This window comes from Hyperoodon ampullatus (genome assembly GCF_949752795.1).
Source record: "Hyperoodon ampullatus genome assembly, chromosome: 15".
Lineage (NCBI taxonomy): Eukaryota > Metazoa > Chordata > Mammalia > Artiodactyla > Ziphiidae > Hyperoodon > Hyperoodon ampullatus.
This window is the reverse complement of record NC_136928.1, coordinates 2,083,188-2,227,366: the sequence shown is the minus strand read 5'-3', so window position 1 is coordinate 2,227,366 and position 144,179 is coordinate 2,083,188. Positions and strand designations below refer to the sequence as shown.

At 37.4% G+C, this 144,179-nt stretch overlaps 2 protein-coding genes across 6 annotated transcripts; one reads left to right on the top strand and one right to left on the bottom strand.

Moving 5' to 3' along the window:
• Positions 1 to 50,504: 50,504 nt before the first annotated feature.
• GCFC2 (GC-rich sequence DNA-binding factor 2) lies at positions 50,505 to 114,757 on the top strand (the record flags this gene model as incomplete). 5 transcript variants are annotated; one of them, XM_079720990.1, is made up of 17 exons in its annotated part: positions 50,505 to 50,775; positions 55,343 to 55,441; positions 63,458 to 63,679; positions 64,593 to 64,693; positions 77,905 to 78,020; positions 87,725 to 87,911; positions 90,344 to 90,467; positions 91,464 to 91,545; positions 92,013 to 92,125; positions 92,903 to 93,102; positions 94,819 to 94,969; positions 100,537 to 100,661; positions 106,901 to 106,977; positions 108,445 to 108,511; positions 110,463 to 110,609; positions 113,449 to 113,573; positions 114,401 to 114,757. In XM_079720990.1, 17 exons carry the CDS (start codon positions 50,505 to 50,507, stop codon positions 114,516 to 114,518), a joined length of 2,325 nt encoding a protein of 774 aa, XP_079577116.1. In that variant the 3' UTR covers positions 114,519 to 114,757. The 5 variants fall into 5 exon arrangements, with proteins under 5 accessions (XP_079577116.1, XP_079577117.1, XP_079577115.1 ...); XM_079720991.1 differs by having other exon boundaries at positions 55,316 to 55,441; positions 63,458 to 63,568; XM_079720989.1 differs by having other exon boundaries at positions 55,316 to 55,441.
• Positions 114,758 to 127,250: 12,493 nt separating this feature from the next.
• MRPL19 (mitochondrial ribosomal protein L19) lies at positions 127,251 to 134,480 on the bottom strand (the record flags this gene model as incomplete). The annotated part of the gene is made up of 6 exons (XM_079721481.1): positions 127,251 to 127,472; positions 127,600 to 127,781; positions 130,981 to 131,111; positions 131,326 to 131,448; positions 134,068 to 134,185; positions 134,378 to 134,480. 6 exons carry the CDS (start codon positions 134,478 to 134,480, stop codon positions 127,251 to 127,253), a joined length of 879 nt encoding a protein of 292 aa, XP_079577607.1.
• Between the last annotated feature and the right edge of the window lie 9,699 nt (positions 134,481 to 144,179).

Genomic DNA, 144,179 nt, shown 5'->3' with positions numbered 1-144,179 from the left:
GTGCATGCTCCAAACCTCTTCAGAAAGAACACAACCTTTCACTATTTACACCAAACTCTCATTAGTACAACAGCCTGTTGTCTTAATATTAAAAACCTGCTCATCAATATCGATTTAGGTGAAGGGAAATTATATTCAAAGAGGAACATTCTATCATTTATGATTCACTTTAAAATCCTACCCTCTCATTGTCTCAAAATAATCTTGGATCTGCTTTTCTTCCTCTCCTGCAAAGTAGATAATATTGTTCTAAGAACTCAAATTGCATTCCTGTCCTGTGTCTTTTGCCTCCCAGTTGAAGCAGGCCTCTGTGTCTCATGGATTTTAAGTGCCATCTAGTGGTAAATCTTCAGATGTTAAAAAGAATGCAATAAAGTTTATTAATTCATCAAGCATAATTGGGTCTCCAGATAATGGGATAATCTCTTAACCTGAAAATCACTGTATCTGCCATATGTGAATTACCAACATTCAAAATTTTTAAATACTAAAAAAAAACCTCAAATGTGAATATTGGTTTGAGCATCCCCTTTAAAAACTAATGTAACTTCTCAATCAAAAAGCATCTGAAAGATCCTTATAATTAGAGTTTTTCTGTTTACATTAGAGACCAATTGAGGTATTCTGCATATTTTTTTAATTTGAAAGACATGTTTTTAAACCATAAAAGTAGTTTAGCCCTTCTGAGTAACCTGTATTGGTATTTTCTATTTGCTTTGAGTATTCTACCCACTTCTTCCATCACAGAGAACAGAAACAACTTGTATTTCATCCTACAGAAAGACAAAAACAAGCTTTACTTTCTTTCTCTTCCTTGGAGAACGAGATGCTGGAAAGATGGAGCCTCCATTCTCTTCCTCCACTCACATAAGCCTTCAGTGTCTGCTCCTTCCTAAGTTTGTAATCTCCCAACCCACCACCTGCACTTAGGTGAATCTGGCTGAGTGCTACAGGATTTGGGCCCCTCTGTCTATTTTATGTACAATGGCAGACAAATCAGAGGGGGCAGAAGGTAAGAAATGTTTCTACACAAATGACAATAAAAACACAACCATACAAAATCTATGGGATGCAGCAAAAGCAGTTCTTAGAGGGAAGTTCACAGTGATATAGGCCTTCCCCAAAAAGCAAGAAAAATCTCAAATAAACAACCTACCTTACCACTTGAGAGAATTAGAAAAAGAAGAACAAATAAAACCCAAAGTCAGCAGAAGGAAGAAATAATAAAAAGCAGAGAAGAAATAAGTAAAATAGAGATTTAAAAAAACAATAGAGCTGGTTCTTTGAAAGGACAAACCTCTGGCCAGGCTCACCAAGAAGAAAAGAGAAAGAACCCAAATAAACAAAATAAGAAATGAAAAAGGAGACATAACAATTGATACCACAGAAATACAAAAAAAAAATAATAATAATAATAAGGGAATACTATGACAATTATATGCCAACAAATTCGACAACCTAGAAGAAATGTACAAGTTTCCTGAAACAGACAGCCCACAAAAATTGAATCAAGAAGAAACAGATAATTTGAACAGACTGATGACTAGAAGTGAGGTAGAATCTATAATTTAAAAACTCCCTACAAACAGAAGTCCAGAAACAGATGGCTTCATAGGTGAATTCTATGAAGCATAAGAAGAAGAATTTATGCTGATCTTTCTCCAATTCTTCCAAAAAATTGAAGAGCAGGGAACACCCCCAAATTCATTCTATGAAGCCACCAGCACCCTGATGTCAAAACCAGACAAAGACACGACCAAAAAATAAAATTAAAGGCCAATATCTTTGATGAATATAGATGCAAAAATTATCAACAAAATGTTAGCAAACTGAATCCAACAACACTTAAAAAAGATTATACATCACGACCAAGTGGGATTCATCCCAAGTTCACAAGGATGGTTCAATATACACTAATCAATGTGATACACCACAGAAGTAAAAGAAAAGACAAAATCATCTCAATAGATGCAGAAAAAGCATTTGACAAAATTCAACGTCGATTAATGATAAAAACTCTTACCAAAGTGGGTATAGAGGGAACATATCTCAAGATAATAAATGTTAGTTATGACAAACCCACAGCCAATATAATAATCAATGGTAAAACCTGAAGGCCTTCACACTAAAATCTGGAATAAGACAAAGATAACCACTCTTACCTCTTCTATTCAACGTAGTACTGGAAGTCCAAGCTACAGCAATCAGATGAGAAAAAGAAATAAAAGGTATCCAAACTGGAAGGGAAGAGGTAAAATTGTTATTCTATGCAGGTGATATGATACTATACATAGAAAACCCTAAAGATCCCACAAAAACTACTAGAACTGATAAACTGATTCAGCAATGTAGCATGATACAAGATTAGCATACAGAAATCTGTTGCACTTCTTTACACCAACAGTGAAATAGAAAGGGAATATTAAAAAAATAAATTTTAAAACCACCTCCCCCAAAATTAAAATACTTAGGAATAAACCTGACCAAGGAGGTGAAAGACTTATATGCTGAGAACTATAAAATATTAATAAAGGAAATTGAAGATGATTCAAAAATAATGGAAAGATATCCCATGTTCTTGGATTGGAAGAGTTAATATTGTTAAAATGGCCATACTACCCAAAGCAATCTACAGATTTAATGTGATCCCTATCAAATTATCCATGACATTTTTCACAGAACTAGAACAAATAATCCTAAAATTCCTATGTAATCATAAAAGAGCCAGAATTGCCAAAGGAATCCTGTAAAAAAGAACAAAACAGGAGACATAACCCTCCCAGACTTCAGACAATTCTACAAAGCTACAGTAAACAAAACAACATGGTATTGGCACAAAAAACAGATATATGGATCAATGGAACAGAATAGAGAGCCCAGAAATAAACCACACACCTATGGTAAATTAATCTTTGACAAAGGAGGCAAGAATATACAATGGGAAAAAGACAGTCTCTTCAGCAAGTGGGGTTGGAAAAGTTGCACAGCTACATGTAAATTAATGAAGTTAGAACAGACCCTCTCACTGTACACAAAAATAAGCTCAAAAAGGCTTAAAGACTTAAACATAAGACATGACACCATAAAACTCCTAGAAGAGAACATAGGCAAAACACTCTCTGACATAAATCGTACCAATGTTTTCTCAGGTAAATCTCCCAAGGCAATAGAAATAAAAGCAAAAATAAATAAATGGGACCTAATCAAACTTACAAGCTTTTGCAGAGCAAAGGAAACCATAAACAAAATGAAAAGACAATCTACAGAATGGGGGGAAATAATTGCAAATGATGCAACTGAATATGGCTTAATTTCCAAAATATACAAATAGCTCATACAACTCGACAACAACCACAAAACAAACAGCCCAATCAAAAAATAGGCAGAAGACCTAAATAGACATTTCTCCAAAGAAGACATACAGATGGCCAACAGGTACATGAAAAGATGCTTAACATCTCTAATTATTAAAGAAATGCAAATCAAAACTATAATGAGGTACCACCTCATACTGGTCAGAATGGTCATCACTAAAAAGGTTACAAGTAACAATGGCTGAGAGGGTGTGGAGAAAAGGGAACTCTCCTACTGTTGGTGGGAATGTAAGTTGGTGCAGCCACTGTGGAAAACAGTATGGAGGTTCCTCAGAAAACTAAAAATAAAATTACTATATGATCCAGCAATCCCACTGCTGGGCATATATCCAGGCAAACTATAATTCAAAAAGATACATACACCTCTATGTTCATAGCAGCACTATACACAATAGCCAAGACATGGAAACAACCTAAATGTGCATCAACAGATAAATGGATAAAGAAAATGTGGTACATATATACAATGGAATACTACTCAGCCACAAAAAAAGAACAAAATAATGCCATCTGCAGCAACATGGATGCAACTAGAGATTATCATACTAAGTGAAGTAAGTCAGAAAGAAAAAGACAAATACCATATGATATCATTTATATGTGGAATCTAAAATATGGCACAAATGAACCTATCTATGAAGTATAAACAGATTATGAACATAGAGAACAGACTGGTGGTTGCCAAGGGGGAGCATGTTGGGGGAGGGATAGAGTAGGAGGTTGGGGTTATCAGATGTAAGCTTTTATATTTAGAAAGGATAAACAACAAGGTCCTACTTTATAGCACAGAGAACTATTTTCAATATCCTATGATAAACCATAATAGAAAAGAATAATTTTTAAAAAACGAATATAAAAATAAATGTGTCTACAGACTTATCACCAGACCATAACAGAGTTAGAGCTGTGATTTAGATTTTCAGCTCTTGGTCTGATGTTTTTTCAAGATCAAATGGAGTTGTAGCAGAAGTGCACTTATAAAATAGACCCCAGGTACTCAGAGAAAATATGTACAAATGAGATACCTACAGAGAGATATGAAAACAGATGTCCCTTCTACAGCACAAATGGAGAGTTTGAAAGAATTTTTATTAAAAATGATTAGATATTCTTGAACAGCAACTCCTACTAAATGCTAGTTCACTACAATTTATTTCACTTTGCTTTTGATAGCATTTGTTTTTTCTGAATAAAAATGTAAACTATAGAAAATATAGACAAAGCATAGAGTAAAATATAAGTTATCTCTCATACATCTTGTAGACTTAGCCTTATTAAAATCCTTTGGATTTTTTTCCTGAATGTATCTATGATAAATATTGGGATCATATATACACATAATTTTGTCATGTGGGGTTTTGTTCACATAATAATATATTATGAGCCTTTTCCATGTAATTAAATATATTCAGAACATTAAAATATTTTATCACATGAATGCACCATGTTTAATTTAACCAATACTTATTGATAGACATTAGATTCTTCCTCTTGTATCTAAAAATTCTGAGACAAACTTTCCTGTATAATAAAAGAAATGTAAATATTTATTACAAATTTACTTCTAGAACTTGAATTGCAGGGTCAAAAGATGTGAATATATTTAAGTTTTGAGATACACAACAAATTGATTGTTAAAAATGTAACCATCAATAAACACTCTCACGAGGATCTTACAAAGGTACACCAATGACATTTTCCTGAAGGAGGGAGACTGCTTCAGAGCACCTTCCCTCTCATCAGGATGTATCCTTGAGCACACAACAGGCCTAATTAAAAGTCTCAAACATTTAATATTGCAGTGTATGTTTTACAGGACTTCTGACCTTGAAATTGTAAGCACCTCCAGAATTAGCTCTGGGTCTACATAAAGTATACATAAGGTAATCATAAGTGTATCCCTGGTCTCCCAAGGATATAACAGAAGTTTCCATCTTCTACTTTTCTGTATAAATTTGTGTAAAATTCTGACTAAACTTTGTTGTTACTTTTTTCCTTTAGTGGTACTTTACATGCATGTAGTTCTGATAATTACCCAATATTAAAATTATGTTCTGTGCCTCTCTTCCATATTGATTACAGAGAGTTCTTTTGCTCATGATATTGTTTTATTTCCCTAACAACCTCGTAAGAATACCTGTATCCCACAAACCAGAGTTTCTTTGACATAGCTGCCTGGAAACAATAGTAATGGTGGAAACAATGTAATTCTGGAACATTCCATCTGAATTCACTTAATAGAATATTTTACAATTGACAAATTTTAGAACTAGAATCAGATTTCCCTGACTTCTTTTAGCATTATTATTTTTCAGATAACACGTGGCATTTTTTATTCTTCTTAATAAAAAGAATAACTAGAAATATTTTTAAATATATCAAAACAATTATTCTAAATTTAAAGGAAAAAAAACCTCTTGTTGTTAAAGTTTGCCTTTCATCCCTGTTTAAATTCCCTTCAATAAGCAGGGGAAGTTCATCAGTTTTGCCTTTTTATTAAACTAGAGTAGAAGTAGGGACTTTTGGCTGAAAATTCTCGATTTTTCTCCTCTATCAGAGGAAGTTTGCATCTATGAACTCAAACAAAATAACAGGATTGGTTAAGAATGACTAAATTCACATTGTATTTAGGTTTAATATTCTCAGCTACCAATATTTGATCATATTTGATTAGAGAAAATTGTCAGTTTCATGCTGTTGAGCTAATAGAACAATTTATAATTACCAAATCATAATTAGTAGATCACTAGAAGCAAACTTTCAGAGGTGTCACTACAGTGGGTTCTCGTGTTTGCTATCAGTCAATTATTAAGGATATGCTATGACTGCTGAGCCAGGAGTGGCTGGAGGAGTGGTGTCTACAGGACTATGGCCCCAGTCCTCTTTTTCTGGCATCATCTTCTGATCTGGTTCTGCACAGATTCCCATTTATGGCCCATGATGATCTGGGCTATTGTACATCATTCTGGTCATTTCCTAACAAAACAAGTAGTTAACGGGGGACAAAAACAAGGTAAGGACCCCATCATTAATAAAGAAAAGAAAAACACTGGGACTGGACGCATCCTCTGGCCAACCAAGAGCCAGCCACACTGACCCTGTCTACTCTCCACCTGCCATCCTCACTTCCTGTGTCTATTAACAAACGACTAGGTTGGGATCCAAAATGTCATCAGAATTGTGAGCAGTCAATCTAAAGAGAAGGGCTTCAGCTTTTCCTCTTGGTCACACTGAATGAAGAGAGGAAGTTTCCCTCTCCCCAAACTACCAAGGGAGGAACAAAGAGACTCACGTATTGAGATGCAGAGGCCTACAGGAAGGGACCACACATCTCATTATAAAGATAGCTTTTGAAGCAGATTACTGAAAAGCCCTCCAGTGCCTATATGAACTACAGGAGATGAGAATCAGTGAGAAGTGCAGGACAAAATAGGGGTAAAAGGAGGAAGCCTGCAGTCTCATCCTTTCTCATGTCAAAGATATGTCACTTGCATTGAGTCAAGTGAGCACATATGCAAGGTAGCTGGAATGGAGTCTACAAGAGACTGTGGGGAGACAGGAGGGAGGCAGAAAGAGGAAAGTGGGGTAGAAAAGCAGAAGCCAGAGTTATGTCTCCTATGGGGGCATCTTTGGTATCATCATATCTCTTGACCCTTGTGTCTCCCTCCCTCCCACCCTCCCTATCCCACCCCTCTAGGTGGTCACAACGCAGCAAGCTGATATCCCTGTGCTATGCAGCTGCTTCCCACTACCTTTCTATTTTACATTTGGTAGTGTATATATGTCCATGCCACTCTCTCACTTTGTCCCAGCATACCCTTCCCCCTCCCCGTATCCTCTAGTCCATTCTCTAGTAGGTCTGCGTCTTTATTCCCATGTTGACCCAAGGTTCTTCATGACCATTTTTTTGTTGTTTGCTTTTTACATTCCATATATATGTGTTAGCATACGGTATTTGTTTTTCCCTTTCTGACTTACTTCACTCTGTATGACAGACTCTAGGTCCATCTACCTCAATGCAAATAGCTCAATTTCGTTTCTTTTTATGGCTGAGTAATATTCCACTGTATATATGTTCCATATCTATCATTGTATGTATGTGCCATATCATTCATCTGTTGCTGGACACATAGGTTGCTTCCATGTCCTGGCTATTGTAAATAGAGCTGCAATGAACATTGTGGTACATGACTCTTTTTGAATTATGATTTTCTCAGGGTATATGCCCAGTAGTGGGATTGGTGGGTCATATGGTCGTTCTATTTGTAGTTTTTTAAGGAACCTCCATAATGTTCTCCACAGTGGTTGTATCAATTTACGTTCACGCCAACAGTGCAATAGGGTCCCCTTTCTCCACACCGTCTCCAACATTTATTGTTTGTAGATTTTTTGATGATGGCCATTCTAACCAGTGTGAGATGATATCTCATTGTAGTTTTGATTTGCATTTCTCTAATGATTAAGGATGTTGAGCATTCTTTCATGAGTTTGCTGGTAATTGGTATATCTTCTTTGGAGAAATGTCTATTTAGGTCTTCTGCCCATTTTCTGATTGAGTTGTTTGTTTTTTTGATATTGAGCTGCATGAGCTGCTTGTAAATTTTGGAGATTAATTCGTCATTTGCTTCATTGGCAGATATTTTATTTCCCATTTTGAGGGTTGTCTTTTCATCTTGTTTATGGTTTCTTTGCTGTGCAGAAGATTTTAAGTGTCATTAGGTCCCATTTGCTTTTTTTTTTTTTTTTGTATTTACTTCCATTTCTCTAGGAGGTGGGTCAAAAAGGATCTTGCTGTGATTTATGCCATAGAGTGTTCTGCCTATGTTTTCCTCTAAGAGTTTTATAGTGTCTGGCCTTACATTTAGGTCTTTAATCCATTTTGACTTTATTTATGTGTATGGTGTTAGGGAGTGTTCTAATTTCATTCTTTTATATGTAGCTTTCCAGTTTTCGCAGCACCACCTATTGAAGAGGCTCTCTTTTCTCCACTGTATATTATTGCCTCCTTCATCAAAGATAAGGTGACCATATGTGTGTGCATTTATCTCTGGGCTTTCTATCCTGTTCCATTGATCTATCTTTCTGTTTTTGTGCCAGTACCATACTGTCTTGATTACTGTAGCTTTCTAATATAGTCTGAAGTCAGGGAGCCTGATTCCTCCAGCTCCGCTTTTCTTTCTCAAGATTGCTTTGGCTATTTAGGGTCTTTTGTGTTTCCATACAAATTGTGAATTTTTTTTTCTAGTTCTGTGAAAAACGCCAGTGGTAGTTTGATAGGGATTGCATTGAATCTGTAGATTGCTTTGGGTAGTAGAGTCATTTTCACAATGCTGATTCTTCCAATCCAAGAACATGGTATATCCCTCCAACTGTTTGTATCATCTTTAATTTCTTTCATCAGTGTCTTATAATTTTCTGCATACAGGTTTTTTGTCTCCTTAGGTAGGTTTATTCCTAGATATTTTATTCTTTTTTTTTTTTTTTTTCGGGACATGGGCCTCTCACTGTTGTGGCCTCTCCCTTAGCAGAGCACAGGCTCTGGACGTGCAGGCTCAGCGGCCATGGCTCACGGGCCCAGCCACTCCATGGCATGTGGGATCTTCCCAGACCGGGGCACGAACCCATGTCCCCTGCATTGGCAGGCGGACTCTCAACCACTGCACCACCAGGGAAGCCCTGGATATTTTATGCTTTTTTGTTGTGATGGTAAATGGGAGTGTTTTCTTAATTTCACTTTCAGATTTTTCATCATTAGTGTATAGGAATGCAAGAGATTTCTGTGCATTAATTTTGTATCCTGCTACTTTACCAAAGTCATTAATTAGCTCTAGTAGTTTTCTGGTGGCATCTTTATGATTATCTATGTATACTATCATGTCATCTGCAGACAGTGATAGATTTATTTCTTCTTTTCCAATTTGTATCCCTTTTATTTCTTTTTCTTCTCTGATTGCTGTGCTTAAAACTTCCAAAACTATGTTGAATAATAGTGGTGAAAGTTGGTAAACTTGTCTTGTTCATGATCTTATTGGAAATGGTTTCAGTGTTTCACCATTGAGAATGATGTTTGCTGTGGCTTTGTCATATATGGCCTTTATTATGTTGAGGAAAGTTCCCTCTATGCATACTTTCTGCAGGGTTTTTATCATAAATCGGTGTTGAATTTTGTCAAAAGCTTTGTCTGCATCTATTGAGATGGTTGTATGGTTTTTCTCCTTCAGTTTGTTCATATGGTGTATCACATTGATTGATTTGTGTATATTGAGGAATACTTGCATTCCTGGGATAAACCCCACTTAATCATTGTGTATGATCCTTTTAATGTGCTGTTGGATTCTGTTTGCTAGTATTTTGTTCAGAATTTTTGCATCCATGTTCATCAGTGATATTGGCCTGTAGTTTTCTTTATTTCTGACATCTTTGTCTGCTTTTGCTATCAGGGTGATGATGTCCTCATAGAATGAGTTTGGGAGTGTTCCTCCCTCTGCTATATTTTGGAAGAGTTTGAGAAGGATAGGTGTTAGCTCTTCTCTAAATGCTTGATAGAATTCGCCTGTGAAGCCATCTGGTTCTGGGCTTTTGTTTGTTGGAAGAGTTTTAATCACAGTTTCAATTTCAGTGCTTGTGATTGGTCTGTTCATATTTTCTATTCCTTTCTGGTTCAGTCTCGGCAGGTTGTGCATTTCTAAGAATTTGTCGATTTCTTCCAGGTTGTCCATTTTATTGGCATAGAGTTGCCTGTAGTAATCTCTCATGGTCCTTTGTATTTCTGCAGGGTCAGTTGTTACTTCTCGTTTTTCATTTCTAATTCTATTGATTTGAGTTTTCTCGCTTTATTTCTTGATAGTCTGGCTAATGGTTTATCAATTTTGTTTATCTTATCAATGAACAAGCTTTAAGTTTCATTGATTTTGCTATCATTTCCTTCATTTCTTTTTCATTTATTTCTGATCTGATCTTTATGATTTCTTTCCTTCTGTTAACTTTGAGGTGTTTTTGTTCTTCTTTCTCTAATTGCTTTAGGTGTAAGGTTAGGTTTTTATTTGAGATGTTTCCTGTTTCTTAAGGTAGGATTGTAATGCTATAAACTTCCCTCTTAGAACTGTTTTTGCTGCATCATATAGGTTTTGGGTCGTCGTGTTTTCATTGTCATTTGTTTCTAGGTATTTTTTGATTTTCCCTTTGATTTCTTCAGTGATCTCTTCATTATTCAGTAGGGTATTGTTTAGCCACAATGTGTTTGTATTTTTTACAGATTTTTTCCCGTAATTGATAGCTAGTCTCATAGCATTGTGGTTGGAAAAGATACTTGATATGATTTCAATTTTCTTAAAGTTACTGAGGCTTGATTTGTGACCCAAGATATGATGTATACTGGAGAATGTCCCATGAGCACTTGAGAAGAAAATGTATTCTGTTGTTTTTGGACAGAGTGTCCTATAAATATCAGTTAACTCCATCTTGTTTAATGTGTGATTTAAAGCTTGTGTTTCCTTATATATTTTCATTTTTGTTGATCTGTCCATTGGTGAAAGTGGGGTGTTAAAGCCCCCTACTATGATTGTGTTACTGTCGATTTCCCCTTTTATGGCTGTTAGTATTTGCCTTATGTATTGAGGTGCTCCTATTTTGGGTGTATAAATATTTACAACTGTTATATCTTCTTCTTGGATTGATCCCTTGATCATTATGTAGTGTCCTTCTTTGTCTCTTGTAATAGTCTTTATTTTAAAGTCTATTTTGTCTAATAAGAGAATTGCTACTCCAGCTTTCTTTTGATTTCCATTCACATGGAATATCTTTTTCCATCCCCTCACTTTCAGTCTGAATGTGTCCGTAGGTCTGAAGTGGGTCTCTTGTAGACAGCATATATATGGGTCTTGTTTTTGTATCCATTCAGCCAGTCTGTGTCTTTTGGTGGGAACATTTAATCCATTTACATTTAGGGTAATTATCAATATGTATGTTCTTATTACCATTTTGTTAATTGTTTTGGGTTTGTTATTGTAGGTCTTTTCCTTCTGTTGTGTTTCCTGCCTAGAGAAATTTCTTTAGCATTTGTTGTAAAGCTGGTTTGGTGGTGCTGAATTCTCTTAGGCTTTGCTTGTCTGTAAAGGTTTTAATTTTTCCATCAAATCTGAATGATATCCTTGCTGGGTAGAGTAATCTTGGTTGTATTTTTTTCCACTCCATCACTTTAAATATGTCCTGCCAGTCCCTTCTGGCTTGCATAGTTTCTGCTGAAAGATCAGCACTTAACCTTATGGAGATTCCTTTGTGTGTTATTTGTTGTTTTTCCCTTGCTGCTTTTAATATTTTTTCTTTGTATTTAATTTTTATTAGTTTGATTCGTAAGTGTCTTTGCGTATTTCTCTTTGGGTTTATCCTGTATGGGACTCTCTGTGCCTCCTGGACTTGATTAACTATTTCCTTTCCCATATAAGCGTAGTTTTCAACTATAATCTCTTCAAATATTTTCTCAGTCCCTTTCTTTTTCTCTTCTTCTTCTGGAATCCCTATAATTCGAATGTTGGTCCATTTAATCTTGTCCAAGTGGTCTCTGAGACTGTCCTCAGTTCTTTTCATTGTTTTGTCTTTATTCTGCTCTGCAATAGTTATTTCCACTATTTTATCTTCCAGGTAACTTATCCGTTCTTCTGCCTCAGTTATTCTGCTATTGATCCCTTCTAGAGAATTTTTAATTTCATGTATTGTGTTGTTCACCACTGATTGTTTGCTCTTTAGTTCTTCTAGGTCCTTGTTAAATGTTCCTTGTATTTTCTTCATTCTATTTACAAGATTTGGGATCACCTTTACCATCATTATTCTGAATTCTTTTTCAGGTAGACTGCCTATTTCCTCTTCATTTGTTAGGTCTGGTGTGTTTTTCCCTTGCTACTTCATCTGCTGTGTGTTTCTCTGTCTTCTCACTTTGCTTAACTTACTGTGTTTGGGGTCCTCTTTTCACAGTCTGCAGGTTTGTACTTCCTGTTGTTTTTGGTGTCTGTTCCCAGTGGCTAACGTTGTTTCAGTGGGTTGTGTAGGCTTCCTGGTGGAGGGGACTAGTGCCTGTGTTCTGGTGGGTGAACCTGGATCTTGTCTTTCTGGTAGGTGGGTCCACGTCTGGTGGTGTGTTTTGGGGTGTCTGTGGCCTTAGTATGATTTTAGGCAGGCTCTGTGCTAATGGGTCAGTTTGTGTTCCTGTCTTGCTAGTTGTTTGGCATAGGGTGTCCAGCACTGTAGCTTGCTGGTCATTGAGTGGAGCTGGGTCTTGGCATTGAGATGAAGATCTCTGGGAGATTTTCACCATTTGATATTATGTGGAGCTGGGAGGTCTCTTGTGGACCAATGACCTGAACTTGGCTCTCCCACCTCAGAGGAAAAGCCCTGATGACTGGCTGGAGCACCTACAGCCTGTCATCCACTCAGCTCAGAATAAAAGGGAGAAAAAGAAAGAAGAAAGAAAGAAAGAAAGAAAGAAAGAAGATAAAATAAAATAAAATAAAAAAGTTATTAACATAAAAAATAATTATTAAAAAAAACTTTTTAAGTAATAAAAAAGAGAGAGCAACCAAACCAAAAAACAAATCCAGCAATAATAACAAGCACTAAAAACTATACTAAAAAAAAAAAATAGACAGAACTCTAGGAGAAATGGTAAAAACAAAGCTATACAGACAAAATCACACACAGAAGCATACACATACACACTCACAAAAAGAGAAAAAGGGAAAACATATATATTTATCATTGCTCCCAAAGTCCACCTCCTCAATTTGGGATCATTCATTGTGTTTTCAGGTATTCCACTGATGCAGGGTACATCAGGTTGATTGTGGAGTTTTAATCCACTGCTCCTGCGGCTGCTGGCAGAGATTTCCCTTTCTCTTCTTTATTCGCACAGCTCCTGGGGTTCAGCTTTGGATTTGACCCTGCCTCTGCATGTAGGTTGCCTGAGGGCATCATTTGTTCACTCAGACAGGACAGGGTTAAAGGAGCAGCTGATTCAGGGGCTCTGGCTCACTCAGGCCAGGGGGATGGAGGGGTACAGAATGCAAGGTGAGCCTGCAGAGGCAGAGGCCAGCGTGACATTGCAACAGGCTGAGGTGCGCCTTGTGTTCTCCAGGAGATATTGTCCCTGGATCACAGGACCCTGGCAGTGGTGGGCTGCATAGGCTCCTGGGAGGGGAGGTGTGGATAGTGACCTGTGCTCACACACAGGTTTCTTGTTGGCTGCAGCAGCAGTCTTAATATCTCATGCACGTCTCTGGGTTCCATGCTGATAGCTGCAGCCATCGCCTGTCTCTGGAGCTCATTTAAGTGGCGTTCTTTATTTATTTTTATTAGTTTCTGCTTTATAACAAAGTGAATCAGTCATACATATACATCTGTTCCCACATCCCTTCCCTCATGCGTCTCCCTCCCTCCCACCCTCCCCATCCCACCCCTCCAGGCGGTCACAAAGCACCGAGCTGATCCCCCTGTGCTCTGCGGCTGCTTCCCACTAGCTATCTACCTTACGTTTGGTAGTGTATATATGTCCATGCCTCTCTTTTGCTTTGCACAGCTTACCCTTCCCCCTCCCCATATCCTCAAGTCCATTCTCAAGTAGGTCTGTGTCTTTATTCCCGTTTTACCCCTAGGTTCTTCATGACATTTTTTTTTAATTCCATATATATGTGTTAGCATATGGTATTTGTCCTTCTCTTTCTGACTTACTTCATTCTGTATGAAAGACTCTAGGTCTATCCACCTCATTACAAATAGCTCAGTTTCATTTCTTTTTATGGCTGAGTAATATTCCATTGTATATATGTGCCACATCTTCTTTATCCATTCATCCGATGATGGACACTTAGGTTGTTTCCAGCTCCGGGCTATTGTGAATAGAGCTGCAATGAACATTTTGGTACATGTCTCTGTTTGAATTATGGTTTTCTCAGGGTATATGCCTAGTAGTGGGATTGCTGGGTCATATGGTAGTTCTATTTTTAGTTTTTTAAGGAACGTCCATACTGTTCTCCATAGTGGCTGTACCAATTCACATTCCCACCAGCAGTGCAAGAGTGTTCCCTTTCCTCCACACCCTCTCCAGCATTTATTATTTCTAAATTTCTTGATGATGGCTATTCTGACTGGTGTGAGATGATATCTCATTGTAGTTTTGATTTGCATTTCTCTAATGATTAATGATGTTGAGCATTCTTTCATGTGTTTGTTGGCAGTCTGTATATCTTCTTTGGAGAAATGCCTATTTAAGTCTTCTGCCCATTTTTGGATTGGGTTGTTTGTTTTTTTGCTATTGAGCTGCATGAGCTGTTTATAAATTTTGGAGATTAATCCTTTGTCAGTTGCTTCATTTGCAAATATTTTCTCCCATTCTGAGTGTTGTCTCTCTTAATCCCTTCTCCTCGCACACCAGGAAACAAAGAGGCAAGAAAAACTCTCTTGCTTCTTCGGCAGCTCCAGACTTTTTCCTGGACTCACTCCCGGCTAGCTGTGGTGCACTAGCGCCCTTCAGACTGTGTTCACATAACCAAACCCAGTCCTCTCCCTGGGGTCTGACCTCCGAAGCCCGAGCCCCAGCTCCCAGCCCCTGCCAGTCTCAGCGGGTGAGCCGACAAGCCTCTCAGTCTGGTGAGTGCTGGTCAGCACCAATCCTCTGTGAGGGAATCTCTCTGCTTTGCCCTCCGCACCCCTGTTGCTGCACTCTCCTCCAAGGCTCTGAAGCTTCTCCCCTCCACCACCCACAGTCTCCGCCCGTGAAGGGGCTTCTAGTGTGTGGAAACCTTTCCTCCTTAACAGCTCCCTCCCACTGGTACAGGTCCCATCCCTATTCTTTTGTCTCTGTTTTTTCTTTTTTCTTTTGCCCTACCCAGGTACATAGGGGAGTTTCTTCCATTTGGGGAAGTCTGAAGTCTTCTGCCAGCGTTCAGTAGGGGTTCTGTAGGAGTTGTTCCACATGTAGATGTATTTCTGATGTATTTGTGGTGAGGAAGGTGATCTCCGTGTCTTAGTCTTCCGCGGTCTTGAAGCTCCTCCTCAAAGCAATTTTAAAGTTCAAATATTTGCTTCTAGGATATTTCAAACATTAGCAAGTTTTCTGTCTCTGCAGCTAGAAGCAATGTCTGTATGTCCTTTCTATAAGAAACAGGTAAGGCTTCCATTTACTCAGCAACATATAAGTAATGGATAGATGATATGGGCATGGAATTTACAAACTATATTGTTTGTGGCATAAAATTTACAGTTCTTTTCTTTATTTCCTCAAGGTTATTGTATTTCATAATTTGTTAAAACTCAATTTTACTTTTAAGGACCAGAAAACATTTATAGAACTACCCTTTGGGTACAAATATCACTCCAGTGATGTTACTGAACATTACAAACCCAACACTTTGAGTTCTTGACAGTACTCTGACTAGAAATGGCACAGGCTGTGTACTGACTTTGCCATTCATTATGCAACCTTTGAATTAATAAGATGGTGTTTTTCTATGATGATCTATAATTATAGTTTTCATTAATCTAATTCAAATTGGTTTCTCCTGTAGTAAGTACAAAATAGCTGCATTTTAGTCTCTCTGACAAACAAAGCAAGGTCCAATCTCTTCCACATAAGCCAGAAACAAGGTTGTAAGATTGGGATGACATGAGTGTAGTTGAATGGCCTGAGGTTGAAACGTGAGAAACTTAGGGCTATGTTCAGGGAAAACTTAAAAGCCAAGCAGGGAGTCTACCTGAGGGATCAATACAAAAAGGTTAGATAAATCTCCAGGCAATGGGTAGCATTTACAGGTTCTTTTTATACAGCACCCATGGCCTTAATTAAAAATTTAGAAACCTCACCAAAATATGCTGCCTTTTTTTTAAAAAAAATGAGACTCAAAGTTCAAGATGAATCTCAGCCTAGATTTTCTGGAAGTGGACCTAACCCTAAAGTCTTTAGAGTTAACTTTTTTTTACCCGGGGAGTTTCTCTGGTGTTATGAACTGAATTATGTACTCCTCAGATTCATATGTTGAAGCCCAAACCCCCATTGTGACTGTATTTGGAGATAGAGCCTTTAAAAAAAGTAATTAATATTAAGTAAGGTCATAAGGATGGGGCCGTAATTCAATATGACTGGTGTCCTTATAAGAAGAGGAAGGGATACCAGGGATGCAAACACCACAGAGAAAAGGCCAATGTGAGGGCACAGTGAGAAGACAGCCATCTGCAAGCAAAGAAGAGAACATTCAAGAGAAATCAAATTTATCAACACCTTGATCCTGAACTTCCAAACTTCAGAACTCTGAAAAATAAATTTGTTGTTTACAAAATAAGGAAAGAAAAATAATCACAATTTCTGAAAGAACAGCTCACTGAAAAGGGAGCCTTGATAAACCCTTTTGTGAAAATTCCATATGATCCTATTAGACTTCCTCACTTAAATAGTATTAAGGATATGAATACTTAAAGGAATACATTGACAATTTTCATTAAAGATTTTGAGGATCAGAGCCTCACAAACAATCAGAGCATGTGAACATGGGCTGATTCTCATTTAAAAGAATGTTTAATAGTTTTTTTTTTTTTGGTTTGTTTTTTTACTCAGCTTCTTGGCTTCAAGGACCCCAGTCGTATTGCAAGAAACTTTGTCGAGCTGTTTTGGGAACAGACTGATTTGCCAAGTACAATTAACAACTGCAAAGTGTTGTAAAACACAGACATTCATATATGTAGGTCCCAAACTCAAAGCATAAAAAAGATATTTTTTTAAATAAAAGGAAAAGACAACCCTTTTACCTTCATTTGCAAAGGCAGTGTTGCATACTAGAACTTTTACCCAGAAGATTTAGATTTTCTTACCAGCAGTGCCACTACCCAGTGGGAGGGACCTGGCAGTGTTTAACCCCTCTTAGCCACACCTTTCATTTCTACAAAATGAAGGGGTTGGAATAAGTGACCTCTAAATTGACTCTTTTCTGTTCTAACCCAGAGCCTCTCAGACATAGTAAAGGATTGGGAGCTTCATGTTGAGTGGGCAAAGACAACAGAAAGCACCATTTATGAAGGCCATCAAAGACACCAGCAGATATGGAGGCTTTGTTTGTGTCTCCCAGGGTGGGAGAGCCACTTGCCAGCCTCTGAGTTGCAGTACTGAGTTTCCACCTGCAGATTTAAGCTTGTTACACAGGCAGAGCTCCAACCAACATTAATGGAACTTGTGTGCACACATCAATGCTGAGAATGGTGGCTGTGCTTCAGAAACCCCCAGTATGGAGCTGAAAGGAAAACTATGTCTGTAATTTAAAACTTGCCTTTTGAACAGACTGAATTATATATTAGAAGGAATAAAATGTCCCAATTTTATTGCTTCCCTGAAACACTTACATTTCAGCTTACTGGGGAAATGATAATTAGGAACCTAGGTTTTAGTGAATTAACTCTCTAGAAATGATGGCCTCAAAAAACAAAAGAATGGCCGATGGTTGCCCACTGTTTCTGTTTTTACTGTATGGTTTGTCTCATCACATGATAATTATCTGGGATACCATGCAACAGAAGAGAACGCAGAACCATTTAAATAAATAATTGTTTTTGTTTGTTTTCACTAATGTAGAATTTACCGAATTAGTTGTACCCTGGCATGGAGCTTTGCAAATCTCAGTCAAGAAATCATTTAAATTGCCTTTGCAGTTTTTTATAAAAATTAATTTGGATGAAACCTTCAAGATGGCAGAGGCATAAGATGTGGAGATCACCTTCCTCCCCACAAATATATCAAAAATGAACCTACTGAATGCTGGCAGAAGTCCACAGACTTCCCAAAAGGCAAGAAACTCCCCACATACATGGGTAGGGCAAACAAAAAATGAAAAAACAGAGACAAAAGAATAGGGATGGGACCTGCACCTCTGAGAGGGAGTTGTGAAGGAGGAAAAGTTTCCACACACTAGGAAGCCCCTTCACTGGTGGACATGGGGGTGGGGGGAAGGAAGCTTCAGAGCCATGGAGGACAGTGCAGCAACAGGGGTGCATAAGGCAAAGTGGAGAGATTCCCCCACAGAGGATCAGTGCTGACCCACACTCACCAGCCTGAGATGCTTGTCTGCTCACCCACTGGGATGGATGATGGCTGGGAGCTGAGGCTTGGGCTTTGGAGACAAGACCCCAGGGAGAGGACTGGGTTTGGTTGCATGAACACAGCCTGAAGCGGGCTGGTGCACCACAGCTAGCCAGGAGGGAGTCTGGAAAAACGTCTGGAACTGCCTAAGAGTAAAAAGACAATTGTTTCAGAGTGTGCAAGGAGAGGAGATTCAGAGCACCACCTAAACAAGCTTCAGAGACAGGCATGAGCTGCAGTTATCAGCACAGACCACAGAGACGGGCATGAAATGCTAACACTGCTGTTGCGACCACCAAGAATCCTGTGTGCAAGCACAGGTCACTGTCCGCACCTCCCCTCCTGGGAGCCTGTGCAGTCCGCCACTGCCAGGTCCTGTGATCGAAACACAACTTTCCAGGAGAACACATGGTGCAACTCAGGCTGTTGCAATGTCACACTGGCCTCTGCCACTGCAGGGTAACCCTGCATTCCGATTATAACTACCATACCATCCCTCTTCCCACCCTGAGTGAGCCAGAGCCCCCTAATCAGCCGCTCCTTTAACCCCCTCCCCATCTGGGTGAAGAACAGATGCAAGAGGGTGACCTACATGCAGAGGCAGGGCCAAATCCAACACTGAAACCCAGATGCTGTGCAAACAAAGAAGAGAAAGGGAAATTTCTCTGTGCAGCCTCAGGAGCAGCAGAGGAAATATCCACAATCAACCTGACGTACACTGCACCTGTGGAATACCTGATAGACAAAGAATCAACCCAAAATTGAGGCAGTGGACTTTGGGAGCAACTGTAGACTTGGGGTTTGCTGTACGCAACTGACTAGTTTCTGATTTATATGTTTATCTTAGTTTAGTTTTAGCACTTATTATTGGTGGAATTATTTATTGGTTTGGCTTCTCTCATCTTTTTAAATTACTTAATTTTTTTTATTTTAATAATTTTTATTGCAATAACTTTAATTTATTTTATTTATTTTTCTTTATTTTCTACCTTTTCTTCTGAATTGTGTGGCTGACTGGGTCCCAGTGCTCTGGCCAGGTGTCAGGCCGGAGACTCTGAGGTGGGAGAGCCAAGTTCAGGACAACGGACCACTAGAGACCTCCCAGCCCCACGTAATATCAATCAGCGAGAGCTCTCCCAAAGGTCTCCGTCTCAATGCTAAGACCCTGCTCCACTCAATGACCAGCAAGCTACAGTGCTGGATACCCAAAGCCAAGCAACTAGCAAGGCAGGAAGACAACCCCACCCATTAGAAGAGAGGCTGCCTAAAATCATAATAAGGTCACAAACACCCCAAAACACACCAATGTACGCAGACCTGTCCATCAGAAACACAAGATCCAGACTCATATATAAGAACGCAGACACCAGTACGTTCAACCAGGAAGGATAAACAACCCACTAAACAAACCTTACCCACTGGTGGCACGCACCAAAAACAACAGGAACTACGAACCTGAAGCCTGTGAAAAGCAGACCCCAAACACAGTAGGTTAAGCAAAATGAGAAGACAGAGAAATATGCAGCAAATGAAGGAGCAAGGTAAAAACCAACCAGACCAAACAAATGAAGAGGAAATAGGCAGTCTACCTGAAAAAGAATTCAGAGTAATGATAGTAAAGATGATCCAAAATCTTGGAAATAGAGGGGAAAATACAAGTAACGTTTAACAAGAACCAGAAGAACTAAAGAGCAAACAAGCAATGATGAACAATAAAATAAATGAAATTTAAAATTCTCTGGCCATCATCAAAAAATCTAGAAACAATAAATGCTGGAGAGGGTGTGGAGAAAAGGGAACACTCTTGCACTGCTGGTGAGAATGTGAATTGGTACAGCCACTATGGAGAACAGTATGGAGGTTCCTTAAAAAACTACAAATAGAACTACCATGTGACCCAGCAATCCCACTACTGGGGATATACCCTGAGAAAACCATAATTCAAAAAGAGACATGTACCAAAATGTTCATTGCAGCTCTATTTACAATAGCCAGGAGATGGAAACAACCTAAGTGTCCATCAATGGATGAATGGATAAAGAAGATGTGGCACATATATACAATGGAATATTACTCAGCCATAAAAAGAAATGAAATTGAGCTATTTGTAATGAGGTGGATAGACCTATAGTCTGTCATACAGAGTGAAGTAAGTCAGAAAGGGAAAGACAAATACTGTATGTTAACACATATATATGGAATTTAAGAAAAAAAAATGTCATGAAGAACCTAGGGGTAAGACAGGAATAAAGACACAGACCTACTAGAAAATGGACTTGAGGATATGGGGAGAGGGAAGGGTAAGCTGTGAGAAAGCGAGAGAGAGGCATAGACATATATACACTACCAGACATAAGGTAGATAGCTAGTGGGAAGCAGCCACATAGCACAGGGTGATCAGCTCGGTGCTTTGTGACCGCCTGGAGGGGTGGGATAGGGAGGGTGGGAGGCAGGGAGACACAAGAGGGAAGGGATATGGGAACAGATGTATATGTATAACTGATTCACCTTGTTATAAAGCAGAAACAAATAAAAAAAGAAGAACATATTGAGAGTCAGACTGTCAGAACGCTGACACCCTGGTTCTCACTTAGGACCTGTGAACCCGAAATGCTCCAGTGTGTTCATGGGTCACTGCCTCACTTCAGGCAGATCTCTAAAAAAACAATAAAAATAAAAATAAAATAAAATTTTCTAGAACGAATCAATAGCAGAATAACTGAGGCAGAAGAATGGATAAGTGACCTGGAAGACAAAATAGTGGGAAAAACTACCACAGAGCAGATTAAAGAAAATAGAATGAAAAGAATTGAGGACAGTCTCAGAGACTTCTGGGGCAACATTAAACGCACCACCATTTGAATAATAGGGGTCCTAGAAGAAGTAGAGAAAAAGAAAGGGACTGAGAAAATATTTGAAGACCTTATAGTTGAAAACTCCCCTAATATGGTAAAGGAAATAGTCAATCAAGTCTAGGAAGTGCAGAGAGTCCCATACATGAAAAATCCAAGGAGAAATATGCCAAGACACATATTAATCAAATTATCCAAAATTAAAATACAAAGAAAGAATATTAAAAGCAGCAAAGGAAAATCAAAAAATAACATACAAGGGAATCCACATAAGTTTGACAGCTGATCGTTCAGCAGACTCTGCAAGCCAGAAGGGAGTGGCAGGACATATTTAAAGTGATGAAAGGGAAAAACTTACAACCAAGATTATTCTACCCAGCAAGGATCTCATTCAGATTTGATGGAGAAATTAAAACCTTTACAGACAAGCAAAAGCTAAGAGAATTCAGCACCACCAAACTAGCTTTATGACAAATGATAAAGGAACTTCCCTAGGCAGGAAACACAAGAGAAGGATAAGACCAACAATAACAAGCCCAAAACAATTAAGAAAATGCTAATAGGAACATACATATCGATAATTACCTTAAATGTAAATGGATTAAATGCTACAACCAAAAGACATAGACTGGCTGAATGGATACAAAAAGAAGACCTATATATATGCTGGCTACAACAGACCCACTTCAGACCTAGGGACAAATATGACTGAAAGTGAGGGAATGGAAAAAGATATTCCATGCAAATGGAAATCAAAGGAAAGCTGCATTAGCAATTCTCATATTAGACAAAATAGACTTTAAAATAAAGACTATTACAAGAGACAAAGAAGGACACTACATAATGATCTAGGGATCAATTCAGTACAAGAAGAAGATATAACAATTGTAAATATTTATGCACCCAACATAGGAGCACCTCATTAATAAGGAAAATGCTAACGGCCATAAAAGAGGAAATCAACAGTAACACAATCATAGTAGGGGACTTTAAAACCCCACTTTCACCAAAGGACAGATCAAGAAAAATGAAAATAAATAAGGAAACACAAGCTTTAAATGTCAGATTAAACAAGATGGACTTAACTGATATTTATAGGACATTTCATCCAAAATCAACAGAATACACTTTCTTCTCAAGTGCTCATGGAACATTCTCCAGGATTGTTCATATCCTGGGTCACAAATCAAACCTTGGTAAATTTTAAAAAATTGAAATCATATGAAGTATCACTTCTGAAAGCAACACTACGAGACTAGATAACAATTACTGGGAGAAAACTGTAAAAAATACACACAAATGGAGACTAAAAAAATACACTACTAAAAGGATTCCCTGGTGGCGCAGTGGTTGAGAGTCCACCTGCCAATGCAGGGGACACGGGTTCATGCCCCAGTCCAGGAAGATCCCACATGCCGTGGAGCGGCTGGGTCTGTGAGCCATGGCCACTGAGCCTGCATGTCCTGAGCCTGTTCTCCACAACAGGAGAGGCCACAACAGTGAGAGATCCACATACCGCAAAAAAAAAAAAAAACACTGCTAAATAACCAAGAGATCACTGAAGAAATCAAAGAGCAAATCAAAAAATACCTGCAAACGAATGACAATGAAAACGTGATGGCCCAAAACCTGTGGGATGCAGCAAAAGCATTTCTAAGAGGGAAGTTTATAGCAATTCAATCCTACCTCAAGAAACAAGAAAAATCTCAAATAAACAATCTAACCTAACACCTAAAGCAATTAGGGAAAGAAGAACAAAGAAAGCCCAAAGTTAGCAGAAGGAAAGAAAGCATAAATATCAGATCAGAAATGAATGAAAAAGAAATGAAGAAAATGATAGCAAAGATCAATAAAAATAAAAGCTGGTTCTTTGAAAGCATAAACAAAATTGATAAACCATTAGCCACACTCATCAGGAAAAATACGGGACGAGACTCAAATCAATAGAAATAGAAATGAAAAAGTAGAAGTAACAACTGACACTGCAGAAATACAAACAATCATGAGAGATTACTACAAGGAACTATATGCCATAAAATGGACAACCTGGAAGTAATGGATAAATTCTTAGAAAAGCACAAGCTTCTGAGAGTGAACCAGGAAGAAATAGAAAATATAAACAGACCAAACACAAACACTTAAATTGAGACTGTGATTAAAAAGCTTCCACCAAACAAAAGCTCAGGACCAGATGACTTCACAGGTGAATTCTATCAAACATTTAGAGAAGAGCTAATACCCACTCTTCTCAAACTCTTCCAAAAGAAAACAGAGGGAGGAACACTCCCAAACTCATTCTACGAGGTCACCATCACCCTGATACCAAAAACAGACAAACATGTCACAAAAAAAGAAAACTACAGGTCAATATCACTGATGAATATAGATGCATAAATCCTCAGCAAAATACTAGCAAACAGAATCCAGCAGCAAATTAAACGCATCATACACCATGACCAACCTGGGGAAAATGCAAGGATTCTTCAATATATGCAAATCAATCAATGTGATACACCGTATTAACAAATTGAAGGAGAAAAACCATATGATCATATCAATAGATGAAGAAAAAGATTTTGACAAAATTCTACACCCATTTATGATCGAAACCCACCAGAAAGTAGGCATAGAGGGAACTTACCTCAACATAATAAACACCATATATGATAAACCCACAGCCAACATCATTCTCAATGGTGAAAAAATGAAACCATTTCCACTAAGATAAGGAAGCAGACAAGGTTGCCCACTCGCACCAGTATTATTCAACATAGTTTTGGAAGTTTTAGCCATGGCAACCAGAGACGAAAAAGAAATAAAAGGAATCCAAATCAGAAAAGAAGCAGTAAAACTGTCACTGTTTGCAGATGACATGATACTATACACAGAGAATCCTAAAGATGCTACCGAAAACTACTACAGCTAATCAATGAATTTGGTACTGTAGCAGGATACAAAATTAATGCACAGAAATCTCTTGCATTCCTATACATTTATGATGAATAATCTGAAACAGAAATTAAGGAAACACTCCTATTTACCATTGCAACAAAAGAATAAAGTACCTAGGTATAAACCTACTTAAGGAGAGAAAAGACCTGTATGCAGAAAACTATAAGACACTGATGAAAGAAATTAAGATGATACAAATAGATGAAGAGATATACCATGTTCTTGGATTGGAAGAATCAACATTTTGAAAGTGACTATACTACCCAAAGCAATCTACAGGTTCAAAGTAATCCCTATCAAACTACCACTGGCATTTTTCACAGAACTAGAACAAAAATTTCACATTTTTTATGGAAACACACAAGACCCCAAATAGCCAAAGCAATCTTTAGAAAGAAGAATGGAGCTGGAGGAATCAGGCTCCCTGACTTCAGATTATACTACAAAGCTATATTAATCAAGAGGGTATGGTACTGGCAGAAAAACAGAAAGATAAATCACTGCAACAGGATAGAAAGCCCACAGATAAACCCACACACATATGGTCACCTTATCTTTGATAAAGGAGTCAAGAATATACAACAGAGAAAAGACAGCCTCTTCAATAAGTGGTGATGGGAAAACTGGACAGCTACATGTACCAAAATGAAATTAGAACACTCCCTAACACCATACGCAAAAATAAACTCCAAATTGATTAAAGACCTAAATCTTAGGCCAGACACTATAAAACTCTTAGAGGAAAACATAGGCAGAACACTCAATGACAGAAATCATAGAAAGATCCTTTTTCACCCACCTCCTAGCAAAAGGGAAATAAAAACAAAAATAAACAAATGGGACCTAATGAAACTTAAAAGCTTTTGCACAGCAAAGGAAACCATAAACAAGATGAAAGGACAACCCTCAGAATATGAGTAAATATTTGCCAATGAAGCAACTGACAAAGGATTAATCTCCAAAATATACAAGCAGTTCATGCAGCTCAATATCCAAAAAAACAAATAACCCAATCCAAAAATGGGCAGAAGACCTAAATAGACATTTCTCCAAAGAAGATATATAGATTACCAAAAAACATATGAAAGGTTGCTCAAAATCACTAATCATTAGAGAAATGAAAATTAAAACTACAATGAGGTTTCGCTTCACACCAGTCAGAATAGCCATCATTAAAATATCTACAAACAACAAATGCTGGAGAAGGTGTGGAGAAAAGGGAACCCTCTCGCACTGTTGGTGGGAATGTAAATTGATACAGCCACTATGGAGAACAGTATGGACGTTCCTTACAAAACTAAAAAGAAAACTGCCATATGACCCAGCATTCCCACTACTGGGCATATACCCTGAGAAAATCATAATTGAAAAAGCGACGTATACCATGGTGTTCTTTGCAGCATTATTTATAATAGCCAGGACATGGAAGCAACATAACTGTCCATCGACAGGTGAATGGATAAAGAAGATGTGGCACACATATATAATGTAATATTACTCTGCCATAAACAGAAGCGAAGTTCAGTTATTTGTAGTGAGGTGGATGGATCTAGAATGCTAACACATATATATGGAATCTAAAAAAAAAAAAAAAAAAGGTTCTGAAAAACCTAGGGGCAGGGCAGGAATAAAGACACAGACATAGAGAATGGACTTGAGGACACAGGGATGGGGAAGGGTAAGCTGGACAAAGTGAGAGAGTGGCATTGACATATATACACTACCAAATGTAAAACAGATAGCTAGTGGGAAGCAGGTGCATAGTACAGGGAGATTAGCTTGATGTTTGTGACCACCTAGAAGGGTGGGATAGCAAGGGTGGGAGGGAGGCTCTAGAGGGAGGGGATATGGGGATATATGTATATGTATAGCTGATTCACGTTGTTATACAGCAGAAACAGAGACAACAATGTAAAGCAATTATACTCCAATAAAGATGTTTAAAAACAATTAATAAATAAAGTTTAAAGAAAAATTAATTTGATGATCAAGCAAATACCATCAGCACACAATATGCTCCATGTATAGAATATGATATAAGAAGTCAAGCATTTGACTCGCATTTCAGAGCTTTGTGGTGTGAGATATTACTTTTAAATAGTGGTAAATAGAGTATATATATTATGTAGAAAAAGGTTATGCTGAAAGATGTCCTTAGTTTATCTGAATATCCAAAAGAGGCCATTTTCAATCTACTGACTTTTGAATGTCCTGAATTTCCTTTTTTGAATGCAACAAAAAAGGGCAAGTAACATTTATTAAGTGCCTCTCTGTTTAGGGTACCATTTTAAATATTTCATTTATTCAATCAACAGATATTTATTGAGGACTTCCCTTGCAGTCCAGGGGTTAAGACTTCGCCTCCCAATGCAGGGGATGTGGGTTCGATCCCTGGTAGGTGAGCTAAGATCCCACATGCCTCGTGTCCAAGAAAACAAAACAAAGTAAAACATAGAACAGAAACAATGTTGTGACAATTTCAATAAAACTTTAAAAATATTTATCTATTTATCGAGCACTGACTTCTTGCCTGTCACAGTATGAGGTATTGGGCATAGAGAGATACAATCTTACCCCACCTACACGTTCATGGACCCCACACCCTAGAAGAGGAGGCAGAAATTGAATAAACACACTCATCCATATATGATTATAAATTGTGAACTATGTGATTTTTTTTAATTATAAAATGCTCTGGGAGAGTGTAACTGGGAGAGAGAGAAGGGAAACCCTCCTGGAGAAAATTGTTAATTGAGCTGACATGTGAAATGTTTCCATTTGGCAGCTCGAAGAAGGAAGAACATTGCTGACAGACAGAGAACATGAGCAAGGGCTTTGGAGGTAGATACTATCCCTATCCCCATTTAACAAAAGGGTAAACTGATGCACAGAGGGATTAACTCACTTTACCTAAGGCAATGCAGCTAGTAAATGACAAGGTAGGAGTCAACTACATGTTTAATGCCAGAACTATAATAATAGAAAATAATTTAAAATTTCTTCTCAGTTACGACACTGGTGAGTTTATCGCATCTCATGCTTCAGATCAAATGCCTCTCCTCTGCAGGTATTAGAAAAAAAATTCCCACATCAAGTGCATCATCTACAATACCTGGGCAAATCATCATTGTCATTATTATTATTTGCCTCCTTCAGAAGCTCCAGACATTGGAGAACTGCCAAGGATGGAGATATGAAGTTCATGGGACCAGAAGAATTGTATCATAAATCCTGATGCCATTTTGAGAACAGTAAAAAGCAAACAACCCATAACATTATACAGCAAGAAGATGAACAAATGTCACCTTCCCCTTGAGTATCAGAATAAAGTGCATTATATAAATAAAAGGCTGACCATCAAGTACAAAGGATACAAAGAACAACTGATGAAAAACAGGTGAAAAAAATTAATCCCACTCTCCTAACTGAATGAACCAGATTACACAGTAGATATCTATGGAGCTGTCAGAGGCATTCTGACCAGGTTCCACTGCTGTTCAGTGTCCATTTTTACTATTTTTTCCTAACTAGCACCTAAAAATTTAATAAGTTATTAATAAGGATATTGCCAAAGTCATACAGCCAAATTTAGAGCTAACGGAATTTGCGAATGCTGGTAAGACTGGATCTGTGCCAGGTGTTAAAGGGTAATTTTCAAAAAAAAAGGTAAAATCACAACTTTCGTACAGATATAAAATAAACATATGTTAAATATTTTATTTAGCTCGTTACTCAGTGAGAGAACAAGATGGGAAAATTGGTTCAAAATGAGAAGAAAAAGAAGAGATACATCTATAGGTAGGATATATTAAAATGAATGTGCAAATGGAGGCAAAACTGGCCTCATCCATGTTAGAGGAGGATAGTCAGTTGAACTTCTACTGGATAGGACAGAATTTGCATGTCTATGAACAGGAATTATTTTGCATTGCTGTTAGTTATCTGCAATTTATAGAGTGGCAAAATAGCACAAAGACAGTGGAACTCTAGAATTAGATAACCCTCACGATGTGCTCTAGAAAGTACATAGCGTTCCATTGAGACACAGGTTTTACCCTTCACAGATGAAATAACCACCGTGGCAGAACTGATTATTTCAGTCAGATCCCTGCATAATGTAAGGTGAAATAAAATTTTTAAATAAGAGGCTTAATTCTCCCCGTTTAAAATAAGGGAAGAGATGCCCCTCCCCTCCTTTTTCTTAGAGAATTGACTTTAGAAAACTTAAAATGGTAAGTACTTTCTTCTCACTTTGAAATCTATATAAATCTTTTTGAAAACTAGATAGGCTTTTTGTCAGGTGTATGACTCAGGAATGTCTTTTTCAAGGACTTAGGAGCCATCTTTTTGAAATGCTAACATCAAGGGAGATAGCACTCCTATTTCTGTGGAAGACTAATAGCCTAACTTTGGTGAGTATCTTCCCCCAAATTTGCAAAACTACCTCTTGTCATAAAGATATGGAAATTTGTTTTTCCTTTGTATAGAGCCAATTAGTTAACACAGTTGATCACCCTGATTACCAGAAGTTAGAATGAAATGTGTGTGACCAAGGGTACTGTCAAGTCCTCTTGAGGATTAGTTATTGAGAGCATGTATGGAATGGGTTGTGTCTGTTGACGATATAAGGGGGTGAGGTTCCTTTCTGTCTTTGCACTCTCTTAGCATATTGCCTGTGTTGCACATCACATTCTGGCTTAACAATTATTCAATAATAAAACCATTTTATTTCTCTAGTACCTTTGTGGAGAGCTTATCCGTGTTGGGAGAAAATTCTGCTGTTAATTATATTTCCTCATCAATAATCAACCTACCCAGGTGTACACAAATCCCAGAAGCATCCAGCCAGATAAGAGTCCTGTGAACCAAACTGTTTGCTTCTGCTGGTCATTGCCTTCTTGCCTCTAGACACAACTTGGACCCCTTCTGCAATCACCAAAAGAACAATGAACAAGTTGCACCCATGCAAGCATACGGTTGTGTATATGGAATGTTGTATGCCAGGGTTCCACAACCCCCGGGCTGCAGACTGGTACCAGTCCATGGCCTGTTAGGAACAGGGCCGCACAGCAGGAGGTGAGTGGTTGGTGAGCTAGCGAAGCTTCATCTGCCGTTCCCTATCGCTGGCATTACTGCCTGAACCAACACCCTCCACCCCCCGTCCCTGGAAAAATTGTCTTCCACAGAACTGGTTCCTGGTGCCAAAAAGGTTGGGGGCCACTGATGTATGAAATCAGGAGGACTGAGGACACAAGGAGGTCCAGGAAAAGGGAAACATTTGGAATAAAGATAGCATCCCTTGATTGTAGTTACTGTGATTGCCAAGCGTGGAAAGTTGGCTTCCCAAATATGTCCAACACAACCTGCTGAGAGACAAATCTGAGCATATTGCTTACCACAGTTCAGGGAGAAAACCATCTAGCACTGCTTTGGCAACATTTAAAAAGGGGAAAGGTAAGGTCAGAATGTACTGAGATTTGGAAGATTTATTTAAGGCATATCTTTCCAGGAGGGTTGAGGGGGCAATTTGGGGGGCTTGATTAGAATTGTTAAGGATTATAATACAATAGTCCAGGATTGGTGGAAGGAGTAAGGTAAAGATTTTTAGGAGAAGGATTTAAAAATCATAAGGCTTAAACTGTCTGTTGATATTTTCCACTGAAGAGTTGATGGGTCTTTTGGGAACTTCCTATAATGAATAATCAGGCCATTTGCCTGAGTAGTAAAGTTATACTACTAAAGACAGAGGAAAAGCACAAAGTCATATTAATATAGACAATAAGGCACAGCTTCAATTCTTAATGTCCATGATGAACCCTGGGGTAGATAGCTTTGATTATTAGGAGTTCAGGCCAAAACTCAGCTATGTAGGAACTATTCTGTTTCTCTAACTCAGTTTGTTTTTTTTTCTTTTGGATTCTGTTAAGTTTTTAATATGCATACTTATTAGTATTACCCTTAATACACACACAAGGTTTCTGGAGCAGAACAGATTAACCATGAAAACAAAAAATACAGGAAGATTTATTTTCCCACAACCTCTTATTATACTGGAAAATTAATCTCAGACCATTCAGGTCCACTTTTCCTAGGGCTGCATCTAAGTTTCAGGTGCTTTCAAAGTATAAGGCACAGAGAGGGAGCCATTTCTGATTTTCTACGCCATTTGCTTTCCAAAAGCCCTCCCATCTGGTCTTGTCATTTGTCCATTGTTTACTCCTGAGATATCCCTTCTCCCTCTCACCTGGCATGTTCATCCTGAATCAACTTCTCTCTCATTTCCATGCTAAGGGATAACTGCAGCTTTGGATTGAGTATGGACAGTGAGGCTATCCAACTGTCCTCTTGATCCAGATTCAACTTGTAGCCCTCCTCCTCTAAGTCCTCTGTCTCCCCACAGGCCTATCGAGGACACATGGTACAAGGCCCCTCTATATGGGCCATGCCTCACACGTTTCTGCTCTTATCTCTTTCCCTGTGTCTCTACTCTAGATCTCCCAACCCAGGAAATCTTAGGAGATGGGGAAAGCCCTTGCTGCTTTCAAACATTCTCTCTGTGTCTCTTCTATATCAAGGTTTCAAAACCTTGGCACCATTAACATTCTGAACCAGATAAGTCTTTGTAGTGGGGGCTTGCCCTTTGGATTCCAGGATATGAAGGAGAGCAGAATATGTCACCCAAAAGTGTGTCATTCTGGTACATTGGTTATTTTGAGTTAAAGTTACTTAAGAAACAGCCAGTGCAAGAAGGACACTCTGACTCTTCTTCACCCCCTGAGAAGGAGGAAATAAATTCCCCATGTGAAAGGTATCCTCCATGTACCAGCAGGCAAAGAGACGACCTTATCACCAGAGATAGGGAATTTAGGGCCAAGAAGGCTGTGTAAACAAACCGTGTCACTTCTTCACTAATTTACTACCCCAAGCCCAAATTTCTTTATCAATTCTTCCCAAATTTATTGTTTCTTTGTCTAAAAAGTAGAAGAGCTGCTTGCTTTGATCACTTCTTTGAGTCATATTTTTATGAGCTCCTCTACATAAAAAAAATTAAGTTTGTTTTTCTCCTGTTAATTTATCTCATGGCAATTTAATTAGATCAGTCAAAGAAACCAGAACGGAAGAAAGGAAAAGTTTTCCTCCCCCACAGATGTTAGCAGCATCTACACACACCCAGTAAATATCTCTTAGTTGTGACAATCTGAAATGTAAAATGTTTCCTGCTGGAAGAAAAATAACCCCAGGTTAAGAACCACTAAAAACCTGAATTTTTGTGAAAAACAAAACAAAACACAGAAGTAAAGTCCCTGAGTATTTCCTTCCTGCTTGCTTCATTTCTCCCCTGAGATACTGAACTCAGGAAAGTTTCCCTGTGTGAATGCAGCAAAGGAAAGGGAAAAGAAATTTGGTGGGGAGAACATAGATTAATATCTGATAATTACCTGAACACGCTATCTCATTCTGTGCGACTCAAGATCACCCGTGGCTCATTAAAAGTGCAGAATCTCAGGCCCCACCCCATAGCTACTGAATTAGAATCTTGACAATTCAACTAACAAGCTCTCTGCATTATTCTTATGCTGTGTAGAAATAAATGAAGACCATCCAAATGAAAACACGCAGAGGTTTAATGTTTAGAGCTTGCTATAGCAAGGAAATCAGCCACCATCACTTACATTTGACTCTAAGGCAGTCAGGGGAGTGGCAAAGCTTTACAGTGGAAAAAAAAAAGGAAAGCTTAAGATATATCTTGATTGGAGGTTATTGATGCAGGAAAGCTGGATGAGGCTAACTAGAAGTGGAGCGTCCTATGTGACTGGTTTGTGAACATATTTCACTTTATCTGGTTGGTCCTGGGTTGGAGGTGGGGGCAAAAATTAGTGAAGCTGGCAGTTATTGACCAAATTCTAACTGTTCTGGGCTGATTGGCTCCCCAGGCTGGTTGCTATAGAGGTGTGGGTCAGGTTTTATTGTCCTATATAGACTGGCCAATGTCCATTGGTATATTTCATATCTCAGCCACTAAAGCTTGAGAACCATTGCTCTTTCCAAAATATCTGGCTGAGCCTCATCCTACAAATTTGAAGAAGGTGCCCCTAAGGAGCCGACAGTTTAGCAGAGGAGAATGACACGAAAACTACCTTCCGTGAATACTAACTTAGGGAGAGGGCCATTAGGGAGGCCAAAACAAGATGTCCTGAGAACAGAGAGGAGGGAGTAATTTCCTCTGACAGGGATATCAGGGAAATTCATGCTCCCAGATGGTGCAGCATGAGTATTGAGCTTTGAAAAATCAGTGGGATTTCAGTACAAAAAGGGGAACTAAGGTAAACCTGCTATTTCTGAAAAAATAAAAGATTTTTAATCAAAGGAGAGTCTGCAGGGCTCAAAATAAAATCTGGTCTCTTTAGCTTGGAAGGAAGGGACTGGTCATACAATTCTCCTAGCAGCCCACATATTGTCTTGCACTGTATCTGTCTCTGTACCAGAAAAGGTATAAAGGCCAGAGTCAGTTACAGACTGCTAATTCAGAACAAATCACCCCTTGCCTTTTGGCAGGGAGCATCTCTGCCTCTGACCAACCCTTAAAGACTACAGATGCTCAAATAGCAGCACAGATGTAACAGAAGGAAACCTGGGAAAGAGCCAAATCCTAGAAGGGGAAAGAAGGGGAAACTGTCATATAAATAACGTGCAGAGAATGAAGAAGGGACAAAGAGGAGGGGTCGGAATGAAGAATGGAGCCAACAAGGGACACACACACACACACACAAAGTTGAAGCAAAATGTAGAAGGTTGAATGAGAAAGGAAGGACTAGAGGAGGAAAAGCCTTCCGAACAGAGAGTCCATCACGAGCCCAGGAGGGAGAAGGAAGTAAAATCTCCATGGGGAAAGTAAAGGGGTAATGGACTATTTTATATCACTGGGATTACAGGAAAACAAGCAGAGTAGCAAACGATCATGTCTCCAGTGCTATATCCCCTCAGTGTAGAAAGTCCTAATGCTCAGGTCCTGTTAACTGACCATCCCCACCCATAGCCCAGAATTGTAAAGCCCATTGGTCGGAGCTGTCTCACAGGCTCTATTCTAAAGGTAATTTGTATGTAGCATTCATGACACACCTATGAAAGTGGTAAGTTTTACTAATATCTGCATTTTACAAGGCATAGGCACGTTAAGTAACTTGCCCCAAACCGAAGTAATGGATCTGGGATTGGTCAGAGCTGCGCAATGAGTCTCAGAGCAGGGAGAAGGGAGAGGAGCATCGGGGCAGTTAGCACAGGGATCAGCTGAGGACTTCCTTCCCAGGGAATAAAGGTAATACAGCAGCCTGTCTCTGCCCATCTCCTCTCCTGAGCCTATAGTTCTTCTACCTTTACTCCTTTCATTCCTGGGTATTCAACTTTTATCTTTATAATCTGAGGAGAGCAAGGAGGGATACAACTAATCTTCCAAGCTTTCTTGTCCTCCAAGAGATATGTTAAAGTCAGATGCTCTTAGATTTTAATCAAAGTCCATATAGGGATATTCCCTCAAATCCACAACACTATTTTTACCTAATTCCTTTCTCAAGAGAAAAATTCTGTGTCCAATTAATTTTTTTTAGTGAATATCCTGAAGCAAAGAGTCATTGCACATTAGTCAGGCAGACACAATTTTCACTGAGAGAACTAACCCCCAGCTAAGGGGTAAATTAAATGCATTTAGTCTTTCTTTGAGGGAAAATCAAGGAAGAAAATTGATATTTGACCACAGCTGCTTTATGCTAGGCACTGGGATAAGCACCTTTATATAAATTCATACTTGATTTGAATAACACTGTCAAATGGGCACTATTATCCATAATTGACAGCTAAAACACTGAGGATAAGTGGTTATCAAACCAAGCCACCTCACCAGAAATGGTGGAACTGAAGCCTAAGCTCTGTTTTGATGAATCTCAATCTTCTGCTCCCTTTGCATTTATAACAACTTATCTCTGCCCACCTAGGAGCTCAGCCTTCACAGTGTCTCCTTCGATTGCCATAGAACCTTGCTCCTTGGAAAGAATTTGTTGCTAATCATTTAAAATAGTGTATTTTCCCAAATGTGCTCTAGAGAACACTAGTACTATCAACTATGAGTTCCATCGGTAAATAAATTTGGAAAACACTGGGCTAAACGAACAAACATTTATTTTCACTGGAGAATTCTCAAAGCCTTGATCATAGTTATGCACATTGTGAAATAAGAAGTGGATAAAGCAATAGGATGGAATGGAGTATTGGGAAGTTATGTTATGATTCTCCAAAAGGGGATATTGTGAGACAATATAATGCAGTGGTTAAGATCACAGCCTCTGGGGCCAGATTCATTAGTTTCCAATCCCAGATCCATTACTTCGGTTTGGGGCAAGTTACTTAACCTGCCTATGCCTTGTAAAATGCAGATATTTGTACAACTTACCACTTTCATAGGTATGTCATGAATGTTACACACAAATTACCTTTAGAATAGAGCCTGTGAGACAGCCATGAAAATGTGCCTCTCAGATCTCCTGCTGCAGGGAGCAAAAGTTGACTGACAGCCCCAGCTGCCAGCCCTCTGGGTCCACCATTGCATTTGTGCTGAGACCACAATTTCTCCCTGGCAGTGCACAGTGTGTGTACCAGCGTAAGCCCATTCCTGTGAGACATGAGACTTTTCTAACAAGTGACTAAGCTGTGGTGTGCCCATCCTCAGTGAAACTTCCTTAGCACTGCACTGTAATCTAAGATTCTTCCTATTCAATCCACCTTTTTTCTACTTTTGCTTCTCCGCCTGTGCCTGTTTCTTTCCCTTCATTCATTAGGTATTTCCCTAATAAATCTCATGTGCATCCAATCCCATTTTGGCATTTGCTTCCTGGAAGACCTGAACTAACAAAGGCTGGTACAATCAGGCATAACCCACAAAGTTAGTTTGCCCATAGAGTCTGTTACTCAGGAAGCACCTTATGGGACACATTCCATGCAACACATCTTGGTAAAATAGTGAATATATCTGTATGTTAATTTTGCCTGTAGGTAGAGATACTTTAGGTATTTGTTGTTGGAGAGGAAAGTAGGGAGAGAAGAGCAGAAGAATCTTCAAGGTAATCCAAAATCAAATTCCATACCAACTAGCTACCCAACTTAGCACATATGACTGTCTCTATCTGAGATAGTAAATACACTCTGCTGGCATTTGGAGACATGAAATAATTTGTAAAACTTTAAGTTCTCTTCCTGCGTTAGGACTCTGTGAAATTAGCTTCATTAGAACCCAATTTTCCCTGGTAAGACTAGAAATAAAATGGGGGAAAAGGCAAGGATTGTATAATGCCAGTTCTCAGTCATACATTCATCAGCTCATTCACTCATTTAACAAACAAACATTGAGATCTCAATATGCACTGGATTCATTCCTAGGTGCTGAAGATAAAGGTTCATGAGTCAGATGAAGAAACAACTTTTAACAAATATGATAAATGCTGTAAGAGAGAATTAAGTTCTACAAGAGCACAGAGGAGAAAGAACTTGACCTAACACTGAGAAGGACTCTTTTAGGGTGACAAGGAGGGAAAGGGAAATCCACACAAAGAGAGAGCTGTGTGAAGATTGGAAGTGTGAAAGAGGAAACAAAGATTGCTCAAAAGCCTACGCTGACCGTAATGTCTAGGGTTCATTATGAGGACAGACTGTAAAGACAGGCAGAGGTCAGATCACAATGGGCTTCCTAAAGCACCCTAAGGATTGTGCACTCACTTAGGATTCCAATTAGCCAGCTGGACATGGTGAAATAATTGATGAGAGTTTTGAAGATAATGTTGATAAGGATGTACATATACTGACATTTGGGGAATTTATTGGAAAAACAATTTTAAAAACAGTTGGCAGTATCTACTAAAATTGTATATCTGCAGGCTCTAAAACACAACTGTAATACATGCACCTGTGTATCAAAATAAAAAGTAAAGACTTTTCATACCCCCTCGCCAAAAAAAGGATTTTCCACTTCCCCTGTAGAAGAGACAATGAACCATACAGTCCTGCTTGAAGTTGAGACACAAACACTCAACATGGGAGCACTGAAAACCTCCCTTGAGTGGATTGGGCCCAAACTGGTAGTTGCAAGACCCTATCAGTTCATGACATGGGTGTAATAAAGAGGGAATGGAGCACATGTGAATGTACATGGGAATGTATGTGTATTATTGCTTTGTCCCCAGAAGAAAGTAAGCCCATTCCACTGAAAATCATCAGTATGGAATCGATTTGAAGCACTTACAAGTAATAGAAATACCCATGTTTTCTATCATAACCATAAAACGTACTAACAAACTATGACTTCAGGGAGAGTTGAAATTTCAGAAAGCCCACTGAATTTTTCCTTCTAACAAGTACCAGAGTAAACTGAAGTTAATCAAAAGAATAGAAAAGTTCTAAATTTGAAAAAAAAATTAGTTTTAGAGTCCTTGAACCATATGACTGTTCTTTGTGCCCTCATTTCATTCTGTGTTCAAAAATTTTAATCCCCATTTTAAAAACCCATGCATATTTTTTGAACTGAGTTTAAATGTTTCATCATCACAAATTTCTGAGATGTTTTCTGCTCAAGAACTGATCATTAGTGAATTCACTTTGTATTCTAGTGGCTGTCAAGGTTAGTTCTGAAGGTGTTACATTGAGTTTTGACATTAATTGATGAACACTTAAACTCATCATAACTCTGCTCAGATTCAGAACAGCAGAAATTAGAAAGATGAATTTCAGGAGATGAATCAGGAGATGAAACTTCAGAATCACTACCATTGAATGATCAGAGTTCAATGACCTTCACACTGAATGCAATAAGGAATCCTGGCTGCTGTCAAGCATAGGGTTCTGGTGAGGGGGAAAAAAAGTTATTCTGCATGTGTTGAACAAAGCTGGACCAAGTTAGCAGGTCCAACTTCACAGTCCTATGTCCTGGGAATGGATGAGAACTAGGTTTGCCTTATTTTTACTAAAGAGCATCTCCACAGTGTGGAGAGGAAACTACTTAGGTTGAAATAATAAAGAGTTCTTATTTCTATCACTACCAAAATATTTGTGAAAATGGAAATTGTCAGCCTTAGGCTAGCAGACAGGAATTGGGGCTGTGAAATCCCATCAACTTTGACAAGCAAGTATTAAATAAATTCATGGAGCTAAGAGCGAAATAGAGCAGTTTTCCTTGGTAACAATAGGTACTTGCCTATCTAAGCTACTTGAATAGCTCATGGGTAGTTCAGTAAATTTTTTGATATACAAAGTTTTCTGAAAACAGGAAAACATGATGAAAAGATGATTAGACAGGTTAAAATCAATAAATATTCAAAATCCATAACTGCAATACCAGCGTGGGTCCAAACTTCTAGGGTATCACATTCTTGGAATCAAAATCCAGTCAACACAACTGACTTTCCTTCCACTTGTTTTACTCTTCAAAGCTCCACAAGGGAGGTTTGGTTTGTTTTGTTTTTTAACCTAACTTACAGGCTTTCAATTATTCATGAGAAAGACCATGTGCTAAAAGGTATGGAGGAACACAGAGGAACTTAGAAGGTTCTTTGAAAACAAAAAAAGTAATTAGCAGGCTTCCCTGGTGGCACAGTGGTTGAGAGTCCGCCTGCCGATGCAGGGGACACGGGTTCGTGCCCCAGTCCGGGAAGATCCCACATGCCGCGGAGTGGCTAGGCCCATGAGCCATGGCCGCTGAGCCTGCGCGTCCAGAGCCTGTGCTCCACAATGGGAGAGGCCACAACAGTGAGAGGCCCGCATACCGCAAAACAAAACAAACAAAAAAAAAATTAGCTAAGCTTTTAGGAAATATTGAATTTGTTAAAATAATAGCCACACCTCCTCTAGCCCTGGCATAGTGTTAGCACCTATATACTCTTATTTCTAGGAAGGATCAGGTGGTAAAGAAAAAGGATGTGGACCTCACCTCCTCCCACAAACACATCAAAAATACATCTACACGTGGAACAATTCTCACTGAAAACTAACTGGAAACTGTCAGAAGAACTCCTACAAACAAAGCTATAAGAAAGATACACATGCAATCAAGTAGGAAGAAAAGTGATCAGGTCAGGACCTGTGCCCCTGGGAAGGGAATCAGAGGAAAAGGGAGATTACACAGACAGACACCCACCCTGGGGAGTGAGTGGCTCAAGCCAGACTGGGCTCCCCAGTCCTGGGGCCTACACAGGGGAGACAAGCACACTTGACTGGTTGGAGGACCACTGGGAAAAACAGAAGGGCTGTGGGAAGCCTGGACTCAGCTCATGAGGAGTGCTCACTCACTGGCTAGCTCCTGAGGCAGGGCAGAGAGAGGTCTGCTCTAGTGGTTGCATCGTTTCCCATGACGATCTTGCCATGCACCCCAGCCCAAGCTGAACAAATGTGCCAGCCCCACTGACTACACATCACAATGTGGCACTGGATCTGGGGCAGCCACAACCAGGAAAAGACCACGGGATGTGCAGAAGGCCTGGTCCCAGGGCAGAGACTGGGCAGGGTGCAGTGGCCATTGTTGGTGCTTACTCAAGCAGCCCAATCTCTGATGGTAGCCACTCACCCTCCATTACCTGCTGAGAGTCCACATGGACCCTTCCAGCCCTGCAGAGTTGTTCCACATCAGAGTAGGGGTGTCAGAGGCTAGGGGTAGTGATCACTGTGAGGGACAAATAGGAATTAATCCAAAGGCTGCATCTGAGCAGAGTCATGGGCACCTACACAGGCAGCACATCAAACCTCTATCAGCACAGAGACCTCACTTACTTCAGCACTCTCTTCTTTTGGGCAACAGTCCTGGTGAAGGGAAAGGTAAAAAAACACACACACTTAAACGGAATGGAGCCAGGTCAACCTGACCCTCAGGGGCTTCTCTTCCAGCAAATTAGAATCCCCCCTGAGAGAGTGGTAATGGTCATGAGCTGAAGGGAAGTCCCACTCACACTTGATGCCAGCTCTAGCCCTTCCATCTCCAGCCGCACCCCCTACAAACTGCTACCATCACACCCTGAAGAAAGATGTGCCTTGTGTCCACATCAAACCTAGCTCTCCCCTAAAGACATTGGGCACATGTTTCAGACTACAGGGATGTCCCCACATATGAACACCCCTTTGAGACCACAATAGGTAACTGTTTCACATAAACTCATAGAGGCAGAGAGAGTTAAGCAAAATAAAAAGGCAGAGGAATTACTCTCAATTGAAAGAACAAGAGAAAACCCCTGAAGAAATAAAAAATAAAACAGAAATAAACAATTTACTAGACAAAGAATTCAAAGCATTGGTAATAAAAATATTAACTAAATTAGAGAAAAGAATTGATGTACACAGTGAATATTTTAACAAACAACAAGAAAATACTTTTAAAAGACCCAGTCAGAAATGGGGAATTCAGCTCAGAAGCAGTGCATTAAAGCTCCACAATCAACTTGATGTACCCTGCATCTGTGGAATATATGAATAGACAATGAATAATCACAAATTGAGGAGGTGGACTTTGAAAGCAAGATTTATGATTTTTTCCCCTTTTCCTCTATTGCGGTGTGGATGAAAGGCTCTTGGTGCTGCAGCCAGGAGTCAGTGCTGTGCCTCTGAGGTGGGAGAGCCAACTTCAAGACACTGGTCCACAAGAGAACTCCCAGCTCCACATAATATCAAATGGCGAAAATCTTCCAGAGATCTCCATCTCAACACCAGCACCCAGCTTCACTCAACGACCAGCAAGCTACAGTGCTGGACACCCTATGCCAAACAACTAGCAAGACAGGAACACAACACCACCCATTAGCAGAGAGGCTGCCTAAAATCATAATAAGTCCACAGACACCCCAAAACACACCACCAGACGTGGACCTGCCCACCAGAAAGACAAGATCCAGACTCATCCACCAGAACATAGGCACTAGTCCCCTCCACCAGGAAGCCTACACAACCCACTGAAACAACCTTAGCCACTGGGGACAGACACCAAAAACTACGGGAACTACGAACCTGCAGCATGCAAAAAGGAGACCCCAAACACAGTAAGATTAGCAAAATGAGAAGATAGAAAAACACACAGCAGATGAAGGAGAAAGATAAAAACCCACCAGACCTAACAAATGAAGAGGAAATAGGCAGTCTAACTGAAAAACAATTCAGAATAATGATAGTAAAGATGATGAAAAATCTTGGAAATAGAATAGACAAAAGGCAAGAAACATTTAACAAGGACCTAGAAGAACTAAAGATGAAATCAGCAACGATGAACAACACAATAAATGAAATTAAAAATACTCTAGATGAGGGGCTTCCCTGGTGGCACAGTGGTTGAGAGTCTGCCTGCTGATGCAGGGTACATGGGTTCGTGCCCTGGTCCAGGAAGATCCCACATGCCATGGAGCAGCTGGGCTGGTGAGCCATGGCCGCTGAGCCTGTGCTCTGCAACGGGAGAGGCCAGAGCAGTGAGAGGCCCACGTAACACACAAAAAAACAAAACAAAACAAAATAAAACTCTAGATGGGATCAATAGCAGAATAACTGAGGGAGAAGAACGGATAAGTGACCTGGAAGACAAAATAGTGAAAATAACTACTACAGAACAGAATAAATAAAAAGGAAAGAAAAGAACTGAGGACAGTCTCAGAGACATCTGGGACAACATTAAACGCACCAACATTCGAATTATAGGGGTTCCAGAAGAAGAAGATGAAAAGAAAGGGACTGAGAAAATATTTGAAGAGATTATAGTTGAAGACTTCCCTAATATGGGAAAGGAAATAGTTAATCAAGTCACATATTAATAAAACTCAAAAATTAAACACAAAGAAAAAATATTAAAAGCAGCAAGGGAAAAATAACACACAGGGGAATCCCCATAAGGTTAACAGCTGATCTTTCAGAAGAAACTCTGCACGCCAGAAGGGACTGGCACGACATATTTAAAGTGATGCAGGAGAAAATCCTGCAACCAAGATTACTCTACCCAGCAAGGATCTCATTCAGATTTGATGGAGAAATTAAAACATTTACAGACAAGAAAAAGCTGAGAGAGTTCAGCAACACCAAACCAGCTTTACAACAAATGCTAAAGGAACTTCTCTTGGCAAGAAACACAAGAGAAGGAAAAGACCTACAATAATGAACCCAAAACAATTAAGAAAATGGGAATAGGAACATACATATCGATAATTACCTTAAATGTAAATGGACTAAATGCTCCCACCAAAAGACACAGATGGCTGAATGGATACAAAAACAAGACCCATATATATGCTGTCTACAAGAGACCCACTTCAGACCTAGAGAAACATACAGACTGAAAGTAAGGGGATGGAAAAAGTTATTCCATGCAAATGAATATCAAAAGAAAGCTGGAGTAGCAATTCTCTTATTAGACAAAATAGACTTTAAAATGAAGACTATAAGAAGAGACAAAGAAGGACACTACATAATGATCAAGGGATCGATCCAAGAAGAAGAAATAACAATTGTAAATATTTACACACCCAACATAGAAGCACCTCAATACATAAGGCAAATACTAACAGCCATAAAAGGGGAAATCGACAGTAATACATTCATAGTAAGGGACTTTAACACCCCACTTTCACCAATGGACAGATCATCCAAAATGAAAATAAATAAGGAAACACAAGCTTTAAATGATACATTAAACAAGATGGACTTAATTGATATTTATAAGACATTCCATCCAAAAACAACAGAATGAACATTTTTCTCAAGTGCTCATGGAACATTCTCCAGCATAGATCATATCTTGGGTCACAAATCAAGCCTTGGTAAATTTAGGAAAATTGAAATTGTATCAAGTATCTTTTCCAACCACAACGCTATGAGACTAGCTATCAATTACAGGAAAAGATCTGTAAAAAATACAAACACATGGAGGCTAAACAATACACTACTTAATAACGAAGTGATCACTGAAGGAATCAAAGAGGAAATAAAAAAAATACCTAGAAACAAATAACAATGGAGAAACGACGACCCAAAACCTTTGGGATGCAGCAAAAGCAGTTCTAAGAGGGAGGTTTATAGCAATACAATCCTACCTTAAGAAACAGGAAAAATCTCTAATAAACAACCTAACCTTGCACCTAAAGCAATTAGAGAAAGAAGAACAAAAAGTCAGCAGAAGTTAGCAGAAGGAAAGAAATCATAAAAATCAGATCAGAAATAAATGAAAAAGAAATGAAGGAAATGAGAGCAAGGATCAATAAAACTAAAAGCTGGTTTGTTGAGAAGATAAACAAAATTGAAAAACCATTAGCCAGACTCATCAAAAAAAAGGGAGAAGACTCAAATCAATAGAATTAGAAATGAAAAAGGAGAAGTAACAACTGACACTGCAGAAATACAAAAGATCATGTGAGATTACTACAAGCAACTCTATGCCAGTAAAATGGACAACCTGGAAGAAATGGACAAATTCTTGAAACGCACAACCTGCCAAGACTGAATCAGGAAGAAATACAAAATATGAACAGACCAATCACAAGCACTGAAATTGAAATTGTGATTAAAAATCTTCCAACAAACAAAAGCTCAGGACCTGATGGCTTCACAGGCGAATTCTATCAAACATTTAGAGAAGAGCTAACACCTATCCTTCTCAAACTCTTCCAAAATATAGCAGAGGGAGGAACACTCCCAAACTCATTCTATGAGGCCACCATCACCTTGATACCAAAACCAGACAAGGATGTCATAAACAAAGAAAACTAGAGGTCAATATCACTGATGAACATAGATGCAAAAATCCTCAACAAAACATTAGCAAACTGAATCCAACAACACATTAAAAGGATCATACACCATGATCAAGTGGGGTTTATTCCAGGAATGCAAGGATTCTTCAATATACACAAATCAATCAACGTGATAAACCATATTAACAAACTGACGGAGAAAAACCATATGATCATCTCAATAGTTGCAGAGAAAGGTTTTGACAAAATTCAACACCCATTTATGATAAAAACCCTGCAGAAAGTAGGCATAGAGGGAACTTTCCTCAACATAATAAAGGCCATATATGACAATCCCGCAGCCAACATCGTCCTCAGTGGTGAAAAACTGAAACCATTTCCACTAAGATCAGGAACAAGACAAGGTTGCCCACTCTCACCACTCTTATTCAACTTAGTTTTGGAAGTTTTAGCCACAGTAATCAGAGAAGAAAAGGAAATAAAAGGAATCCAAATAGGAAAAGAAGAAGTAAAGCTGTCACTGTTTTCATATGACATGATACTATACATACAGAATCCTAAAGATGCTACCAGAAATCTACTAGAGCTAATCAATGAATTTGGTAAAGTAGCAGGATACAAAATTAATGCACCAAAATCTCTGGCATTCCTATACACGAATGATGAAAAATCTGAAAGTGAAATCAAGAAAACACTCCCATTTACCATTGCAACAAAAAGAATAAAATATCTAGGAATAAACCTACCTAAGGAGACAAAAGACCTGTATGCAGAAAATTATAAGACACTGATGAAAGAAATTAAAGATGATACAAATAGATGGAGAGATATACCATGTTCTTTGATTGGAAGAATCAACATTGTGAAAATGACTCCACTACCCAAAGCAATCTACAGATTCAATGCAATCCCTATGAAACTACCACTGCCATTTTTCACATAACTGGAAAAAAAATTTCACAATTTGTATGGAAACACAAAAGACCCCGAATAGCCAAAACTCTCTTGAAAACGAAAAAATGGAGCTGGAGGAATCAGGCTCCCTGACTGCAGACTATACTACAAAGCTACAGTAATCAAGACAGTATGGTACTGGCACAAGAACAGAAAGATAGATCAATGGAACAGGACAGAAAGCCCAGAGATAAACCCACGTGTATATGGTCACCTTATCTTTGATAAAGAGGCAGGAATGTACAGCGGAGAAAGCACAGCCTCTTCAATATGTGGTCCTGGGAAAACTGACAGGTACATGTAAAAGTATGAGATTAGGTCACTCCCTAACACCATACACAAAAATAAGCTCAAAATGGATTAAAGACCTAAATATAAGGCCAGAAACTATCAAACTCTTAGAGGAAAACATAGGCAGAACACTCTATGACATAAATCACAGCAAGATCTTTTTGGACCCACCTCCTAGAGAAATGGAAATAAAAACAAAAATAAACAAATGGGACCTAATGAAACTTCAATGCTTTTGCACAGCAAAGGAAACCATAAGCAAGACCAAAAGACAACCCTCAGAATGGGAGAAAATATTTGCAAATGAAGCAACTGACAAAGGATTCATCTCCAAAATTTATAAGCAGCTCATGCAGCTCAATAACAAAAAAACAAACAACCCAATCCAAAAATGGACAGAAGACCTAAATAGACATTTCTCCAAAGAAGATATACAGACTGCCAACAAACACATGAAAGAATGCTCAACATCATTAATCATTAGAGAAATGCAAATCAAAACTACAATGAGATATCATCTCACACCATCCAGAATGGACATGATCAAAAAATCTAGAAACAATAAATGCTGGAGAGGGTGTGGAGAAAAGGGAACACTCTTGCACTGCTGGTGGGAATGTGAATTGGTACAGCCACTATGGAGAGCAGTATGGAGGTTCCTTAAAAAATTACAAATAGAACTGCCATATGACCCAGCAATCCCACTACTGGGCATATACCCTGAGAAAACCATAATTCAAAAAGAGTCATGTACCAAAATGTTCATTGCAGCTCTATTTACAATAGCCTGGAGATGGAAACAACCTATGTGTCCATCATTGGATGAATGGATAAAGAAGATGTGGTACATTTATACAATGGAATATTACTCAGCCATAAAAAGAAATGAAATTGAGCTATTTGTAATGAGGTGGATAGACTTGGAGTCTGTCATACAGAGTGAAGTAATTCAGAAAGAGAAAGACAAATACCGTATGCTAACACATATATATGGAATTTAAGGGAAAAAATGTCATGAAGAACCTAGGGGTAAGACAGGAATAAACACACAGACCTACTAGAGAATGGACTTAAGGATATGGGGAGGGGGAATGGTAAGCTGTGACAAAGTGAGAGAGAGGCATGGACATATATACACCACCAAATGTAAAACAGATAGCTAGTGGGAAGCAGCTGCATAGCACAGGGAGATCAGCTAGGTGCTTTGTGACCACCTAGAGGCCTGGGATAGGGAGGGTTGGAGGGAGGGAGATGCAAGAGGGAAGAGATATGGGAACATATGTATATGTATAACTGATTCACTTTGTTATAAAGCAGAAACTAACACACCATTGTAAAGCAATTTTACTCCAATAAAGATGTAAAAAAAAAAAAAAAGAACTCTACAAACAAATGCTGGAGAGGGTGTGGAGAAAAAGTAACCCTCTTGCACTGTTGGTGAGAATGTAAATTGATACAGCCAGTATAGAGAACAGTATGGAGTTTCTTTGAAAAGCTAAAAATAGAACTACCGTATGACCCAGCAATCCCACTACTTGGCATATACCCTGAGAAAATCATAACTGAAAAAGCGACATATACCACGGTGTTCATTGCAGCACTATTTACAATAGCCAGGACATTGAAGCAACCTAAATGTCCATCAACAGAGGAATGGATAAAGAAGATGTGGTACATATATACAATGGAATATTTGTCATAAAAAAGAACGAAATAATGCCTTTTGCAGCAACGTGGATAAACCTAGAGATTGTCATACTGAGTGAAGTAAGTCACACAAAGACAAATATGATATGATATCGCTCATATGTGGAATCTAAAAAAATGTACATATGAACTTACCTACAAAACAGAAATAGAGTTACAGATGAAGAAAACAAACTTATGGTTACACGGTGTAAGAGGGAGAAGGATAAATTGGAAGATTGGGACTGACATATACACAGTACTATATATAAAATAGATAACTAATAAAGACCTACTGTATAGCACAGGGAAATCTACCCAATATTCTGCAATAGTCTATATGGGAAAAGTATCTTAGAAAGAGTGGATATATGTATATGTATAACTGATTTACTTTGCTGTACACCTGAAACTACGACAACATTGTAAGTCAACTATAGTTCAATAAAAAAACTTTTAAATATTGCCAACTGTAAGTATGATAATTTGATTGTGACTATTTTTTAATAATATAGTCTTTATGTTTTAGACATACCTGAAATATTTTGGATGAAACACCATGTGTGTGACATATTTTGAAATAATGTGTAAAGAGAGTAGATGGGAATAGAAATGAAACAAGTTGTCCATGAGTTGAAAATTATCAAAGCTGAATAATAAGAGTTCATTAAATTCTTCAGTGTACTTATTACATATGTTTGGAAATTTTCCATTATATAATTTTTAATTAAATTAGGTCAATTGGATAACCATACAAAAATTAATTTGACTGTCATCTCACTCCATACCCAAAAAATATCAACTCCAGGTACATTATAGATCTATATCCATAATATACTACCAGAGACTATATTTTTGACCTTGGGGTATATAGAAAGATTTCTAAAATAAGACACAAAAAGCACAAAAGATAAAGGAAAGGATAAATAAATTGCTTTACATTAACATTAAAAATTTAAGAATTTCTCTTCACACACAAAAAAAACCAAAAACCATTAAGAGAGTGAAAAAGCCAACCACAAGGTGGTAGAACATATTTGCAATATGTATAACAGTCAAAGGGCTCATATACATAATACATAACAAATAGCTATGTGCCATTAAGAAAAAAACAAGTAATAGAAAATGGATAAGAGACTTGGATAAGAAAGTCACAAAAGAGGAACTTTAGGTAGGACGTATGGGTGTGTGTCTGTGTGTGTGTGTGTGTGCGTGTAATACATACATATATATTATATATATTATTTATATGTATATATGAATAAGGGCTCTTATTCATTAGTAATCAAGGAAATTCTAATTAAAGCCATCAGGACCCAGAAGGCTAAAAGTAAGACAATTGACAATACCAAGTGTTAGCAAGGACAAAGAATCATGAAAACTTTTATACATGTAAATTTATGGAAGTATAAATTTAGGTGGCTACTACCTTGGAAAGCTGGCATTTTCCACTGAAATTAAAGATATGCATAATCCATGTCCCAATATTTCACTCATAGGACAATACCCAACAGAACTGTGTGAACATTACTCCGAGCAGGTATAAGTTTTAATAACTATATTATTTGCAATATGGCTGTGAGATAATATATATATATTTCTATTATAGGTCCCTATGGAGCATTCCCAGGAACAGATCCCCATGTCCCCTGCCTCTTGTTTTTAGAAGAGCTTTAGCCTCCTAAAACCTTCCCTGAATGACAATGAGCAAATTTAATCAGAGAAATGCAGACACTAAGGAAAAGAGTCAAGCAAGAAACAATAATAGTAGTTTAGCTATAAGACAAAGTCAAGCACTTCTAGTTCCTCCTTAAAGGTTATAGATAATATCCTGAGCCATATCCTCGAGTTGTTTTGCAGATACTAAAACCCCCAACAGGTGAAAGAAGTTAACTCCTGACCACCAGCATGTAGACCCCAGACCAGCTGGAAATAGAAGGTTGATGATGTTGACTCTGAAACACCACTGTTACCTCACCACCAACAAATCAGAATATCCATGAGCTGATCAAGCACCCTGCAACCCTCTTCCTCACATTGCACTTTAACCTTTCCCTGAAAGCCAACAGGGATTTTGGGTCTTCTGTGCATGAGCCTCCCATTCTCCTTTCTTGGCCCTGCAGTAAATGTTGTACTTTCCTTCACTACAACCCAGTGTTGGTAAATAGGCTTTGCTGTGTGTTGGGCGAGTGGACTCAAGCTTGGTTCAGTAACAGTCTCTGCTTCTGGTTCCTGGCACAGAGCTCCTGAAATCCTTGTACTTTGATTTGAATAGGATTTGAATAGACTTTCTCCAAAGAAGCCAACAGGTATATGAAAGATGCTGAACATCACTAATCAGGGAAATGCCAATCAAAACCACAATGAAATATCACTTCACATCTGTTAGGATGGCTGGTGTCAATCAGTCAATCAATCAATAGTCAACAAGTGTTGGCAAGGTTGTGGAGAAAGTGGAATGTTTGCACACAGTTGGTGGGAATGTGAAATGTGCAGTTGTTATGGAAAACAGTATGGAAGTTCCTCAAAAAATTAAAAATAAAACTACCATATGATCCAGCCGTCCCACTTCTGGGTATTTATCCAAAAGAATTGAAATCAGGATCTTGAAGACATATTTGCACTCCCACATTTATTGCAACACTCTTCACAATAGCCAAGGTATGGAAACCACCTAAATGTCTATTGTCCAATGAATGGATAAAGAAAATGTGGTATATAGAGACAATGGAATATCATTCAGCATTAAAAAGGAAGGAAATCCCACTATATGTGACAAAATGGATGAGCTTTGAGGACATTATGCTAAGTCACAGAAAGGTAAATACTTCATGATTCCACTTACATGAGGTACCTAAAATAGCCAAACTCATAGAAGCAAAAAGGAGAATGGTGATTGCCAGGGCAGGGAGGAGGAGGAATGGGGAGTTAAAGTACAACAGGTAAAAAGTTTTGGTTAAAAGGAAAAAGTTCTAGAGATCTGCTGTACAACATTGTGCTTATAATTAACAATACTGTACAGTACACTTAAAAATTTGTTAAGAGTGTAGATCTTACATTAAGTATTTTGAGCATCATTTTTTTTAAAGTAATTTCCAACAAGCCAAACTGTAGGGATAATTTGGCTAATAGCACCTGACCACCGGGAGCATGACCCCCATGTATATCATGACCCTTTGGGCCCAGGACAAGAGACCTTCATAGTAAGTGCTCAAAAATAGATACTGAAAAAATGAAAACAAAATTAGGTCTATACTTTTGTGGATGTATTTCCACAATAAGTGTTTTTAATTCCTAAAGGAGAGAGTGATAACTTATTAATACGACTTCTCTAAATTTGTTCTCTGAGAAAATCTGATGTAGGTTTGGCTTAAAAATGAAAATATATCCATTACTTATAACAAGAGAGAATGAAAAGTAGCTCTATTATGAGAAAGGAGGCAATTTCCAAAAGATTGACACAATCCTTCTGTAAGTAGCACATTTCTCACTAGAGGGAGCTCAGAACCCACTGATCAATGGCTAGAGGAGCAGAATAAAATGTCACCACTAGGGGATAAAGGATTTCCAAAAGCTGGGAATATTTCATATGCCAATTTTCTTTCAATTATTAACCTCTTCAATTTTAAATTATATAAAAGATGAATAATGTAAAGTTTCCTAATAACCAGCTGATTAATTTAATAAGCTAGTATTGTAAATAAGTATAGTGGGGGCAAATAAGATATATGGCATTATTCATGCCCTCTTGGGGGAAGAAATTCCTCGTATTCATGAGAAAGGGCAAATAATATAAAGTAGTGATGATTATGGGTACCTAAAAAGGCTTCTTGCTCTCTTGTTGCTCTTCACCCGTTTCTAAAGGTAACTCTGTGGGGCCGTCCTTCTTATCTCTGTGCTTCTTTTTAAATTACATCCCCATTTTTCAAATACATTTTTTTTCTTATGGACCAACGTATTTAACCAGGTTCGATTGAAGCCTTGATGCTTGGAAGCAATCATTTGATGTTTGCTTATTTGTGCACCTATCATTTATGTGCAGATTTTACTGTGTAGATTTTACTGTTTAGCTTTCAGAGACAATCTCAAACACACACACACCTGCGGTTTTTTGCTTGTGTTTTGTCTTTTTTAATTCTTGGTTGGAGAGAGAACTTCACTCTCTCCAGAAAGTAGAAGAGCAGATCCGGTCCCAGTCCAGGATGTGGGCATAACGCCTGATTCCCAGATAGGGTTTGCACAAGGAGAGCCTGTGAGTGCAGCTTTCCGTGGAACTCACCTCCGGAAGTCAGCGAGATTCTCTGCAACGATCTGCGCAAGCTGGCCTTGCAAAGTAAAGACAGCGCTCTACCTACCTCAGCCGGGGAACCGAACTCTGTCGAACAGATCGAAGGAAGCAAAGCACGCATGCGCATGGAGAAGCTGGAGTTGAAGACGCGCAGGTCGGGCGCACGCATGCGGCGGAAAAGCGGGAGGCGGAAGCGCGCGCCTGGGTGGTTGCTGTAGCCCTGGGTTAGCCAGAGCCGGAAGTGAGCCTGCTATGGCTCACAGGCCGAAAAGGACTTTCCGGCAGCGCCGAGCGGACTCTAGTGACAGCGACAGCACCCAGGAACCATTTGCTGAACCCGGGGCGTCGGGGGAGCAGGCAGACCTGGGCCCTGCGGAGGAAGGGCTGCCGTCTGGAGGAGGCCGCGCGGAAGCGGCGGAACTACCCCGCCGGGCCCGGGGTCGGGGCCGCGGCCGGGTCTGGGCCAGTTCCCGGCACGCCGCGAGAGCGGCTGCGCGTTTGGACGGAGGCTCGGACGTCCCAGGTGACGCGGGGCAGCAGGGTGGGTGCCCGGGGCAGCAGGGTGGGTGCGCGGGGCGGGGTGTGGGGAGGATGGGGAAAGAGCCCGCGGGGTTCTCTAAAGGTTTCTGCAACCTTTTGCCAGCCACGAACAACGATGAATCGCGGAGATAACCTGCCTGCGAACACTGGCCTGCTGCCTGCATCTCCGTATTGGGCCCCTTGGGGGAGTAGAAAGAATACTGCATGGTTTGGGCTTGTCCGTGTTTGCACTGTCAGATAAACCCTCACCAATTATATATAGCTTTAGTGCTGCACTTTATGCTTAGAAGAACCTAAATCGTCACAGAAGAGTTTAAAAATTCCTAATACTCCTATGTAGGTGAAGGTACTTTCTGTCCCCAATTCTTTTCCTCGAAAACAAGCAAAACGATACACTAGAAAAATTTAGGTGACAGGCTTTGGGACATTTTCTTTTGCGTTTTGTTTTTTAATCGGTTATTTAAAGAAAAGATAAAAATAGCAATATATGCCACTAACAGATTGGTGACCCTGTAGAGTACCAATAATGGTGTTAAATACAATGTAGTAATTTTGAAGTACCTTTGCGTTCTTAAAAATAGAATTCAAGCAGCATAACCTTGTTTACGTAAGATGTGTTCTAGTTTGAATTGGAGTTTAATAATAATATGGTTAAAAATAAAACTGTATAGTTAGGAAAAGTTAGAAATAAAAACACAGGAACAAGGACTTGGAAGGAACTTGTATAAGTAGGGTCTTGAAGTTTAAATACATTAACTTCTGACTCAGACACACATAAAAATATTTGAGATTATGTTTCATTCTAAAAGGAACTTCTAAAAAAATTCAATAGTGAAGCTCGTAGTAAAGGCCCTAAAAGCAACCAGCTTCTCCAAATAAATGGCACTTTTTACCTACTCTTGTCTGCAAACCATGTTTCTCCAGGATACCTAACACTCAGGTTTAATGAACTGAGGTAATCCCTGGCCTGTTGACATGAGTAGAATCTCCAGTTTGTCACCTGTGGATGATGCCACCAATAGAATGATGATTCAGCATTTCTGGCTTGTCACAGGATGAAATAACCATGTAGAAAACAAACCTATGTTGCTAATGATATGTTACATAATTTATTGTTATTTTCAAGACAGTATACATGGTATAATTTCAATAAATAAAAAAGTATCTGTAAAAATAACTATAGTTTTTGGTTAGTCTTGAGGTAAAAAAGTTTTCTCCCCACTATTTTTAGTCCAAGTAATTTTGGTGATTTCTTAGTCAGTGTTATAATCACCTGTTTATCTGAAGTTCTGATGACTTTTAAAATATTTTTTTCTTTATGTAAGAGTCATCTGGTTAAACTTTAATGGGGGGGTGGGGCCCAGGAGTTGCCTCTTCTCTTGCCTTCCAAAACAGTGAAACAGTGAAACAGTGGTTCTCAAACATTTTGGTCTTAAGAGTACCCTTTTGGTCTTAAAGGTATACCCTTTATACTCTTAAGAATAATTAAGGATCCCAAAGAGCTTTTGTTTCTGTGGATTATATCTATAATATTTACCATCTTAGGAATTAAGATAAATTTTTATTAATTCTTTTTAAAAATTAACTCATTATATGTAGGGATAAGAAACATTTTTATGAAAAATAACTTTTCTGATAAATAGTAAGAGTAACGTTTTCAATTTGCAAATCTCTTTAATGTCTGGCTTAATGGAAGACAGCTGAATTCTCACAGATATTTCTGCATTCAGTCTATTGAAATGTGTTGTTTTGTTTGTATGAAGAAAACCACAGATAGATGACTAGGAGTACTTAAGAGCCTTTTTAGTTCATTAAACGTGTTCTGCTTTAATATTACAATGAAGCTCAAAAAGTAATGGGTTCTTGGGGCTTCCCTGGTGGCGCAGTGGTTGAGAGTCCGCCTGCCGATGCAGGGGACACGGGTTTGTGCTCCGGTCCGGGAAGATCCCACATGCCGCAGAGCAGCTGGGCCCGTGAGCCATGGCCGCTGAGCCTGCGTATCCGGAGCCTGTGCTCCGCAACGGGAGAAGCCACAACAGTGAGAGGCCCTCATACCGCAAAAAGAAAAAAAAAAAAAGTAATAGGTTCTTAAAGGTTAGTTTGCAGTGTGTGTCGACTGAAGAAAATGCACAACGTGAAAGTTTGTGAGTTGTTTTATTTGGAGCAAAATGAGAACTATAGCCCAGGAGACAGCGTTTCAGGTAGCTTTGAGAAACTGCTCCACAGAGGTAGGGGAGAGGTCAGTGTTACATATGATATTAATGAAGAGGGGTTTGTGCGGTCAGACACACATTTTGGCAGAACCTTGCTGCTAGTCATGAGGAACAGACGTCACCATTAATGATTTTAGTGCTTTTCCAGATATGAGGAGTTGTAAGGATCGGGCTTATAAAATCTTCTGAAAATATCTGTCTGAAGGCCTGTTCTGCCAGTTTTTCCCAAAGCACAGAGTACCTCATTCCTCTGCCCTGAACTCCTTTCAGGGTGTGTTGAAAATCAGCAGCTACAGCAGTTTGTGACTTAATCCTTGTAGATGCAGAAGGCAAGTACTAAGTTTTAGTTGGCATGAGGAAGCTGAAACCATATCAGTCAATTCTTTGTACTCCACTGTAGTAAAATCTGTTGGTGTGTTTTGCACTTTGAATGGCTTTTACCCATGCATGATTGGTAACATCATGCATTGACTCTTTGGAAAGTAGTGGTTCACCCAGTTGCAGTTCTTGCAAGTGTTGGTACAATTTATTACAATGTCAAAAAAAATCTCTTAATGCTACTACTGACATCATCAGTCTTTAAGTATTGGAAAGCTATCAAGTTCACAGTAGAGGGTGTGCTTTCCCAAAATTATAGACTTCACTTGCAACCTCTAATCTTGAAGTGGTAGGCACAACTTTGCTCGTTTTTAAGAAAATGTTTGTCAGATACCCGTGTCTGAATAACTAGAGTTTGTCTGTCATTCTTTCAAGTAGAAAGGTTTTCCTCCTCGAAGACAGTGGTTAAGTTCAACTTGCAGCTCATCACACAAGTGCTTTACCTTGAGGCAACCATTGCATTTCAGTATGCGCCAGAAGTGCTTTATGCATGCTTCCATTTTGATCCACAGAATATTAAAAAGATATGTACTCAGGGCCAAAATTTAATAAAATTAATTTTTTATTGCTTCATTAAGGACAATAAGTGAAACTGACTATTTTTCTTGCTAGTACAAGGTGGAAAAGAATACAGTGGATGCTTCTGCAGATTGGTATCACTGTTACGATTCATACTAAAAAATTAGCAGTTTTACCCACCAATGGAGTAAAAAGGGCAAGTAACATGTTAATGTTGTGATGAAAGTAGTTTGGGTTTTCCCTCAGACCCGCTGAAAGGGTCTGAGGGACCTCCAAGGGTAGATGAATCATACTCTAAGAACCACTGCTCTGGTGTAACTTTACTTCACTTTAAGAAGATGTAGGAGTTGTCATAAATAGCAGTAGCTAAGAAAGATATAAGCTACAGCTATATCCCTTGTCTTTTACACTTGATCTTAGCCAAATGGCCAAGAAGTGATATATTACTTTGTCTTTTAATTCTTGATTTTTACTCCAGCTTTTTTGAAATTTATATAGGTTTTCTAATTAAGGAACATTCTTAATATAAGAGTACTCATTTATGTAATCTTAAATCTTAAGATTATTCACAACTATTACAAAATATTTGTGAACTAACAAGTCCTATTTTGTCAATAATACCATAAATTCCTTTACACTTTGCTCATTCAATTCTCACAATACCTCTGTGGGTGTTCTCTCTTAATGCTGTCTTTGTTTAATAGGTTAATTGACTGTGTCCTTTCCAGAATCACACAGTGGAAATAGATCCATGATTTGGTTTGAGGCTACAGTACTCATTATAGTACTTCTTACCACCAGCCATTGAAATGTAACTTAGTATTTATATTACAAGAGCCTAAATTCCAGAGTTGGATGAAATTAGATTGAAAGCCCAGCTTCTCCATTTAGTAACTTTGTGACATTGGACATGTTATTTAGCCTTTCCAATCCTTAGTTTTCTCATCAGTAATAACATTTACTTTATAGAGTTGTGAATGTTAAATGAAATAAATCTTGTAAAACAGACTTCAGTGTGCCTAGCACATAGGGAATGTACGTTAAGTATTCTTTTCTTTTTCTATTTATTCACTATCACTATTTTTCTTTTTTCATTTAAATATTCTTTCACTTTTTGTCATTTTCTTTTTTCTCTTATGTTCCCTTTCCTCTTTTCATTTCATTCTTTAATGAAGGGAGTATTTTACTAGTTAAATAGATAACACAAATAGGATACATCCTTGTACATTTATTAGACCATCCATTGATTTCAGAAAGAATGGAAATTAGAGAAAGATCTGCATATCTACTTTAAATATGTAGAGTAAAATTAAAACACCATATTTTACATATGCCATGTGTTGTTCACAATTTCAATTATTGATTCCAACATCTTGACTCTTTCTTGTTATATTCAAGAAAACATCCTGTTAGAATCCAGAGCAGTTGATCTTTCAACAGACAAAGAGGATGGAACACATCATTCTTCAGAAAGTAAAGATGATCAGAGTTCATCTTCCAATACCTCTAGCTCTCTGGAAGAAGAGTTTACATCACTAGGTTGGTAACTTTTGAATTTTGTTTAAGAACTTTATTTCTAGGCAGCTGAAAGCGCGGACCCCAGAGACGGGGGTGGGATGATGGGGCTGCTGTTGCCGCCACCAAGAGGCCTGTGTGTGAGCGCAGGTCACTGTCCATGCCCCCTTTCCGGGGAGCCTGTGCAGCCCGTCACTGCCGGGATCCTGGGATCCAGGGACGGTTTCCCCGGGAGAGCGCATGGCGCGCCTTGGGCTGGTGCTACGTCACGCTGGCCTCTGCCGCCGCAAGCTTGCCCCGCACACTGTGCCCCTCCTTCCCCCCCAGCCTCAGTGAGCCAGAGTCCCTGAAGCGGCTGCTCCTTTAACCCTGTCCTGTCTGAGGGAGGAACAGATGCCCTCTGGCGACCTACAGGCAGAGGCGGGGCCAAATCCAAAGCTGAGACCCAGGAGCTGTGAGAACAAAGAAGAGGAAGGGAAATCTCTCCCAGCAGCCTCAGAAGCAGCGGACTAAAACTCCACAATCAACTTGATGTACCCTGCATCTGTGGAATACATGAATAGACAACGAATCATCACAAATTGAGGAGTCTGAGCCGTGTGGATGAAAGGTTCTTGGTGCTTCAGCCAGGAGTCAGTGTTGTGCCTCTGAGGTGGGAGAGCCAACGTCAGGACACTGGTCCACAAGAGACCTCACAGCTCCACATAATATCAAATGGCGAAAATCTTCCAGAGATCTCCATCTCAACACCAGCACCAGCTTCACTCAATGACCAGCAAGCTACAGTGCTGGACACCCTATGCCAAACAACTAGCAAGACAGGAACACAATGCCACCCATTAGCAGAGAGGCTGCCTAAAATCATAAAAAGTCCACAGACACCCCAAAACACACCACCAGACGTGGACCTGCCCACCAGAAAGACAAGATACAGCCTCATCCACCAGAACATAGGCACTAGTCCCCTCCACCAGGAAGCCTACACAACCCACTGAACCAACCTTAGCCACTGGGGACAGACACCAAAAACTACGGGAACTACAAGCATGCAGCCTGCAAAAACAAGACCCCAAACGCAGTAAGATAAGCAAAATGAGAAGACAGAAAACCACACAGCAGAAGAAGGAGCAAGATAAAAACCCACCAGACCTAACAAATGAAGAGGAAATAGGCAGTCTACCTGAAAATGAATTCAGAATAATGATAGTAAAGATGATGCAAAATCTTGGAAATAGAATAGACAAAATGCAAGAAACAGTTAACAAGGACCTAGAAGAACTAAAGATGAATCAAGCAATGATTAGAAACACAATAAGTGAAATTAAAAATACTCTAGATGGGAACAATAGCAGAATAACTGAGGCAGAAGAACGGATAAGTGATGTGGAAGATAAAATACTGGAAATAACTACTGCAGAGCAAAAGAAAGAATAAGGAATGAAAAGTACTGAGGACAGTCTCAGACCTCTGGGACAACATTAAACGCACCAACATTCGAATTATAGGGCTTCCAGAAGAAGAAGAGAAAAAGAAAGGGACTGAGAAAATATTTGAAGAGATTATAGTTGAAAACTTCCCTAATATGGGAAAGGAAATAGTTAATCAAGTCCTGGAGGCACAGAGAGTCCCATACAGGATAAACCCAAGGAGAAATACGCCAAGCCACATATTAATCAAACTGTCAAAAATTAAATACAAAGAAAACATAATAAAAGTAGCAAGGGAAAAACAACAAATAACACACAAGGGAATCCCCATAAGGATAACAGCTGATCTTTCAGCAGAAACTCTGCAAGCCAGAAGGGAGTGGCAGGACGTATTTACAGTGATGAAGGAGAAAAAAACTGCAACCAAGATTACTCAGCAAGGATCTCATTCAGATTTGATGGAGAAATTAAAACGTTTACAGACAAGCAAAAGCTGAGAGAGTTCAGCACCACCAAACCAGCTTTACAACAAATGCTAAAGGAACTTCTCTAGGCAAGAAACACAACAGAAGGAAAAGACCTACAATAACGAACCCAAAACAATTAAGAAAATGGGAATAGGAACATACATATCGATAATTACCTTAAATGTAAATGGACTAAATGCTCCCACCAAAAGACACAGATTGGCTAAATGGATACAAAAACAAGACCCATATATATGCTGTCTACAAGAGACCCACTTCAGACCTAGAGACACATTCAGACTGAAAGTAAGGGGATGGAAAAAGATATTCCATGCAAATGGAAACCAAAAGAAAGCTGGAGTAGCAATTCTCATATAAGACAAAATAGACTTTAAAATAAAGACTACTAGAAGAGACAAAGAAGGACACTACATAATGATCAAGGGATCGATCCAAGAAGAAGATATAACAATTGTAAATATTTATACACCCAACATAGGAGCACCTCAATACATAAGGCAAATACTAACAGCCATAAAAGGGGAAATCGACAGTAACACATTCATAGTAAGGGACTTTAACAACCCACTTTCACCAATGGACAGATCATCCAAAATGAAAATAAATAAGGAAACACAAGCTTTAAATGATAACATTAAACAAGACGAACTTAATATTTATAGGACATTCCATCGAAAAACAACAATACACATTTTTCTCAAGTGCTCATGGAACATTCTCCAGGATAGATCATATCTCGGGGCACAAATCAAGCCTTGGTAAATTTAAGAAAATTGAAATTGTATCAAGTATCTTTTCTGACCACAATGCTATGAGACTAGACATCAATTACAGGAAAAGATCTGTAAAAAATACAAACACATGGAGGCTAAACAATACACTACTTAATAACGAAGTGATCACTGAAGAAATCTAGGAGAAAATAAAAACATACCTAGAAACAAATGACAATGGAGACACAATGACCCAAAACCTATGGAATGCAGCAAAAGCAGTTCTAAGAGGGAAGTTTATGGCAATACAATCCCACCTTAAGAAACAGGAAACATCTCAAATAAACAACCTAACCTTGCACCTAAAGCAATTAGAGACAGAAGAACAAAAACACCCGAAGGTTAGCAGAAGGAAAGAAATCATAAAAATCAGGTCAGAAATAAATGAAAAAGAAATGAAGAAAATGATAGCAAAGATCAAAACTAAAAGCTGGTTCTTTCAGAAGATAAACAAAATTGATCAACCATTAGCCAGACTCATCAAGAAAAAAAGGGAGAAGACTCAATAGAATTAGAAATGAAAAAGGAGAAGTAACAACTGACACTATAGAAATACAAAAGATCATGAGAGATTACTACAAGCAACTCTATGCCAGTAAAATGGACAACCTGGAAGAAATGGACAAATTCTTAGAAATGCACAGCCTGCCAAGACTGAATTAGGAAGAAATAGAAAATATAAAAAGACCAATCACAAGCACTGAAATTGAAACTGTGATAAAAAATCTTCCAACAAACAAAAGCCCAGGACCAGATGGCTTCACAGGCAAATTCTATCAAACATTTAGAGAAGAGCTAACACCCATCCTTCTCAAACTCTTCCAAAATATAGCAGAGGGAGGAACACTCCCAAACTCATTCTATGAGGCCACCATCACCTTGATACCAAAACCAGACAAGGATGTCACAAAGAAAGAAAACTAGAGGCCAATATCACTGATGAACATAGATGCAAAAATCCTCAGCAAAATACTAGCAAACAGAATCCAACAGCACATTAAAAGGATCGTAAACCATGATCAAGTGGGGTTTATTCCAGGAATGCAAGGATTCTTCAGTATACGCAAATCAATCAGCATGATACAGCATATTAACAAATTGAAGGAGAAAAACAGTATGATCATCTCAATAGATGTAGAGAAAGCTTTCAACAAAATTCACCCATTTATGATAAAAACCCTGCAGAAAGTAGGCATAGAGGGAACTTTCCTCAACATAATAAAAGCTATATATGACAAACCCACAGCCAACATCATCCTTAATGGTGAAAAACTGAAACCATTTCCACTAAGATCAGGAACAAGACAAGGTTGCCCACTCTCACCATTCTTATTCAACATAGTTTTGGAAGTTTTAGCCACAGCAATCAGAAAAGGAAATAAAAGGAATCCAAATAGGAGAAGAAGAAGTAAAGCTGTCACTGTTTTCATAGGACATGATACTATACATAGAGAATCCTAAAGATGCTACCAGAGAACTACTAGAGCTAATCAATGAATTTGGTAAAGTAGCAGGATTCAAAATTAATGCACAGAAATCTCTGGCATTCCTATATACTAATGATGAAAAATCTGAAAGTGAAATCAAGAAAACACTCCCATTTACCATTGCAACAAAAAGAATAAAATATCTAGGAATAAGCCTACCTAAGCAGACAAAAGACCTGTATGCAGAAAATTATAAGACACTGATGAAAGAAATTAAAGATGATACAAATTGATGGAGAGATATACCATGTTTTTGGATTGGAAGAATCAACATTGTGAAAATGACTCTACTACCCAAAGCAATCTACAGATTCAATGCAAATCCTATCAAACTACCACTGGCATTTTTCACTGAACTAGAACAAAAAATTTCACAATTTGTATCGAAACACAAAAGACCCCTAATAGCCAAAGCAATCTTGAGAACGAAAAATGGAGCTGGAGGAATCAGGCTCCCTGACTTCAGACTATACTACAAAGCTACAGTAATCAAGACAGTATGGTACTGGCACAAAAACAGAAACATAGATCAATGGAACAGAATAGAAAGCCCAGAGATAAACCCATGCACATATGGTCACCTTATCTTTGATAAAGGAGGCAGGAATGTAGAGTGGAGAAAGGACAGCCTCTTCAATAGGTGGTGCTGGGAAGACTGGACAGGGACATGTAAAAGTATGAGATTAGATCACTCCCTAACACCATATACAAAAATAAGCTCAAAATGGATTAAAGACCTAAATGTAAGGCCAGAAACTTTCAAACACTTAGAGGGAAACATAGGCAGAACACTCTATGACATAAATCACAGCAAGATCCTTTTTGACCCACCTCCTAGAGGAATGGAAATAAAGACAAAAATGAACACACGGGACCAAATGAAACTTAAAAGCTTTTGCACAGCAAAGGAAACCATAAACAAGACCAAAAGACAACCCTCAGAATGGGAGAAAATATTTGCCAATGAAGCAACTGACAAAGGATTCATCTCCAAAATTTATAAGCAGCTCATGCAGCTCAATAACAAAAAAGCAACCCAATCCAAAAATGGGCAGAAGACCTAAATAGACATTTCTCCAAAGAAGATATACAGACTGCCAACAAACACCTGAAAGGATGCTCAACATCACTAATCATTAGATAAATGCAAATCAAAACTACAATGAGGTATCACCTCACACCAGTCAGAATGGCCATCATCAAAAAATCTAGAAACAATAAATGCTGGAGAGGGTGTGGAAAAAAGGGAACACTCTTGCACTGCTCGTGGGAATGTGAATTGGTACAGCCACTGTGGAGAGCAGTATGGAGGTTCCTTAAAAAACTACAAATAGAACTACCGTATCACCCAGCAATCCCACTACTGGGCATATACCCTGAGAAAACCATAATTCAAAAAGAGTCATGTACCAAAATGTTCATAGCAGCCCTATTTACAATAGCCCAGAGATGGAAACAACCTAAGTGTCCATCATCAGATGAATGGATAAAGAAGATGTGGCACATATATACAATGGAATATTACTCATCCATAAAAAGAAATGAAATTGAGCTATTTGTAACGAGGTGGATAGACCTAGAGTCTGTCATACAGAGTGAAGTAAGTCGGAAAGAGAAAGACAAATACCGTATGCCAACACATATATATGGAATTTAAGAAGAAAAAAATGTCATGAAGAACCTAGGGGTAAGACAGGAATAAAGATACAGACGTACTAGAGAATGGACTTGAGGATATGGGGAGGGGGAAGGGTAAGCTGTGACAAAGCGGAAGAGAGGCATGGACACATATACTACCGAACGTAAGGTAGATAGCTAGTGAGAAGCAGCCGCATAGCACAGGGAGATCAGCTCGGTGCTTTGTGACTGCCTCAAGGGGTGGGATAGGGAGGGTGGGAGGGAGACGCAAGAGGGAGGGGATATAGGAACATATGTATATGTATAACTGATTCATTTTGTTATAAAGCAGAAGTTAGCACACCTTTGTTAAGCAATTATACTCCAATAAAGATGTAAAAAAAAACTTTATTTCTAATATTAGTATTTTTCTATAGCAGTGATTTTTTTAATTTAATTTTACTTTTTTATACTGCAGGTTCTTATTAGTTATCTGTTTTATACATATTAGCTTATATATGTCAATCCCAATCTCCCAATTCATCCCACCCCCTACCACCCCACTTTTCCCCCTTGGTGTCCTTGCGTTTGTTCTCTACATCTGTGTCACTGTTTTCCTTGCAAACCGGTTCATCTGTACCATTTTTCTAGATTCCACATATATGCATTAATATACGATATTTGTTTTTCTCTTACTGACTTACGTCGCTTTGTATGACAGTCTGTAGGTCCATCCACGTCTCTACAAATGACCCAGTTTCGTTCCTTTTTATGGCTAATATTCCATTGTATATATGTACCACATCTTCTTTATCCATTTGTCTGTTGATGGGCATTTAGGTTGCTTCCATGACCTGGCTATTGTAAATAGTGCTGCAGTGAACACTGGGGTGCATGTGTCTTTTTGAATTATGGTTTTCTCTGGGTATATGCTCAGTAGTGGGATTGCTGGGTCATATGGTAATTCTATATTTAGTTTTTGAAGGAACCTCCATATTGTTCTCCATAGTGGCTGTATCAATTTACATTCCCACCAACAGTACAAGAGCGTTCCCTTTTCTCCACACCCTCTGCAGGATGTGTTGTTTGTAGATTTTCTAATGGTGCCCATTGTAACTGGCGTCAGGTGATACCTCATTGTAGCTTTGATTTGCATTTCTCTAATAATTAGTGATGTTGAGCAGCTTTTCATGTGCCTCTTCGCCATCTGTATGTCTTCTTTGGAGAAATGTCTATTTACGTCTTCTACCATTTTTTGATTGGGTTCTTTGTTTTTTTTTAAATATTGAGCTGCATGAGGTGTTTATATATTTTGGAGATTACTCCTTTGTCCATTGATTCGTCTGCAAATATTTTCTCCCCTTCTGAGGGCTGTCTTTTCATCTTGTTTACAGTTTCCTTTACTATGCAAAAGCTTTTAAGTTTTGTTAGGTCCCATTTGTTTATTTTTGTTTTTATTTCCATTACTCTAGGAGGTGGATCAAAAAAGATCTTGCCATGATTTATGTCAAAGAGTGTTCTTCCTACGTTTTCCTCTAAGAGTTTCCCATCTTACATTAGGTCTTTAATCCATTTTGAATTTATTTTTGTGTGTGATGTCAGGGAGTGTTCTAATTTCATTCTTCTACATGTAGCTGTCCAGTTTTCCCAGCACCACTCATTAAAGAGACTGTCTTTTCTCCATTGCATATCCTTGCCTCCTTTGTCATAGATTAGTTGACCACAGGTGTGTGGGTTTATGTCTGGGCTTTCTGTCCTGTTCCATTAGTCTGTATTTCTGTTTTTGTGCCAGAACCATATTGTCTTCATTACTGTAGCTTTGTAGTATAATCTGAAGTCAGGGAGTCTGATTCCTCCAGCTCCGTTTTTTTCCCTCAAGATTGCTTTGGCTGGGCTTCCCTGGAGGCGCAGTGGTTGAGAGTCCACCTGCCGATGCAGGGGACACGGGTTCATGCCCCGGTCCGGGAGGATCCCACATGCCGTGGAGTGCCTGGGCCCGTGAGCCATGGCCGCTGAGCCTGCATGTCCAGAGGCTGTGCTCCGCAATGGGAGAGGCCACAGCAGTGAGAGGCTCGCATACCACAAAAAAATAATAATAATAATAGTTCTATTGAAACAGATTTTGAGTCATTATTCATATCAAAATAGTGAAAAAATTGGAAAAATGGTGCTCTTTTCCTTTAAATATGAGGACTATTTCTCTCTGTTACTATTTTGTTTTCAATGTCCTCCTCTTTGTTTCTTTCAGTAAATATCCCTGATGCAGCTTTTATTCAGGCAGCCTACCGAAAACGTGAATTGGCCAGGGCCCAAGAGGACTATATTTCTTTGGATGTAAAACATGCCTTCACCATCTCTGGTATGAAGAAAAACACTGAATATCCTGAGAGTGAGACTGATGATCATGAAAATATAATACCATTTACCCCGAAACCTCAAACACTTAGACAAAAGATGGCTGAAAAAACAGGTACATTTTTAATTTATTTATAATAAATGAACATTAAGGCATTTTTCATTAGAATATAATATTATGATAAAAATATCCATAAAAACATAATATAGTATCTCCTATTCTAAAGGTTGTTTAAGTTATTTTTTTAATATCAATGTATTTACTGACATCATGGCTTCTAAAATACATGTCTGTATCAAAATGTTATCAAAGGGTACATGCAATAATAATGTTTACTGTTATCTGATCTCCACTTGATCTTTCTTGACAAGTTAAAAAATTTGTAGAGTTTCCTATTTTTGATATTGAAAACTTTCATTGTCACCTTTATAAGATTTTTTTTAACATAGAAACATTGGTAGGATTTTGGTGTCATGTGTTAAAATCTTCCCTGCTCTAGTAAAAAGTTTTCCTCAACCAATAATCCTTAGGTATCAAAGAACTATTTTCACATTTCTCATTTGTAAACAATAATGTTTTACCAAGTTTTTGTCATTTCAAATAATACTATTTCAGAATGAGACTTTTGGTTCCTATTAACCCAGAAATTATTTTTGCGTGTTTAGATTCTAAGGTAGAATTGAGAATCTCTGATAAAACCAAATGTTGCATTTTTTCCAAGCTTTTTCATATGTGAGACCATCATGTTTTGAGTGAGACAGTTTGGTGATAAATGCAGATTCTGAAGTCAGATTGCTAGATTCAGGTCCTAGGTTCAACACAGTCCTTAGATAGAGAACTGTGTTATGTAACATCGTGATATCTTAGTTTCTTTATTTATAAAGAGAGAGTAAATTTTGAATTGTGAAGAAAAGGTTAACACATATAAAGAGCTGCTAAGCCATTTATAAGCTCCCCAATTGCTAATTTCTGCTGCTATTAGAATGGAAAAATATGGAATATTTATACATGAACCTTTTTTTTCAAGCAACCAGAAATGAAGAAACAAGTGAAGATAGTGAAGAAGATAAAAAATATCAAGATATTTGGGAAGAGCAGCAAATGAGAAAAGCAATTAAAATCACAAAGGTAATAATCTTTTATGCCATATGTATTAGTTTCCTGTGGCTACCGTAACAAATTACCACAAACTTGATGGCTAAAACAACAGACATTTATTCTCTCACAGTTGTTGAAGCTAGAAGTCTCAATTCATGGTGTTGGCAGGGCTGTGCTCCTTTTGAAGGCCCTAGGAAAGAATTCTTTTTTTTTTTCCTTTTTTCCCCCCTTTTTCTTTTTTTAATTGAAGTAGAGTTGACATAACAGTATTGTGTTAGTTTCAGGTGTACTAGATAGTGATTGACTTTTAAATACATTATGAAATAAATCACCATAAGTCTAGTAACAATCTTTCACCATACAAAATTATTACAGTGTAATTGACTATGTTCTTTATGCTGTATATCATATCCCTGTGACTTATTTATTTTATAACTGGAAGTTTGTACCTCTTAATCCCCTTCACTTATTTCACCCTACCCCCATCCGCCTCCCCTCAGGCAACGACCAGTTTACTCTTTGTGTCTATATTGTCTGTTTCTGTTTTGTTTGTTTCATTTTTTAGATTCCACACATAAGTGAGATCAAAGAGATTGTCCTTCTCTGTCTTGTTACACTTAGCATAATACTCTCTATGTCCATCCATGTTGTTGCAAATGGCATGATTTCATTCTTTTTTATGGCTGAATAATATTCAATTGTGTATATATTACCACATATTCTTTATCTATTTGTATATCAGTGGACACTTAAGTTGCTTCCATATCTTGGCAATTGTGAATAATGCTGCAATGAGCATAGGGTTGCATATAACTTTTCAAATTAACATTTTCGTTTTCTTCAGGTAATTACCCAGAGTGGAATTGCAGGATCATATGGTAGTTCTATTTTTAATATTTTGAGTAATCTCCATGCTGTTTTCCATGGTGGCTGCACCAATTTACGTTCTCACCAACAATGCACAAGGGTTCCCTTTTCTCCACATCCTTGCCAACCCTTCTTGTTTGTTGTCTTTTTGATAATAACCATTCTAATAGGTGTGAGGTATCTTATTTTGGTGTTGATTTGCATTTCCCTGATGATTAGTGATGTTGAGCATCTTTTCATGTTTCTGTTGGCCATTTGTAAATCTTCTTTGAAGAAATGTCTTTTCAGATCCTCTGTGTATTTTTTGATCAGATTTTTTTGATATTGATGTGTATGAGTTCTTTATATAATTTGAATATTAACAATTTATCACATATATCATTTGCAGATACCTCCTCCCATTCAGTAGAGTGCCTTTTTGTTTTATTGATGGTTTCCTTTGCTTGTGCAGAAGGTTTTCAATTTGTAGTCTGATTTGATTATCTTTGCTTTTATTGCCCTTGCCTGAGAAGACATATCCAAAAAATACTGCTGAGACTCATGTTAAAGAGCATACTACCTATGTTTTCTTCTAGTTTTATGGTTTCAAAAATGAGTTTTGTATATGGTATAAGAAAGTGGTCCAGTTTCATTCTTTTGCATGTAGCTGTCCAGTTTTCCCAGCACCATTTATTGAAGGGACTGCCTTTTCCCCCATTGTATATCCTTGTCGCCTTTGTTGTAGATTAGTTGACCATATAAGTATGGGTTTATATCTGGGCTCTCTATTCTGTTCCATTGATCTATGTGTCTGTTTTTGTGACAGTAACATACTGTTTTGATTACAATATAGTTTGAAATATGTAGTGTGAAACCAAGGAGCTTGATATCCCTAGCTTTGTTCTTTCTCAAGATTGCTTTGGCTGTTTCAGGGTCTTTTGTAGTTCCATATAAATGTCAAGATTATTTGTTCTAGTTCCATGAAATATTTCATTGGCATTTTGGTAGGGATTGAATTGAATCTCCCAGCAGAGAATTCTTTCTTGCTTTTTGTAAGTTCTGGTAGCTCCAGGTATTCCTTGCTTTGTGACTACATAACTTCTATCTCTACCTCCTTCTTCACATGCCCTTCTCTATGCTCTACTTTGTGTGTCTCTTATAAGGATACTTGTCATTGGATTTAGGGCCTACTTGGGTAATCCAGGATAATCTCATCTTGAGATTCTTCACTTAATTATAACCACAAAGACCCTTTTTCCAAATAAGGTCATATTCAGAGGTTCCAGGGGTTAGGATATAGACCTATCTTTGGGAGGCCATCATTCAACCCACTATACCATGTACATTATGTTCTTTTCCCACTAGATTATGAATACTTTCTACATATTGTAAGTCCCTTGAGGGAACCATCTTTTTTACTTTTAATTTTACAGTTATATGGTAGATGCCTAAATGTGAAGCTCAAACAAATAAATAGTGAGGGTTAAAACAAAACTAACAAACAAAAAAAGTATTATACTTGGGGTGGAAAGTCCTAGATTTGTGTTGTGGCTCTACCACTAAAATACACTCTCCCTGAAGTCAAGAATTATTAACTACTTTTTTCCGTTTTATATCCCATAGTGTCTAATATTGTGAGAGCTCAATAATTATTGGTATGACTTTGAGAAAATAATTTCATTTTTCTAAATCTCAGTTTTCTCATCAATAAAGTGGGAATAATAAAGTGGGAATGATAATGTTACCTACCTGAGTAGGTGGCTGTAAGGCTCAAAGTTATAATGGTCTAATCTAAGTCAAAGTGCTTATAAATTGTATAACAAACACAATTTTTATTTTTAATCTTTTTAACAGGAGTGCTTTGAAAGATTTTTTGCTCTTTTAAGCAAGAAAGTATTGTACGATCTTCATGTTATTAAAACTAAAAAGCTAAATAAAAGTAAGCCTTCAGTTACAACTTAGAAGTCTCTGAGCCTTTTTTTTTTTTTTTTAGTTATTTGCAGTCTGAATTTTTTTGCTATTAGTAAGAACTGGTAAATATTTGCTTGGTTTTTTTCCTTCCTTTTTTTTTTTTCTTTCTTTTGTTCAGATGTGTGTTTTTTGAACTTTTCTCTTAAGGTAATGACCAAGAATAGTATTACTAGTAGAGAAGATGAACATTTTTATGGCACTTATTACATTTTTCTCTGTTGTCTTCTAGAGAAAATTTAGATCACTCTGTAATGCCACTGTTATTATGGGAATGTTCTACCATAATCTTGCCAGCTTTAGGTATAAGTTCACTTGGTGAAAATGGAATCTCAAGTTTATTTGATTTGCATTTTTATTACTGATGTGGATGCATTTACTGATTTCTTTATTAAAGTTTTACTGCATGCCACTGTATTCGTTTCCTGTGACTGTTCTAACAAATGACTACAAACTGAATGACTTGAAACAACCAAATCCTATTTTCTCACACTTTTGGAGGCCAGAAGTCCAAAATCAAGGTGTTGATATGGCTACACTCCTTCCAAAAAGCTCTAGAGGATAATCTATCCCTTGACTGTTTTAGCTTCTGGTGGCTATTGGCATTCCTTGGCATATAGCTGTATCTCTCTACTCCATCTTCACATCACCTCCTCTTTTTGCATCCCAAACTCTCTCTCCTACTCTTCTATGAAGCTACATGTAATTACAGTTAGGACTCATTTAGATAATCCAGGATAAGCTCCTATTCCCCAGAACCTGAACTTAATCACATCTTTTGCCATATAAGGTAATATTCATTCACAGGTTTGGGATTTTAGAACCTGGGCATATCTCTTGGAGATCACTGTGTAGCCTCTATAACTACTTAACAGTGGTAGACAAAAGAATGTACAATCTTTGCAGGGGAGAGACAGCTAAACAAAAGAATTATAGTAAAATCTTACAAGGTTCTGTGACAGAATTCTGTACAGGGTTCTGAAATAGCACAAAGGAACAAGTGAGTGGTCAGTTTTATAGGCGAGAGGGTGGATGGGAAGGTTTGGAAAAGCCTGTAAGAAAATGGTCAAATTTGAATGAGTCTTTGAAAGATGTTTATGATGTAAGAGATTTGAAGCAAAAGAGGATATCAGGGGTGAAGACATGAAGTTTGAAAAGGTCTGGTTAATTTGGGAATTTGTAGGTATGATTCAAACTGAAGAGGAGACTTGGTAAGAATTGATATGAGAAATGATCAAGTCTCATGGAAAATATAAAAAGTATAGTTAAGCCATTGAGTTGACTAATTATCTGGTCCACTTCTTCACATATCCTTTTCTAAAACAGGTTCTTCAGAACCTTTTCAACATTCTAAGCATGATGGTGATGAGTGAGTTACGATGAGCCAGAGGACAGTAATATGAAATGTACTGAGTTACAACATGTATTAGCTGGGAATACATTCCTCTGCAAGTAACAGAAAACCCAAATAATGGTGGCTTAAAGAAAATTAAAAGCTTTACCTAGAAACCCACCAGCAGACTTCCATTTGCTTTCCTCTCATTAGACTGGAGTTAGGTGGCAGCATCTATCATGAAAAACCGGTATTTGGTTTGTTGTTGTTTTAATTTATTTTACTGAAGTATAGTTTATTTACAATATTGTGTTAATTTCTACTGTACAGGAAAGTGATTCAGTTATACATATATATACATTCTTTTTCATATTCTTTTCCATTATGATTTATCATAGGATATTGAATAGAGTTCCCTGGGCTATAGAGTAGGACCTTGTTGATTATCCATTCTGTATATAATAGTTTCCATCTGCTAATCCCAAACTCCCAATCTGTCCCCCACTCCCCCTTGGCAACCACAAGTCTGTTCTCTGTGTCTGAATGTGTTTCTGTTTTGTAGATAAGTTCATTTCTGTCATATTTTAGATTCCACATATAAGTGATATCATATGGTATTTGTCTTTCTCTTTCTGACTTACTTCACTTAGTATGAAAACATCTAGGGCCATCCATGTTGCTGCAAATGGCATTATTTCATTCCTTTTTATGGCTGAGTAGTATTCCATTGTATATATGTACCACATCATCTTTATCCATTCATCTTCAATGGACATTTAGGTTGTTTCCATGTCTTGGCTATTGTAAATAGTGTTGCAATGAACATTGGGGTGCATGTATCTTTTTGAGTTATAGTTTTCTTTGGATGTATGCCCAGGAGTGGGATTGCAAGATCGTATGGCAACTCTATTTTTAGTTTTTTGAGGAACCTCCATACTGTTTTCCACAGTGGCTGCACCAATTAGCATTCCCAACAACAGTGTAAGAGGGTTCCCTTTTCTCCATACCCTCTCCAGCATTTATTATTTGTAGACTTTTTAATGATGGCCATTCTGACTGGTGTGAGGTGATACCTCATTGTAATTTTGTTTTGCATTTTTCTAATAATTATCAGTATTCAGCATCTTTTCATGTGCCTGTTGGACATCTGTATGTCTTTTTAGAGAAATTTCTATTTAGGTCTTCTGCCCATTTTTCTATTGGGTTGGTTTTTTTTGTTACTGAGTTGTGTGAGCTGTTTGTAGATTTTGGAAATTAAGCCCCTGTTGGTTACATCATTTGCAAATATTTTCTTCCAGTCTGTAGGTTGTCTTTTCATTTTGTTTATAGTTTCCTTTGCTGTGCAAAAGCTTATAAGTTTGATTATAAACAACTATAACTTGTTTATTTTTGCTTCTATTTCTGTTGCCTTGGGAGACTGACCTAAGAAAACATTGGTATGATTTATTTCAGAGAATGTGTTGCCTATGTTCTCTTCTAATAGTTTTATGGTGTCATGTCTTATATTTAAGTCTGTAAGCCATTTTGAGTTTATTTTTTGTGTATGGAGTAAGGGTTTGTTCTAACTTCATTGATTTACATGTGACTGTCCAACTTTCCCAACACCACTTCCTGAAGAGACTGTCTTTTCTCCATTGTATATTCTTGCCTCCTTTGTTGAAGATTAATTGACCATAGGTGTGTGGGTTTATTTCTGGTCTCTCTCTTTTCCGTTGAATCCATATGTCTGTTTTTGTGCCGGTACCATGCTGTTTTTATTACTGTGGCTTTCTAGGATTGTCTGAAGTTTGGGAAGGTTATACCTCCAGCTTTGTTCGTTTTCTTCAGGAGTGCTTTGGCAGTTCTGGGTATTTTATGGTTCTATATAAATTTTAGGATTATTTGTTGTAGTTCGGTGAAAAATGGTATGGGTAATTTGATAGGGATAAGATTAAATCTGTAGATTGCTTTGGGTAGCATGGCCTTTTTAACAATATTAATTCTTCCAATCCAAGAGCATGGGATATTTCCCATTTCTTTAAATCATCTTCAATTTCCTTTATTAATGTTTTATATTTCTCAGCATATGTCTTTCACCTCCTTGGTGAGGTTTATTCCTAAGTATTTTCTTTTTTGATATGATTTTAAAAGAGATTGTTTTTTTTTCTTTCCCTTTCTGGTATTTCATTGTTAGTGTAAAGAAATGCAACCAATTTCTGTGTGTTAATCTTGTATCGTGGCTACCTTATGAATTTGTTTATCGGTTCTGCTAGTTTTTCTGTAGGTCATTAGGGTTTTCTACATATCATGTCACATAATTACAATTTTACCTCTTCCCTTCCAATTTGGATCCCTTTTATTTCTTTTTCTTGTCTGATTGCTGTGGCTAGGACTTCCAGTACTATGTTGAATAGAAGAGGTGAGAGAGAGCATCCTCGTGTTGATCTAGATTTTAGCGTGAAGGCTTTCAGTTTTTCACCATTGAGTATTATATTGGCTGTAGGTTTGTCATAGTTTTTATTATGTTGAAATATGTTCTCTCTACACCCAGTTTGGTATGAGTTTTTATCATGAATGAATGTTGAATTTTGTCAAATGCTTTTTCTGCATCTTTTGAGATTATCAGGTAGTTTTTGTCTTTTCTGTGTCAGTGTGGTGTATCACATTGATTGATTTGCATATTTTGAACCATCCTTGTGACCCTGGGATGAATCCAGCTAGGTCATAGTGTATGATCTTTCTTATGTGTTGTTGGATTCAGTTTGCTAGTATTTTATTGAGAATTTTTGCATCTGTAATCATCAAAGATACTGGCCTGTAATTTTCTTCTTTTGTAGTGTCTTTGTCTGGTTTTGGTATCGGGCTGATGGTGGCTTCATAGAATGTCTTTGGGAGTTTTCCGTCCTCTTCACTCTTTTGGAAGAGTTTAAGAAGGATCAGTATGAGTCCTTTTTTGTGTGCTTGGTAGGATTCGCCTGTGAAGCCATCAGGCCCTGGACTTTTGTTTGTAGGGAGTTTTTTTATTACAGATTCTATTTCACTTCTAGTGATTGTTCTGTCCAAAGTATCTATTTCTTCTTGATTCAGTTTTGGTGGGATGTTTCTAGAAACTTGTCCATTTCTTCTAGGTTGTTCAATTTGTTGGCATATAATTGTTCATAGTATTCGCTTATGGTTTTTTGTATTTCTGCAGTATCAGTTGTGATTTCTCCTCTTTCATTTCTCATTTTGTTTATCTGATTCTCCTCTCTTTTCTTCTTGGTGAGCCTGTCTAGAGGTTTGTCAATCTTGTTTAGCCTTTCAGAGAATCAGCCCTTGGTTTTATTGATTTCTTTCTATTGTTTTTGTAATCCCTTTTTCATTTATTTCCTCTCTGGTCCTTATCATTTCCTTCTTTCTGCTTACTTTGGGTTTTGTTTGTTCTTCTTTTTCTAATTCGTTTAGGTGTTAGGTTTTTATTTGAAATTTTTCTTGTTCTTTGAGGGAGGGAGGCCTGTATCACAATGAACTGATCTCTAAGAACTGCTCTGCTGTAGCCCATGGATTTTTGTATGATTGTATTTTCATTGTCATTTGTCTCAAGGTATTTTTTAATTTCCTCTTTGATTTCATCATTGACCCATTGGGTTTTTTGGTAGCATGTTGTTTAGTCTCCATGTAATCTTTTTTTTTTTTTTCTCGTTTCTTTTTCTGTGGTTGATTTCAGTTTCATGCTGTTGTGGTTAGAAAACCTGCTTGAAAACATTTCTGTACTCTTAAATTTGTTGAGGCTTGTTTTGTGCCTCAGTATGTGGTCAACCCTAGAGAATGCCCCATGTGCACTTGAAAAGACTGTGTATTGGGTTTTTTGGATATAATGCCTGAAAATATCAATTAAGTCTAAATGCTCTAGTGTATCATTTAGGATCTCTGCTGCATTATTGATTTTCTGTCTAGAAGATCTGTCCACTGATATGAGCAGGGTGTTTAAGTCTCCTACTATTATTGTACTCCCATCCCTTTTTCCCTTTATGTCTGTTAGTATTTGTTTTATGTATTTGGGTGCTCCTATATTGGGTGCATATATGTTGACGAATGTAATATCCTCCTCTTGTATTGATCCTTTCATCATTATATAGTGTTGTTCTTTATCTTTCTTTATGGTCTTTGTTTTAAAGTCCATTTTGCCTGATATGGGTAGTGCTACCCCTGCTTTCTTGTCATTTCTGTTTGCATGAGATATTTTTTTCCATCCCCTCACTTTCAGTCTGTGTCCTTCACTCTGAAGTGGGTCTCTTGTAGACAGCATATGGTAGGCTCTTGTTTTTTAATCCAATCTGCCAGTCTGTATTTTTTGATTGCAGCATTTAGTCCATTGACATTTAAGGTAATTATTGATAGATATATATTTATTGCCATTTTTAACCTTGTTTTCCAGTTGATTTTGTATTTTTTCTTTGTTCCTTTCTTTTTGTTTTTCCTTTTGTGGTTTGATGATTTTCTTTTGTATTATGCTTGTTCTCTTCTTTTTGGTTTTTGTGAATCTGTTGTATGTTTTTTGATTTGTAGTAACCCATATGGTTTTCAAATATGTTAACCCATTACTATATCTACTTGCTTTAGACTGATGATAGTCATATAGGCTCAAACACATTCTAAAATTTAAAAATCTACATTATTTTACTCTCCTACCTGGCATTTTATGATTTTGATACTCTCTTTTACATCTTCATGTTTATCCTTTTTCTGTTCATTTTGCTTATCATCCCTTTCATAAAAATGTTTGTTTTTTACTCTAATCTGTATACTGGCTTAAGTGATTTACTTTCCATTTTTGATTTTCTCTTTTATATAGATTATTGCTTCTTTTCTATTTAGAGAAGGCCTTTAATTATTTCTTTTAGTATAGGTTTAGTATTGCTGTTATTCTTTTAGTTTTTGCTCTTCTGAGAAATTCTGTCTCTTTCCTATTCCAAATGATAATCGTGCTGAGTAGAGTATCCTAGGTTGCAGATTTTTTTCTTTTCAGGACTTTGACTATATCTTGCCACTCCCTTCTGTCCTGCAATGTTTTCTATAGGAAAATCAGGTAATAGCCTTATGGTGGTTCCCTTGTAATTAACTCTTTTTACTCCCTTCTGGCCTGCAGTGTTTTCTATAGGGAAATCAGGTAACAGCCTTATGTGGGTTCCCTTGTAATTAACCCTTTTTTCTCTTGGTGCCTTTAGAATCTTCTCTTTATCTTTAACTTTTGCCACTTTAATCATAATATGTCTTGGTGTAGGTCTGCTTGGGTTCATCTTGTTTGGGACCCTCTGTGCTTCCTGTGCCTAGATATCTGTTTCCTTCTTTAGGTTTGGGAAGTTTTCAGCCATAATTTCTTCAAATACATTTTCGATCCCCTTGTCTCTTTCTTCCCCTTCTGAAATTCCTATTATGCATAGATTGGCACGCTTTATATTTAATACTTTAAAAACTTTTATTGTGGACATATAATAATACAATGAATCCCCCTCTGTGGACCATCATTCAGCTTCAAAAATTGCCAACTATTGGCTAATTTTGTTTCATCGATGCCCTCATGTACTCACCCTGCCCATATTATTATGTTTTAGTTAATAGACTTTTTTTTTGAGAGAAGTTTTAGGTTCACAAAAAATTAAGCAGATAATATGCAGCATTCCCACCTCTCCCTCTTCACCCAGTTTCTCCCATTATTAACATCTTGCATTAGTCTGGTACATTTGTTACAATTGATGAACCAATACTGAGACATTATTATTAACCAAAGTCTGTAGCTTATATTACAGTTCACTCTTTGTGTTGTACAGTTCTATGAGCATAAGCTGTTTATTCCACAATTTATAGAGTCAATTATCCCTAAGACCATAAATGTCTGGACTAAATCTAAACTGCCTTCTAAATCTTTAGTCCAGGAATCAGTGAAGTGATAAAAAAAAAAAGCCCTTGGAACTAATTGAAAATTGTAAAGGTGAGGAAACAGCAGACCATACTAAAAATCACCAGTCCTGGTACATAAAAGCAACTGTAGCGCAAGTCATCTTTGCCCAAAGTGTGGGTGGGGCTGTGGGCTGGGGAGGAGCCTGTATCCTGCCCTGGCCCTTATGGGCCTGGAGGAGACAGAACCCACTCTTCAAGGAACAGTAATTTTAATTGAAGCAACATTGTTGAGGCAGCAGGAGCAGGAAGGAGAGCATAGAACTTTCCACAAGCATGACTGGAGTCAGAACCTCCGAGGTCCTTGCGGCAGGGAAGAGAAGCCTTTGAGTCAAGTACTGAAGCTCAGTGCTTTGGCCTGGGTGCTATACATGTCACTTCTGCTCAGACTTCCTTAGCTGCAAGGAGGCATGTGGCTGTGCCTGGCTTCACGGGAGTGTGGAAGTATCCTACCTTAACGGCAGTGTCCATGTACTCCAGTTGCTGGGGCCTCCACGGACTGTGACCCATGGAGACTGCTGCTGCCGTTAAGTCCCAGAGGTGGGGATGGGGGAGAAGTTTGGGGCAGCTTCAAGGCCTGGACCCCACAAGTGGGTGGCCCTGGCGAGGGCTCTGGAGCTCTGCAGGGCACAGCCCTCAGCCTGTCCCTGAGCCACCAGCTCACCCTCCGGCCTGAGGCCAGAGGGCCTGGAGGGCCCCAGGGAGAAGGCTGCGATCCTCCTCTCTCTGCACTCTCCGCAGCGAGGACCACTGCCAGGCTGATTGTTGGCAGAGCGGGACCTCTAACCACTGGCAAGCTTTGTATTATCCCATAGATCTTTTCTATTGCTTCCATTTTTTTCATTTATTTTATATTGGCTTTCTGTCTGCTGTTCTGATTGGGTGATTTACATTATTTTGTTTTTCAGAACACATTCATTCTGCATTATTCAGTCTGCTGTTTATTGCCTTTAGCTCAGCTTTCATCTGGGCAACTGAGTTTTCTAATTTTTCTTGGCTCCTCTATATAGTTTCTAGTTCCTTTTTACAGTAATATGTATTTCAATTATAGTCTTTCTTAATTCCTTCAGTATTTTCACTATCTCCTTTTTGAAATCAGTATCTATTAGATGAAGATGTCTGTTTCACTGTTTGTTCTTTCAGGGCAATTCTCTTGATCTTTTAATTGGAAGCGGTTGTTCTGCTTCTTCATTTTACTTATATTTCTCTTACTCTATGAGTTTAGGAGAAACAGTTAATTACTGTGGTCTTGGAGGGCTATTTTTATGTGGGAGTATCCATGTGTAGCCTGCATGGGTTTAATATATTTGGTGGGAGGGCTGTTTTTAGTATGGCTGCCTCTTTCCTCAGTGTGTGCTGGCCATTATCACCTTAAAAGGGGGTGTGACTGGTGTTGTGGTGACCCGAGCCTGAACTGAATGTTGAGCGGATCCTCCTCTTTGCTCTGTGGTTGTCACAGCCCTGTTGGAGGCAGCGTCTACCCCCTAGTTGTTGGAGTAGAAACCCTCAGATCTGTTTCTGATGTGCGGTGTGAGATAGGTGGAATTGGAGCACTCCCACTGAGAGAGGAGCCACTGAGTGTTCCTCTCCCAGAGCTATCCACTGTGAAGTGCGCTCCATGGTGTCACCTGAAACCCACTGTGCAAGCTAACAAAGTATACTGTTGGTGGCATGCCCTTGGTCCCACCTCAACTTTGGGAATGCGGGCAGTAGTCCCTGGTGTCCCTCAGGCCCTGTGTTTACAAAGCCACCAGCGCAAATCAACCAGTGCAGATCCACTGAAGTCAGGTACCACGACTGCAGTAGTTGCACACCTGGACCCGCCATGGGAGCTATGGAAGCAACCCAGACCCTGTCCCAGCCTGCATGTGCATGCGCCCACAGAGCCCACAGGTGCTAAGTCCAGACCCATCAGAGCTGCAGGAGCACCCGTTGTCCATTCAGATATCATGCAGTCGCTGAGTTTTTACAAAACCAGTAGCCGTGGCATAAATCTGCAGATCACACAGTCGTGGGGAGATGGCTTAGATTTCAGCCCTGCTTCCTAAGTTGTGTGACCCCTGGTAATCAACTCGGATTTCAGCCCCGCCTCCACTTGTGGGCAACCCCCTGGCACTTGCATGCCCCCAGAGCTTGTAGAGGTGGTGCCAAGCCAGCTGAGAGTGTGCAGAGAAAGAGGCTGCTATGGCGGCACTGCCCCTCCCTTCACTCATATGCACATTAACAGTGGGGTTTCAGTGGCAGCCCCACTCCCTCTGTGAGCATGCCAAGTGTGAGGCTGCTATTGGCAGGCACCACTCCTCCCTTCTCACACCCCCTTAACAATGACACTTCGCTTCTATGGCGGGCCCAGGCTTCTTCCATGTATACCCACCGGTTGATGCTGTACCACACTCCAGCCCCTTCCTACTGTCTCCACACAGCCAACCCCAGTCCTTCCCCTGGGTCTGTCCTCTAAAGCTGGAGTATCAGCACCCAGCCCTCATGTGCACCAGCCGATGTGCATCTCAGGCTGGGGAGTGCAGGGCAGTGGCCCAGACCATCTATTCTGGTCTCGCTGTGCAAACTGGCTGCTGCTGTCTCTTCTGAGCCTCTGAAGCTCCCTTTCTGTCCCACCTGAGGGGGCTTCCAAGGTATGGGAACCTTTTCCTCTTTCATGACTCCCTCCCAGGGACACAGGTCCCATCCCACTTCCCTTTTTTTCTTTTTCTTTCATCCTACCCGATTACATGGAGATCTTTCTTGCACTTTTAGGTTCTGAGATCTGCCAGGTTCAGTAGGTATTCTGTGAGAATTGTTCCACAGAGATGTATTTTTCATGTATTTGTGGGTGGAGGTGACCTCCATGTCCTTCTATTCTGCCACCTTGATTGGAGCCTCCAGTATGTGGTTTTTTGAGAGTATATTAGATCATAAACAGAACTAGCTATATAAACACTGAGAACCAAGCTTGTGAAAAATAAGATTTTGTAATTTGCCTCTTGCACATGCATTTAAAGTTCTAAATTTTAAAACTGTGTGCAAATTTTAAAAACGTTTTATTACAACCATAAAAAATGTCAGAGGCATGGAATTTTGAGCTGGTGAGACCTTGGTGTATCCAATCTGCTTTCATGCCATTAATATTTGTAAGACTAATGAATGTTGAAAACAATATAAATTTTCATATTATTTTTAGGGACGAGAGATAGATCTTTCTCATAGCAGTGAATCTCAAACAGTGAAGAAGTTTGGTGCTTCCATTTCATTTCCACCAGTAAATTTAGAAATTATAAAGAAGCAACTAAATACTAGGTAAGTAATATTAATTTTAAAATTTATATTTGTCATAGACATTTAATAATGAAAAAAATTAGCACTATAATCTTTTTAACTATTAAATATTAGTATTAAAGAGATTTATAGGAAAAAATTAGCATCACCTGTTACCACATTAATATAACTGATTTCCTTTTTTTATATGTCTTTTAGTGTTTATAATAAATATAGTATAGTTACAATCAATAAAATCAAGTTCTGCTTTTTTCACTTACTATTTTTGTTAGCATTTATCTGCATTGTTAAATAGCCTTTAATTTTTAAAAATAATATGTCGGGAGTGTTGGCAGCAAGATGCCAGAATAAGAATCCCTAGACCTCATTGCCCCACAGAGATACCAACTTAACAACAACATACTGTCCAAAAAGCTTTTATGAGTACTCCAGGAATCAGGAAGTTGTAGTACCCCAGGCAAGCTCAAAGCCCAAAATAGCCACATTGTAATGGGTAAGAAAAACCATTTCATTCCAACTGCATCTAGCCCCTCTCACAAGCCAGCACTGCTTTTGATGGAGAGAAAAAACCCAAGTCATAGCTTTTCCATTGGGAAGGAGAAAGAAGTGTGGAACACTGTCTTTTGGAGGTACTGCCCAAGGGACTTGTTTCTGTCTTGTCTGTCTCAGAGCACTGATGGGGAACCATCATACATTAAATACCTGAGGACAAGAAAGAGCTAAGCAGCCTGTTGCAGAACTGGAAAGTCTGCAGTACTACAAACACCAGAGGGAACAAGAGACTACAGAATCCTGAAAAGGAAACCCACAAATCTCTATAACTAGGAAATTTCATATAGAAGGCCAGAGAAGGTGCATCCCCCAGGAAAGGTTTGAGAAGACACTCTTCCCCACACAACACCACTGGGAATCTCCAGTCAAGCTGATTGAAATGCACTTAAGGGAAACAGCTTCATATGAGGGAGAAACTCCCCTTAAGTGCATTTTCAAATACACAAAACACAACAAAAAGATAACCAGATACATGAAGAAACAAGGAAACATGGCCCAATCAAAGGGCCAAAATTAATTCCAGAACTAAAAGAAACAGAGGTCTATGAATTACCTGACAAAGAATTCAGAATAGTCGTCTTAAAGAAGCTTAATGTCTTCTTAAAGAAGCTTAATGTGCCATAAGTGATCACAGACAACTAAAGAAATCAGGGAACTGATACATGAACAAGGTTGGAATACCAACAGAGGTGGAAACTAAGAAAGAACCAGAGGTTCTAGAGCTGAAAGTGTAATAATTGAACTAAAAAATTTACTGAAGGTAGCAGACTATATCAAGCAGAAGAAACAAGCGAGACCTCCGAGAGTGATTATTTGAAATTACCAAGTCAGAGTAACAAAAAGAAAAAAAAAAGAAAAGTGAAGAAATCCTAAGGGATTTATATGATGCTATCAAGCAGAACAACATATACATTATGGGAATCCAAGAAGGAGAAGAGTAGCAGAATGGGACAGAGAGCTTATCTGAAGATATAATGGCCAAAGCCTTACCAGCCTGAGGAAGGAAATGGGCATTCAACTTCAAAAAGTTAAAAGGACTCCAACAAAGATGAACACAAGGAGGCTTACACTGAGATGATTATAATCAAACTTTCTAGATACAAAGAATTTTAAAAGCCACAAAACAAAAGCACCTCATCATGTACAAGAGGGCCCCATAAGATTAACAAGAGACTTCTCAACAGAAACATTACAGGGGCCAGAAGGGAGTAGGATGATATATTCAAAGTACTGAAAGAAAGAAACTGCCAACAGAGATTACTGTATCCAGCAAAACTGTCCTTCATGTATGAAGGAGAAATAAAGAACTCGGGTAAACAAAGCTGAGGGAGTTCATCACACTAGACCTGCCTTAACAAAAATTGCTGAAAGATATCCTTCAAGTTGAAATGAAAGAACACTAGACAGTAGCATGAACCATACAAAAATACGAAGTTCTCTGGTAAAAGTAAATATATATATAAATACAGAATCCAGTAATACTGTAAGAGTGGTGTAAAAATAACTTTTAATATAGAATTTTAAAGGTAAAAGCACAAAAATAACTATAACACGTTAGTGGATACAAAATTTTTAAGTGTAGTCTGTGATATCAATAACAAGAGGTGGAGGGGGAGATATAAAGAAGTAGAGTTTTTGTATGTGATTGAAGTTAAGATGTTGTCAGTTTAAAATAGATTACTAGAATTATAAGGTTTTTTTTTGGTAATCCCCATGGTAAACATAAAGAAAATACCTATAGAAGATATGCAGAGGAAAATGAAAACGATCCAGAGCACAACACTACAAAAAAATCAACAAAACACAAGGCAGCAACAAAGTGAGAGAGTGACATGGACATATATACACTACCAAACGTAAAATAGATAGCTAGTGGGAAGCAGCCGCATAGCACAGGGAGATCAGCTCGGTGCTTTGTGACCACCTAGAGGGGTGGGATAGGGAGGGTGGAGGGGAGGGAGACGCAAGAGGGAAGAGATATGGGAACATATGTATATGTATAACTGATTCACTTTGTTATAAAGCAGAAACTAACACACCATTGTAAAGCAATTATACTCCAATAAACATGTTAAAAAAAAAAAAAGAGAGAGGGAGAGGTACAAAATAACTACAAGACAGCCAAAAAAAAATTTAAAAATAACAGTCGTAAGTCCTTCCATATCACTAATTACTTCAAATGTGAATGGATTATATTCTATAATCAAAAGGCATACAGTGGCTGAATAGGTTGGGAAAAATAAAAGAAACAAGATCTGGGAATTCCCTGGTGGTCCAGTGGTTAGGATTCTGTGCTTTCACTGCCTATCACCTGGGTTTGATCCCTGGTCAGGGAACTAAGGTCCCACAAGCTGCACAGCCAAAAAATTTCAAAAAGCAAGAGCCAACTATATACTATCTGCAAGAGGCTCACTTAGATTTAAGGATGCGTATAGGATGAAAGTGATAGGATTGCAAAAAGATTCCATGAAAACAGTAAACAAAAGAGAGCAGGAGTGGCATTACTTAGAGAAAAGAATTTTAAGTTTAAAACTACAAGGGACAAGGATATTATGTAATATAAAAGGGTCAATTTATTGGGACAATATAGCAATTATATATATATATACACACACACCCAACAGTAGAGCACCTAACTGTATAAAGCAAATATTGACAGAGCTGAAGGGGGAAATAGCAATATAATAATAGTATGAGACCTCAATATCACACTTCCAAATAATTGATGAAATAGAGAATCTTAAGGAAACAGTGATCTTGAACAAAGCTAAATGAACCTAACAAATATATGGAATGTTCCACCCAACAGCAGCAGAATATACTTTCTTTTCAAGCACATAGACCATACTCTGCAGGATAGATCCCACATTAGGTCACAAACAAGTCTTAGCAGATTTAAGGTTGAAATCATACCTTTTCCAAGCACAGTGCAGTGAGACTGGAAATTGGTAACAGAAAGGGAAAGGGAAAATTCACAAATGTGTGGAAACTAAACACGCTCTTGAACAGCCAATGTACCAAAGAAGAAATCAAAATGGAAACTATAAAGTATCTTGAGGCAAATGAAAACAAAAACACCAAAAGTTATGGGATGCAGCAAAAGCAGTACTAAGAGGGAAGTTTATAGCAATGAACACATTAAAAAAGAAAGATATCAAATCAACAGCGTAACTGTACCTCAAAAAACTTAAAAAAGAACAAACTGAGCCCAGAGTTATCAGAAGGAAGGAAATAGTAAAGATTAGAGCAGAAATAAACATAATAGAGCATAGAAAAACAACTGAAGAAAAATCAAAACTGAAAGTTTTTTTTTTTTTAAGATCAAAAAAAATTGACAAACCCTTAGCCAGGCTAAGTGAAAAAGAGAATAGGTTCAAATAACAAAAATAAGAAAGAGAAACGTTACAGCTAATGCCACAGAAACAAACAAAAAGATCGTAAGATAGTACTCTAAACAATTATACACCAACAAACTAGATAACCAAGAAGAAATGGATCAATTTCAAGAAACATACAACCTACCAATACTGATTTATAAAGAGATGAAAAATTTGAACAAATCTGTTACTAGTAAGGAGATTGAATTAGTAGTCAAAAACCTACCAACAAAGAAAAGCCCAGGACAGATAACCTCACTGGATAATTCTACCAAACATTTAAAGATGAATTAACACCCATCCTTCTCAAACCCTTCCAAAAAACCGAAGAGGCAATAACATTCCCAAACTCATTCTATGAGGTCAGCATTACCCTGATCCCGAAATCTCAGACAAAGATAGTACAAGAAAAGAAAGTTAATAAGCCAATATCCCTGACGAATATTGTTGTAAAAACCCTCAATAAAATACTAGCAAATATAATTAACAGTACATTAAGAGGATTATACACATGACCAAGTGGGATTTATTCCTGGAATACAAGGATGATTCATAAGAAAATCAGTGTGGATACTACATTAACAGAATGAAGGGCAAAAACCACATGATGATCTCAACTGATACAGAAGACACCGTTGACAAAATTAAGCACACTTTCATCATAAAAACCCTCACCCAACTAGGAATAGGAAGAAATTACTTGAACATAATAAAGACCATATATGAGTAGCCCACAGCTAACATCATATTCAGTGGTGGAAAACCAAAAGCTTTCCCTATAAGATCAGGAACAAGGCAAGGATGCCTATTCTTGTCCCTTCTATTCAAAGTATTAGGAGTCCTAGCCAGAGAATTCACGCAAGAAAAATAAATTGATAAATAAATAAATAAAAGACATCCAAATAGGAAAGGAAGAAGTAAAATTATCTCTGTTCACAGATGATATGATCTTTTATGTAGGAAAGCCTGAAGACTACACTTACACACACACACACACACACACACACACACACACACACACCCTGTTAGAGCTAATAAATCTAGCAAATTGCAGAATGAAATATCAACACACAAAAATCAGTTGTTTCTATGCACTAACAATGAAAAGTCCAAAACTATATACTTAGAAAACACTCATTTACAATAGAATTAAAAAGAATAAAATTTAGGAATTAACTTAGTCAAGGAGGCAAAATATTTGTACATCAAAAATTATAAAACATTGCTGAAAGAAATTGAAGACATAAGTAAATGGAAAGACATCTCATGTTCATGGATCAGAAAACTTAATACTGTTAAAATGTCCATATTACCCAAAGCAATCTATAGATGCAGTGCATTCTCTATCAAAATCCCAAAGGCATTTTTTGCAGAAATAGGAAGAAATCCTGAAATTCATATGGAATCTCAAAGGACCCAAGAAAGAAAAAGCACAGGCAACAAAAGCAAAAAGAGACAAGTGGGACTACATCAAACGAAAATGTTTCTGCCTAACAAAGGAAATAATCAACAGAGTGAAAAGGCAACCAACGGAATAGGAGAAAATATTTGTAAACCATATATATGATAAGTGGTTAATACCCAAAATATATAAGTAGCTCATGTAACTCAACAACAGACTATCCAACTGAAAAATGGGCAAAGGACTGGAATAGACATTTTGCAAAGAAGACATGCAAGTGGTGAACAAACCTGAAAAGATGCTCAACATCACTAATCAGAGAATTAACAAATCATAACCACACCGAGCTATCACCTCATACCCATTAAGGTGGCCACTATGAAAAATACAGAAATTGACTAGTATTGTCAAAGATATAGAGAAAAGGGAACTCTTATACACTGTTGGTGGGAATGTAAAATGGTCAGCTGCTATGGAGAACAATTTCTGAAAAAGTTAAAAATATAATTACCATATGATCCAGCAATCCAACTTTTGGATATATGGCCAAAAGAATTCAAAAGAAAACAGTTCAAGAGATATTTGCACATTACAGCATTATTTACAGTAGCTTGGAGGTAGAAGCATCTTAAATGTCCATCAGCAGATGAATGGGTAAAGAAGATGTGGTATTTACACACAGTGGAGTATTTATTATCAGTGGTAAAAAAAAAAAAGAAACCCTGTCATGCCACAACATGGATGAACCTTGAGGACTGAGTGAAATAAACCAGTTACAAAAAGATAAATACTGCATGACTCTACTTTTATGAGGTATCTAAAGTAGTCATACTCTGAGGAACTGAAAGTAGAATGGTGGTTGCCAAGGGTGGGGGGAAATGGGGAGTTGTTGATCAGTGGGTATAGAACTTCAGTTCTGCAAGATGAAAAAGTTCTAAAGATCTGTTATGCATCAATGTGCATATCGTTAATACTACTCTAATATACTTTAATGGTTAAGTGTAAATTTTGTTATGTTTTTGACTACAATAAAAAATAATAAGCATATTAGTAATATTTTGTTCATCGATACAGTTAGTATATCATGATTTATTTAAGTATTTCTCTGTTGGACGTTGACATTTTGATTTCTAAATTTGTCTTATTATAAATAATGCTACAGATGTTCATTATGAACGTTTTGTTCCTATAAGTCACTTAAACTGTTATTTTCTTTTTTTTATGAATTTATTTATTTATTTTTGTCTGTGTTGGGTCTTCATTGTGGTGCACGGGCTTCTCATTGTGGTGGCTTCTCTTGTTGCGGAGCATGGACTCTAGGCACATAGGCTCAGTAGTCGTGGTGCACAGGCTTAGTTGCTCCGCAGCATGTGGGATCTTCCCGGACCAGGGCTCAAACCCGTGTCCCCTTCATTGGCAGGCGATTCTTAACCACTGCGCCACCAGGGAAATCCCAAAATGGTTATATTATTTCTTAAGATAAGTTTCCGGGGAAAGTTAACTGCAGCAAAAGTTAGGCATATTTTTATGGTTGTTGATACAAATACATTTCTAAAGCACAGCTAACCATTCATTATCTATTGCTATTAATAGTTATCTCTTAAAAAGTATTAATCTCACGTTTATAAATGCTATTTTTTTGTTAAAAATAAGGCAAACCCCGTAATAGGTTGTCTTGTTTTAAATATTTATATATTTTCTGTTTTACTATTTAGGATCTAGTGTGCATCTTTAGATATATGAAAGAATAAGTACGACAGTAAAAGTCTAATTAGTCCTTACAACATTTAATACGAGGGGAGCGCTTGGTTCTCCTGCCACCAAAGCAAGTATTCTTAAAGAACATTTTCATTGCTTTTTTTTTTTTTTTATACCTGGGACTTTTTTTCTGGTACCTTGGAATAGGTTCAGAATTTTCTCCCCTGTATCTTTTGTATAAATCAGGTTTACAGTAGCTTCATTCCTTGATCACATTGCAACTAAAATATGTTGGTCATGGTTTATTTAAATGATTTGATGCAGAAAAGGACCTTTTGTAATATTTTATTGTGAAATATATGAAAATTTTAGATGTGCCATTTTTTAGATTTCAGGTTATCTCTGTTTTCTAGGAGGTTGGCAAACTACCAGCCTACTGCCCGTTTTTGTATATAAGGTTTTATTGAAACATAGTCATGCTTGTGCAGTGTAATGTCTATAGCTGCTTTTGTGCTACAACATAAAATTGAGGAGTTACAACAGCAGCCATCGAGCTTCCAAAGCCTAAGATGTTTACTGTCTGTCCCTTTACCAAAAAAGTTTGCCAGCCTCTGTTCTAGGTCATTGTTTTTCAGTACTGATGTTAAATGATGAGATTATTTTGATTAAAGATGATTTTTTGTAATGTTTTCACTATCATTTCATCTCCTTCTGATACAGAGCTAGAATTATAGATAGATTGCATCTAGAATCACATATAACTCAGAATCTTTTTTTTTTTTGAGATTGTGTTTGAGTTGTCTTGCATGAGTAATAGAACAGAAAAAAGTAGCAGACCACTGATATAGATTAGCATTTCACTTTATCCAGATAAATGTTATTTTTAACTTTAGTGTACTTTATTCTTTTTATTAACCGGGTTCTTTATTTTAAAAGAAAATATATTTTATGGTTTAAAGACAGAAAATTCAAACAGTACAAAAGCTGATACAGAGAAAAGGAAGTCATCTTCCCCAGAGAAAACCATTTCTACCAGTTTCCTATGTTTCCTCACATAAGTAATATATATGTATGTCTGTATAAGCACATATGTACTTATATATTGCCCCATTTTTAATACAAAATTGAAGCACACTTATATACCCTGTTCCATAACTTGTTTTTCCATATATGTACTTACACATTTACTGCTGTAACCAGTAATACTACACTTAAAGCATTTTGTTAATAATGCTTGCTGGGCTTCCCTGGTGGCGCAGTGGTTGAGAGTCCGCCTGCCGATGCAGGGGACACGGGTTCGTGCCCCGGTACGGGAGGATCCCACGTGCCGCGGAGCGGCTGGGCCCGTGAGCCGTGGCTGCTGAGCCTGCACGTCCGGAGCCTGTGCTCCGCAATGGGAGAGGCCACAACAGTGAGAGGCCCACGTACCACAAAAAAAAAAAATAATAATAATAATAATAATGCTTGCTGTACATTATTATCTTGATTTATTTCTTAACTGCCTCTATTTTTTATATAAAGCAAGGAAAGACTTTCAGAGACAAATGCAGTAGTCATTGTTCAAGGGAAACTTGAGAAGAGGACATTTGGCCTAAGCAAGTGCTTGCTAATGAGTTTTCATTTTAGAGGAGGTTAGCAGAAGTTTAATTTTTTTAATTGTTTGATTCAAGTCCAAATACTATGAATTTGTTATTTCATTTAGTTAATTCTCTAATTCTAATGTGCTCAGAGTGTCAAATATTAGTGTAAAACACATTCTGGATTTTTTTTGTGTTTCTTATTTCTCCATTGGCATGTATATGTAAGGGGTAAGTGAATTTTAAAAGATAAGCAGATGTTGAATTGTATTTGAGAGTTTTTTTATGTTACATCAGTTGATACATGTGATATTCACAAGAGCTGAAAGAAACTGGGCTTTCTGAACATCAACAGAGCAGTATAGGGGCTACAGCAACAACAGAGGGAATGAAGTGCACCTCACGGAACATCAAATTCTAATGACAAAACAGAAACCATTATGAGTCACAAAACAGATAAATTATTACCAAAATAATTTATAAATTATAAAGTTTAATATTAAATTTTAATGTTAATTTAATATTTAATTTTATTAATATTAAATATTTATTGATATTTAATATTAATATTTAAATATTATTAAAATGTTGGTTTTAAATATTAAATTTAATATTAAATATTTTAATACTTTAATGATTATAAATTATAATATTTATAATATTATAAATTACCAAATCATAACATGCTCAAATGGTTTTAATACCAGCTCAGATACCCATATTGCAAGGAAGACCACAGATTGATTTAACAGTAACTCCACATGGACTCCTGTGTTTCAAATATAAAACCACTGATTATTGCAGGAACTCACCTTATTTATAAAATCTGATCAATCCACACTTACTAACTTCTCCTCTAAGACTAACTTATGATTAGCTCCAGCACCTAAAAATCTTCGTGTCCTTTCCTACCTTTCCCTTTGAAACCTCTTTTATCCTGGTGTTTTCCTTTGCTCTACAAGTCTTATAAACCCAGGTTTATATGATTGTCAGTTTCCTTGGTGGTCTTTGTAAGGTAGATTTGAAAAAATTTTTCATTAGACCGCTACTTACTATAATAGAAATAAAAGTTTGTAATATAAAGCGATTTTTATTTACTTTTATTTTATATTTATTTAGATTAACATTACTACAGGATACTCACCGCTCACACCTGAGGGAATATGAAAAATACATAGAAGATGTCAAAAGCTCAAAGAGTACCATCCAGAACCTAGAGAATTCATCAAATCAAGTTCTAAATTTTAAATTCTATAAAAGCATGAAAGTTTATGTGGAGAATTTAATTGACTGTCTTAATGAAAAGGTACATGTCTATAAATATGTAATCATTTTCTTTTTATGGAGAAATTCTCTTACAGTGTGATTTTTTTAAGTCTAAATCCCATAAATAAATATTTCATCTAGGACTCTTCCTACATATTTTTGACATACTGGAGTATTAAGTATTCCCTCGATGTTGGACAGTTAGGTGTTTTTTGTAATCATTTTGCAACTTATAAATAGCAGTATAAATTTTTTAAATTCCATCTGTTTAAGAAAAGTTCCTAGAAAGCAAATTATTAAGTGAAAGGGTCTAAATATTTTTAAGGCTTATGAAACATTGCTAAATTATCCTACAGAAAGATTGTATCAGTTTCTAGTTTACTACATTAAAAAATGGTTTTTGGTTTTACATATTTATTTTGATCTCAAACAAACCTTTGTTTTGTTAATGTAGTTTTTCTTCTTTTGAATTATTTGTGTCCTTTGCCCTGCTATCTTCTTGGTTTATATGGAGGTTTTTTGTGGGTTTTTTTTTTTCCTTTTTTCTTTTTCCAGTATATGGTGAACAGTTCTTTATTGCTGAAAAATTTTAGTGCTTTATCCTATTTGATGTAGGTAAGCATTCCAGTTTGCCCTGTCTTTGGATTTTGTTTGCAATGTTTTTTTTTTCACATTAGATGTGTTTTTTTGTTTTTAACTTTTTTATTGCAGTATAGTTGATTTACAACGTGTTAGTTTCTGGTGTACGGCAAAGTGACTCAGTTATGTATATGTATGTTCTTTTTCATATTCTTTTCCATTATGGTTTATTACAGGATATTGAATGTAGTTCCCCGTGATGAACAGTAGGACCTGGTTGTTTATTTTATATATAGTAGTTTGTATCCACTAATCCCAAACTCCTAATTTATCCCTCCCCCACCCCCTTTCTCCTTTGGTAACCATAAATTTGTTTTCTGTGTCTGTGACACAGAAGTATGTTTTCTGTGTCTGTTTCTGTTTTGTAAATAAGTTCATTTGTATCATATTTTAGATTCTGCATATAAGTGATATCATATGGTATTTGTCTTTCTCTTCCTGACTTATTTCATTTACTGTGATAATCTCTAGGTCCATCCATGTTGCTGCAAATGGCATTATTTCATTCTTTTTTATGGCTGAGTAGTATTCCATTTGTCTGTGTGTGTGTGTGTGTGTGTATGTGCGTGCGTGCATGTGTACACCACATCTTCCTTATCCATTCATCTGTCAGTGGACATTTAGGTTGTTTCCCTGTCTTGGCTATTGTAAATAATGCTGCTGTGAACATTGGTGTGCATGTATCTTTTCGAATTAGAGTTTTCTCCAGATACGTACCCAGGAGTGGGATTGCAAGATCATGCGGCAACTCTATTTTTAGTTTTTTAAGGAACCCCCATACTGTTTTCCATAACGGCTGCACCAGTTTACATTCCCACCAACAGTGTAGCAGGGTTCCCTTTTCTCCACACCCTCTCCAGCATTTGTTATATGTAGACTTTTAGATGTTGATCATTGTGACCAGTGTGAGGTGATACCTCATTGTAGTTTTGATTTGCATTTCTCTAGTAATTAGCAATGACATCAGATGTTTTGAAATTTTTGTGTTAATCAGATTTATGAATCATTCTTTTCCATTATAATTTTTGTTTTTGTTTTATACGTACTAAGTCCTTACACCAGGGTCTTAAGTTGTCCTTTTTTTAAAGTAGACTAATCATTTAAAAAATATACTTTCTGCATTACTTTTAATTTACTTTTAAATATTACCAAATAATTGTATTTTCTCCCCTATTATTTTAAGTTGACTACCTTTAATATCACTTGGTCGTTACTTTTCTGAAATATCTATTACAGTGTAACTTTCTTCATTCATCCTTGAAGAATTACACTGTCAAAGGCTTGAATCCATAGCATTAGCTATGGAACATCATTGGAGTGGGTGGGATTGTTGCCCAAGAAATATAAAAATGCCAGTTTCAACTAATCACTCAGTTCTGCTTGACAGCTTTCTTACTTGTCTGGTTAGGTCTCTTCAGTTCTCTATTTTTTTCAAATTTTACCAGTTTCCTCAAGTGTTCCCTGCAGTCTGCCCCACCTCAGCCTGTGAAAAATAGTTGCAGTCATCATTTCCTCCTCCTCTTTTAGCTCAAAAAAGAATCCTTCTTCTTATCTATCTACTCTTACCATGTTCCTGACTCCAGCCCATTAGGTTTTATTATTTATGATATTTATAGCTGTTTTAATACAGTAAGTTGATTTTCTAGTTTTATTAGTATTAAAAGTATTGGAAGCTAGGTCTGTTCCTCACAGTGTTCTTTTAATTGAAATGAGATGGTATAAAAAATGTTTCTGTATATGAGAATTGAGCATGTAATGTGCTTATATATAAATATTATATTTTATAATTCATTAATGATGACCCACAAAATGTTACTTATATATGTATTTCAGATTATCAACATCCAAGAAATAGAATCAGCCATGCATGCACTCCTTGTAAAACAAGCCATGATCTTTATGAAACGCAGGCAAGATGAATTAAAACATGAATCAGCGTATTTACAAGAGTTATCACGTTAGTGTTTTTCATGTTCAATGTGATTTTTTATTCATTAAGCTAAATTATCAGCTAAAAGATAACAATATTTTTATTCCTGTATAAAAAATGTTTTTTGAGTATTTTCCCACTAACCTTTCAACTACCCCCTTCCAAAAATCTCAGACCATTTAAGCTAGGGCTTCAAAATGTCTTAAATGCAGTCTAAAACTAAAACATGAAAATTATAACTTCTAATCACTTAGTATTTGAAACAAAATATTTATAGGACCATTTAATGACTGCTTGGAGATGACTTGAAATAAATATATAGACTGTGTCAGAAATATAACTCTATAAATTTTCCATAGCCCATCCACAGATTGTTTGTGGAGGTTAAAGAAATTCTGGTGGGTTCAGCATAGAATTATCTGTAAGAGCTCATTATATTAATAAAAGATTTGGATGCTTCCCTTTAGCTGTCACACTGGTTTTGTATTTTCAGAGATGTCTTCCATTGATTAAGGTGCTGTCAGGGTATAGTGAAAGAAATGGGCCATAGCATCAAGTAGATGATAAAAGCAAAATCAGAATGACTCAAATACATGACATTCAGTTGGTCATAAATTACAGTACATGCTAAAATAGGAAATAATATGAATGACATATTGGTAATGCAAATGTTTCTAGCATTTGACTGTAGGGACAGAAAAAAAACTGGTGAAAACTGCTGAAAAAGAATACTAGGGAAAGAAACTTTCTATTAAATTTTGTTACTGTTCTCAAGTGCTGAACTATATTCACCAGACAAGGTACATTTTCGTAGACTAGCAAGCTCAGTGACTGTTAATATTGCGATAGGGAGTTAACATTGCAATTTCATTGCATGATGAAATATGCAATTTAAGCATATTCTATGTGTGTGTTTATATATACAGATATGTATATATACCTAAGATATAACTTGTTTTCAAAGTGTTTCACTGTATTTCTTTTGAGAATTTGCAGTATGAAATCAATTTTATTCATTAACAGGCAAAGCTGAGACGTCAACAAATAGAAGCTTGGCTATAGATGAAAAAACTCAATGGATTTTAGAAGAGATTGAATCTCGAAGGTAACTATATAAAGACTTAAAGCATCATTGAGCAAGTATTTTTTCTACTTAAATAAAATTAACCATATAAATAACCATAACCTTAGCATATTAATTTGTGAGAATGATGTAAAACCAAAATTTATGGTTTAAAGATGCACTGGTATATTTGGATCAGTCAGAAGGAATGGGTAAAATGGCATTTATCAGCCTGGGAATGGCTCATACCTAGAAGCCGGTCCTAATTACATTGTTACCTGCTCTTCCAAATCTGGGTAGGCTATGGGAATGTCTTACAGGAAAAAAGAGGGAGAACCAGTTCAGATTAATGAAGCTAAAATGTCAAAAATATTAATATAAAATTGCATGCAAATGTGATGGTTTATTTCTGGGTATTTTAAGTAAATGATGACTTTTTGTTTTAAAGCATTTCTTTTCAACAGGAGCTATTTGTTTTTTATTTATTTTTGGTTTATTGCAAAATATAGGGCACAAAGAAGACAAGCAAGGGTTCTTTCTGGGAATTGTACTCATCAGGAAGGAACATCTAGTGATGATGAACTATCTCCAGCAGACATGATGGACCTCCAAAAAAGCCAAGGTCAGTTATCAAGTTTTTAATGTGTCTTGAAGTATTGAAATGCTGGAAAATGCTTTGCTGTGATTGCCCTTAATTATTTAAGCTATGTAAGATAGTTGGTAAAATTCAGGAAAAGAGGAATACATTTTTTTTCCAAATAAGACTTGTCCTTTCCTCTGAAAAAATGGATAAAATGGAGGAGCATGATGAGTATTCCTGAGTTTTCTCCATCAACCTTTTTCATCTCCTGTTATAAAAGGAACCATGAACATTTTTGGCTTCATTTCTCTACTGCATACTTTCTATATTATAATTTTTAATTTAAAATAATTGAATTTAGTAAAGCCCAGTTTTAGCATTATAAGAAGGTAAAATATGTGTAGTTGAGTGTGGGCTTTACAGTCAACCAGATGAGTTCAAAGAGGGGATCTAGTCTGTGTGATCATTGGCAGATTCCTTGACTTCACTATATCTGATATTGTTGTTTGCTTGTTCTTTGTCTGTAAATAGGTAGGCTAGAAACACCTACCTTATAGGGAACATAGTTATGATGATGAAGTGAGGTAATGTATTTATAGTGTTTTGGCATATAGCAGGGGCTCAATAAACGGCAGACTTTATTAGTGTCAATTGTTACTAAAGTGTTTTTTTAATAAAACCTAATTTATATGTTAACGTCAAAGGATAGTTTTCAGCTCAGTTGATTACATAAATTATACGTAACTATGTTTATAGGAAGCAAACTTCAAGATCACAAACTTAAAATGCATAATATACAGAGACTCATTTTCTTCACAGGTGACATTTTACAGGATCATAAGAAGATTTTTGAAGATGTACACGATGATTTTTGTAATATCCAGAATATTTTATTGAAATTTCAACAGTGGCGAGAAAAGTTTCCTTGTTCTTATTATGAAGCTTTCATTAGTTTATGCATTCCGAAGCTTTTAAATCCCCTAATACGATTTCAGTTGATTGATTGGAATCCTCTTAAGGTACATAAGCTTAACATGTGAAAAAAATAATCCTGATCACATTTAGTTACTTAAATCCGCTAGTTATCAGGTTAACTATAAAGTACCATTCCTTTAGAGTTGGAATTGATAATTTGTGCTTTGGAGTAATAGTCTGCACTCATCTTTTCTTGGTTCTCACTCTGTTTTTAAGGCTGAGTGACACTTAACATCAGTAAAGGAAACACTTTTTCTTTTAAATCTTCTTCTATGATAAGTTGAAGATCACTCAAAAAAGTAAAGGTAGTACTAGACCTTAAGAGTTTTACAGTCTGTTTGAGTGAAATTCAAAATAGGTACCAAGAGTTCTGAAGTTGGAGATGACATAATGGGAATACTTGGCTAGGAAAGCTACAATGAAGATGAGGAATTTAAATGACGATTTGAAGGATATATAGAATTTAAACAGGAAGACAGAGGAAGGAAAAGGTATTTTATAAAGGTACATAGGGAGAAATATTAGTTTAGTAGACTGCATAGATCCTAAATTAAGAGATATGAACTTGTTTTGATAGATAATGGGAGGCGTACATGATGAAGGTAATGTTTTAGGAAGCCCTGAGCAACAGGCTAACTTGGAGGCTAGGGAGAAAGAGTTGAAGGTATATACTGAAAGGCTATTGCTGTAGCCCAAGTGCAGGGTGAAGAATTCCTCATGTGGGGTGATAGTGACAAAGGGAAGAGAAAGAAAGTGTTGATTACAAGGGAAGAGAAAGTGTTGATTACAAGTGGTGTTATGAAGTAAGAATCAGTAAAATACTGAGAATAACCCTAACACCAACACATCAGAAAGATGACCCCAAGGTTTGGAGTCTGTCTGAGTTATTAGTACAATGGTAGTTCAATTCATAAAAATGGTGACTTTTCAGAGAGGGGAACGGTTTTGATGGAAGTTCTACTTTATAGACAATGAAATGATGATGGGACATCCATGTGGATATGCCTGTTAAGCAAACAGAAATGAGAAAATGAAACTCTAGGAAGAAAGGAGAGCTGAAAATAAAGATTTAACAAAGTAAAGGATGGATCCTTGTCGTTTTATCTTCCTCTGCTCTAGTCATGCATGCCTTTAGGCTCTGTGTTAGGGCCATGCAGTGTTCATAATTTAGGAGCCAAGCTTATCCCTGAGAAAGTGGTAGATAGTTGGTCGGAAAGCAGCCTAGTTGTTAACCACTCCAGCTGAACTGAGTACTCTGTTACATCCAGCAAAGATCTGTTCATTCAGTTATTCAACAAATAATAATTGGCCATCTGCTGTTTGTTGAATAATAAGCTAAACCACATGCAAAGTATACATTTGTGCCAGTGAAACTCGAGAGAGCCAGAAGTGAATTTTGCGTGAGATAAGTGTATTTTTATAAACAAATTCCGTGGCTGTTTTAACTGCTGTTGTTATAAATGCATATTTTGCTCCTAACAGTACCTGCCATGTAGTAGGCTCTGAACACATAGTGGACATTTCTGGATATGAATGAATGCATGAAACGCAGTGTTCTGTCCTACTGCCTAGACATCATGTCTTAGTCATGTCATCCTGCCTAGCCTTGGTGGTCTAGTACTGTATACATTGGGTTAAAATATGGAATTATTCTCCTTTGATCCTTAGAGAAGCTCTGGTAATTACTGAAAAAGTTAACTATTTAAAAATAAACTAATGTTTAAGAATTTATTTATAACTTAGATAATTTTATTTATAAGTTTGATTCCATAGGTTTAAAACAGATGCCGTGGTTCACATATATAGAAGAATTTATAGATAGCAGTATGGAAGAGTCAAAGAAGGAAAATCGTTCTGATAAGAAAATCTTGTCTACTGTCATCAGCAAAACAATTATCCCTCGACTTACAGGTACTGTTTTGTAATCTTGATAAAATTAAATTGTTCTTTGGCAAAGTGTAAGATCATTAATTTCTGTTACAGTCACAAATTTTTTTAGACGTTTTTGAACACAAGAACTGTAATATGCAGTAAAAAGCAACAGATGCTATAATTTAAGCTGATTAAAAAATGCTTGTTTGTGCAAGGATTGGCTATCAAACTCCTGATACTTTTGGATCTTTAGTATTTGTGACATTAGCGTTACTTTTATTTTTATTTTTTTGAATTTATTTATTTTATTTTAGGCTGCGTTGGGTCTTCATTGCTGCACACAGGCTTTTCTCTAGTTGGCGGCAAGCGGCCTCTAGAGTGCAGGCTCAGTAGTTGTGGCGCATGGGCATAGTTGCTCTGCGGCATGTGGGATCTTCCCGGACCAGGGCTCAAACCCATGTCCCCTGCATTGGCAGGTGCATTCTTAACCACTGCACCACCAGGGAAGCCCTAGCATTACTTTCATTAGTTATTTTTTTATAAGTTATTTATTAGGGGCACACTTTCATCTCTACTACATGTATTTCTTTCTTTCCCTTAACTTCTCCCCTTATGTTTCTTTTTTTTTTAATTTTTATTGGTGTATGGTTGATGTACAATGTTGTGTTAGTTTCAGATGTACAGCAAAGTGAATCAGTTATACATATCCACCCTCTTTTTGGATTCTTTTCCCATATAGGCCATTACAGAGTATTGAGTAGAGTTCCCTGTGCTATACAGCAGGTTCTTATTAGTTATCAATTTTATATATAGTAGTATGTACATGTCAATCCCAATCTCTTGATTTACCCCTCCCCCCCATCCCCTGGTAACCATAAGTTTGTTTTCCATATCCATGATTCTACTTCTATTTTGTAAACAAATTCATTTGTACCCTTATTTTTAGATTCCACATATAAGCGATAACATGTGATATTTGTCTTTGTCTGACTTACTTCACCCAGCATGGCAATCTCTAGGTCCATCCATATTGCTGCAAATGGCATTATTTGTTCTTTTTTATGGCTGAGTAATATTCCATTGTATATATGTACCACATCTTCTTTATACATTCCTCTGTTGATGGACATTTAAGTTGCTTCCATGTCCTGGCTGTTGTAAACAGTGCTGCAGTGAACATTGGGGTGCATGTATCATTTTGAATTATGGTTTTCTCCAGGTTTTTGCCCAGGAGTGAGATTGCTGGGTCATATGGTAGTTCTATTTTTAGTTTTTTAAGGGACCTCCCATACTGTTTTCCATAGTGGCTGTACCAATTCACATCCCCATCAACAGTGTAGGAGGGTTCCCTTTTCTCCACACCTCCTCCAGCACTTACTGTTTGTGGACTTTTTGATGATTTCCATTCTGACCAGTGTGAGGTTATACCTCATTGTAGTTTTGATTTGCATTTCTCTAATAATTAGTGATGTTGAGCAGCTTTTCATGTGCTTTTTGGCCATATGTATGTCTTCTTCAGAGAAATGCCTATGCAGATCTTCTGCCCATTTTTTGATTGGGTTATTTGTTTTTTTTCTATTGAGCTGCATGACCGTTTGTATATTTCGGAGATTAATCCCTTGTTGGTTCCTTCATTTGCAAATATTTTCTCCCATTCTGAGGCTTGTCTCTTTGTTTTGTTTATGGTTTCCTTTGCTGTACAAAAGATTTCAAGTTTAGGGAATTCCCTGGCAGTCCAGTGGTTAGGACTCCATGTTCTCACTTCTGATGTCCTGGGTTTGATCCCTGGTTGGGGAACTAAAATCCCACAAGCCATGTGGCATGGCCCAAAAAAAGATTTTAAGTTTAATTAGATCCCATTTGTTTATTTTTGTTTTTATTTTCACTGGGAGGTGGATCAAAAAAGATCTTGCTGCAATTTATGTTAGTGTTCTGCCTATGTTTTCCTCTAAGAGTTTTATAGTGGCTGGCCTTACATTTAGGTCTTTAATCCATTTTGAGTTTATTTTTGTGTATGGTGTGTTTCTTCTTTCTTTAAAAAACATTACTACATTTCCCTCACATCTGCCACCAACACTCAGAAACCCTTGGGCATTGATTTTTGTGCTTCAGTCTAAAGACTTGTTTTACCTGAAATTGTATTTGATGAGGATCTGTTCCGCCATGTCACTGAGAATGGATTCTGACAGCAAAGTCTGTAGAACTCTTAAAAGATGAAGCAACTTACTTTATAGTGTTTCTCAGCCAACTTGACTATACTTTAAAGATTTTTTTTTCATATAACTTTCAGTGCAATCATGGGTATCTTAGAAAGGTAGTACTTTTAACTATTTACTTTTAGCTATTAAGCACTATTAATGATAGCATAGAATATATGTGCCTTATTTAAGTACTCATCTGAAAACTCCAAGTATTTCACTTACAATTAAACAGTTCCTCAAATAAATAGCATTATGAGAAATTAATACTGTATATTTATTCTCAAGTCCTATCCTGGACCTTCTTCATGAGCTCCCTGGGTAATTGCATACTCTCCTCTAGTGCCATCTATATCTGTGTTGCTCAGTATGGTAAACACTAGCAATATGTAGCTATTAAAATATAAATTTCAAATAAGTAAAATTAAAATTCAGTTCTCAGTCACACTAGCCACATTTTAAATCTTCAATAGCCATATATCACTCATGGCTATCATATTAAATAGTGCAGATGTAAGATGTTTTTTTCCATCATCACAGAAAGTTCTTTTGGATGGTACTATTCTGCTTCATTTTAAATCAAAAAGAACTGGAAGAACAAGTCCAGATGTCTTCTTAGAGTACCAGATCTCTCTTATCAAAGTACCTTCTGAGTACATCTACTTGACAACTCAAACTCCACATGCAAAATCATACTTGTCATCTTTGCTGCAGACCTGCTCCTCTTATATTCCTTGTCTAGAAAATGGCACCTCCATCTACCCACATATTCAAACCAGAACTTTGAAGTCATCCACTCCTCCCTTTTTCTTACCTCCTTATATAAGCAATTGCCAAGTCTGTTTTTTTTTCCTTTTTCTAACCCATTTTCTATACAAAAACCATGGTGATCTATCTAAAATGTGTCTGATTCTGTCATGCCTCACGTAAAACACTTTAATTATTCTTAACTGCCTTTAGGATGAAGTCTAAACTCTTTAACATGCTTTCCAGGCCTTTCAGGATTTTGTCTCTGTTTAGTAGTGCTTTAGCCCCATCTCCTGCCAAGCTCGGTTCCTTCTTCCCCTCATTCCCACCTCTACTGGACTTCAGCTATATTCTCCTTGGCCTTTATATCTTCTGCCCGCCATCCACTTAACAAATCCCCTAACTCTACCTCTTTCATCTAGCTAACTTCTTTTCATCTTTCAGAACTCGGTATGGACATCACTTCTAGGAGCTGGATCAGGCATACCTATCAGGGTTCCTGTAGCACTCTGAACTCATACTTAGGGTGGCATCTACACATTAAATTATAATTGCTTACCAAACGTTTGTATTTGCCATTAGACAGAATTGTTCAGAGGCAGTTACCTCGTCTAACTTATTGCTTTGTTTCCTGTCGTTAATGTTAGGCGCATAGTAGGCTCTCAGTATTAGTTGACCAAATATTTCTAAGATTATTACAAGCCTAACCTTCTAGATGCCTGAGAAATCACTGTTTTATATTTGACTTGGGGTGTTTCTTTTTAACCTATTTAAATTTAAAAACGTTATTTAACATGTATTTTACAAGGGTCAAGCACGGTTGTTACTTCAGTGTATACAACAATGAACAAAATAATCCCTGCTCTCATGGAGCTTACATTCCATGAAGAAGACAAACGATAAACAAGATAAATAAATAAAATCTAGAGTATGTTGGTTAAAAGGGCCAAGGAGAAAAATAAAGTAAGGGAAAGAGATACAAATTATGAAAGAGTAGTGCAATTTAAAATAGGTTGGCCAGGGAAGGCTTTCCTGGGAAGGTCACAAATGAGCAGATTCCAAAAGGAAGTAAAGATGTGGGCCATATGAATATCTGAGGTAACAGCATCCAAGGCAGCAGAAACAGCAAGTACAAAGGCCCTGAGGCAGGAGCTAGCCTGATTTGCTTGAAAAACAGCACATAAGCCAGGGTAACTTTAGTAGAGTGAGCAAGGGGGAGACTACGAAGAGGTGAGCAGGATGACTGGCTGTGTCATATGGGGCCTTAAAATCATTTGTAAGGACTTTTACTTAAGTGAAAGAGTGAGAAGCAGTTGGAGAGTTTAGAGCAGAGAAGTGACAAGATCTGCCTTAACATTTTAACAGAATTACTCTGGTTATTGTGTTGAGAATGAACTGTAGGCAGACCAGTTAGGAAGCTTTTGCAGTAATCCAAGCAACAGATGATGGTAGCTTAGGCTTGAGTGTTAAAAGTGGAGGTGGCTGGAAAGTGGTTGAATTCTCTATAAAGTATAAATATAAATAGGAAAGAGAAGGTAAGTGACCAGAGTCCTGAGGTACTCCAGCATTTAGAAAGTCAACAAGATGACAAGCAGACAGTAAAGGAGACCAGAGAGGTAAGTGGGACACGGAAGTAGTATCCTGGAAGCCAAGTAAAGAAAAGTGTTGTGATTGTTCCTGATAAATCAGATGGGGAGTAGAATCAACCATTAGATTTTACAAGTGTGAAGGTTATCTGTGACTTGGTAAGAGTAGTTTAGGAGAATAGTTGGAGGTAAGGCCTAACTGAAGTGAATTCAGGAGTTTGAGGAGAGAAATTGGAGATAGGAAGTTTTTTGAGTAATTTTGTTATAAAATGAAGAAAAGAAATAAGGCAGCACTGGAGAGGAAAGTAGGGTCAAGAGAGGGATTATTTTTAATACAAGAGAAATAATTGTAGAGTGATAGAAAAGATCCAGTGGAAGTGAGAGGGCAGAATTCCAGGAACAGGATCTTCAAGAAAGCCAAAGGGGTTGGGGTCTTTTGTACAAATAAAGGGTTGGCCTTGGCAAGGAGTGTAGTGCTTCATCCATAGGAATGGGAGACAAGTTAGTTTATGAGCACAGGTGCTGGTAGCTGTGTAGATGCTGTAGGAGGAGCTTGTGGAGCTTCTCTTCTGATTGATTCTATTTTTCTCATCAAATGGGGAAGTAATCAGCTGAGAGTGAGAGCAAGTGTGGAGAAGAGAAAACGTAAGAAATATTCATCTGGAAGAGCAAAGTCCATTAACTGAGAGCAAGGAGGAAGGATAAGTCAGGAAATAATTATCTAGGCCAGAGGGAAAGAGAATGGGCCAGGGAAACAGAATGTGATTGCTGGGCAGCATTAAGGGCTCACTGGAGTTTCATGGTGATCAATTTAAAGTGTATTTTTTTCCAGCCATGTTTTAGCCACATGGTTGCAGGCACAGATGCTGTGACAAGGTGATTTAACTAGGGTTGCAGTTGAGCCAGCCTGCAACAAAAGAGAGTGTATGCAAATACGTAATGGTACTGATTGTCATGGATTTTAAACCACATAAGGAGGGAAGTAGTGTTTGCTAAAGGCCTCAATTGTTTATATGTGACAAGCAAAGCTTAGTCTAGTAACTAAATTGTTCACCGCCAAAAATTTTTGTTTCAGACTTTGTAGAATTCATTTGGGATCCCTTGTCAACCTCACAGACAACAAATTTAATAACACAGAGCAGAATGATTCTTGAAGAACATTCCACTTGTGAAAATGAAGTTATTAGTAAAGGCAAACAGGTAATAATTTCTAGAATTATGAATTTCTTGATATATTTGTAAATCAATATAATTTATTATAAATCTTTGTTTACGGAAGATGCAGAAGAAGTAATTATCAGAAGACTATTTAGGATTGACCATTTTTTGCTCTTTATAGTTAATAAGATGAAAGAATACACCTTGATATTTCTGAACATTCTTACAGGAATGGTAATGCTTATAAAAGGATACACATACATTCAATAAGAATCAGATTATTACTTTCATTCTTATTAGCTTATTTCTCTCTGTTCAGTGGTCTGATTTGTGTTCTCATGGCCCAGCCAGCTGTCTTTCAGGTTTGTGAATATACAGTGGCCCTGCAGAGACGAAAAGGCATAAATATATTAGTTCAAATTCATTCCTTCTAAAAGAAAAAAATACTAATTACCTTTGTTTTTTGGCAAAAGTCTAGTAGTATTATGACCTTACTTTAACAATGATTTTTTTTTTTTTTTTTGGCGGTACGCGGGCCTCTCACTCTTGTGGCCTCTCGCGTTGGAGAGCACAGGCTCTAGACGCGCAGGCTCAGCGGCCATGGCTCACGGCCCCAGCCGCTCCGCGGCATGTGGGATCTTCCTGGACCGGGGCACGAACCCGTGTCCCCTGCGTCGGCAGGCGGACCTTCAACCACTGCGCCACCAGGGAAGCCCTAACAATGATTTTAAAACTAGGCTAACATTCATTATACTAACTAGTTTTCTATAATCTGCCAAAGTTGAGAACAGTAATCTCTTTGAGGATTCAAGCTTCAATAGGATAGATTCTCATCTTAGCATAATTTAGAATTGAGTTTCACTGAACATAAGACATAAAGAGGAAGGAACTTTTTAGAGGCTCTGTTGAGAGTGTTGAATCTTACTCTTATTGTAATACTCTTTTTTATCATTCTGTTTGTTGATAATAATATTGTATACTCATGCAGTTAAATAAGTAAACCAAATTTACATTGAGTTTTAAGAGAATTAAGAGAGAGATTGACAGACTGGAGGGTACCCAGAGTGGAATAGCCAAGGTGGTTGAAAAAGCAAGGAGACATGTCATATTCATATTCTGAACACCAGTAAGTTTTAGCACTTGGAATTGCTGTCATGAAGGAGGGAAGCTGTAAGAAATAAGAGGGAGAATAGGGATACCAGCATGATTCTGCCTTTAAGAAGCATGTTATCTTAGAGGAAACAAGATGTACATAAACTGTTATTTCAAATAAGAAGTAAGTGGGAGTGACAAGGAGCACTTGTTTATCTGATTCCTGCTCTGTACTAGGCACTCAGTCAGGTCTTATTCCTGTAGCATCCCACTTAGTCCCAGCAATCCTATTAACAACAGTGATAGCTTAATCTTACAGTTGAAGAATCTGAATCTTTAAAAGTTGTTCACAGTAAAGCCTTGAGTCAGAACTAGGATTTGTACCTTGGTTAGTCTTACTTTAAAGCCCAGGATCATCTCACTGACCACATTGCCTCCCCATGAGTGGCCCAGATAAAGGGCTATGAACCTCAAAAGAGAGGTAGGAGAGAGAAATTACTTTCTGCAGTGAAAGAATTTTTGTTAGATGTGGCATTTGAGCAGGGACCTGAAGGAAGGAATAGGATTTGAACAGTAGCAACTGATGGAGAAAGGGCTTTTTCCACTTACCCCCAACAGGATAAAAACATGTGAAAATCATGCAGGAATTAGAGAGATTCAACTTAAAAGAAGATGTGCATAGAGATAGTGTTTATATTTGAAGAAGGAATAGATTTATTCTGTGTTGTCATAAAGCATAGAACCAAGATTAGTAGGTTAGAGCTACAAGGAAGCAGCTATATAGTCCTGTATTTGCTCTCTATGTGGGATTATTTAATTATAGCCCAAATGTAAATAGTGCTTTGCCATTTTTTTTAACACTTTCACATTTTCTCATTTGAGCCTCACAACCTTGTAAAATGTGTTGACTTTAATTGCATTTTACAGGTGAAGAAGCTGGGGCCCAGAGTTCCAAGTCACTTTTAAAAGATTAAAGTGGCAGGCCCAGCACTTTGTAACCACTAAAGTTTTTCAACGGTGTTATGGATTCACTCATGAAGTTTTTATACTGGTAATTTTAATTCTGGAAGCCCTCCCACTCTGAATGTTGAAAATGGGGTCTTTGCATCCATAGGAAACTAGAACTACATCAGGACTTTTCAACTTTGGCACTCTTGGCATTTGAAACAGATAGTTCTTTGTGGGAGGCTGTCCTATGCATTAAGTTCCCCTGGCCTCTACTCACTAGATGCCAGTAGCACTTCCCCGTCTTGACAACCAAAAATATCTCTAGACTTATAAAATATTCTGAGGCATGGCAAAATTATCCCTACTTGAGAATCAGTGTACTACGTAATATTCCAGGTTAGTAACACAGTTTGCCAGTGAGCTCACTCTATTTTTTTCAGTGATATTTAAGAATTGAAGAGAATGAGAAAGGTTCCAGAAGAACAAGTCAGACAGCATAGTTCCTGATTTTGAAGTGAAAAGCAAATGATTCTGTAAACTAATGTCTGGTGAGAATAGTTTTGATTCTGGTTAATGTTCTAAAATAGATTATTACAGAGGTGGATTATGAGCACTTAAAATAAGAAAGCAGTGTTTACTGTAATCTTTCATTGATGGGGTTCCTAAATACAAACAACTGTTTATCAAAGCATATTCTTCCATATTATCTCAGTTACTTTCACTGATAAATAAGGTACTGTACAGGTAGAGTAGGTAATGAATTTAAATATGTTAAGATTTTCTTACAGATCAAATGGGAAAAGATATGGTATAGTTAGATATAAAGAAAACTGGTAGAGTATACCTAAAGAATACTGACCCATAGGGCCAGAATCTTCTCAGCTTTGTCCTGTTCAATATTTTTATTGAACTGGATGAAGATGTAAAATATATGCTAATAAAATTTCTCAATGACAGAAAGCTAGGAATTCTGTCATAGATCTATGGATAATAGAATTAGAATCCAAAAGAATTTCAAGATACTGAGAAAATGGACTGACTCTCAAAATGTAAAAGGAATATATATATGTCCTACCATTGTGTTCAAAAATTCAACTGCATAAATACAAGATGGGAGAGGCACAGCTTTGAAGCAACATAGGTAACACAGAGAGGGATTATAATCGACCGTAAACCCAATATGAGTCAACAGTGTCTCTTGAGTAGCAGAAAGACTAATGGGAGTTCATCCTACTAGGTGTATGCTCTTTTGAGTAAAAATGTTGTATGTGCTTTCCTCACAAGTAAGACTTCCCTGGGTATTTTGCATTTAATTTTAGGTTAAAGTATATTAAATGGAGAGTGTCTAAGATGATGTGGGAAAGAGAAAATGTAGAAAAGTGAGATATCAATCTTAAACCTGAAGAGTTTTCATATGGAAGGATGATTAGATTTGTTCTGCATGATCCTGAGAAGTAACCGGGACAATGTATGGAAGGTGTAGGGGAGAGAAGTTTGCTTCTCATTAACTGAAATCTAATAGTCCAAAGATGCCCGAAGTTATGCACAGCCTCAGGAGATAGTGCATAGTTTGGTTAACCGGTTAGTGGAAACGTGAAAGTGACATCAGATGAATGCTTAGATAGATTGGTAGTTTTCAAATTTCTTTTTCTATCCACAGAAACTTTTTCAAATAAAGCCTTACATACCGCTGTACACAGACACACACAGAAGTAATGCTGCACTTGCTGTGGTGAGCACCTACTCTCCTTCTCCCCTGAGAGCCTCAACATCTGCCCATGCCACCCAGGTTATCACTGTGGATATGCAGAGCATCATAAAAACTACTCGCTAGAGCTTTTAAGTGCCTTTTTAGAGCTGTTTTAGAGTCTCTATATAGTGCTCGCTTCAGCAACACATATACTAAAATTGGAATGACACACAGATTAGGATGGCCCCTGTGCAAGGATGACACACAGATTCGTGAAGCATCCCATATTTTTATCGTGTGTGAAACTTTTGAAAATTGTAAAGCATTATAGAATTTAAAGAATCTTTCAATAAGAAAATTAAAATAATAAAATAAGAATAAAGTCTGTATACAGAAGTGTGTGTAGTTGTTAAAACTTTACTCTTTAGAGAACTTTTTTTTTCCACCAAAGGTATTTTACTACTTGGAAAAGTTAATGAGCTCTGAGTTATAAAATATGTGAATTTAAGGTTTTTTTTGTTTTAAACAATTATTTAAAAATAATGGCAAACTTACAGAAAACTCTCATGAATAAAAATCGCATATTAATAGGCCTTTCACCCAGATTGACTTGTCGTTAATATTTTGCCCCATTTGCATTAGTGTTTGCTCTCCCATTAGATATACACACGCACACGATTTTTTTTCTCCTGAACACTTTGAGAGTAAGTTGCGTATTTGCTAAGGATAGTCTGTTACATAACCATAGTACAGTTAGCAGTTTCAGTAAATTTAACAGTACTTAATCTACCATCCATATTCTACTTCTGTCATTTGACTCAATAAAGTCCTTTATAGCATTTTTTAGAGAACTATTTTTAAGAAACAAAAATTAATATGGAAATATTTATCAAGGCTGAGTTTCAAAATCATTTACATTAAGTGGAAAAAAATCAAAACATAATTGTATTTTAAAAGAATTCAAAAGGGCTTCCCTGATGGCGCAGTGGTTGAGAGTCCGCCTGCCGATGCAGGGGACACGGGTTCGTGCCCCGGTCCAGGAAGATCCCATATGCCGCGGAGCGGCTGGGCCCGTGAGCCATGGCCGCTGAGCCTGCACATCCGGACCTGTGCTCCGCAACAGGAGAGGCCACAACAGTGAGAGGCCCGCGTACTGCAACAACAACAAAAAAAAAATTCAAAGTGTTTGAGAGAGTAAAAGAAAATTGAGTTTTTATTTGTTTTTAATGTTAATATTGATATGCAGCCATTTGAGGAATATGTTACAGATATTTAAGTGAAAAGAGAAACAGGACTTCAGTTAGATATACCTTTTATGAAAAAATATATTTGGTTGAATTCTACATTTATGAGTAACTTGCTTAGTATAAGGTATATGACAGCTTAATTTGTGCTACACACATTGTCACTGACCTAAAAAGACAACTTTCCCTCTAGTATGTAGTATGCCGTTTCCATTTTTCAAATATGGATTCCTTTTTTAAGTGTAAGATCAGTATCTTATTATAGAAATTTTTATCCTAGTACAAAGACTGATACCACTGTAGGATATTTTCAGCCTACCTTTTATTTCAGAATTATAATACTGATGGACATGTACACTCGTATCCTACTTCTTCCACTTAAATATTAAACATTTAAATTTGCATGTTACTACAGTCTTCATAAACTTTAGCTAAATATTTCATGCACTGGATGGACATAACATGATGTCCTTAAAAGTTCCCATAATTCAACATTTTGGTTATTTTCAATTTTTGATATACAAACAATAAAATGAGTTTGCCAAAGTGAATATACTATGTCAAAGGATATTGACAAACCAGTGAAGAAACCATATTTATAAAGCATCTACAAATCAATAAGAGAACCTAATTTAAATTTTTAAAAAAAACAGATATGTAGACAAGCAGCTTAATTGGATACTTTTCAAAGGGGCATATCCAAATGGTAAATAAGAATATGAGAAGATGCTCAATATCACATTACTCAATAGGAAAATAAAAATTAAAACATAATAAAATATGACTACATACTCACCAGAATTGCAAGCCTTTAAAAACCCTAAAAATACCAGGATTTAGTAAGGGTGTAGAGAAACAGGATTTCTCATACATGGCTAGTGGGAATATAAATGGCATACCACTATTTCAGAAAACAATTTGGCATTCTGTACAAAGTTGAACACATGAACTGTATTCCAGCAGTTCTATCTCTACATATACCCATTAGAATTGTATACCCATGCATACTAAAAGACATGTTCTACAAGAACTTTTATAGCAACATGATTCATAGTAACCCTTAAACTGAAGACCGTCTAAATAAATGTTCCATCATGCAACAGAATATTGTGCTGCAGTGAAAAGGCACCAACTACTGCAACATGCAACAACATGGATGAATGAAGTTCTCTTGTACCTAATTGATAGTTATTTTAACACCTAAGTCTGTGTGTACAAATTTGCACTATTCTATTAAAATTGCTTCTTTTGGTAAACACATTTCTACCTATAACTATCAGTGATGCTTTTAACTTTTTTAAAAATAGGATTTAATTAAATCCATTGTTTCAAGAATGAAGAAGGCAATAGATGATGATGTTTTTATTCCTCTATATCCAATGAGGTAAGAGTTGCCAATTTCTAGATTTTATGAAATAGTTACTCCTGCAATACAGATTCATTTAAGAGTGTAATGAAAAAAAACTAAATGTATTAAGTGTTTACAAAACACATACCTATTAAGATGCAAATTGAGATTTCAACAAATATTTTTCAGTCACCTTTTATATTGCCCTGTATGATGTCTGGCACTTGGACATAGGTTTTAGGGGTTTTTTTTTGGTTGTGGGTGGTGGTTAATGATATTCCTAAGAACATGACAGTTGGCATGGCAGAGTGGTTAGAAACACAGATTCTGGAGCCCAGATTCACCATTACTAGATATTTGACCTTGGGCCTTTCTGTACATCAGTGTCCTTGTATATAAAATTGGGCATTAAATTAATGCCTACCTCACAGGACATTGTGAAGATGAAGAGAGTGCTCAGAACAATGCCTGACATGGAAAGCCCAGCATAAGGCCTGGAACATCACTGAGGGGCCAGAAACTGCATCTTTGAATTCTATATTTACCTTTAAATGATCAAACAAGTAGTATTTGATGCATATTCTTACATTTGCTAAGAAGGCATCATTTATAGTAATGGATCATGAACTGAAGCTATAGAGTACTTACAGGATGGAAGAGCTGCATGGAAAGAAAAGAAAGGAACTTCTAAGCTTGCTAGTTAATGTGAATCCTGAAGAGATGCCTGCATGTAAAAATTCCCCCCCAGTAAGGTTTGTAATATTTTAGATAAGTAATATAGTCCCATGGTTTAAAAGTGTGAATGTGTATTTTTAAATTTTGTTTATGTTTAAAATGAAAAGTCTTCCTCCCTCCCATTCCTGACCTCCATCCACCCAGTTTTTGCCCTTCCTTCTCTGTACACATACATGCATGTAAGAATGCTCAATGTTGGTAAATTTTTTTACCTTTTCAGAATTTCTTTATGCAATTAGAATTAAACACTTATAGAATTTTAATACTTATAATGCAATTAGAATTAATCTTATTTTCCTCTCCTTTTTTATATATTTACTTATAAAGTAAGTATACTGTAGTCATAACCATTGTTGTGTACCTTACTTTTTTGACTTAGTACATCTTTGAGATCTTTTTATGTCATCACATAAGTTTCCTCAGTCTTTTTTAAGCTGCACAATATGCCATTATATAGATGTACTGTAATTGATGAGCATGTAAGCAGTAAAACATTACTAACAATGTTGGGAATAATTTTATGGACATATTATTCTGTACATGTGGAAATGTATCTACAGAAGGCATTCTCAGACATGGATTTATTGAGTCAAAGTGTGCATGCATTTGTAATTTTAGTAGATGTCACCAGAGCACCTCCCTTTATATTCTGTAAAGGCTTAGTTTGGTTGATTTTTAAAAAAAACCATTCAGGTTTTTAAACTCTGTTTCTGAAAGATGAACAGTCATTTGCATTTTCTTCTTTCTCTTTCTTTTGCTTCAAATTAGTGCTGTAGAGAACAGAATGTCACCACATTCAAAGTTCCAAGAAAGACAGTTCTGGTCAGGTCTAAAGGTAAGCAGAAAACGGCAGAAATAAAAATAATTGCTTTTATTTTTAAAAAGTTTACTATAGAGTGAAGACCAGCAAAATTCTGTAAAGGACCAGACAGTAAATATTTTAGGCTTTGTAGGTCATATGGTCTCTGTTGAACTGTTCAGCTCTGCCACTGTAGTACAAACAGTCATAGACAATATGTAAACAAATGAGCGCATGTCTTTGGTTCAGTAAACTTTACTATCATTTAAAATTATAAAAACCATTCTTGGGACTTCCCTGGCAGTCCAGTGGTTAAGACTCCACGCTCCCAATGCAGGGGCCCGGGTTTGATCCCTGGTCAGGGAACTAGATCCCCCATGCCGCAACTAAGAGCCTGCATGCCACAACTAAAAAAGCCCACCTGCCACAGTCCCACTTGCTGCAATGAAGATCCCTCATGCCTCAACTAAGACCTGACGCAGCCAAATAAATAAATATTTTAATACATACATAAATAAATAAACATTCTTAGTTCACCAACTCTACAAAAACAGGCAGTAAGGTTTATTTAACTCACAAGCCATAGTTGTCTCACCCCTGGTCTAAATGATACAGGATGAAGTCGGTGCTAAGTCAGTGGCAAAGGAAGGTAAGGAAAAGATGGATTCAAAAGATATTAATTACGTGTGAAGAACGTAGGGTATTAGTCAAGTTTTTGACTTTGGCAACCTGGTAACCTATGATGACATTCTTTGAGGGCATTGGAGGGGTTACAGGAAGAAGAAAAGGTTTGGGAGGAGAGATAAGATCTGTTTTGGACATAGTGAATTTAATATCTATGGGACAAATGGAGGCAAATGGATATATGATTCTGAATTGCAGGGGACAGATCTGATCTGGAGATTTGGGAGTCAGCCACATATAGGCAGTATTTGGAGGCATGGTCATGAATGACAACCTCTGAGGAGATTGCATGAAGCATGAGAAGAAGGCTAAGGATAGACCCTTGGGAGATGCTGAGATAAGAGGTGGGCAGAGAAAGTAGAGTCTTCAGAGAGGCCTTAAGAATGAGTTGTGAAACTAAGAATGGTCATAAGAGAGTGGCATCAGGGAAACTAAGTGAAGGGCTTTCAAGAACGAAGACAGAGTGTTAATGCCACTGAAGAGAATTAGAAAGAAGACTGAATTTTTTTTTACTGGATTTGATGATGATAAGGTAATGGGTGACCTCAGCAAGAACAATTTTGATAGGGTGAATCAATACTTGTCATGTGGTTGAGTCAGGAAAAAGGCTTTTCAAGAAGAGGGAGCAACATCAAAAATGACATTGTGAAAAGGCATTGCATATTAGTACAATTGGATGTAGTTTAGCACCTAGTGTGATAAATATATTACTGGAAAGAAAGTGGAAGATACCATAAAATTCACAGAAAGATCTGCATTTAGAGGAGGGAAATGCAACCCATGTTACTTTTATTAGATTTTCTTAAAAGTATTTTACCCAAGGTATCTCCAAAGTCACAGGTTATTGTTCATCTTATACTCTATATTAGAGCAGTGAGGTTCTCAGGTTTGATTGATTTCTCAAGGTCACACGTTGGTAACAGTAGCACTGGCTTTAACAGCAGTGCTTTTATGAATCCTGAGGTCCTGCGGTCTTGTATCTGATGGCGCAAGCCTCCAGGAGAGTATGGATTGAGAAGGAAGATTATTGATCAGGAAAGGCTCCAGCAAGGTAATTTGAAATAGATTTTGAGCGGTTGTCCTAAAAAGATGAAAATAGGATGAACAAATATATGGAGGTTGGAAAGAATCAAGTGTTTATTCAGAAATGTTTTCTGTTGATTCTAAAATTGACGGTTCCAACAGTGCCAATTGTAGTGAGAGTTTACAAGAGTTTGACCAACTTTTTATGTTTGTTGGATACTATTACGGTTTTCCTTTGACGAAAAGGTACATAGTCACTTGACATTTTATTGTGTTTTAGCTCTTCCGGAATATTCTTCTTTGGAATGAACTCCTCCCAGAAGACACCTTGCAAGAGCTAGGACTAGGGAAGCTGCTGAATCGTTATCTTATTATAGCTCTTCTCAATGCCATACCTGGGCCAGATGTTGTTAAAAAGTGCAACCAGGTAAGTTGTATAGAAACTGATTCTAATTTTATCATTTTTAAAATTTAGTTATTAAAATCAATTTTGTAGCAAAATAATTAAAATTGTGGTACTCACATTAACAACAAATTAATTTAACAGACTAGAAACTCAGAAGAACCCAGTATTTAAAAAAAGTATACTGGTTAACTGTTTACAAAATGAATGTTAGATCCTCACCTCTCACTACATACCAATGTAAATTACAGGTGAAGTAAAGAATTAAGTGTAAAAAAATGAAACTATAAAATATTGTACTAAGAAGATAAATGATTATACCTGATGTTAAAGGAGTCCTTTCTGAACTTAAAAGCAAAAATGGTGAGAAAAAATAATAGATTTGACAAAAATATAAAACTTCATTAAACCAAAAATGTATCAGGATTATTTGATTATTGTTAAAACTGGAAGATGGGTTCATTGGGCTCACTATACTTATTTTTTCTCCTGCTGTTTATGTTTGAAATTTTCTATAACGAAAAGTTAAAAAGAAAGTTGAAAAACAGAGAAATAAGTTACAATGCATAACGAGGATAAATACCCACATTTTTAAAAAGCAGTAAACAATTCAAATATTCTTATTGAAAGTGACCAAAAGACATGCAACATGGTGAATTGCCTAATTCACCAAAAAAAGAATATGCAAAGATAACTTCTAAACATGTGGAAAATACTAACAGTACTAATAATCAGAGAATTGTGAATAATACAGTAAGGATATTATTTTTACCTGTTATGCTGGCAAATTTTTTGCTGTTACTTCCATTATAATTTCCAGTATTGTCATAAGCACAGGGAAACAACAGCCCCACATCATTCCAGGGATACCATTCATCTAGAACATATGGAGTGGCAATTCTGGGAAATAGTTTCTGCACTATGGAAAGAGGAATACAATTCTGGAGACTGTTTTGGCATGATTGATATAAAACCTTTAAAGTTTATATCCTTTTACTTAGCAGTTTTACTTCTCGGAAATTATCCTATGTTAAAAAATCAGATGTGCATAAAGGTTTCTACGTACAAAGAATATTATTGTAGCATTATTTATAATAGAAGACAGTTGGAAAGAACCTAAATGTCTAAAAACATTAGTGTCTGTCCATAAGATAAAAGTCATAAGGAAAAATTTTTAAGAATGTGGGAAAATATTTACATTCTTAAATAAATTTTTTAAAAATATAAATATATATGTAACTTTAGATAGCAGTTCCTAGACAACCTCCATTTTTCTAGCTGTGGTTATTTCATGTAGTTTTAAACTACATTATCTACCAGAAATTTCAATCATCATCCATCCTATGTGTGTTTCAGGTTTCAGTTTAGTTCTCTTTGACCATACGCTCTACTATGCAGAATTAAGGAAGAGGATATGTGACATTCTCTCCACAGCTTGTGGCCAGAAAACCAGGCCAAGACAATGTGTTTATAAGTCCCAGGATCATTTATGGAAAAGCTAGATAGTTCCTTCAGAATTTTATTGAGACTTGTGGTACAAAACAAGGGGAAAGCGAGTGCAAATGACATTAAATTCCAAGCCAGTAAGAGCTGGTTTTTAAACTTTAAAAAGATACAGTTTGCATAATAAGACTTACAGGACTTTCTGCCTTAGGCAATCAGTGTGTCTGTATTTTTTCTGGATAATTGAAAAAGGTGATTAAAAAATAGGATAAATCATTTTCCTCAACTGTGTTTTCAGTGTTGACCAGTCAGATTTATTTTAGAAAGAGTGCATTCCAGAACTTTCATTTAACGTATTTTATAATATATATATGGTGCAGCTTTCTACTTTCTAGAAGTACGTAATGATCTTGATCTAACCAACTATAGCAAAACCAAGAATTTCTTTAAATAGTATGATCTCAGATTTTTCCTTGCTCCCATTCTCTCTCCTTTTTTAAAAAAATTCTTCCTTCTGCTATGAGGAAGTTTTTCTTTTCTTTTTTATTTTGTTAATATTTTTCTTTTTTTCCAAAACTTTTCCCCAAATCATGTATTACCTTTAGCATGATGATGATAAGTGTTGTTTGGGTTTATTTTCCCCCCAAAAGAAAAAAATGAATGCACATACATTGACTCTTTATGCTGCCATGGACATTTAAAGCAATGTATTAAATTACAAGAAAATCAAAACCATAATTAATTTTTTTCACTCAGTGTATCTTAGAATGACCTTCATTTATTTCTTCATGTAGATTATACACAAACACACCCAATTTCTTACTGTGAAATCATATTAAATGTACCTATTTTATACAGTTGACCCTTGAACAACACAAGTTTGAACTGCATGGGTCCACTTCTACATGGATTATTTCAATAAATACATACTAGAGCACTACACAATCCACAGTTGGTTGAATCCTTGGATGCAGAACCACAGATATGGAGGGCCGACTGTAAAGTTAATACACTGATTTTCGACTGCGAATGGGTCACTGCCCGTAAGCCCCTGCATTGTTTAAGGGTCAAATGTAGGTATGTTAACTAAAAGTGTTTTTTGTCTACACATTTCTGGTGTTTAGTTATAAATGTTTTGTACAATTTAATCACTCAGGAATACAGAGTATTGAAAGTATTACAAGTACTAGGAAGTATTTATAAAGAGTAGTCTATTTTAAGCTCTCGGTATCAAAATATGATTTTTTTTAAAGTATAAATCCTTGACAAAAAAAGGGGAAATTCTCAAAAGTTATTTAACCGTGAACTATAAAATGGAAGGATAATACTCTACCAACATCAGTACTATGAGGATTGAATGTTAGCTAAAGTCCTTAGATAATAAATGTTATCATTAAAAATGATGTGTTTTGATTATCAGATAGCAGCATGTTTACCAGAAAAATGGTTCCAAAATTCTGCCATGAGAACATCTATTCCCCAGCTAGAAAACTTCATCCAGTTTTTACTGCAGTCTGCACGTAAATTATCTACAAGTGAAATCAGGTAATGCATATTTTATTTGTACCTCCATAAGCATAGTTTAGGGTTCCATTCTCAGCAATTTTTAGAAAGATTTGTACTTTACTTTTAAAAATCTAAGACTGTCACTGAAGAGATAGGAGATATTTTCATGTATGATCTTTAGAATCACTCAATATTTTATATTCACACCTCATGCATATTAGTTCATATTTTTAAATGTAAATCTCTTCCAAAATAAGCACTTCCAGAAAACTGTATCACAGGGGAATTTAAAATTAAAACTATAAATCAAAAGCCTCTTATCAAGCATGTTTTTAATGTCTTCTTAATTTTCCTAGCCATTTCAAAATCTCAACATTTGTTAAGTACAGGTTTGCAACCTGGCATTTACCCAGCAGTAGCTAGATCTCCGTTTTGGATTATCTCATTCACAGCACTAGATGTTTAAGGACTTAAATACAGAGGTATTCTGGTAAACCACCTCTCCAAAAAGAAAAACAGTTAAAACCTCAAATTGTAGCATTTGATGATATCTGTGGATAAATACTGCTGCCAGGGTAGCCCATATAAGCTGCTGGTAGCAGCAAAGCACAACTCAGATTTCTGATAGATTTGCTCTGTGCTTTTCTCCTTTTTTATAGTCATTCACATTAATATTTGCCAGAATACATCCACTAGTAGTCTGTATTGGAACTTCATGATTATGTGGAGAAGGTAGCATCTAAATATTTTATGCTATCTTAGATATTGGCATAAGGTAAAGTTTTTGTTTCAGATTAACTACTTATGATTCACTGTGCCCTTACACACTGCATTTCTAAAAGGGAAAATGCTTTTTTTTTTTTCAGGGATGAAGTCAAAGAAATAATTCTTATTCTGGTGAAAATAAAAGCTTTGAATCAAGCAGAATCCTTCATAGAAGAATATCACCTAGACCATCTTAAATCAGTAATTAAAGAAGTTTGAGTGAACTTTATAGGAAAGTACTAAAATGAGGTTTTAATATAGTCACACTTGGCTTTTTGCTTGGAGAAAGAAGGAAAAAAAAAAAAAAAAGTGTCGCCACTTCTTTATTCCCAGTAATGGAGGAGAGGATTTGCAACACCCAAAAAGCAGGACTCTGTCTTTCCATTCCTTCCACCTTCTACCTTCTGGTATCATGAAAGGCTGGCCCTTTTTTTTCAGTGTTTGCAGGAATTAGACACACAGGAACAGTAAGAGTTTAACATATTTCTATTTCCATTTGATTTTTCCATCGACTTTTCCAGCTTAAGAAAGGAGTTGAAGGAAGCTTGTTATAGCTGTTTTGGCTTTGGTTGGTCTTCTGTCCTGAACCATAAAAACCTCTTTTAGTTCTCTTCACTTTCACTATCTCTGTTTACAGATGAGTTTAAATGAAAGTCTTAATTGGGATGAATTACTTGTTAAGGATTCTGATTAAGGCATTTTAGGGCTTTTGATAACTACTGCTTGTCAAATTGTTCTTCAGAAATGTGTACCAATGTATTGTACCAACAGAAGTCTAAGAAAGGCCAATGAATCTCTACCAGCAATAGGTATTATCATTTTTTTAACTCATTTGCACTTAATAGGTGAAAAAAATCTTATTTTAATGATTTGTTTTGGCTATTAGAGAGTGACTACTTGTTTTTTGGGCATTTATAATTCTTTTTGAAATATCTATTCATCTTTTTCTTATGGATTTGTAAGAGCTTTATATTTTAGAGATACTGATGTTCTGGGAATTCCCTGGCATCCAGTGGTTAGGACTCTGCACTTTCACTGCGGAGGTCACAGATTCGATCCCTGGTTGGGGAACTAAGATCCCGCAAGCCACACAGCACGGCCAAAAGTAAAAACAAAAACAAAACAAAAAACAAAGATACTCATGTTTTGGCTGTGCTATGTTATAGTTTCCCTCATTTGCCATTTTCTTTAAATTTGTGTATGTTTTTGGTGTACTACGTTATCGCTTGTTAGGTAGTTACTATTTTTTGTTGTGGTTTTTTTGTCATTGGTGGTAGGCCTATACAGGAAACAAATATTTTAAATATTCAGCACAGGAACTTCCCTCGTGGCGCAGTGGTTAAGAATCCACCTGCCAATGCAGGGGACACGGGTTCAATCCCTGGTCTGGGAAGATCCCACATGCCACGGAGCAACTAAGCCTGTGTGCCACAACTACTTAAGCCTGCACACCTAGAGCCTGTGCTCCACAACAAGAGAAGCCACTGCAATGAGAAGCCCCCATGCACCACAATGAAGAGTAGTCCCTGCTCACCGCAACTAGAGAAAGCCTGCATGCAGCAACGAAGACCCAATGCAGCCAAAAATAAAAATAAATAAAATGAATTTATTATAAATAAATAAATATTCAGCACATGTGATTCATTTTCTAATGAAAAAATTTGTGTGATTAAGAAAGTGAGGCAAGGTCATTGAATCAAAAAGAAATTGAGGGACTTCCCTGGTGGTCCAGTGGTTAAGAATCCACCTTCCAATGTGGGGGACTCGGGTTCGATCCTGGCTGGGGAACTAAGATCCCACATACTGTGGGGCAACTAGGCCTGCGTGCAGCAACTAGTGAGAGCCCCTAAACAAAGAGCCCCATGCACTGCAATGAAGACCCAGCGCAGCCAAAAAAAAAAAAAAAAAAAAAAAATTCTTTGTGGCACTCTCAATAACTGTAAAATAAAAATTTTGAAACATGCTGTGTGTATGAGAATTAAAAAAAAAATTTTTTTCCAAGTGAGTTTACTAAAAATTTTTGTTAAATCTTTTGTTTAAATAACTTGAGGGCCATCCTAAATGTGTTATGCAAATTGTTGCCCAAAAGACAATCAGGAAAAAATTGATTATGTGTAGGATTTGAGCATGTGGCCTCTGACATTATCACCCCTAGTTTTGAAGCTGCATGTAATTTATTTTAGCAGATTGGTGTGTGATTTCTACTACAGTGAAGACTCATGATTCACTGGTATGAACAGTTTTGTTTTTTTGGTTTTTTTTCGGTACGCAGGCTTCTCACTGTTGTGGCCTCTCCCGTCGCGGAGCACAGGCTCCGGATGCGCAGGCTCAGTGGCCATGGCTCACAGGCCCAGCCGCTCTGCGGCATGTGGGATCTTCCTGGACCGGGGCACGAACCCATGTCCCCTGCATCAGCAGGCGGACTCTCAACCACTGCACCACCAGGGAAGCCCTGAACAGTTTTTTAAAGTTTATTTTGGTTACACAAATTATGAAGAGTAGAATCTCATCTAGAAAATTCAAGCCATTGCTAAAAAGGATTTAGCATTCTTACACAATTATGTTCCCAGAGGTAACTGCTGTTTTCATTTTATCCTTTCAGACCTTTTCTCTACTTAAAAAGTATGTATGTGTGTATACACACACAAAGACCTTTGTTTTTTTATATAAATGGTAGATACTTTATTGTGTATGAAATTTGTAACTTTTTAATTGTTAAAGTGTACATTTGAAATTTCCCTATAATTTTTGCATTTGTAATTAAAGGTGTGTTAGATGATCCCTTACATTTTTAACTTGGGCAGAGAGATTTCTCTTGCTTTTTGTAGAGTGGAAAATATTAGAACTGCTTTTAAAACTAAATTGATTTAAATTCCCAATAGTTTTAAACTAAATTTTATTATGTTTGGAGTTTGAATCTCAGTAATTTTATCCATCATATACTATATCTGAGGATATTCAAAAACGTTTGTGAAGCTTGCCTAATCCTCAGTGCAGAGTTCCTTTTTCCAACTCCCCCCCACCCCCGCTTTTTTCCTGTTACTCTGAAATGTATGGAATGAAGGAGAGAAAACAACTAGCAAAAACAAATCTTTGAGTTAGTAGTTTATCTCACATCATCTCAATTCTCTCCCTGGATTTTTTCAGCTCTTTGTTCACTTAAAGAATGTAAAACTTTTACAGAATCAGACAGATGACCTTTTTGTTTTTACTTCTTTCATATGGCTTTTAGGAACTTTCAATGGCCATGAAAACATACCTCAGAACAATTGAGTTTTGCATTTGTTAGGCTTGAGACGAAATGATATGTATATAGATGACTCCTAAGAAATACCGTATGTGGTACAAAACCTGAAAAAGTTATTACAAGAAAAGAAAATAGACCAATATTCCTCATGAATATAGAAATAAAAATCCTTAAAATATTAGCAAATTGAACCCAGCAATGTATATAAAAAGGAAAAAACTAATACATCATGACCAAATAGGGTTTATTCCAGGAAGGCAATTTGGGTCAACATTAAAAATTTAATCAGTATAATTCACCTATGAACAGAATAAAAGAGAAAAACCATACAATCACCTTAATGATTACAGAAAAAGCACTGGACAAAATTCAACACCGTCCCACAGTACAAAAACAGGAATATAAATTATTTAATAAAGAGCATCTGCAAAAGAACATCCACACTTAACATCATACTTAATGGTAAAATATTAAAGCAAGGATGTCTGCTCTCACCATTTCTGTTCATTCTTGTTCTGTAGGTCCTAACCATGCAAGCAGTCAAGAAAAAGGCATAAAGATTAAAACACAAGAGTCGTCATTCACAAATGACAAGATTGTTTACGTAGAAAACCTTATGCACTCTACAAAAAAAAAAAAAATTCAATCAGAACAAATAAGTGAATTTACCAAGATCTTACAAATATCAAAGTCCATGGGCATGCTAGTGATTTAACTGGAAACAAATTTTTAAAACAATAACACTTCAGTAGCAGTGAAAAACATCAAATTCTAGGAACAAATCTATAGAAAGACTTTACACTGAGGAGTACGAAAACTGAGGAAAAAAAAAATGTTTAACCTAAATAAAGGCTCTCCTGGTAGCGCAGTGGTTAAGAATCCACCTGGCAATGCAGGGGACACTCAACGGAGAAAAGACAGTCTCTTCAGTAAATAGTGCTGGGAAAATTGGATATTCACATGTAGAAGAATGAAATTAGACCCCTGTATTTCACCACTCACAAAAATTAACATGAAATGGATTAAAGACTTAAATGTAAGACTGGAAACCTTCAAACTCCTAGAAGAAAACAGAAAAAATTCTCCTTTACATGAGTCATGGCAATGAATTTTTGGATATGACACCTAAAGCTCAAGCAACAAAATTAAAAATAAACAACTGAGACATCAAACTAAAAAACCTACAGAGCAAAAGAAGTGATCAACATATGAAAAAACAGTCTATGCAATGGGAAAAAGTATTTGGAAACCACTAGTCTGATAAGGGGTTAATATCCAAAATATATAAAGAATTCATACAATGCAACAGCAAAACAAATAATCCAATTTAAAATGGGCAAAGCACCTGAACTGACATTTTTCCAAAGAAGATATATGCCAACAGGTGCATGAAAATGTGCTCAATATCACTAATCATTAGGGAAATGCAAATCAAAACCACAATGAGGTATCACCTCACTTACTAGAATGACTACCATGAAAAAGACGTGGTAACAAATGCTGAGGAGGATGTGGAGAAAAGTGAACACTTGTGCAGTGTTTGTGGGAATATAAATTGGTGCAGCCACTATGGAAAATAGTATTCAGATTTCTCAAAAAATTAAAAATATAATTGCCATATGATCCAGAACTTCTACTCCTGGGTATATAGCCAAAGAAACAAGAACACTATGTCAAAGAATTACCTACACCCTCAAGTTCATACTAGCATTATTTACAATAGCCAAGGCATGGAAAAAACCTATGTGTCCATTGCCAGATAAATAGATAAGTTATGGTATATTATTCTGCCATAAAAAAGAAGGAAATCCTGCCATTTGCAACAACACGAATGGATTTGAAGAGCATTATGCTAAGTGAAATAAGAGAAAGACAAATACTGTATGATCTCACTTATATGTAAAACTGAAACAAACACCCAAAAAGAGATCAGATTCCTGGTTGCTACAGACAGGGGGCAGGAGGTGGAGGAACTGGATGAAGGTGACCAAAACGTACAACCTTCCAGTTATAAGATAAATAAGTACTGGGGATGAAATATACAACTTGGTGACTATAGTTAACACTGCTGTATAGTAAGCTATAAAGTTGTTAAGAGAGTAGATTCTAAGTTCTCATCACAAGGAAAAAATTTTTTTTCTTTTTGTATAAATATGAGATGATTGATATTAACTAAATTTATTGTGATAATCATTTCATAATATATGAAAGTAAAACCAGTAAGCTATATACCTTAAACTTACACAGTGCTCAATTATATCTCAATAAAACTAGAAAAAAATTTTAACAAAAAGTTAGGAAAACTTTGTGACATTTTTACTTGCCCTTCCCCCACCCCTCCTTGATGTGGCAGCTGTCTTGAAAATGACAGCTTCATTCTCAGTGTTGAACCTCAGTCCCCGTCTCTGGATGGTGCAGAGCAGACCTTATTCACAAATTAGTGTATATGTCTGTATTCTAGCCTCTCTGGGGGTTCCTTAAGGACTGAAGCAAAGCACTCATTTCTGTTTTGCCTATCTCAAAACTCAGGCCAGAATGTAAGGCAAACCAACAATCCACAAATGCCTGGGTCAAAAGATTACAGTTGAGATACACGATAGACCATCTAAGGACTGGGAGAAAAAGCTGGGGGTGGGGAGTTACTTTGGGCAGTTAGGATATTCAAAAGCATATATAGGGAAATTCAGAAAGCCACAACTGTACAGGGCAAGAAGCATACTTTAAAAAGACCCAAAAGACCCTAAGCCTTCAATTCAGGCTAACTGTTAGGCTTAGTGCAAGCCTGGTTTAGTGTTGAGGGAGTACCCTAGAAAAGTGACAACCTGCAAAAACTGGGAGAGGTGTTTGTTTTAGCCCCTGAATTTTAAGGAAACCTATCTATCAAAACACTATCTAAAGTCAAGGTAAGAAACAGATTTCAGTGATCACACAATATGTTCTTTGCAAAAATAATTTGAAAACATCATTAACCAAATGGACTACTACAGTCCAATAATCAAAATGAAGAAAACCCTAGGGAAGGAGGGAAAATCTTATTTCCAGAATCACATTAGAATATTTAAATGTCCAATTTTCAACAAAAATAATCACAATACATTCAAAGACACAGGAATGCATGGCCATCCAAAGGAACGAATTAAATAGAAACAATTGCAGAAGTAGAGACATCAGAATTAACAAACAAAGACTTTGAATAACTGTCTTGAACATGCTCAAAGAACTAAAGGAAAACATGGACAAATAAAAAAAGGAACTTTGAAAAGGGATATATGAACAAAATGAGCATATCAATAAAGACATAGAAATTATAAAAGGGAAACAAATTCTGAGGATGAAAAGTACAATAACTGACATTAAAAGAAAGCACTAGAGGAGTTCAACAACCTGTATAAGCAGGCAGAAAAAAGAATCAGCAAACTTAAAACCAAGGCAATTACAATGATCATGCCTGTGGAGCAAAAAGAAAAAAAGAATGAAGAAAAGTGAACACTGTCTACAAAACTGATCGGACACCATCCAAAAGACCAACATGCATTATGAATGTCCCAGAAGAAGAAAGAAAGGAGCAGAAAGAATATTTGAAGAAAGAATGGCCAAACACATCCAAAATTTGATGAAAGACATGAATCTGCAAATCCAAGAATCTCAATGTCCAAGCAGGATAAACTCAGAGGTGCACACCAAAACATATTATAATCAAACTGGCAAAAGACAAGGTCAGAGAGAATCCTGAAAGCAGCAAAGGAGGAGAAACCCCTCATGATCAAGATTCTCAAAAAATTTAACAGACAATTCTCATCAGAAACCATGGAGGCCAGAAAGCAGTGGGATGAGATATTTAACTTGCTGAAAGAAAAGTAGTGTCAACCAAGAATTCCCTATTAGCAAAACTGGCCTTCAAAAATTAGGGAGAAATAAAGACATTCCCAGATAAACGAAACCTGAGGCAGTTCATAGCTATTAGACTGTCCTACAAGAAATGCTAAAGGGAGTCCTTCAGGCAGAAGTGAAAGGACTCTAGGAAGTAACTTGAATCTACATCTATTTTGTGATTAAATAAAGACCTCCAGTAAAGGTAAATACATGGGAAAATATAGCTATTATTGTTGTAACTTTGTCTTGTAACTACTTTTTATCTCCTACAAGGTTTAAAAGACAAATGCATACAAAACAATTATAAATGTATAATGCATACAAAATAATTATAAATCTATATTGTCAGGCACACAATATATGAAGATATAATTTGTGACATCAATAAAGGGAGAACAAAACTTTATAGGAGTAGCAATTTTGTATGCTATTGAATTCAAATTAGTATCAATTCAAATTAGACTGTATAATGTTGACTATAATCCCCACAGTAACCACCAAAGAGAACATTTAACAGTTATGCATAAAAGGAAATGAGAAGGGAATCATAATCGTTCACCACAAAAAATCAACACAGAAGGAAACGGTAATGGAGAAAATGAGAAACAAAAAAAGTATAAGACATAAAGACAACAAATAAAATGGCAGAAGTTCTTCCTTGTACTAATTTTTTTTTAAGATTTTCTTTGATGTGGACAGTTGTTTTTTAAGTCTTTATTGAATTGGTTACAATATTGCTTCTGTTTTATGTTTTGGTTTTTTGGCCACAAGGCATGTTGGATCCTAGCTCCCCAGCCAGGAATTGAACCCGCACCCTCTGCATTGGAAGGTGAATTATTAACCACTGGACTTCCAGGGAAGTCCCATACTAATTACTTTAAACGTAAATGGATTAAACTCTCCAAACAGAAGGCAAAGATTGGCAAAATGGATAAAAGAGAAATAAAAATAAATGATCCAGCTATATGCTGTCTATAATAAAGACTCACTTTAGCTCCAAAGACACAGATATGTTGAAAGTGAAAGGATAGAAAAAGACATTCTGTGCAAATAGTAACCAAAAGAGAACTGGAGTGGGTATTAGACTAGTATTAGATAAAATAGACTGTAAGCCAAAAATTGTTTTAAGAAACAAAAATGTATATTACATATTGATAAAAAAAAGTCACTTCATCAAGAAGATATAATGTATGTACCAACAAAGCCCCCAAAATATATGAAGCAAACATTGACAGAATTAAAGAGAAAACTGGATAGATCTATAAGAATTGTTAGAAACTTCAATATTTCACTGTCAAAAAATAGATAAAACCTTTAGACAGAAGATCAGTGAGGAAACAGAAGACTTGAATAACACTATAAACAAACTAGACCTAATGGACATATATAAAACACTCCACCCAACAACAATAAAATATACGTTTCTCAAGGGCGCAAGGCACATTCTCCAGGATAGACCATGTGTTAGGCCACAAAACAATTTTCAGTACATTTTAAAAGACTGAAATCATTCTAAGTATCTTCTCTGACCACAGTGGAATGAAGCTAGAAATCAATAACAAAAGGAAAAGTGGAAAATTCACTTATGGCATATTAAATATGGCAATTAAACAACACACTCTTTAAAAACCAATAGGTCAAAGAAGAAAGGATAAGGAAAATTTCAAAATATATGATCCAGCAATTCTACTCCAAGGTATGTACATATCTGGAGTATATATTTTCAAAATATTAAAACAACTCAAAAAGAAACTTGTATATCAGTGTTTATTGCAGCATATTCATAATAACCAAAAGGTGGAAATAGCCCAAGTGTTCATCAACAGATGAATGGATAAAAAAATATGGCATACATATACAATAGAATATGTAGTCATAAAAATGAATGAAATTCTGATACACGCTATAACATGGATGAATCCTGAAAACATATTAAACAAAATAAGCCAGGCACAAAAGAACAAATATTGTATGATTCCACTTATAAGAAGCAGAATAGGTAAATTCATATAGAAAGTGAGTAGATACGAGCTTACCAGGAGCTGATGGGGAGAGACGAATAGGGAGTTATTATGTACTGGTTAGAGTTCCTCTCTGGAGTGATAAAAAAGTTTTGAAGATAATGGTGATGGCTGCGCAACATGAATGTAATTAATGCCACTGAAGCTGTACATTTAAAAATGGTTAAAATGATAAATTATATGTTATATATATTATTTAAACATTTTTAATAACAACTTTATTATGGTAAAGTATACATATGTATTACCACAATAAAACATTTAATGTATTAAGATTTGTTTTTTCTGAGGGAAAATTCACAAGAATTTTAAAGAGAATCTTAGAGTAAAAACATGACTTGCTTTGTTGTTATGAGCACATGTACTTATGAGACAATCATACATTTGCACAGCTTTAGATCTCAAAATGTACCATTCATCTGCCCTTCTACCAAGAAGACTGCAGAGTGTTTATCAAGGTAAAAAATGAACAAGCTTTAATGGTTCTCTTCTGACAAGTTAAACAGAAGAAAAATATAGGATATAGGCTGTTAAAATTTTACTTTGAGAGGCTATCTCAGCAAGTAATCTAAATAAGTGTATGATGGTATATTCATTGCTTTTTGAAAATAGTTAGATCGCTGTGTAACTTTTAGTGAAAGATCAAGGTAGCACTGAATGTTAAGAACCCCAAGCATTAATATCTGAATATTTCTCTCAAAAGAAATCTATTACTGGGGAAAGTGGCTAAATAGGTTAATTTGTCAGATGAATTATTCAAATAACCACTAGAATATACCACAGGGAAAAAGACAAACCCTCAAGGAAGGAGAAAACAGGACAAGATGCAAGTAGTACAAAATGTTGAGAAACATATAGATGAGATATAAAACCACAAAAGAACAGAACAAGAAACAAGCAGAACAAAATTTTGAAAGCTGAAAAAGCATATGGATGGACTGGCAGACTCAAGAAAGGCAAATCAAGCCAGCAGTGGAGAAAGATGAGAATCAACACAGTTCACTTCTCACAATTGCCAGTCGGCAGATGCAGTACCTCAGGGGGTACTGGACAGTGGCTAAAATGAGAACCTGATGAAAACTATTTGGAGGTTATATTCCTGATATCCCTTTCCCAACTCCCCACCACTGCTTGTCTAGCCCTCCCCCACACCAGCTAAAGTCCAGAGGTTTATTCTCTAGAGCAGTTAAAGCAGTTTTCTGGACTGCAGGCACTGGGTACTAAGCCAAAAGTGTATGTGTGGGAGGGGATGGACAGGATGGCCATAAAAATGTAGAGTGCCAGAAATCCTGTTTTTCTCCAATATGGCAACTGGAACACTAGCAGACAAACCCTTAGCCTCCAGGAAGGAGATTGGAAACCTCTACTCTGTAGAATCTGACCAAAGCAAGATATTCATGTGGAGGAGGGGACTACCAAAAAAGGCCCACCCAGATAACCCTAAAGCAGACCCCTTCCACAAGTCCAAGGCTTCTAATCAGCTTTATAGTCCACTATATGTCTACCATAAGTAGACAGCCAAGGATTGCCAGATGTCCTAGAAAAGCCTAAAACATAGAAAAAGAAATAAATACATGAGAAGAAATTTGGAGTTAACAGATTCTACAGAAAAACAATTTCAAAAGGAAGAACACAGGGACTTCCCTGGTGGTCCAGTGGTAAAGAATCCACCTTCCAATGCAGGGGACGTGGGTTCAATCCCTGCTCAGGGAACTAAGATCCCACATGCCGCGGGGCAACTAAGCCCGTGCTCCACAACTACTGAGCTCATGTGCCTTAATGAGAAAGTCTGCGTGCCACAAACTACAGAGCCCATGCACCACAACTATGGAGTCCACAGGCCCTGGACCCTGTGCCACAACTAGAGAGAAGCTCACACACTGCCAACGAAAGACCCACATGTCTCAAGATCCTGTGTGCTATAACTAAGACCCAACACAGCCAAAAAGAAATAAAGATAAATAAATATTAAAAACAAACACAAACACTATCACGAACATCCTCAATGGTAACAGAACAAATCCATAGACAAGAATATAAAATAAGAACCGAGTACTATATAAGGAACTTTCAGAAATCATAAAGGGATCTTGAGATCTAAAAATATAGCAAAGAGTTGGAAGACTGAATCAAAGAGCTAAAGAAGAGATGAAGAGAGGGTAGGAAAACAGAGATCCAATCCAACATCAAAATATCAGTTCCAGAAAGAAGAGAAGCAGAGGAGAGGAAATCAATGAACACTGAAAGTTTCCCAGAACTGAAACATATGAGCTACCACATGGAAAGGGTTCATCAAACACCTAAGATAATGAATAAAAATAGACCCACACCAAGGCACATCGCTGCAAAATTGCACTACCCTGAGAACCAAGGTATTCTACAAAGCTTTCAAGTCACATTCAAAGAGCAGAATCAAAATGGTTTTGGATTTCTCAACACAACTGGAAATAAGACAATGAAGCAATACCTTCAAAATTCTGAGGGAAAATTATCTCCCACCCAGAATTTTATAAAATATCAACTATGATAGATATGCAAGGTCAAAAAATTTACCTATATATTGATACTTTCTCTAGAAGCTAACAAAGGGTGTGCTTCACCAAAATGGAAAACAAAAAATCCAGAAAACAGATCAGCACAGGAGAAGAGTAAATGCAAATCCCAAAAGCTTAGGCACAAAAACATAGATTTAAGCAGAATGATTCAAGAGACAGGTTAATGGTTACCCTCCCCAAGATCAGTGCTAGTACTGTACTCTTTTAAACTTGAGGGACAGCATGCCCAGGTGAAACTGGTCCTAATTATCTGTAGGTTGATCTTTACCATGTATGATTACATGCCAGCTTTCCATTCCATCTCAGCTACAAGGATCAGCAAAGACACTCACATCACCCTATGGAAGAACCGTCTTGACCCACTCCTTTGAGCTAGAATTTCCTCATGGACTGAGAACAAGTAAACACAAAGAAGTCTACTCCCTCTGACCACATTTTTGTCAGACCATCAATTAGGCAGTCCACACTATAGGCCCTTCCAGATACCCTCTGGTGAGCCTTCTATTTAGCAGGACTCACTCATGACCTTAGCCATGAACTTCCTCAAAAGTGACTTTTGTAAACTCTCATGGAAGCTGAAGCCAGACTATGACCCAAAGACTTCGTTATGCTCTCCCTGAAGCTTTCATGTAATAATGACAATGTTGTCCTTTTATACCTGCCAACAGATTTTTCAAAAGTAAATATATTGTTTAAGAGTATATGTGTATGTAATAAAATAAAGAAATGCAAAGGAATGATTAACACAAAGTCAGGATAGTGCCTACATCTGGAAGAGGGGAGGGATGCAATTACAACACACAAGAGTCTCCTTAGATTCTAGTAAATGCTCTATTTCTTGACCTTCGATATTACAAATGTTTTACTTAACCTGATGGTGGGTATATGAATGCTCACTTTATTATTACTCTTTAAATCATACACTTTTTGAATTTATAATTTTTCACAAATTTAAAAAATCATCCTATCCACTTCCTTGCTCAGATTCCAAGCTCAATGAAGACCATTCTGGTAACAGTTTGACTCTATTGTAGCTTTACCTCCATTAAGAGAATGGACATCAGACCACTTGGCATGTACATATTTCTTTTTAAAGTAATAAACTGGTGTGCTAATTTTTAAAATAATATTCATAAAATAATGAATGTTTGGTTGATTTAATGACTATGTCCTTATATATGAGACTAAACTGGTTTCTAAATAAATCCTCTGAGAGTCAGTATATCCTCTGCAAGTAACCAAACTCATTCTCAGATCAGGAATTTTTTGATGCTTCAATTTCATCCCATATTGCAGCTTCAATTTTTGAAGTGTCATATTCCCTCATCATATCAAACTCAAGCCATGGCTGACTCCACTTCTGGGCTTCTTTCATTTGCTCTTCAGTTAAACAAAGGTCAAATCTGATCCCCTTAATATTAAATTTTGGACGTTCCCAGCGTTTGGACCACGGCTTGGGCTTCATTTTTACTTTCAGCTAAGGAAGATATAAGGAAAGGAACAAATTAGGCTGATAGTTGCAAGCAAAAATTCTTCTAAAAGTTTTCTTTAAGATGATTCTTAGTTTATACTTGAACTTCCAGTTCCAAATGTACAACTTATACCTGATTCACAGGAACTTCTTGGCTAGGTTCTTGTGCTATTGGCTTCATATTCATATCAAAAGTGCTGTATTCAGGAAGGGCATCTCGCAAGTATAGCAAGCTATCATCCAGCCGCTTCTGTAATTTGACTACTTGGATCTCCTGGATTCGAGGATTATAAAGTTCAAAGCAAATCTCAACACCTAAAAGAGAAGAAAACATATTCTTATAATCTAAATTCAGATTCCTGCATACACCTCATACTATAAAAAAGCTATTTCATGAAGGAATTAGCTCAGGGTTTTGCATGTAGGAAATGTGATATAAATTTGTAATCTTTAAAATGAAGATTATTGAAAGAAACAGAAATGAACAAATCCATGTAGATTAAAAAATGAGAAAACCTGAATTAGAATGATAAAGTCTAAAGAAAACTGTCTTCTATAAATATACTGAGCCATTTATTTCTTCAATTTTGATAGTATTAAATTAGTTGGAAGTTTGAATAAATTCTTCACTTTGTTATGTTCTTGTTTATTTCCCAATTACTTAAATAAAACTCTGTCTTCTACATTTTGACTCTATCTTCTACATTTTGAGCAACAGAATTAATGATGCAAAAAGAGTAAGTACATTTTTAAGTTCTAACTTTGATTTAGAAGTCCTCTTAAGATGGCCTAGGTTTGTTAACACTCTGGAGCCCTCCACAGGAGAAACAACTTCGAGTGTTTCCAAGATGCTGACATAAAAGGTTAATATATATCATCTGTATCATCAAACATTTAAAGGGAAGAGTATATTCTGAGGTTTCCTGGAATAATCCCAAGAGAAATATAAATAGTAAAACATATGATCAACGTTAACATCAAGTGTTTAATATCAGGATTTAAGCCAGTGTCCACTGTACATCTATTCTGTTATAGACACTGATTTAGGAGCTGTGCCTATAGCAAAATCAAAATAGGTAAAATCCTTCTCTTCTCATAAAGCCTACATTCTAGTGGATGACAAATGATAAATAAACCAACAAGGTACCTTCATATAGTGAAGACAATACAGGGTGATGACATTGTGACTGGGGAGGGGACAAATTTATGTATGTATGTATGCATGCATGCATGCATGCCACACCGCATGGCTTTGGGATTAGTTCCCTGACCAGGAATCGAACTTGGGCCCCTGGCAGTGAGAGCACTGGGTCCTAACCAGTGGATCGCCAGGGAATTCTCAGGGGCAACTTTATAAATAGTATAGTCAGGGAAAGCCTCTCTGAAAAGACAACATCTAAGCTGATACTATAAAGAGCCAAGAATGCTCCAGGCAGAAAGAACAGCAAATGCACAGGCTCTGGGGTCTTAACAAACCTGCCATGTTGGAAAAACTAGAAAAAGGTCCATTTGGCTGGAGCATAGTAACTTGGTGGGCCAGGAAAGTAAGCCAGAGATACTGCACAGTTGCAGGCAGGAGAAGATGGTGGCATGGACAAGAGTGGTAGCAATGGAGATGGAGAAACAGGCAAAATTGGGATAAAATTTTTGGAAATTGAGCCATGAAAACTTGCTGATTGACTGGATGTGTGAAAGAGAATAACTAAAAATAGCTCCTAAGTTTTGGGTTTAAATAAATGGGTGTGGAGTGGTACAACTTATGGAAATAGAAAAAAACTGTTAAAAGAACACATTGTGAAGGAAACAAAGAGTTCTGTTTTGAACTTGTTTTATGCTTATAAGATGCCCAAATGGAGATGTCAAATAGGTAGTTGTAGGTGCAAATTTGGAACAAGGAAAAGGTCAGTCCTTGACACATAAATCTGGGAAGTTAATACCACATGGATGGTATTTAAAGCTAATGGACTAGAAAGAATCATCAAAGTAGGAAGTATCAATGGGGAAGGCACAGGCAGGTCACAAACAGTCAAAATGTTAATGGTAGAAAATAGCAAGAGAGAACTAATACTTTTGTGTATTCTGTGTCCAGTACTTCATAGAGAACATCACAATAAACTGACCACAACTCTGGGAGGTAGAAACTATTATCTCAATTTTAAAGAAAAAAAATCATCTCAGGTCTATCACACCTTTGCTCCTGCCTTTCTGTTACAAGATTTCTCCAAGTACACAACCTGATTGTTGGCCCAAGTTTCTGTTATCAAGTTCTGCTGAGTTCCTACATCCACAGCACCACAGGTCATTATAGGATAAGGAAGACAGCAACGATTCTCACATGTTCAATTTCTTTCAATATACTACTTCACTGTTGGGGACCATGAAGCACACAACTTTAAGTATGAAAAATGTACTGATCCTGCCAATTTTTTTGTCTTTATTTCTTAAAAAAATTTTTTTTTAGTTTTATTCATGTTTATTTTATTTATTTTATTGAAGTATAGTTGCTATACAATATTATATGTTACAAGTATATAATATAATGATTCACAATTTTTAAAAGTTATACTCCAAAGGGATATGGGAACAGATGTATATGTATAACTGATTCACTTTGTTATAAAGCAGAAACTAATAAAAATATATATATATTAAAAAAAAAGTTATACTCCACTTAAAGTTACTATAAAATATTGGCTATATTCCCCATGTTGTACAATATATCCTTGTAGCTTATCTTATACATAACAGTTTGTACCTCTTAATCCCCTACCCCTATATCACCCCTCTCCTCTTCCCTCTCCCCACTGGCAACCACTGGTTTGTTCTCTATATCTGTGAGTCTGCTTCTTTTTTGTTATATTCACTAGTTTGTTGTATTCTTAGGTTCCACATAGAAGTGATAACATACAGTACTGGTCTTTCTCCATCTGACTTATTTCACTTAGCATAATACCCTCCAAGTCCAACCATGTTCCTGCCATTTTGATTCATAATTTTTCTAGAATTTTACCACTTGTTCCCCTATCTTATTAGCATAGCAAATGTAATTTTGTGTTTTAAAAAATCCCTCCAATTCTTATAAAACTAATAATTGTGGTGACTGTTGTAATATAAAGCAAAATGGGGACCATTCATTTTAGGAGAAAGTTAACTTGCAAGGACATCATTATGCTTATCTTAATGTTTTCAAGGGTTATTTGCTCCTAAAATGAATGCCCCCGTACTGCTTTATAGTCACTTGTCTCCTCCTTTGATGTTGCCATGATTTGGAAAGTCTACTTCTAATGGTTTTTGTCCCTGTAACAAAAGAAGCCTTCAGGAGAAAGCAAAGCACCAACTGTATTTACTCAGCAACCTCAATTCTCATACCATTCTTAGGCCACAGGCTCCATGTCATCCCTCCAAGCTCCCTTTCACTTTCAAGTTCCAGATGTCTTCACCCAGGATGCAGAAAATAAAAAAGACTCCTGAGATAACATTTTCCAGAAAATCAAAATAATGAAATGAAACCTACCTTGTCCTTCAATAGTATTCCTAAGGATAAAAGTAGCTCCAAGTCCTGTTCCTGATCTCTGGATGCAAATTCCCAGAAACTGGCTGGTTTTTCCATTGGCATATGGGTCAGCAGTAGTAACACGAAGAATGCTTCCTCCAAATTCAAAAGGAAAGTGAACTTTTACATGAGACACAGAATCAAACAACAGCATTTCCAGGTAACTTCAAACTTCCTAAATATTTTAATATAATATTAGGAATAAGTACCTCATATGGGCAAAACACAGACAGGTGAAAAACAATTTTCTCTTTGTCAAGAAAACTAACCCTCCAACCACTAATAATAAAAGCATCCAGCTCTTACTGACCAACATAGAACTCTGGAATGTGGAGTATTTTTCTCCTTTCTAACATATCTTTTCTTTCTATTTGAAATTTCAGAGGATTTGTTCTTCCCCTTGGAGGAATGAATTCAGGACTCAAGAACCTGTGAAAAATATAGAGTAAAATAAATTAAAAGCAAACTTAAAAGATCACTAAAAGAGAAACCATTGCTTTACCAAAAAAAGTGAAAGATTAGGATGCTGACATGTTTTATTCTTCCTTCTCTAAATAAGAGAAGTCCATCTTATTTCTAAAATTGTTGTCAATTCTCATGAAAATAGCTAACAATTTCTGAGTACTCACCCGGCATTGTGTTAAAAGCTTTATTAAACACCTATAGCATAACTTAATCCCTACAACAACAAGGTGAGTTTGGTGTCATCATCTCCTTTTCACAGATGAAGAAAATGAAGCTTGGAGACGGTAAACAGACCTACTACTACATTAGCTATAAACTTATCAAGCCAAGATTAACAGACTTATTACTACACTAGCTATAAACTTATCATGTCTGTCAGATTCCAAAGCTTGTGACCCACAGGCCTCACACTGAGTTGTACATGTTATAGTAAATTATGTTGGAAAAGATATAAACATATAAATCATTAATTGTAAACTAACTTTAAAAATAATCTCCCTATTAGCAAACTGATTTTAAAGTCATTATGAAATATCTAATCTGTAGAAAAGTATAAATGACATTACAATGAAAATATGTGTCCCTATCACCCATCTCAAGGAATAAATTAACAATGTAGTTGAAGCCCCTGTGCACCCCTCCCTACCCCCATAGTTAATTACTGTGGGGTAATTAACTAAATTTGGTGTGATGATTATTCCTACGAATTTCTTCCTTTTCTTCAATTTCCTACTTTAAAATGTTTCAAACCTACCAAAAAGATGAAATAGTAATACAATGAATACCCATATATACGTCACCTAATTTCACCTACTGCCAACATTTTGCCGTATTTGCTTTATATGTACATATAATTTTTTTCCAGAACCATTTGAAAATGTCAAACAGCAAGGCATTTCATCCCTCAAACTTTGGAAGGCTTCTGCTAAGAATAAGGACTTTCTCTTACATTTATCACAATACCTTTATGACACCTAAGAACTTCAGCATTAATTCAGTAGTATAATCTAATACAGTTCATATTTAAATGTACCTAATTGGTCCTGGAAAAGGTCTTTCATAGCTGTTTGTTGCTCAATCCAAGCTACAATCAAGCTTCACATATTATATCTGGTTGTTAGTCTTTTAAACTAGTACTCTTCCCCATATTTGTATTTTTGTAACATTGACTTTTTTTGAAGAGTCAAAGCTGATCCATCCCTGGATTTGAATTTGTTTACTGTTTCCACATGCCTAGACCAAGAATAAACATTTTTGGTAAAAATATTACAGAGGTGATGATGTGATCTTATTCCATCACAACAGGAGACACATAATAGCTTGAACGGCTACTGGGAAAACTAGGTTTGATTGCTCTGTGAAAGTAGAGAATTTCCCCTGTATATTTTTTTTCTGCTTTACATATGTATGTATGCCTGGGCAATGCAAAAAATGCTACCATACTTGTCAATTCCTCTGCAGGTTGCTTTTTTTCACACATCATAGTTGAAGTTCATCCATGGTAACTGTAGTTCATTCATGTTTCACTGCTGTATAATAGTCCATTATGAGAATGTATTTGCTCATTCACCTACTGAAGGATATCTAGGCTGCTTCTACACTTTTATTACAAACATTACTTTTGTGTTCATTTTTGTACATGTCTCCTTGTACATATTACTTTCCTTAAGTTGTATACTGTCTGGGTGGGAAGGTACAACCTCAAACTTACTAAATTTTGTCAAATTGTTTCCCAAAGTAGTTACTCCCATTGAACTGAATTATATTGTGTTGCCATTTAACAGAAATATTCCTTTTCCACCTTAAAAAAAAAGTTGTACCGAGAAATCTTTTCTGAATCTCTAGGTTCCATAAATTCAAGTTTATTTCAACTTAGAACCACAGGATATTTTAAATATTAAACACAAATACATATGCAGAGATAAGCAAATCAACAATATAGAGCCCTTTCATAAAGCCTAAATCACACCAATTTTCCCCCCTAAAATTCGCTTTTTAATAAGGTTGTTATACAATTCTACAGAAACAGTTTCTGCAAATCCTAGATCATCCAAATTTACACGTACCTACAAAGTTACCACTGCCTGCTTAAGTGAACCAGGCTTTTAAGCACACTGTTTTGAAGAGCAAATTTCAGAAACAAATTAGTAGAAATTTTTACCACCGTATCGCTTTTTCAGAGACACTAAAACACAGTTAGTTGGGAAACTAAAACAGGGTGAGTTCTGGCCAATCCATTTCACCTAGGGAGAAAAGATCCGTTCCTTAACGTCAACAGGTAAAATACAATGTATTTCACAGAAAAATTCTCGATACGGGCCAAAGAGCTTCAAATCTGGGGAATCCCTACTTGAAATTCTGATCTAATATGACTGCAGAGAAATTTCAATGCCGGCTTGGGAGAAGCGAGGAAGTCAAACCTGAGTTGGGTGCGCTTCACGCATTCATGAATCCTGCACACAAGCTCTTACCTGGGAGTTCCAGACCCCAGGATAAGACACGTTTCAGACCTCGGAAGCAACTACAGGTTCTAGAGCGCACAGACCTAAAAGGCAGGAATCGCGTCCAGGTCGGGGCTCTCACCTGCTTTCCCGGCGCTGGGGACGGCGCTTGTCCACGATAATCGGTTTCGGCGGTGGCTGGAACGCGCCGGGCTCAGAAGGTCCAGTGATCTGCCGCCGGCTCGGCCCCGCGAGGGCCTCTGCGGGAGCGCACCACAGAGGTCAAGACTGCTCGCGCCAGCCCAGAGCTCCCGCGAAACCTTGCAATCGCCCCCAATGCGCGGTCCCACGAGAGGCCTCCTCCCATGTCGCCCCTGACTTCCAGAATCGCCTCCCCCTAGCCTGACCCTAAGCTCCTTCTGTCCCCGGCTAGCAAGCCCCGCTGCACTTACGGCAGGCGACAGAGGCCGGCGCAGGGCGCAGAGCCCAGGCGCATCGAAAGCTCCAGCCCAGGGCCATTGCAGCCCGGCAGCCCCTGGCAATAGCGGCCGCCATGCTTGCTCCCTCAGTCGAGACTACAACTCCCAGTAATCAGTGCGACAAGGTCGCGGTCACCTGAGCCAGATGGCGCCTGCTAAGGGACAAAATAGCCAAGTCTTTCTCCTCCCACCCCACCCTCACTCCCCACAAGGGCCCAGATATCTTAGGGAAAGTGCGCTGTATTTCTTTAGTTCTCCGCATATGCCAAGTTACATCCCTCTACGGGAGAGTTCTCTCAGCCTAGAAAGATTTCCTCCCTCTTTGAATCAACTCTATCTTCAATTTCTCAGGCAAGACTTCAGTATGTCAAAATTCTCATTATAGGCTCTCATTCTTCCATTAGCAGCTCTGATGTCATTTGCAATTTTAATTTTTAATTTAACTTAATTTTTAATTACTTGTGTAATTATTGGATTAGCATCTAACTCCACCATTATACTGTGAGCTCCTGAGGACATGGAGTTTGTCTTTTGCTCACCATTTTCTCTCAGCATCTAGCTGGTCCTCACTCTTTGTTGAATGCAAAAAAAGGAAAAGAAAATGATTCCTGACAGAAGGGGTGGCACAAAGTCCCTGAGACTACGGAGAGCATTACTCCCTTGAGGAGCTAAACTTGAGTTTGGGCTGAGCAACTCTAGGTAAGGATTATATTACGCTGAAAACTGGGTTCACCTTTTGTTGGGTGTCAAGACAAGAGACACAACCAAGCCAATATCAGAAGGAAGGATGTATTACTTACAGCAAGTAAGGGGAACACCTGGGATCTTTCCCAAAGCAGTGTCTCCCTGCACAGCAAATTTGAGGAAATCTTAAGCTAGGAGTACATGCATATTCATGAAGGGGTTGGGCCATATATGCATATGTATGAAGGGGTTGGGTCATATATGCATGAAGGGGTTGGGCCATATATGCATATTCATGAAAGGGCTTGAAAAGGAGAATCCAGCATAGAATGTTGCAGCTAAAAGCTAGCTAAAGCGGTTTTAGTCTCCATTATTTTATGTTCTACTCACTTTCTTTCATCTGCCTCCCACAAGTGATTTCTTTTCCTAGTTAATAGCTTTTACAAATGATGACTTATTAGTTAGTGTTATATTGTGCACCTGGTATTTTTCCTCCTTTGAAACCCTCCCTAACACTCCCTTCCATTGTGAGCATTCTTCTGTTGTGGAAGGGGGACCCCTTCCAGGGCTCTTGTCTAACACTCAGAAATGACTTGTGGAGGAGACAGGGGCTGACAAAGCAAGGAACTGTATTGAGACGGGGCACCTGGGCAGAGAGCAGCAGAGCAAGGGAGCCCAGGAGGGTGCTCTGCCACAGGTCTTGCAGTCTCAGGGTTTGTGGTAATGGGGTTAGTTTCTGGGTTGTCTCTGGCCAATCACTGTAACTCAGGGTCCTTCTTGGTGGCACATGCATCATTCAGCCAAGATGGATTCAGTGAGAAGGATTCTGGGAGCTTGGTAGGACATATGGACAGGAGTCTCCTCTCTCCTTTTGACCTTTCCCAAATTCTTCCAGTTGGTGGTAGCTTGTTAGTTCTGCATTCCTTACCAGGACCTCCTGTTGTAAGATAACATATGCAAGTGGTTACTATTGTGCCTGGCCAGGGTGGGTAGTTTCAGTCAGTGGTTCCCCTAACAACTCCCCACTGAGAGACTTCATACTCAAGATACTTCTTGGGAATTGGGGCAGAGGTTTCGTTCTTCTGTAACTACTTCCTGCTGAGAGTGGGCGTAGTCCTGCCTTGTAGAGTAGAAGTCTCTCTCTACCTGATCTAAATCAAGTTATCCCATGTCTGAAACCAGCTTCCACCCTTGTAGTAACAACAATTTATCCTGAAACTGTTGGACCCTGTAGGAGATAAACCTTGTAAGCAGTTGAAACACACAGGGGCCAAACAGGATTGTCATCACTGGGCCCAGAAAAGGAAGGCAAAATTTGGGGTGAGGGCTGCAGGGTGTGTGACTTTCTTCTGATTGGTTGGTGGGGAGGTAACAGGGTGATGCTCCAGGAATCTTGCACTCAGCCTGAAGTTACCATTCTCCACTTGGTTGGGGGCCCCAGTTCTGCAGAAGAACTCAAAGATATTGTTATGTATACTACTTGAGGAGGAACCAGGACCCTGCCCCAAGGCTGCATTTTTGTTTCTTGACTTCTCCTCCTTTCTGCATTCCCTCCCTTCCCTGATTAGTAATGGTTTAAATCTGCCCTTTGGAACTCACGGAAGGTCAAGGAAGCTGAATGAAGCCTATTTCCTAAAAACAAGAAACAAGGGACACAGAAAGGTTTTTGTATCCAAGGGTGCCCCCACAGGGTCCTGCTCAGTTTCAAGATCACAAAATGGCTTAAGCCCAAAATGTCTTCTCTTATGTCACAAAGCTGTAATTGGTTCTTTTCCTCTGGGGACCCCCTACCCTATCTGCTTCTAATAGGTGTCAGAGATGAAAACTAAAAAGGTAAATTGTAAGTCTTGTTAAGAAATTTGAAATGTGTACTCTCAGCAATGCGTGCCACTGGAAGGATTTCACACTCAGAGTTGTTGTAGTCCGAATGCAGGTTGGAAAATAATTTCTAAACACAAGGCAGAATGAAAAGAAGATAGAATTTATTAGATGGAAGGGTCACTGCCAGAATAGCGGGCCAACTTCCTGAGAGCCAGGGGGAGTTGACCCTGAGCAAGGGTTTCTGGTCTGTTTTTATAGCCAGGGAACAAGAGAACCTGGGAATTATCTGCTGATTGGGCAGGGTATGTATACTTACAGTGTGCAGAGCGTGAGAAAAATGGGACAAATACCTTTCCTTATTTGAGGTGGGAAAGGGACAGGGCATCCTGCTTGGGAGGGCTCTGGGACATTGTAATGGTTGCAATGTGACATAGTGATAGGAGTCCTGTAACTCTTTGTTCCAGCAATATTGGCCCTTTGACTTTATCTTGTTCTTTGTCCTTGGAGCATCACAAGAGTGAGATGATTACTTAGTTACTTAGTGGTCATTCCAGTTGAATTAATGTCCCAAAGTACCTCAAACTCAATGTGTCCATATTGAATAGACTATGTTCACCTCCAAACTTCCTCCCCAGTATTAGCTATCTCAAGGAATGGCTTCAAAATCCAATATGTTGCTTAAAGCCAAAAATCTCATTGTCATTTCTGATTCCTTTATGTCTCTCCCTAGGAAAAGTTCCTAAAGCTACACCTGGCACCATCAACTATCTCAAATATCTTAAACTTTCTCATCCTCCCATCCATATTGCTAATCCAGGTTACGATCCTTTCTCCTCAGGATCACTGCAAACCACTGCGACTGTCTTCTCATTGGTCTTCCTGCCTCCAGTTCCCTTCAGTCGTTCTCCACATAAAAACCAAAAAGGTGGCTCAGAAATGCATACCTAGTCCTTCCACAGTTTTCAGTTGACAGATAAAAAATCAGATTCTCAAAGAAAGCGAGCCATGTTCTGGGGACAGAATTCAAAGTACTGTGAGGAGGGACAAAGTCTTCTTTTAACTCCAGCTTCCTTGATTAGAACAGAATTTAACTTATAATAACAAGGAATTACACAACCAAATTTTCAGATTAGCTAATTTTAGGCTCTCTCTGCCCACCCAAAAAGGATACTTCAAACCTTTAAGAGAAGTAAAAAGGGAGGAGAGGCAAAGATAATTATGACTGGTAACCATGTTCAGGGATCAGGCTTGTCTTATTCACTTGTATTTTACCTCAGAAGATAAAGATGGAGAGATGGGATAGGGCCACTGGTCCTAGATAGATTAGCAGATTGAGCTGCTACAGAAGAACGGGAGGGTGGGAGTTGGAGGAATACATGATGTGTGGGCAGAATCCCATGCCTACTGTTAGGCATATGGGAAGATAAATGGGGAAATCACTATAGCATACAAACTATGGAAAGAGATGGCTGCAGGGATCAGCCCTAGACTACCCAGAATTATTTTTACTAGAAAACTGAATTTCACTAAGATTTGAGGAATACTAGCTTGAGAAGTATGTTTTATCGGAAAGAAAATATTCATAAAATGTAATGACTTAGACTTATACTTTCTTTTTAGGTATTTGTTTATAGACACATATGCATTTTCATCAACATTACCTAGAAAATCATGGAAGGAAAATAACAATTTACTAGAGACAAATTATTTCTAACTGTATAATAATGTTGATTGGTTTGTTATCACAGAAGTAACACATACTTGAAGGAACTGGGATTTGATTTTCCCCTGCTTACAAGTGAATAAGTTGTTTTTGTCTCATAGACATTGGTAGAAGACATGAGACTCCTGAGACAAAGGACTTTATTACTGATGTCACAAGAAGTAAGCAGCATCAGTATCAGCATGTTTGCAAACATTTCCTTTGCCCCCAAACCCCACAGGTTGACACCATGGGCACAGATGCAATGGGTTTGCTTCACAGCTGAGGAACACTGAACTTAGTAAATCCTTTGCTTTTAGAGCAAGCAGTAAACAAGCCTGTGCTTTGTCCTGGTGAGACATGGACATTTATCCCTCAAGGTTGCTCATTGTAAACTCAATCTTGAGAAATGGTCTGGATAGCATACCCACTAAGACACGTAGGAGCTCAAGAGACCCATGGAAAACTCTCTCCCAATAATACTTCATCTAGGAAATGTGAAAAAAATAACAAGGAACATCTACCTCCTAAACTTTGAGAAAGGTTTATGGACGGCCACGGGAATCACACTTAAAGTTCAGGTGATAATATTTTTGAAACTGGGACACAAATACTCCTGTTAGGTACACCTAAAACCTCTCACACATTCTCGACCTCATGGTTTGGGATTGGGATTACTCTCTCAGGGGGGTCACTGAGGGGCCCCCATGTCCCAAATTCTCAAGGACAATCCTTCAGGTGTCCCAGAGATGGTGGTAATGTCCTGCGTCTTTGAACATGGTGAGAGTTTCCTCACAGAGCCTGTCCACTTCTAAGCCCTAGCCTCTTCCCCAGCATGCTGTAAAACCTGAGCAAGTCACATAAAAGGCTTGGAATAGCAGAGCTTCCAGACTATCAGTGTGCTGGATCCTCAAGACCACAGGCAGCCTTGACTGGAGAAGCATGTAACACACTGGTCTGTATGTATTAGTGGGATATTTCCCACAGAGGCTACTAATCCATAGGGATATATGCCATGAGTGGTTCCCAAACCTGGCTGTTCCCTCTCAGTCTCTTGTATTGGATTTTTATCTGTACCTGTTTCCTGGCTTGCTGGATATTCCCATACAATCTCCCACAGGGATCTCAAATTCAATGTGTTCCTAATTGACTTAATAATTTCCTACCTATCCAGATCTGCTCCTGCTCCTGAATTTCTATCTTGATGGATGAAATACTCAGCCACCCCACTGCCCAAAGCACAACCTTGGGAATCTTGATTGACTCCTCCATCTTGCTTATCTTGGATCATCCATCTAAGACCAACTCTTGTTGATTTTACTACATAAATATTCCTTATACCTATTCTTTCCCCTGAATTATTTGCCACTTCTCTGGCTTAGCTCTTCATCATTTCTCCAGTAGATCTGCAATATCTTCCTTACCAATCTCTCTTCCAGGGATTCTCAAAGGAGATGCTATTGGCATTTTGAGAAAGACAGTTGTGCATTTGTGCAAGATGGTTCCAGCATCCAATGATTGCATGCATGAAATGTCAGTAGTGCCCCCTAGTTGTAAGAACCAACCTCTCCTCCCACACGTGGTGCTAGAAAGGAGTTAATGCTGATCAGAGACCCAGGGATATCAAGGGGCAAAGTAGAGACACAGGAACCATCAGGGCTGACCTGAGCCTAATCTGAAGGCAGGAACCTGTGTCCCTGATGGGGCTCCTAGGGTAGGAATGTGGTTCCCCCTGGGGTTTAGATTCAGCAGGCACTGAATCTCTACTCCATACCTCGTCCTTCTTTAATTGTCTTCTCTTTCAAATTTTCCTCTTCTTACTCTACACATTAACCTCAGAGATTGTTTTCACTTGCAAGATCCAAATGTCATGTAAATGCCAATTTGTACCAAACTTGAATCTCTAGCCAAGATATCTCTTTTGACCTTGAAATTTTGTATATATTGAAATTTAGTATATAAAAAGTGTGGCTATTCAAATCAGTTCAGAAAGGTAAATTATTCAAAAAATTGTGTCCATACATACAGAGAAAAAGTTTAGATCCTTAACCAATTATAGAAGTATGTTCATGTTGGTTAAAGAAATTGATATAAAATTTTTAAAGTCATAGAAGAAATATAAAAGGAATGTATATTTGAAAATTCCAGTTTGATGATGACATACGAAGATACTGAATTCACCTCTTCCCACATACACACTGAGGCTATAGCTACATATGGAACAATTTCCTCTGGAAAAAACCTAAAGGCTGGTTAAGCAACAACTGCACACTGGTAAATAAGAAGAAAACCACACTGAAGTGGGTAGGAGAGGCTGGGATACAATCTCATTATAAACCTCATCCCCAGTTTATAACTCACAATCAAGAGGGAATTCAAAACCTGGAGCTTCTCTCTGAAGAGTGAAGGATTTGAACCCTATATTGGGCACCCCAAATTTTAAGACCTGCACCAGAGAGATGAGCCCCCAAAACATCTAGCTTTGAAAACCAGTAGGACTCGCTTCCACAAGACTGTAGCTATCTGAGAAACGGGTCTTCAAGAACTCACCTGCTCTAGGGCCCAGAGCACAAACAGCCTATCCCACCCAAACTAAGAATCTACTAGAACAGTCTACCAGGATGCCAGGCTGGAGACTGGTGGGCACTATCTTCACACTCTCCCTCTATCTTGCTATAGCGGAGTGGGTGGATGGGAGAAAGGGGTGAAGTTGGTCAAAGATCACAAACTTTCAGTCACAAAATTAAAAGAAAAAAAAAGAGGCATGTAAAATTCACTTAAAACAAAAATGAAAAACTATGAGTTTGATAAACCTGATCACAGGTGTACCTCATTTTATTGTGCTTTGCTTCATTGTGCTTCACAGATACTGCCATTTTTACAGATTGAAGGTTTTGTAGCAAACCTGCACTGAGCAAGTCTATCAATGCCATTTTTCTAACATCATTTGTGCACTTTGTGTCTCTGTGTCACATTTTGGTAATTCTCTCAATATTTCAAACTTTCCACCGGCAAAAGAATTATGACTTGCTGAAGGCTCAGATGATGGTTAGCATTTTTTGTCTATAAAGTATTGTTTAACTAAGGCATGTACATTGTTTTCTTAGACATAATGCTATTGCACAGTTAATAGACTACAGTATACTGTAAACATAACGTTTATATGCACTGGGAAACCAAAATATTAGTGTGACTCACTTTATTGCAATATTCAATATACTGTGATGGTCTGGAGCCAAATTTGTAATATCTATGAGGTATGCCTGTATATCAATACTGATACGAATAACAGAAGTAATCATAAACAAAATTAAAGACTGAGTAGTTATAACCAAGGACTACTATCCAGATTATACAAAGAAATCATACATATAAAATACCACACATACTTCAATATTGAACTGTAGAGAATATATTAATAAGCACTCAGAGAAGAAAATAATATAAATGACCATGAAATATGAAAACAATTTCAATCTGGTTTGTAATCAGGGGAATTAAAATTAGAGCAAAAGTAAGGTTATTTCTTCAGAGAGAGAATATAAGTGGAGACAGGTATTTACTCCACACATTGTTAACAGGATTTAAGATTTCAGTACTGAGGTAACAGGAAATTTGGCAGTATCTTAGAACTTGAAGTATACATACTCTTTGACTCAGTAATTCCACATCTTATCCACTCCTAAGGAAAACTCACAACACACACAAGAATGTTCATTGCACAAATGCTTGTTATAACAAAGAATGGAAAGAAACTTGATGGTTAAGTATAGTGTGACAAATCAACAGCTAAATATACTGTGGTTTGTTCTATCCTAAGACATTACACAACAGATTTAAAAATCACTTACATATGTAGAGTATCATGTCATCTGCAAACAGTGACAGCTTTAATTCTTCTTTTCCGATTTGGATTCCTTTTATTTCCTTTCCTTCTCTGATTGCTGTGGCTAAAACTTCCAAAACTATGTTGAATAAGAGTGGTGAGAGTGGGCAACCTTGTCTTGTTCTTGATCTTAGGGGGAATGGTTTCAGTTTTTCACCATTGAGGACGATGTTGGCTGTGGGTTTGTCATATATGGCCTTTATTATGTTGAGGAAAGTTCCCTCTATGCCTACTTTCTGCAGGGTTTTTATCATAAATGGGAGTTGAATTTTGTCAAAAGCTTTCTCTGCATCTATTGAGATGATCATATGGGTTTTCTCCTCCAATTTGTTAATATGGTGTATCACGTTGATTGATTTGCATATATTGAAGAATCCTTGCATTCCTGGAATAAACCCGACTTGCTCATGGTGTATGATCCTTTTAATGTGCTGTTGGATTCTGTTTGCTAGTATTTTGTTGAGGAATTTTGCATCTATGTTCATCAGTGATATTGGCCTGTCATTTTCTTTCTTTGTGACATCTTTATCTGGTTTTGGTATCAGGGTGATGGAGAACCCTAAAGATGCTACCAGAAAACTACGAGAGATAATCAATGAATTTGGTAAAGTAGCAGGATACAAAATTAATGCACAGAAATCTCTGGCATTCCTATACACTAATGATGGAAAATCTGAAAGTGAAATCAAGAAAACACTCCCATTTACCATTGAAACAAAAAGAAAAAAAAATCTAGGAATAAACCTACCTAAGTAGACAAAAGACCTGTATGCAGAGAATTATAAGACACTGATGAAAGAAATTAAATATGACACAAATAGATGGAGAGATATACCATGTTCTTGGATTGGAAGAATCAACATTGTGAAAATGACTCTACTACCCAAAGCAATCTACAGATTCAATGCAATCAATATCAAGCTACCACGGGCATTTTTCACAGAACTAGAACAAAAAATTTCAAAATTTGTTTGGAAAAACAAAAGACCCCGAATAGCCAAAGCAATCTTGAGAATGAAAAACGGAGCTGGAGGAATCAGGCTCCCTGACTTCAGACTATACTACAAAGCTACAGTAATCAAGACAGTGTGGTACTGGCACAAAAACAGAAATATAGATCAATGGAACAGGATAGAAAGCCCAGAGATAAACCCACGCATATATGGTCAACTTATCTTTGATAAAGGAGGCAGGAATATACAGTGGAGAAAGGACATCCTCTTCAATAAGTGGTGCTGGGAAAACTGGACAGGAACATGTAAAAGTATGAGATTAGATCACTCCCTAACACCATACACAAAAACAAGCTCAAAATGCATTAAAGACCTAAATGTAAGGCCAAAAACTATCAAACTCTTAGAGGAAAACATAGGCAGAACACTCTATGACATAAATCGCAGCAAGATCCTTTTGTGGGGCTTCCCTGGTGGCGCAGTGGTTGAGAGTCTGCCTGCCGATGCAGGGGACACAGGTTCGTGCCCCGGTCTGGGGAGATCCCACATGCCGCGGAGTAACTGGGCCCGTGAGCCAAAATTGCTGAGCCTGCGCATCTGGAACCTGTGCTCCGCAACAGGAGAGGTCGTGATAGTGAGAGGCCCGTGCACCGTGATGAGGAGTGGCCCCCGCTCACCACAACTAGAGAAAGCCCTCGCACAGAGACGAAGACCCAACACAGCCAAAAA